Genomic DNA, 128,787 nt, shown 5'->3' on the forward strand with positions numbered 1-128,787 from the left:
TGGGCTGCAGAGCAACACCCTGCCTCTTTCGTTCTTTTCTTTTCTTTTTTTTTTTTTTTTTTTTTTGTACTGGGGATCAAACTCACGACTGTGTGCTTGCAAGGCAGGCTTTTATGCCGCTGAACTAAATCCCCGACCCAAGACCCTGTCTCAATAAAATAATCCGTCCTGCTAGGCTCCTGGGCTCAGGGTCCTCCGGGCCTCCCACCCACTGCAGGCAAGGCATGAGCTCTGGCCTCGGGAGGCGTGCAGGCCGACGCCAGGTGTTTACCCGCAGCCTGGGCAGGGAGGGCAGACGGCCATGTCCCCGGGACTCCTGAGTCTGCAGCTCCAGGGAACCCGATCCCAGGGACGCTTTCCGGCCCAGATCAGTGTGGAGCAGGGCAGAGCCAGCACCCGAGTCCTACTGCGGGCACCCTGGGCACATGGGCGTGGGGAGGTGGCCAGTTCCACCACCCAGGAAATGAAAATCCCAGCCCCCAGCCTGTAGCTGTCCCTCCAGTCCTGGCCCAGCTGCTCTGGGAATGCCCAACCTCAGGACCTTTGCACACCCTTAGCCACCTCGGAACTGCCCACTTAGATGGTTACTTGTTTGTCCACTTGTTTGTCTAAGACTGTGAGGTCAGGACCAGGTTGTGGCTGTGCCTCCAGCCCCAAAAGGCATGAGGAGGGTTGTGGACTGACTAAAGGACTGAGGAACCCCTGCTTTGTTTGGGTGAAGCTTAGTGGGGGACCCGTAGGATCATTGCACATAAGGATCCCTGAGTGCCCACCTCTGCCGCTATTCCTCATCTGTTATGTCTCTGTCACCATCTGTTATGTCTCTGTCACCGGTCCCTAGCGGTGGCCGGGTGCCAGGCCAGTGGAGGGGGGCATCCCCACTTGTTCTCGCCGAGCTGCCTGGAGGGGTGCCAATCTGGGCTGCGGTTCAGGAATCTGGAGCTGCTAGCTCCAGCCAGCAGCATGGCCATTGCCTGCCACTGCCTCTGGCCCAGCACATTCTGTCCCGATCGGACTGGGGGCGGCAGGGAGGGACTTGTTCCTGCCCAGCCAGCTCCAGTTACAGCACAGCCTGTCCAGGCTGGGTCCCCAGGGTGCAGCCTGTGGAGCCCTCCTGTCCCAGGCCCAGGCTTAGACCTTCCTAGATGAGGCTGCTGCCACCAGCATGTGGTGACCCCAGGCCCTTTGCATCTGCTTTGTGACTGCCTGCACCCATCCCCTGACTCAGCCTGGCATCTCCGGCAGCTCCATACTTGCTTGTTTGCTGCATGGTTACTGCCCAACCCTCCATGGGTGCCGCTGGGGAACTCGGGAGTCTGTCCTTGATGTTTAAGGAAGCCCTGGCTCCCAGCAGGGGCCCAGGCGGAAGAGGTGACATGTGCAGTGACTGCCTGGTGCCACACCCAGGGGGTCGGAAGGGCACATGGGACAGTTAGGGGTGGCTGACTCCTCTACCCTACCCAGCTTGGCTCACAGGAAACTGAGGTGGCCGGGGTGGGGGGCTTGGATGCACTCCAAGGCCCACTTCCTGGACACATGACCATCTCTGGACACCTCAGACACAGCGTGGATTCAGGGCCAGGCAGATGGCACTGCCCCAGCCAATCACTCTGGAACAGTCCCAAGGACACATGATAGAGACAAGGACACTTCCAGTGTCGGGGTCACTGAGAAGTCAAAGGGAAATGGAGGCTGGAGAATTCCAGGAAGGTTTCTGAGGGGAGAGGATATCAGAACTGGAGCTTTGACGGATGCAGAGGAGTTCACTAGGGAAGGGTATTCTAGGCAATGACAATGCCATATTCTCAGCTGCTTTGGTGGCACCATGGGCCAGGACATAGACAAGAGGGGCTGAGTGGCAAATAGGGGCATCAGGTTGGCACCACCACTCTGACCTTCGTCTGTTCACTGGCAAAGCACGAGTGTGAGATGAGTACTTAGGGCACGGGGCTGTGGGGCTGGGTTCCTGCCAGGCACGCGCAGCTCACGACAGGAAGGTGCCCTCGAGGGGCCCCCGCCGCATTTCCTGCGCTTGCCCACCTCCCATTGTGCGCATGCGCTTCTGTCAGGGCCAGCCTGGGCGGCACATGTGAGTCCTCTCCTTTCTGCGTGTGGGTCTGGGACTCGGCCCCAGCAGGGTCCTCAGGACTGCGGAGCCCAGGGCTGCCCTGATCCAGCTGCCAATGGTGACCTTAGAGTCCACCGCTTGCCTGCTCCCAGCCCAGCCCAGAGTGACTGTCATCCCGTCTGCTCCAGCCGCTGAGGCAGGAGGATCTCCCGAGCAGGTTAAATCTCAAAAACATGCAACGAAGGGCTGGGCCGTTGCTCAAGGGAAGCGCGGCCCTGGATGCCTGCTGGTCCACTGGATGTGGATACTCTGCCCTCCTCAGGGCTCCCTGCACTGGCTCTGTGCTGTCCTGTCCAGCGTGAGAGCCTGTGTGACCCCAGGGCCTTTGCATGGCTGCACTTGACTCCTGTAGACCTCAGGATGATGGCCTCAGGTGAGTCACCGCCCTTCTCCTAAGTTGTCCCCATCTCACCCTGAGCTCAGAGCCCAGCTCCCAGAGCAGGCCGCACTTCCTCTGGAAGCCTCAGTTTCCTCCCTGGGCATGTGGCCTAGCCTCCCAGGGTCCCCTAGAAAGGACAAATTCTGGATTTGAAGGAGACCACAGCCTTTGGCCTCCCCATACCCAGTGCAAAGCAGCTACAGTGTCAAGCTGCCTCCTAAATGTGTTCCTTGCCAACAAGCTTCTACTCACCCTTCAATACCCTACCTCCAATGCCTTCTTCTCCAGACTGAGCTCATCCCTCTCTGCTTCCCATATCCATCTTCGTCTTTCTTGATCCTGAACCCTCAACAGTGTGTTTGGATCCTGCTTGGCCCTCTCCAGAAAGGCCACAGCTGTTTCCCACATGCCAGGCCCCAAGGTCTCCTTATGAGTGTGGTCCAGCCACACAAGCCTCCACTAAAACAGGTGCAGCCAACTTCAGGACCTTTGCACCTGCTGCCACTGCTGCCGGGGTTCCTCAGAAACCCTTCCCCTCCTCACATCACGTTCCTGCCCTCTGCCCCTAGAAAGAAGCTCCCTGTCCTGTTCTTTTGTTTTGTCTGTGTTTTGTGATAGCCTCTCACTCTGTAGTCCAGACTGTGATTCCTAAACTTGTGATGATCTTCCTACCTCAGCCTTCTGAGTGCTGGGATGACAGGCATGCGCCACCAGCCTGAAAAAATCTGCACTATTTTGGCAGCTCGGCCCATTCCCAAGACAGGAACCCAAGGTCAAGAGGGGTCTGTGCCATCCCCACCAAGCTGCGTGTTACCCCACTCCCGTACCCTCTGTGGCTGTTACCCAGAAGTCTGCAGCCCTGCCCTGCAACATAGGCCCCTCTTTCCTCTCTGCCTGACTCCCCAGTTCCGTGTCACAAGGGACCGGCCACCAGGCATGGGAGGACACACCTGCGGTCCCGGCACTCTGGGAGGCTGAGGCAGTCACGGTCTCCTGGGCGCTGGAGGGACTTAGTGAGAGTCTGGGTTAAATTCACAAGAACAACTTAAAGGGCGGGGGCAGAGCTTGGCGCAGGACTTCCTGCTCACCACAAGGCAGGCCAGAGCCGGGCTGGGGTGGGTGTCAGCCCTTCTGCCACCAGGCTTCCCCGAGGCCCAGGACACTGTTTACCAAGTATCGAGTGACGCGTGCCGGGCATGGTGACAGCGCCTCTGGGTGACGGGAGGCCAGCCCTGCAGGGACCAGCTAGGCCACTTCCGGATGCGGGGGGGGGGGTGGTGGCAGGGGATCCAGGGCCTGAGTCACCCGAGTTGTGGGTGTCTGGGTCGCGACTTCCTCCTGCACAGTGGGCTCCATGGCAGAGCAGGTGCCCGGAAGGCCTACAGGTCCCCCACTTGAGATGCACGGTGAATGCTCTTCCTTTTAAGTACAAGAACACCCCACACAGCACCCCATGACTGACACCTGGGCTATGCTTAGGGTCACAAGGAACACTGAAGCTACCAGCAAGACTGTCATCATAGCACCCTAGGAGGCTGAGGCAGGAGAGTTCCAAGCTCAGCAGCTAGAGCTCCGTGCAAAGGCCCTGGGTTCAATTCCCAGGACCAGAAACAAAATAGCCTTGCATGAAAGACAAGAGTCAGGTGGTGACTAAATGTGTGAAAAGCACTTACAGAAGTCATCAATTGCCTGCTCAGTCCTGGGTGCTGGGCAGAACCTGAAGCCTTGGGGGTGCCCAGTGCCTCAGCCATGCACCCAGCCCTCACCATTAGTCACTGAGCGCCTACTGTGAATGGAGCTGGGGTGCTCCGGTCACAGGAATCCGGGCTTCATGCCCCTGAGATCCTGCATGGCCCAGGCCTGCAACACCAACGCCTTGAGGATGGGCAGAACCCTAACACCCCATGGGCACACACCTGTCGTCCCAGCATCCTGGGAGGCTGAGGCAGGAGGATCAAAAGGTCAAGCCCAGTCTGGGGAGACTCAGCGATGTAGCCAGGCTGTGTCTCACACTACAAAGGGCTGGGGTGCAGCTCAGTGTGGGGGCCTGGGTTCAATTCCCAGGTTGAAAATAAAGCTACCAAATAAATCAATCTCACGTGTGTGAATACCGAATAGTTTCCCTAATGTAAGTAATGATTCAAATATATAAAAGTATGTGGTAATCATGATTCCCCATTATGTGGCCTTGAAGCCTTATAAAGTTTTCACTTATTAATTGGAAAGGCTTTATTCTGGGCTGCTTGATATGGACATATTTGAAGCTATAGTATATGAAGTTATATTCAAATATTTCAAGGAAAAAGACAGACACTATGGTAACTACTATTAAGTTGGGTTATTTGGTGGTGAAGCACTAGGTTGCTGAAACTGTCATGGTTTGACCTGTATTGTTATATTGTTATGTCCTGTTTTATCTCAATCTCTCCCTTATTCATTAAAAAATTATTTAGTTATTTTTTATGATTTTTTAATTAAGGGGAAAAATTTTTAAAAATTAGCAGGATATATTATAGTAACTTTTTTTGATTTCCTATTAACTTGTTTTGAAGTCCTGTAATACTCCCACGATCTTGTTTTGACTGATTAGACTCTGTTCCATTCTATATGATAGTATCAAGTTTGAGGTATAGGCAACTACTTTGAAGGCAATAAGATTCACTAAGATGCCCATTCTGGTTTGACTATTGTCTCCTTTGGAAGTCCTGTAATGTTTACAATGCTTAAGTTTTATTGGTCTTGTTCTCTACTGTTTTGTTCAACTTTATAATACCTAATGGATAGACAATTCTTTTTAAGGAAACAAGAGACATCGCTGATAACCATTGTTGATAACCTTGTACTCTGTTTTACATCATGTGCTATGTCTATCCTTGGTTTTGATTGACAGCTTTGTTTTGCCATATTTGACTTTATTCTCTCCCAAAAAAAAAGTAAGAAGAACTATGGAGTAATAAAACCCAAAATGTGTAAATTTTGTTGTAAAAAAGAGAGGGGAAAAAAGAGCTCTAAAGGATACAACAGCAAGTGTGTTTAGGGGTGTTAAATAACTGACCATATTAATGTTTTTGGTTGGATCATTGAACACAACTGTTTGCAGTCTCCCTGTTTGAATGTCCACTTTGTATGCTTTGATACTGTGATTTGAGCAACTATCTCTAAGATGATAATGTGTGATCTATTAACTGGTGATTTCTTACTGTTTTTTTGGTTTTGTTTTTGTTTTTGTTTTTGTTTTTGTTTTTGTTTTTGTAGTCTGTATTACTTGTACCCTTACACCACTTTGTTTTGTTTTGTTTTTTCTCTTTTTCCTTTTAAATAAAATTAAAAAAAAAAAAGAAAATAAAGCTACCGCTGGACATGGTGGCTCCCACCTGTAATCCCAGCACTTGGGAGGCTGAGGCAGGAGGATCGTTGTGAGTTCAAGATCAGCCTGGGATACAAAATGAGCTCAAGGTCAGCCTGAACTGCACAGCGAGACCCGGTCTCAAAAAGACAAAAAAAAAAAAAAAAAAAAAAAAAAGAAAGAAAGAAAGAAAGAAAAAGAAAAGAAAGCTACCACTGCCATCGCCCCCCGGGGGGCAGGTGGAGTAAGGGGGACCAGGGGGTCTCAGAGACGGCTGCACCCTGGATCCACCACAGCCTCACGGCCGGCCGGCCACACCCTGAGTCCAGCTCAGTGCCTCAATGAGTGAGTGGAAAAAGGGGTGAGCCCGGCACCCCATCATGTCCTGACTAAGGGTTAGCATCAGAGACAGATGGAGAGACAGAGTGAGACAGAGAGACACACAGAGAGATACAGCACAGAGAGACCCAGGAGAGGAGAGGAAGCCTGGGGCGCAGTGACCCCCGCAGCCGCCTGGAGGGACCCCGCAGTCCGGTGACCGCATCACCTCGGCCGGCCGGTGAGCTGAGTCAGCCCGGTGTCGCCTCTGGGGCCGCCGGGAGCCACCTCGGCAGGGGGCGGCGGGCCGGTGGGAAGTGGGGGACGCGGGACGTGCGGGGCTCTGCGGCCGGCCGGAACAAGGCGCAGGCCCGCCGCATTCCGGGCTTTTCCTCCGCGGCTCCCCGGCTCCCTTCTCAGGAGAGACAAGACTGCTCGAGGGCGACCGCGGCTAATGTTTCCCACACTTCAAAGTAATTAGGAGGGAAAATGTAATTGTGACACAGGGTCTCCCTGTGTGGCTCAGGCTGGCCTTGAAATGACAGAGATCCTCCTGCCTCAGCCTCCCCAGTGCCATGGTGACAGATGTGTGCTACCACGCCTGGCAGGAGGGAGGATGGTGCGTGCCCTTGCCACGAACAAATAATAAATGTTTGAGCCAATGAGTGAGTTACAGGCCAATTTGATAAATCGTACCTGGGTCAAGTAAGGATAAAATAGAACCTTGCTTAAAGAAAGAGGCCAAGCTGGGCATGGTGGCCCAGACTGGCATCCCAGCACTTGGGAGGCTGAAGCAGGCGGATCGCTGTGAGTTCAAGGCCAGCCTGGGCTGCATAGTGAGATCCTTCCCCAGCCCCTCCCCAAACAGATAAAGACAGGAGGAGGAATTGGTCTCCGGGGTGCGGGCACCGATGAGGCGCCCTGCCTGGGCTTGATCTGAGGTACAGTCTAACTCGGGAACAGGGTGAGATGGGGCACCCCGCCTGCAGATGCTCTGTGTTAACCATTGGCCCAGGGCCCGGGGGCTCAGGCCTGACCCCTCGGCTTCCACAAGCCAGCCTTGCCCAACCCAGCCTAATTAGCATGGCATTGATTATGCAGCCTAATTAGCACTGATTATGCAGTCCTGGCCACACCCCCTGCCCATGGGCTTTGGGCACCAAGACGTCCAGAAATGAGATAAAAAGTCAAGACCTCCATGGAAGGGGTGAGCAAAGTTGCTACCTGCAGGCGTGAACCCTCCTGCTCCAGCCCTCAAGCCCACCACAGGCTCTAGGGCTTAAAACACTCAGTCTGTGCCTGTCATCCCCACCCTCAGGAGGCCGAGGCAGGAGGATGGCCACAAGTTTTAACTTCCTATGGGTTGGTCAGGGTACAACCGCCTTGTACGTCAGAGCATCTGAGGTAAACTGAGGCAGGAGTAGTATCACACATACATAGAGAACTCCCACAAGGCACAGGGAGCACAGAGAACCCCGAGGGCTGCAGGGAGGGCATGGGTGGCACAGGGAAGGTCAGTGTCACCTGGTAATTAGGAAGATGCCAGTCCAGTGCTGACCAACTGCACAATCCAGCGATACCAGAAGTTGCCCAACACACTGACTCACAGGACAACCACAGAGAGCTGGGGGCGTGTGGCAGGCACTGAGGCAGCAGGAAAGCCCCCGGGGTTGGGGGCCCTGGAACCCCCAGTCCAGGCCCCCTAGGGTCCAAGGGAAAGGCACCTCCTGTTGCCACAGCCCAAGTGCCTGTCAGAGACAGGGATGGGCAGATGCAGGAGGCTATTATTTGGGGGTGGGAAGAAGGTACCCACTCTGGCCCCCTCGAAAACACCCACCACCTGGCAGCTATGGAAACTGGGCCATCAGCACATGGGCTCCTGCCAGAGTGATGGAACAATTAATACCTAGTGATTGGTAAGCACTCAGTGCATGTTCACTGAGTGGATAATAAAAAGCCAGGTGATTTGCAGAGATAAGTTTCACATGACAGGAACAGACCTCTGAAGTACAGGGGTCCCCTATGTGTAATGGTCCAACTGACAGCCTTTGAGTTTTTTTTTTTCCCAAATCCCTTTTATTTCAAGGAGAAAAAAGTGAAGAAAAAAAAATTTCAAAAGGTCCATCAAGGCCAACAGTGCTATATACATTGTGCACCATCACCCCCAAGTCAGTCACCCAGGCCTGTGGAGTTTGTGTGGGTTTTTTGGTTTGTTTTTGGTACCAGGGATTGAACTCACGACCTAGGGCTGGCAGGCAAATGCCTTTGCCACTGAGCTAAATCCCCCGCCTGCCTGTGGAGTTTCTGACCTGAGGGTGCCTGGCTGCCAGAACTGCCCCCGCCTGGTCCAATGTGAGGGCACCAGGCAGGGGACAGCGCCCTCTTGGCCTCAGTTTCCCAGCTGTGGGCGGGGGAGGAGCAGTGATGCTGAGGTGGTGACCCGAGGGAACATCGGGGAACCCCACCCTGTCCCCTGGGAGTGGACTCAGGTGTATGCGGCCAGCCGTGTCCCCAAGCCCTGGCCCTGGCCTGCCCTGGAGGAGGCCCTTGGAAAAGACTGTCCCTGTGAGGGCCTAGGAGTGTGCAGGTCAGGGACACGCTTGGTGCAGGCTCCTGCCTGCCAGTGGCCAGGGAGGGCGACATCGGAGCTGAGGTCAGAAGCAAGTGGGACTCAGGTGCCCTGGGAGGAGGCCGGGCCAGGCTGTGTAAAGGTCCTGGGGCAGAGCCGCCTGGCCCGCTGGGAGGTGCTGGGGAGCGGGGCTCCTCAGCCAGGCAGAGGAGGGAGAGCTGGGCAGCGCCTCCCGGGAGAGGGAACCCAGGCTACGAGGGCAGAGGATGGGCCAGGGCACAGGCAGGGGTGGCCCCAGGTGCCCTGAGTCACCAGCCCTGAGGCCACACCGCCCCATCCCTCTCCTCTGATTTTATCTCCTCTGTGGAAGGGTTCCACCATTTTCGGTGCAGAAGCCTGACTCAGCCTCACCGATCCATTCTCCCCCATCAACAACCCTGCTTTACAGAAGGGGAAACTGAGGCTTGGAGGGGCAGGGCCTTGTCTGGCTCAGAGAGTAGCAGAGGCTGGATCCAGACTCAGGCCAGGTCACATGGTTTGTGGTGGGGGATGCATCCCTAGGCCCAGTCCCTCCCGGCTCTGTTCCTTGCCCCAGTGTGCAAATGGGGTCCTGAGGTCAATGGGGGGCTCTGGGGGTACAAGTCAGGCATGGGCAATCCAGCCCCGGAGTCAAGGGAGCAAGGTGGGTCCCCAGCAACCTGGGCAGAAGGGACCTTGTGATGAGGGACAAACAGCTGCACCCTGGGACAAACAGGCTGAGGCCCCAGGGTCAGGCACCATCCTGGCCAGGCCCTGTCAGCAGCCAGGAGGACTGATCGCCCACCCCCAGGTGGGAAAACTGAGGTTGGGCGAGCCCAGGCTGCACTGCAGGGCTCGGGGAGGGAGACCTTTGTTGACTGACCAAGTGGCTTGTTCTGCCCTTGGGCTCCCAGGAGGGAAACCAGCCTCCTCTGCCCACGGAGACCTCCCTCCTGCTGTCTCCCAAGAGCCTGGGGCCTTGGCAGTTGTGGCTACATGAGCCTCGGCAGCAGGGGACTTGGGCGGGTTCCAACTGAGCTCAGTTAAACATTCTCAGGGATTTGGAGCCCAGGAGGCCCCTCTGAGGAGACAGAGCTGGTGGGGACATCATGAGGGAGGGGATACAGCAAGGAGCAAGCACAGGCCGGGAAGAAGAGGGAACAGAGGCCAAGGAGCCTGTGCTCTGGGAGGCTGAGGCAGGAGGATCGCCAGCTTGAGATTCAAGTAGTGAACATGAGCCCTAGGTGAGCGCCAGGTCACCCTTGGCGGAGTTGGGGTGGTTGCACAGGTGATCTGGCCTGGCCCAGGCCCCTGCCCGAGAGAAACAAGAGCCCATGGAAAGTGATGTTATTGGCAAGGCCACTGGGCTGGCAGGGAGTCCACAGGCCACTGCCGTGACTGCCCCAGGTCACACCCACATGACCCAGTTCCCTACAGTACAAACCAAGAGAGCTGAAGATAGGCGCTGTTTCCACCAAAACCTCACAGCTGCTGTGGGTGGAAACAGCCAGGTGCCTGTCAGTAGTGAGAAGATACACATGGGGTTTGCCAGTCCCCTTGTGGAATATTACTCAGCCAGGAACAGGGACAGGGTGCTGCTCTATGCCATAGTATGGGTGGACCTCAGAACTGTAGGGCTGAGTAACAGCTGCCAGGCACGCAAGGCCAAAAGGGTGTGATCCCAGTGATATGAAGTGTCTAGCTCAGGCAGAGCCGCAGAGATAGAAAGCAGACTGGTGACTGCCCGGGCCGGGGAGGGCCAGCATCTCTGCATGTAATAAAATCACTGAATTTTGCATTTCAAAGGGCGAAATTGTATAGGCATGGTGAGGTGTACTGGGATCCCAACACTCAGGAGGCTGAGGCAGGAGGATTGTCCTGAGTCTGAGGCCAGCCTGAGCTACTTAGTGAGATCGTGTTTCAAAAAACTCCCAAACAGGGGCAGGGGATTTAGCTCAGCGGCATAAGCACCTGCCTTGCAAGCAGGCAGTCGTGAATTCGATCCCCGGTACAGATAAAAAGGAAAAAGACAAAAAAAAAAAAAAAAAAAAACCTCTCAAACAAACCAAAAACCCCAACAGAAACAAGAGAAAGAACAGAAAGTCTGGGTTGGGGGCACGCGCCGGAGGTCAGGGGCTGCTGAGTCCCCGGGTCACCTCTTGCAGTCTAGTCCCATCTTGGCTGACAAACACAGAGGTTTCTGGGAAGATGAGGCAGGGTGTGCGCTGGGCAGCCCAGGTCCCGTCCCAGGAGCTGCTGGCATCTCGGGTGTGAGAGGCCTCCAGTACTGGCCACACAACAGTTGTTCAGTAAACACGGACTGGCGTGCACGAGCCCCCAGATTCCACCGCAGCCCCGCGAAGCTGAACCAAAGTTCTGCTGACCCAGGACGCCCAACCGGCTCGGACCGCCACGAGGCGTCCTGCGTTACAGTCCATGTCCCCAATCGGCCTGATCCAAGCTCCTTGGTGACCTCAGACTCTCCTCATCCGGCAGGCTCCCCTGGGGAAACTGAGGCTCTCGAGGGCGGCCCCACCAGCCGCCAGCCTGCACCTTGCCTCAGCCCCACCCCTTTCTGCCACAAACTGCAGCGGCCGCGGGCTGACCACTGCCCTGGCTCCGAAACCGGAAAAGCGCGTTTGCAAACTGGGGCGCGGAGGAGGGAGCGCGGGTGCCCCCTGGTGGCCGCGGCGAGGATGCACCGCCTGGGCTTGGCCGGGCACGCCCTGTGGCGTCCAGGTGGGCAGGCGCCTAAGAACCGGCCGGGTGATCGCAATCGCTGTCCGGCGCCGCTGCCTCGTCCCCCGGCCCGCAGCCCCGCCGCGGGGCCTCCAGCAGCAGCGGGGCACGCGGGACATCCTCCGCCGCCGAAGGTTCCCGGTTCTGCGCGGCCAGCCGGGAGTGCCAGGGCGGCTCTGTCCCTGGCACCTCATCTGCGCCCTCGCACTTCTCCACCACCAGCGTCTCGGGCGGGAGCGCCTCCTCCACGCAGTCCACCCAGGTTGGCCACAGGCACTGCGGGACAGAGAGGCGGGGCCGACCTGGAGGCGGGGCCATAGCGGAGGGGGTGGGGCCTCCACACCCCTGCCAATCCGAGATGGCGCTGCTCCAAAGCCCCTCCCTCAGCCCGCCCCACAGGGCTGGTTCCCCATTTCCATTCGTGGAGCCCTCAATAGACGGGCACTTGGCCGCGCCCACCCATGGGCACATGACCCGAGCACACCCAATTAGCAGGGCAGCCAGCCCCTGGCTTCAGCCATTGGGTCATACCTAGGCATGTGACCTAAAATAACCCAATCAGGGATGGCCTTGAGCCTGTTGCAAGTCAATGGGGAAATGGGTGAGGCTGCCAGGAGGCAGCCCTACCCCCGAGGCAGAGGCTGAGGCAGGAGGGTCACTGCGAGTTTGAGGCCAACCTGGGTTACACGACTCAAAACTACGACAAGCAGCTGAGTAGATTTTTGGAAGGGAGGATTTACCTGCTCCCTTTGGCTATCCTCGAATGTCACTGCGATACTGGCACAAGGCGTGGGCAGAGGTGGCCACAGGTACCGTGCGGCCCTGGGAAGAAGAGGACAGGTCAGAAAGCGGGGCTGCCGGCCTCGGCTTCCTGCTTCGTGGTTCTGCCTTCATCGCTGTTAGAGTTTTTTTCCTGTTTTGTTCGTGTTTGTTTGAGACAGGGTCTCGCTAAGTAGCCCAGGCTGGCCCGGGACTCCCCGCGATCCTCCTGCCTCAGCCTCCCGCGTGTGTTGGGGTTCGTCACCATTGGGTTATGCAGGTATAAGGTTGTGGGTTCAAATGTCACATCTGCCCCCTCTGCTGGGTAAACCCCGAGAGCCCGGACCCATTTTTTCCTGTGGGAAACCAGCACACAGGGCTTCCTGGACTGTGGGGGGCACGCATTACCTGCTCAGGCCGAGGCACCCCAGGGTGCCCACCAGAAGGATAGTCACAAAGCTGCCCAGGGACACGGACAGGATGAACACCTGGGACTCCTGCGGGGCTGAGGCAAGAGAGCCTGGGTAGGTAGAGGACTGGGAGACTGGGGCATCAGCAGGGGTACAGCCCCCTGCTCTTGCCTCCCCATTCCCAGAAACCCCAGGGCTGGGGGAGCAGAGCCTGACAGAGGATCCTTCCCCAATCCCTGAAGTCAGTTGGTCAGTCATTGATCAGAGGTAAAGCAAGAAAGTCTTTGTGGAGGAGGGAGCTTTTGATTTGGGTTTTGAAGGATGACCAGAAGTTTGACAACAGGAGAACAAATTTTCCAAGCAGCTAGGCCTGCTGCCTTATCTCTTCCCAAGTAGCCGGGGGAGATGCAAGCAGGTCTAGCTGGTACTTTCTCCTGAATGCAGTAGGGAGCCCCGGGAGGGAGGGGTGCAGGGGAGCTCACCCAAGCTGAAGTACTGGGGCGGGCTCCAGGTGCCCTGCAGCCAGGCTGTGTCTGCGCGCACCTGCACTGTGTATCTGGTGCCGGGCCGCAGGTCCCGGACGGTGACTTGGGTCTCCGTGGGTGACACCAGCCACTCTGTGAGAGGTGGTTTGTGTTTTCAGCACCGGGGATCGGACTCAGGAGACAGTGTCTCAGTAGTTGCCCAGCCCGGGCCAGAACCTGCAACCCTCCTGCCTCAGCCTCTCAGGTGCCCCAATGCTCTAATTTCAAGGATGGGGTGACAGAAGCGTGGGGGTCTCGCACCTGCCACACGGCCGCCGTCCTCTGCGCAGCGCACCGCATAGGCCGTCAGGACACCAGGGCAGCCATGCAGCGGGGACGGTGCCCAGGCCACGGCCGCAGAGCGCTCGCTGTAGTTCTGCACCCACACATGTGGCGGGGTCCCGGCCACGGAGGCTGCAATGGCACCAGGTCCCCATCACCGCCCGGTGACAAATGCTCCAGACTCAGTTTCCCCACCTGTAAAGTGGGCCGCGGGTTCCACCACAGCCTCGTGCGCTTCCCTGATACTCAGGGCCACTCACCATTGCCCCCAAAGTAGTAGGAGGACAGCACGGTTGACCACGCCGTGGGTTTCTCGGGGTGTGCAGAGGCGAAGATGCTGACACGGAAACACTGGTCCTGTCCTGTGGCCCCGGGAGCTGGGCTCCAGCTGTGAGTCCCTGGGAGGGCGAACAAGGGCTCAGCCATCAACTAGAGTGAATTCCAACCTCTGGGTGTGCTGCCCTCAACATCTGCTAGAAAGACCCGCTAAACTCTTACTCATGCTTCAAAGCCCTTGCACCAATGCTCCTTCCTAGAGAATCACTTTCCTATGTACATTTGCAGTGTGTCCTCATCTGCATTGCGGATCAGGGCTGTCTGTTCCCAGCTGTTTTCCCTCAGGCTGGAAACTCCACAAGGTCCAGGCAGATGCTGTGACTGGGTTTTCAGTCAGACCCCAGGAAGAGGGCAATGGCTGCGTGGGCCCCACGGGCCCTCCTGTGCCGTACCTGATCCTGCTGAGCCTGGATCCTGTGGTGACAGCAAAGTGCAGTTGGGGGCAGTGTCCTGGCCACATGGCTGCCACTCCACGCAGTGGGTCACACCCGGGGCCCGCGCCTCCCAGCGCAGGGCTGTCCCGTCGGCCCCCACGCTCACTGTCAGGGCCTCGGGTCCTGGGGAACACGGGAGAGTCACGCGGGACAAACGCCTGGCCCTGCCCCTGAGTCCCCACCCACTGTCGCCCTCCCTTCCTGACCCGGGCCCCAGCAGGGTCCCCGTGGGCCGCCATCGCCATCGGACAGTGCTGGGCGGTGCAGCTGTCATCCCAGCACTGGAGAGGTGGAGGCAGGAGGCTCAGTGGGAGGCCAAGGCCTGCCTGAGCCAGAGTGAGGCCTGTCCGGCAGGAAGGAGGCGAGGACGGCCACACTGTCTTTTTTGTTTGTTTCTTGGGGACAGCGTTTTTCTGAATTCACATTTGAGATCCTCCTGCCTCAGCCTCCGGTGCGTTAGGCTCTCGCTGCAGTCCTCTCCCACGCTTCCATGACCGAACCCTCCGAGCTGAGGCCCCGCTGCCTCCCCCACCTCCCTCACCCCGCGGGCACCTGTGTGGGTGGCGGCGGGCACGGCGGGGACCCGCAGCATCTGCTCGGGGCCCCAGCCCAGGCTGGTGCGGGCCACGACGGCCACGTCGTAGGCGCCGCCCGAGAGGAGGAGCTTGCGTCTCCCCAGGCGCACGGTCCGCGTGGCCTTGGCCTGGCAGGGACAGGACCGCATGTGCACTCGCAGGAAGTAGGCGACTTTCGCCCCGGACGTCGCCCCCCGACAGCCCTCGGGAAGCTCGGGCTCTGGCAGCTGCGGGAACAGGACGCGTGGGGACTGTTGGGGGGACAGGCGCGTCGCCCCTGACCTGCACCCGTGGGGGAGCTGAAGGGACCAGCACGCGTCTCCAAGGTGCCTCCATTTGGGGGAAATCAACAAAACCCAGAGAGCTGGGAAAGCGTTTTGGACGCAGCTGCTGCCGAAGCCCAGAAATTATCCGGGGGGGAAAAAGAACTGCGATTTTTCTTTGGGTTTTTTGAGAAAGGGTCTCACTATGTACTCCAGGCTGGCCTTGAACTTGAGGCGATCCTCCTGCCTCAGCCTCCTGAGAGCTGGGCTCACAGGTGTGAGCCACTGTGCCAGCAGGAATTTGGGTTAGAAGCTTAGATTTTAAAGAGGAGAGAGGGGGCCTCAGCTTTGCTCCCACAAGAGACACTGCTCTTTGCCTTAATTTCCCTCTGTAAACCAGAGCTAACTAGGCTCCAGCCGCCGAGTTGCTCGAGTTGCTCGGAGACGGTAGGCAAAGGTCTTCCACCGCGGCCTAGCACCCCAGCTTCCCGGCTGGGGCTTCTGTCGAATCCCCTACAGGCCGCTCCCCCCACCCCCGGGCTGCGCCCAGCGCCCTGGGAGGCCGAGGCAGGGGGTCACAGGTTCCAGCCCAGCCTGGACGACCTAGCGAGACCCAGTCTCGGAGGGAAAACTGAAAAGGTCCGGGTGCTGTGGCACCCGCCTCTGCTGTGCCCACCAGTCTCAGGGTCCCGGCCCGCGCCTCGCCCACAGGGCGCCCCGGCCACCCCGACCCCAACGCCTGTCACCTGCTCAGGCGCGGTCAGCAGCCTCCGGCGCCCATCCTGGCCCAGCTGCGCCAGCTCCAGCGTCACCGCGGGCTGCGGGAAGCTTTCTGCAGGGACAGGGACACGCAGGGATGGGAGGGGTGCAAGAGCGGCCAGCTGGGGGAAGCCGGGGGGGGGGGGGACGCAGGGGCGGGGCCCCAGCCCGTGACGTCACTGCAGCGCAGCCCCGTGACGTCACGGTGGCCCTTCCGCTCACCAGGGGGCACGCACTCGGGGTCGCTCCAGTCGCTCCAGGGGCCTCCCGGGGCCCCAGACCAATGCAGCCTCCGCCAGCGGAACTGGAATTCCTGGGCCTCGGCAGCCTCCAGAGGACACAGGCAGGACCCTGAGGAGGGGACACGGGCAGGGCCCCGGGAGATGGCACGGCCGGACCCCGGGGAGGGGGCGCCGCCCACTGCGTGCACAGGGAGCCCAAGGCCCGGGTGACCCACCCTCGGCTCCGGCCGCAGAGTCACGGGGTGGGGGAACCGGAACCGGACGGGGAGAGACCCAGACGCTCCCCACCCCAGCGGCAGGACCCCGCGGGGCGCGCGCGCTTACTGGAGCGACCGCTGTCGCCATGGTCACCACCACCGAAGCCAGGCTCGTCCTGCAGCCCGCAGTCACCCTGAGAAGAGACCGCGTGTGTCACACACGCGTGGGCGTGAAAACGCAGCCGCTTCCTCCCCGCCTTTCCGCATCTTCCTTCCTGCCAGGCCCGGTGCGCACGCCTGAGCCCAGCACCTGGGAGGCTGAGGCAGGAGGGTGGCTGCGAGTCCCGAGTCCCGTCTCAAAGGGACAAAAACAAAAGAAAACGAAGGGCGAACCTTCCCCGCCAGTCCTTCCCTCCGCCATGGGTTTTGAGGCGGGGTCTCCCCGCTGAGCTGCCTCCCGAGCCCTGTCATCTCAGCTGTGACGCAGTGTCCCACCGAGTCACCAAGAGCCCGGGCTGGCTGCGTCTCAGTCTCAGTGTCTGCGTCCCCAGCCCCAGCCCGGTCTCAGGCTGTACCTCCTGGGGAAACTGAGGCTGGCTGGGGTGCAGCGTCTGGGGAAGGTGAGGCCACAGCTGGCCAGCCTACCCCCCTCTCCCAGGTTTTGCGAGGTGCAGTGAGCAGGGGGCTGCCGTGCTACCCAAGGGGGACTAGGGACCGGGTGCCCTGGGCAGGCTGGGTCCCCGCTAGCCCAGAAACCAAGCTCACCAGCTCCCATGCGCGGCCAGGCCCTCGGCGCCGGAACTGCAGCTGCGTACTGTCCTCTGGGACCTCCCAGGCCATCTGCAGCCATCCAGGGGGCAGATACTTCCGGGTGGCGCTGCGCGGGCGCTCATATTTCACTGCAGGTGGAGGGAATGCTGGGGGGGGCAACCAGGAATTCTGCCCCCTCCCCCCAGGCCCCGGGGAACAAACTGGGTCCCCAGAGGAGAATCAGGGGCTCCCTCACAGGTTCCAGGAGAGTCCAGGGCTCCCCATGATCCAAACAGTCCAGAGAAGCTAGGGGCATGCCTGTGCCACCAGCCCCTTGGGAAGTTGAGGCAGGAGGGTCCCATTTTTCAAGCCCAGCCTGGAGTAGTTTAGCAAGACCCTCTCTCAAAATAAAACAAAGCTGGGGATGTAGCTCAGCGTGAAGGCCCTGCGTTTCTTCCCCAGTACTTACTGCAAAGACAAATGTGTCAAGGGAGAGAGGATTTATACACAGGGTCCTGACAGTGCAGATACTTTATAGGATTAATCGCCAGGCCCAACAGAGCCATAGCGAGAGAGGGACTTGTGCAAACTGTGGACCAGGGGGATAAGCGACTTTTTTTTTTTTTTTGGAAATCTCAACTAGACCTATAGCATGGAGCCTGACTAGTGAGAGACAAGAGTAACTGGCTGCGCCTTGATCATACCATACCTGATCTCCTATTCCTTGCCATTGTATGAACTGTATAGTGTGATGCATTGAGTTGCGTGTCAGTGGCAAAATGACCACTCCAGGAAGAGGTGACACATGCCCACTGGGGTCACCTGGTCTTTGTGTGTTGATCAGACCTAATCTTGGCAGATCTCTGCCCTTCATATGTCTGACTACTCACTCCCTAGTCCAGCCCTGGCCCTGGAGGTGGAGCCCCGGACCTGTTGCCTGGTAGACAGGCACTCTGCCACTGTGCTACACCCCTGATCCCTGATCCCATTTTGTTTGATTTTGAGACAGGCTCTCACCGCATGCCTTGCGTTGGATTTGAGCTTTTGATCCTCCTGCCTCAGCCTTCAAAGTAGCTCGAATGACAGGTGTGCACCTTCATGTCTGGCTTTATGTAGGACGCAATATTTTGCTGCCTGTGGGTTTTGTTTTTGTTTTTTGAGACAAGGTCTTACTCTGTTGCTCAGGTTGGCCTTTAACTCACTACATAGTCCAAGCTGGCCTCCAACTCTCAGCAGTCTTCCTGCCTCAGCCTCCCTGGGATAACAGCTGTGTATCACCAAGCCTGGCTATACATTTTTGTTCAAAATACTGTGTTACAGGCTGGAAGTACAGCCTAGGGGTAAGCCTTTGCCCAGCACAGGTGCAGCCCTGGGTTTTATGCCTACCCTCTCAGGAAAATCAAATAACCCAATTGCCATGCAAGCCAAGCATGGTGGTGCATGCCTGTCATCCCAGCACTCGGGAGGCTGAGGCAGGAGGATCTCCACCAACTCAAGGCCAACCTGAGCTATATGGGGAGACCCTGTCTCAAAAAAAATGAAACTAAATAAATAAAGCAAATGTGTCCCGTGCAGTACTTTCCTCTGAACTCGTTTTGTTTGGTGGCCCTAAATTTCCCCCCTGCCCATCGCCCCCGGCCCTAGGTGCCCACACCCCAGGTGCCCTGGTGGGAAGAGGTGAGAGGAGCAGGGAAGGCGACAGAGACCGAGGACGGCGCTGACCCCATTCGTGCAGCCGCAGGGTGATCTCAGGCGACCTCTCTGTCCAGTTGGCGGCCCGGGACTCCACCCAGAGCATGACGCTGCGGAGCACCGGCACCCCATCCTGGTCCGAGAACCGCAGCCGGGTGGCCGAGCCCGCCCAGAAGTAGCAGCAGGGCCCGGGGCGGAGGCTGCGGGGAGGGAGCACCCTGAGCTGGGCCAGGCCGGGCCTCCCCTCCACCCGCCCGTTGGGGTTTGCTCCTGTGGTGCTGGGAGTGAACCCCGGGGCTCCTCACTGGGCTCCAGCTTCACCCTTTTTTGTTATTTTTATTTCTAGGCAGGATCTTCCAAATTGCTGAGTGGTTAAACATGTGATCCGCCTGCCTCAGCCTCCAAAATAGTTGGGATTACAGAAGTGTGTCTCTAACTCCACTCTCCCCCAGCCTGGAGTTTGTTTGAAAATGAGCCTAAGATTCAGGAGTCTGAGAGATTCCCAAATCTTCTCCCTGGCCAGTATAGAGTGAAGGAAGAAATGCACGCATGGATGAATGGGTGGGTGGATGGAAGGAGTTGGGGTGGATGGGTAGATGGACAGATGGACAGGTAGAGGGGTGGACAGATGGCAGGTGAGTGGATGCATCGATGGGTGGGTGGGTGGAAGGGAGTGGGGGTGGGGAGGCATGCACAGGTGGGTGAGCAGATGCATGGGTGGGTGGCTGGGTGATGAGTGTTGGATAGAAGGACAGATGGATAGACAGATGGATGGGGGAGGATGTGGGGAAGGAAATACCAGAGACCCGGTGGCTGCCCCCACACGCTGACCCCAGGACCCCGCCTCTCTCCTGGGACAAGCCTGGGAGCGGTGGAGCACTGTTCCCGCTGAGGTCACTCTGTGCCCACAGGCACTCAGTGGGCGGCGGGTTGGGGGCCGTGGCTGTGTCCTCACCAGCACCGCAGGAAGTGGCTGACACCCTCCCTGGGGCCGTCGTAGCGCCAGGAGCACTCGTAGTGGCCCCCACCAAACACCCGGTAGCAGCTCAGGTCCCTGGGGCCTAGGCCGGAGCCTGCGAGAGAAACCTTGGGGTGAGGGGACCCCGCGGAGCAGTGCGGGGCCTCCCCAGCCCTGCCCCGGCTGTCCAGGTGCTGGCCTGGGTCCCCGGCCGTCCCAGGGTCTCAGCCATCCCAGGCCAGTGCTCTCTACTGCACTGAACCCCACATCTCATACCCAGTTTCTCCTTGACTGGCGGAACCCTGACCGTAAGCCGAGCCACAGCTACTGCATCCCCTCTCCCTGGCCCGTCTCCCACAGCTTGCTGCCTGCACAGTCACCCATCTGCTGTGGCCCTCGGGGATGGCTGGGCCCACGGCAGATCCCCGAGTCTGCAGCTCTGCCTGCACATAGTAGGTGCGCAGTTAAAAACCCGAGCAGGGCGGCACTGGGCGGCCAGGCCAGTGTCAAACCGCTGGGCCCCAGCCTCAGCCTCCCTGAATGTAATGAGACCAAACCGAGCACCCGCCACCCCACGCCTCACACCTGAGTTCCCATGGGGAGAAGGCAGGTCCTGAAAACAGCATTCGGCGGGCCTGCAGGCACCTACAAAGGCACCCATGTGATGGTGACATCCGGGCCATGCAGTGTGGGGACAGGGACGCGGCAGGGTCACACACAAGCCATCCCCTGTCTGCCCACCTGTGTTCCCCTGCACCACCTGCTTACTGTCCCCCACCCAGCCACCCACCCACTGAGCCATCGGTGCTCTGTGACACCAGCGGGACAGAACGGCCCCCTAAGGTCCCCCTGCAGCTTCCCGAGAGGGTTCAGCACTCTCCTCGGCCTCCCCGGGGTCCTGCACCCCCAGACACCTGAGGCCCTCGAAGAGGTCCGGACCCCAGCCTGCCGCACATCGCGGGAACTCACCGCTCTGCCAGGACAGCGGGGGAAGGAGGAGGAGGAGGACGCCCAGCGGGGCCACCAGCCGCCCCATCAGGGTCCCCGGGGCCGTCCCCTTCTTGGAACACGTTGAGGCTGAACAAAAAAAAAAAGACCAAGAAAAAAAAAGTGTCACGTCCTCTCCCTCGGAGGGCGTCAAAGTGAGAGGCGCCCAGGAAGTCAGCTGCCCGCAAAGGCAAAGCCACCGCGGGGCGCTGCTGGGGACGTGCGATCCGAGCTGGCGGGGTCCCCTTGCTGCTCACCACCCACCCGGTCCCCAGCATCTGACGGTGTTTCCGGGGCTCCGAAGGCTCCTGGGCAGTGCGACCAGTGCCGGAGGTGATGAGTGACAAGTGCTGTGGCACACACCTGTCACCCAGTACTGGGGAGGCTGAGGCAGGAGGATGCCAAGGCTGAGCCTAGCCTGGGCAGTTTAGTTAGTGAGCAAGACCCCGTCTGAAAATAAAAAGTAAAAAAGGGGGTGGGGCAAGAGATAGCTCAAGTTCCGTCCTGAGGACATCAAAATTAATTGATAATTAAAGTTTTGAAAAATGGTGAATTTTCAAACACATGTTTCCCATAAAGGAAAGATGTTCCCAGAGTCCCAGGGTAGCGGGGAGGGGGGAGGGGGTGGGGGGCTACTTTCTGGGGCAAAGGATCTGGGGAAACTGAGGCCCAGGCGGGCAGGCGCAGGCAGGGGGAGTCCTTCCTCTGCGGAGCCCGGATGCAGGGTCAGCTGCTCTGGCCCGGGCCAGGCGCCCCGAGGCCCATGAGGTCAGCGCCTGCAGGACAAAGGGGACAGTGTCCAGCGCCTGGCACAGTGGGCACGGGGCCGGGGCCTGGAGAGACGGCAGGACAAAGGGAGACAGAAAGACAGGGATGGAGAGAGAGGTAGAGAGGAGCAGCCGGGCGGGCGCGGGTCCCCTGTTACTCAGGAGGCTGAGGCGGGAGGGTTTCACACTAGAGGCCAGCCTGGGCCACTTAGGGAGACCCCATTTTAAAGTAAACAGGAAGGAAGTGGAGACAGGTGGTGCTTGTGCCAAACCAGGATCCCCGCTTTATTCTCCTGAGACCCCGCCCCATCCCAGGAGACCTGTCCCTGCTCCATTTTTCAGGTGAGGAAATCGAGTCCAGAAGTGGGGACCAGGCCACCCGAGGCTCCAGCCAGAGAAGACGGGTCCCATTAGCCCCAGGGGGGTTGAGCTCTGACCCTTTGGAATAATTGCTGGTGCCCAGTGTGCCCTCCACATCCACCCCGGCCTCAGTTTCCCCTCTGCACCATGGGCTGCAGTGGGCTGGGGGGGTCCGTGAATGTGTCCTCTCTGTGTTCTCCACCCTCCTCACACCTCCCGCCTGTATCCCAAAGTCAGGGCAGCCCCAGAGAAGGCGGAGCTGGGCCTGGGCCTTAGGAATCAGGGGGACAGTGGGGGCTCGTTCCCAGAGGGCTCCTTTGGGGCAGGTGGAGCTGGCCAGGCGGGCAGGACCCAAGCTGCCAGCTGTGGGGCCCGCCTGGCCCACCTGAGGGTCGGGCAGCCTGCCCCCTCCGCCTGCTCAGGCCTCCACATTTAGCTGAAATAAACTCCGAGATCTGCCCCACTTTCAGTTGCCCCAGTAGGCTTTCGGGGAGGGGCGAGCAGGAAGGAATGAGTCACAGGGGCCCGGAAATCCTGACTGGAGGAACCGCAGAATGTCCCCTCCCCCTCGGTTTCTTCCCTCTTCTCAGGCAGAGTGACTTTAAACTAAACTCAGTGAAGGCCAAACTTCCCTCCATATGGCCGAAGGATCATCTACAGAGGGCTTTGAAGAATGGGTAGGAGTTGTCAAGAGGGTCGCTTTGTTCACTTATTAACATACTCATAGATACCATTCATCAATAAGATTTTTCTTATTTAATCAGGACTTTCTAATGGCTGGATCATTTGAAGGTTTTTGAAGAATATCAAGGAAAAACTCCATCATCGACCACGCTCCTGCGCCTCTCGGAGACCTAAGGAGAGATTGGATGGTGAGCTCCCTGCCAGGAACACTATGGGGAGGTGCAGATCCTTTAAGAGGCGGGTTCTGCTGGAAGCCAGGTCATTGGGGACGTAGCCTTGGGAACCTGGGACCCAGCTCTGTCCTCTTTCTGCTTTGTGCCCTGACCTCCCTACCAGGATGGACCAGAGAAGCCAGCCAGGGAGCCCTGTCTGAAACCCAGAAACCTTGGGCCCAAATAAATCCTTTCCTCTTTTTAAATGGATTATCCCTGGTATTTTGTCACAGTGAAGGAATGAAACAGATTTATGTAATTCACAAGAAAAAAAATGTGTTTGTTTATTCAATCAATGCACTCTGAAAGCCAAAGACAATCCAAAGTGGAATTCGAAGGACTTAGGCCTTCACCATGGAAAATCTTCAGTCGGTCAGTCAATCAACAAACACTCCCTGCTGCCCACAGAGGCATTGAGGAGGCAGTGCTGGGCAAGCTTCCTCCAGGTGGAGCAAAGACATTTGAGACCTCACTAATGGCGGTCCCTCCTACAGCTCTCCTCTTTGGGTCCCGGGAATCCCCTTCCCAGATGCCAGCCAAAATCCCCACAAATTCTCTGAATGGCTGAGAGCCTGCATCACGTGTTCACCTTAAGCCAATCACCAGAGGCCGATGTGAGAAAAAGACAGCGGGTCCGGGCCCATCCTAACCTGGATTAACCAGGAGTAGGAGAGTGGGTCTAGCTTCTGAACCGCGGGAAGTATGGGAGCTGCAAACGGATTTGCTTCTAGCCGGGTAGCCATGCAGCCCGCAGCGCAGCTGGCCCTGCGGAGGTTTCAGCGCATCACTGTTTAGCGCCACTGTGCCCCAAGTCTGCGCGAGACCTGCTCATATCCAAAGCTTAGTCATTGTTGAAATGCAGGTTACACTGGTGCTGCTTTAAAAAACAGGCTGGCAGCTGGTCACAAACTTAACAGGAGAGGTAACATATGGCCCAGGGAATCCACTTTCAGGTACGTCCGCAAGGGAACTGAAAACTCGTTCACACAAAACTGCATAAGCCTGGCAAGAGTCATTCCCGGCAACTCTCATCCAGGAGCCACGCAGAGGAAAACCCAAGTGAGGGTCCAGCCGCACGATGGAAAGTTACTTGGTTGTGAACAGGAACGAAGCTCTGATATTAACTACCACGAAGATGAATCTTATAAACATGATCTGAGTGAAAAGAAATAGGCGAGCTGGGTGTGCCCGCCTGTCATCCCAGCGCTCGGGAGGCTGAGGCAGGAGGATCCTTGGGAGTTTGAGACCAGCCTGGTCTACAAAGTGAGCTCAAGGCCAGCCTGAACTGCATAGAGAGACCCTGTCTCAAAAAGACAAAAAGTAAATTAATAAATAGGAAAAAAAAAGTAGGCACAAAAGACCACATAAGAGGATCAGAGGCTGGACGTGGGGCATGGAGTGACACTTCCTGAGAGTGGGGTTTCTCAGGGGGATAACAAAAGTGTCCTGGAATCATATGCTGGCAATGGTAGCCCAGGTCTGTAGCTATGGAAAAAGCCACTGGACTGTACACTTATACGAGGTGAATTGCATAGTATGTGAGCTATGTTCTTTTATTTATTTATTTTTTAGGCAGGGTCTCGCTATGTAGCCCAGGCTGACCTTGAACTCATGGTGAGCCTCTTGCCTCAGCCTCCCAAGTGCCAGGATTACTGGTGTGCACCACTACGCCTGGTTTTTTATTGTTTGTTTCGGCAGAGCTGGACTTGGAATCTAGGGCCTCCTGTGTCTCAGACAAGGGCTCGCCACAGAGCCACACCCCGACCCAGTTACGTCAATTGAAATAATTGTGTGGGAAAATTAAGTGGTTCTTGGTCAGTTTGCATTTTGATTTGTTCGATCTGGCCACAATAAATCCGTGGAACCTTGTTCTCTTAAAACAATTGGTGCCGAGTGTGGCGTGCACACCTGTAATCCCAGCACTCGGGAGGCTAAGTCTGGAGGATTACCACGAGTTTGAGGCCAGCCTGAACTACAGAGTGAGACCCTGTGTCCAAAATCCCAAAAAAGAACTCAATGTTTCGCCCACCAGGAATAACTGCATTATTTCCTCTCCAGTATGCTGTGCTGAGAATATACCCATGTTCTCCTCACTGAGCTACAGCTCCAAGGCTTTTTAAAAACTTTTTTAAAGATAGAGTCTCATTGAGTCACCCAGTCACCAGGCTGGGTGAGAGCGTCCTGTCTCAGCTTCCCAGAGTGCTGGGATTACTGGCGTGCACCACCTTGCCAGGAAATAATAAAGAGCAGCATGAGACCGATAAGAAGAAGCAGGGAAAGAACCTTTCACCAGGGGGAGGGAATCAAGGCCTAGAGATCGGGAGGAATTAAGATCCGCTCTGTGCTTGGGTCAGTCCCGCGAGGAGGACACACACTGTGTACCCCAGACAGGACCCAGCGGGGGAATGGCCTGAAACACTATCCTTCCTCCTCACTGCTGGGTTTGTGGACTCCGTATTTTTGGCCTCTGAGCGGCGTCTCTGCCATCAGGCCGTGTGCCTTGGACACCCCGAGTCCACTGTGAGTGGCAAGAGTCACTACCAGGGTGTTTACTTCCACTGGGCGTGGTGGATCACAGCCCGAGGGAAGCTGAGGCAGGAGGGTGGCTATGCTGTACGTCTAAAGCCAGCCCAGGCTGCACAGTGAGCTCAAGGCCAGCCTGACTACACGGCAGCGAGACTCTGTCTCACAAAAAAACAACAAAGTAATGTTTACCTCTGCGGATGGACTGGGCCTCGAAGGGCGGGGCCAGCGATCCCCCCCCCACAGCTGGGGGCGGAGCCTTCTCAGTGGGCCCGACGGAGTGGGGCGGGGCCAGGCGGCGTCAGCTGACCGGATTGGCCAATGGCGCGTGGCGGCGGGGTCCGGCAGGCCAGGGGCGGGGCGGGGGCGGGGCCTTGCGGACAGCGGGCCATGGACGAGCCGAGCCTCCTGCGGCGCCGCGGGCTACAGGTGAGGCCCCGCGCGGGTGGGCTGCGGACGGACTCGAGGGGCTGGAGGCTCCCGTGGTCGGGCCGGGCGGGGCGGGACCGGTAGGCACGGGGAAACTGAGGCAGGGGGAGGAGCCCAGGTCCTGCCCTAGGCACGGGGCTCCCGAGTGCGTCCCCGCTGGTGTGGAGTGGGCGTCCCCAGCCGACACCTGGGACGCCGAGGTGAAGGCAGCGCGCGGGGACGGGAGCTGGGCTCGGCGCCCCCCGTGGCACCCTTGTCCCGTCGGGATCCGCAGCAGCTTGCGCCCGAGCGCACCATATGTTCGGATACGTTCCTCGGGCATCCAATAGTAAGGGGCCGGCGGGGACCCTGCCCGCATCGCCGGCTCCGCTGCAGCGGCTTGGATCAAGGAGGCAGGGGCTGCCCATACGTGCAGGAAACTGAGGCTCGGGCCTGGGAGATCCACCCCCTGCGCTCTTCGCCGGCCTCCTCAGAGGTTCGGAGGAGACATGGGGACCCCATTTTTCAGTTTCCCGGGCCATCAGGGCCTCCTTTCCGGGCCCCTGCCTGCGCAGGATCTGTATTCTGGAGGTGGCCTCTTGGGGAGGACCTAAACATGGGGGCAACAGAGACCTCAGTAGGAATCACCCGGGGTAGGTGACTCTCTCGAGCCTCAGTTTCCGCATCTGTAACATCTCTACATTGGGAACTGAGATCCGGCTGTACTGCTCAGGCTTAGGTCGGACCCCAAGAAGTCACCAGGTGGGCAGGTCAAGGACCTGTCCACAGGCGCTGAGCTCCCACTGGGGACCTGGCTGGTGACCTATCAGCCCCACTACCGGGAGCTGGTGGCAGGCAGCTGATCTTGGCATTGCTGGGGGTGGCACAGCGTGTTTCTGGACGTGGAAAAGACAGAGGGAAGCTGAGGCCTGGAGAAGAGAGAGCCGGCTGGGTGGGGGTCAGAGATGAGGCTGGAGAGACCCCAGCTGCAAGACTTGGAACTTGGGGCTGTTTGAGGCATAGCCGAGCTGCAGGTTGGATCTCCCTCTGGGGGCATCGTGAGGCGGGTGCAGAATGGGGGCACTCAGGTCAGAGGCAGGAGAAGGGGTCACAGCAAGGGGAGGAGGGGGACCCCCGCTGCAAGGGGGGGCAGTACGGCCTTGCCTGGAGCCCCAGTTAGATGCAAACCCCGCCCTCAGCCTCTTAAAATAGAGAAACCGCCTCCAGGTAGGAGAATGGGGGCGCTGCTGACGTCAGGAAATGGGCCTTGTTCCATTTTGGGGGCGGACATTCCAGATGACAGGTCCTACATGACCAGAAGAGAAACTGAGGCTCAGAGCTGCAAATCACTGCCCAGGGCTTGAAGGTGTAGGGAACAGGATTTGAACCCAGGGAGTGCTGGCTCCAGACCCACCCAGCGCAGGCCACATGAGGTCGAGGGAGGCAAAGGGCATGGACGTGACACATGGAAAGTCCTTGAAGCACAAGCAGAGTGATTTACCCAGGGAGCAAACAGGAAGTGATTACTGGTGCAGAACTACACGGGGTTGCTGGCTGGGGGCAGTGCTGACATCGAGGAGGTTAGACTTCCTCTCTAGGGTAATGGGGAGCCATGAAGGGTGCTAGAGTAGGAGAGGCTGACTCCTGTGGAGCCAGAAGGGGACAAAAACGAGGTCAGAGGGTCAAGAAGGAGATAGGAATAAAAGCCAAAGCAGGGGAAGATTATTACAATTATAAAATAATAGTAAAGCGGTACTAAATGTTCCCATCAGTGGACCAAGCAGTCTGTGTATTTAGTTCTCCTCACAGCCAGAGTGGTTAATGCTATTATTAGTTGCATTTTTCAGAAGGGGTAAAGTGAAGCTCAGGGAAGGAACATAACGGGGAAGCCAGACAGCAGCAATGTTAAGCCATGTGGCAGGCCAGAGTGGCATCAAGGTCAACGCCTTGGGAAAAATCTGGAGTCCTATCCTGGCTGGGTTCATTGGCCAGGCCCTGCCCGGATAATGGAAGTCGGTCCAGCCAATTGAATGGCTGCTGCTTGCGAGAGCCAATCAGATTTCCGGGAGGTCAACCATTGGCAGAGATCAAAGAGTCAATTCATAAAAATCTTGGGTTCTCAAACAAGTGGTGATTGGCCAATCAGGACAATAGCACAAGGATCCTGTCCAATGAGATTGGGCTAAGCCAGACCTGTGGCTGCCCGCAGGAGGGGTCTTACCTCTGACTCTAGGTACAGTGGTTTGCTTGGACCCTGGGTCATACGTGCAGGGAGTGGTCCTGCCTAGTTTGGGTTAAATGCAGTGTCCTGTCTAACATCTCCAAGCACCAGTTAACAAGGGATCATCTGGGGCAGGGTGTGATGGCACAGGCCTGTAATCCCAGCACACAGGAGGCTGAGGCTGGAGGATCGAAGCAAGGTCCAGACTAGCCTGGCCTGGACTACATAGAAAGACCTTGACCCAAGGCCCAACCAACCAACCAACCTGTGAGCTATTCTTATTATTTTCATCATTTTCCACTTGAAAGTTTGCTTTACACGTGACAGAATTTCAAAACACCAGATCCTCAAACAGGAAATCTTCAGGACAGAAAAGATGGCCAAGGCCCATGTCGAGCTTGTGTCTCTTGCTGCTGGGACACAGAAGATCCACTCCTAGAAGCCACTCTGCTTCTCCAAGGCCTGGTTCTACTTTGCCCCCTCCTCCAGGAAGCCCTCCAGGCATAATCTTCAGTGCTGATTCCACTGGCCTCCACTCTTCGCCTGCACTGGGCACTGCAGGCCAGACTGAGGAAGCCTGGTTGCCCTCTTGGGGTCTGTCCCAAGCCCTCCGGTGTGGGGTGCCTGTGCCAGTTCTTGTTCTCCAAACTGGAGGGCTCTCTGATGGGGCTGGAACTGGGGGTACACTCACCGGCAGTCCAGTGGGCGGCTCTCCGCAGGGACCAGCCATTCAGGAAGGGCTTCTCGAGGCCAGAATTGTTTTCCTCCCCAAAACTTGGGTCCCCACAGAGGCCTCCCCCCAAGCTCCATCCCAGCCCAAGCTGCATGCAGATCCCTCCCTTCCAGTCGAGTTTTATCCGGCTTTCCCCGGACACTCAGGCAGTAGAGGGTTGGGAGGATACACAGGGACAGCTGTGCTGGGAACATGACTGTCAGACCCATGTGAGGCTGGGCTGGGTCAGGGTGGTAGCCTCTGGGGCGTCTGGGTTTGAGTCCTTCTGTTTATAGCTAGCCAGGCGGTCGGTGGGGGCTTCAACGAGATCCCACGGCAACATAGAGGCCAGAAGCAGATTCCGAGGCATTGGTGGCGTGGCGATGCCTCAGGGTCTATGACTGGTTTCCTGAATGGTAATGAGCACCTTGTCCCCAGAGGAACTCAAGCAGATAGTGTGGGGGACCTCAGCACAATGGATCATTCTCCTCCCCTACTTGGAAAGCCTCGGTTTTCTGAGCTCAGGGTGGCTGAGATCAGGCCTGAGGGTGGCGCTCCAACCCTTCCCCTGGTGCTCTGGGGCGAGCCCCCCCATCCCCGTTGTCCAGCACCTGGCAGCTTCAGGCCCCCTCTCATTGACTGTGGGGGCTGATGGTTGCCATGGCGAACACCCGCATCCAGACGTGGGCAGTCTGGAACCCACCAAGGTAAAAATAGCCATGTGTCCGCAACATGAGCCACCCCAGTGTGTGTGTGCTGGGGATGGGAGGGCGGTCCGTGAGACTCGGCTTCTCTCAGAACCTTAGTTTCCCTGCCTGTAACCCTCCGGTGGGCGGCTGCAGAATACTGGGGACATTATTTTCCAGAACCTTCCTAACGTTATCCCCAAGTTACAGATAGAGAAACGGAGGCACTTCACTGGACCACTTGCTGGGCCAGTAAGGAACAGGCACTACAGCGGAGACTCAGGTTGGGAGCCCCGGGATTAGCGTTCGGACTCCACAGGTGTTAGGATTTCTGTCTCAGGCCAGCCACGCCTGAGCGTCGACCCCAAAAACCACGGTGCTCTGCCCTGCACGTAGGAAGCTGTCTGGGACATGCTCAGGCAGTGTGCTTGGCCTACAAAGGCTTGCAAAAGGGAGGCAGCTGTCATCCCAGCACTTGGGAGGCTGAGGCAGGAGGATTGCCACAAGTTCCACAGCAGCCTGGGCTGCATAGTGAGCGCAAAACCACCCTAAACTACACAGCAAGACCCTGTCTCAAAAGAAAAATAATATTTCTTCAGCTTTATATTTATATTTTTTCTTGTGGTTCTGGGGATTGAGCCCAGGCTCTTTGCACCTTTTATATTTGTTTTTTGTTTTGTTTTTGTCTTTCTGATACAGGGTCTCACTATGCAGTCCAGGCTGGCCTTGAGCTCACTTTGTAGCCCAACCTGGTCTGGAGCTTGCAACAATCTTCCTGCCTCATCCTAGCGAGTGCTAGGAGGCATGCGCCACCACTCCTGGCTGTATATTTGATTTTTGAGACAAGGTCTTGCTAAATCGCTAAACCTCCAGGGTGAACTCACATTTGCAATCCTCTTGCGTCAGCCTTCCAGAGTGCTGGGATTACAGATGTGCACCATTACACCCAGCACTGCTTCCTTTTTTAAGTAAAAGTATTTTTAAATTAGTTATGGTGTCACATGCCTATGATCCCAGCGATCAGGCAGCTGAAGCAGAAGGGTTGCCATGTGTTCAAGGCCTGCCTGGAATACATACAAAGATCCTGTCTCAGAAAACACATATTTAAAAAGAAGGAAAGAAGGCAAGAATACACATTTGCTAGGCGGGGAGTCCAGGAGGGTACTTAGGATGGGACCTGAGATGTGAGCTTGCAGTTGCAAAGGCTCTGGGGAAGGAGGCCTCCATAAAGCTGATTTGGGGCATAATGGGTCAGACAGAGGTCAGGGTTCAAAGGGCCTGACGTCCTGGGAATGATACGAATCTCTCTTCTTTTTCAGAAAGAGTTGAGCCTGCCGCGCCGGGGCCGCAGGTGAGTTCCCCTGGGGCTGGGGGACGCGGTGCTGGCAGCAGGTGGTGAACTGCATGCGGACTCCGCCTCATCTGATCCTCCCCTGGAATTCGCTGAGCGCTTAGCAAGCGTCTCACTAGGCTGTCACGGGGCCGGGAAACCCCTGTCTGTATGCAAATGTATGCAAATGAGAACCCGAGTCGTAGCTGCTCACCGAGTTTAAGGGCGCAGGCGTGGAATGTGACGATGCTTGAGGCCCGAGTCCCCTAGTTCCAGCTCGGATGCCTTCTACGACGAGGGCCTCACTCTGAGGGCACGCGAGGAGAAAGCAATGTGCCCCGCCTCACACGGGCGTCCCTTTGGCTGGCGTTTGCGGGCCTCCCTAAGCGCAAAGCGCGTCCCCGCGCTGTCTACCCCGATAGCAGGTGGGGACACCAGAGCCCGGATGTCGCGTCCTGACACCCCGTGTTGGCGGAGTGCTTTTGCCTGAGCCAGGGGTTGAGAAACACTCAGCAAACACTTACCGACTGTGTGCTGGGGCCTGTGGGAGGCGCGGGGGACCCAGGGAGCCCGTATTTCCAGGAGGAGGGGAGGGCGGAGTGAGGGATTCACTAGAAGCGGACAGAGTGGGGCTGGGCGCTTTGGCCCAGAATATGGGGTCTCTTGGAGGAGGTGGTCTCCCTCAGGCGCCGCGGGGACGGCAGATGGGCGAGCAGGAAGGAGGCCTCTGGGCCCTGGCCATCTGCCTCTGCCGGCCTGGGGCTGGCCAGCTGGTGGGGCGAGGCTCCATTACACCGGCCTTTGCCCAGGCAGGGGGCAGAGTGGTGGCCAACGAGTCAATCTCAGGGGGCAAAGTCCGGAGCCTCAGGGTAGGACCAGCTGAGACTCCTTGAGGAGACGCCCCCACTTTCCACAGTCCCCTCCGTCCTTGGCTGCCCAGCTGCCTGGCTGGGACACCTTGGGCTTCAGGGGCCAGAGGGGGACGCAGATGCCACCCGATCTCTGACGGACAAGGCGGGGACAGAGTATGGGGACCCTCGCAGGGACGGCCTCGCGGAGACGGGGACCCTGGGGCGCAAGGGGACCTGGGCACACGGACCTGCGGAAGCTTGGCCTGGCGGGGTGCTTGGGTCCGGGGGGCTGGGTGGCGCGACGGTGCTAGGGCGCAACAAGTGAGAACCCCGAGCCTGCGAGGTCCCCAGTCCCTGGCCACGGTGAAGGTGGGAGGGCGGGGAGCGATGGAGCAATCGAGCCGGCCGAGGAGTCAGGCCCGCCCTTCCTTTCCGGCCGCGCGCTGCAAGTGGATCCGGCCCCGGCGGTCTCAGGGTCTCACCGGGAAAGGGTGGCCCGCCCGTCGCGCGGGGCTGCGCGCTGGTGCAGGCTGGAGCCACGCCCTGGGAGCCTGCGCCCACCGCCTCTGCAGGGCCTGACTGCGCCGTGCCACGCCCACCCATGGGCAGGATCTCAGTCTCCCCACCCTCACGGGGCGGGGTCTTATTCGCCCCGCCCGCAAGGGGCGGAGTCAGCCTCGCCCAGCTCAGGGCCACGCACGGTCGGTCGCCGCCGCCCCGGATCGCGCCAGGATCCGGGGCAGAAGTCTCCCGCAGGGCGTCGGCAGCCGGCGGTGTAGACGCAGCGTGGACTCGCCATGAAGTCGCGCAGGGATAAGCTGCACATCCCGGCCCTGACCCTCGAGTGAGTGCCCCGCGGGGCATGGGCACTCGGGAGGACACTGCCACCGCCCCGCACGCGTCCCGGCGCCGCCTCCGGGGAGTCCTCACGGCGCACCGGTGCTCGCTTGGATCCGGATCGGGCCGCCTGCGGGGCGTTGCCAGGTCACGGCCGCCTCTCTCTTCGCAGTCTGTCCCCGAGCAGCCAGAGCCCCGCGCTGCTCAGCCCCAGCAGCCCCTGCAGTCCCTGCAGCCCCTCGCTGGGCCTGCACCTCTGGAGGTGAGTGACTCGTGGCCTCGGTTTCCCTCTGCACGCGGCCCTACTGCCTCCTCCGTCTGGCGTGGAGGGACTTAGGCCTGGCTGGCAGGGTCCTGCCTCCGACAGGTGGCCGAGTGAGGCAGGAACTTGAGGTGTGGCTCAAGGACTCTCTGGCCAGGTGCAAGGTTCCCATGTGCCTTGGACCTGGGCGGGACCAGAATGCTCAGCCAGATCCGGAGATCAGCCTGTGTCCCAGCTGCCCAAATTGAGACCCCTGCACCTGGGGCCTGTGTTTATGCCACCCTCCATGACAGGCCAGGGCTCAGGCTGCCAACTGTATACCTGAGGGAATATTGTGGCCTCCTCACATTTTTGTTTGGCAAATGAATAAGCTTTAGTATGAATAAGGTTCTTAGCTGATGTCTTTGGCCTTTTTAATTTTCCTCTGGTACTGGGAATTGAACTCAGAACACTGTGCTTGCCAAGCAGGTTCTCGTGTCACTGAGCTATATCCCCAATCCTCCATTAGCTTTTAATGAGAAGAGAGAGCAATGTGGAGCCCACAGTTGGTGCCAGGCAGCAGGCAGGTATCTTCATGCAAATGGCAAGCACTTAGTAGATACCTACTGGTTTCCAGGTGCTGAGGGCATAGATGTGAACAAGAAGAAAGCTGTCTCTCTCTTTGGGGGTGCTCAGTTCCCCAGGGGAGGTGACCAGCAAACACTGAAATGGATAAAAGAGACATTTTCATGTGGGGACCTGCAGTAATGTTGACATGTGAGTCATAGAAGATTGGTGCCAGCCAGTGTGAAGGTTCTGGGGCAGGAGGGAGGTTTTTCTAGCCTCTTTGGCTGCCTCTACAGGGAGCTGTTTGGGGACAGGAATGGATTTGTGGAGATAGGAGGCAGGTAGTACAAAAATCCAAGCCAAAGGTGGCGTACCATGGGGACATCACCAGGGAACATCGCCTGGGGGCCACAGGAGAATGGTGGGCCCAGGGCTCCTGGCCACTGGGCCAGTGCCATGAGTGCTTGGCCTTTGTGAGGCCGAGACAGCGTAGCGGAGACACCTCTGGCTACCTGAGCCGAGTGGGTTTTACCAAGAGAAAATGGAGGCACAGAGAGTATGGGGCCAGCGCAGAGACCACCAGGCTCCCCAGTCACCACCAGGGGGCAGCAGAGCCACATGGCTGGAGTCACTCGAGGAAACCTGGCCCTGCTTCAGGGATTTAGCCCTGAAGTCTCATGAACTTTTCATTGGCTTGTGTACCAGCCTTTTGCACCTTAGTATGAATGCAGTTGTCAGAGCCTAGCTGTAAGCCCTCACTGACCCTCCAGGTGCAGACAGGCCCAGCCTCAGGCCCTTTGCACATGCTGTGCCTCAGCCCATTGCTCCATTCTCTTCTGTCTGCTGGATCTGCACGAGAACCTCAGAAGGGAGGACTTCCAGGCCTTCCCATTCTTGCCAGATCCCCCTCACACCCTTGGCTTGTCTGTGTGCTTTCAGGGACCCCAACCAAAGGTCTGAACCCCACGTCTTCTGATATGCTCACGGAGTTGTTTTAATGCGCACAGCCAGGATGAATAGTGAAGAGCTACAAGGCTCCATCTGTGCAGGTGGCATGCCAGTAGTCTGCAGCAGTTCCTTTGGGGGCCTCGAATGCCAAGGCAGGAGGAAGGTGGAATTTCTAGCTCGGATAGGAGATGTAGGATGGGAGAGGCACTGACAGCTCAGAGGAAGGTGGGCAGCCTGGACTGACTACAGGTTGCGTGCGTGGGGATCTGTACAGCCACCCGGGGCTTCGATGTCAGGAGCCCCTAGCATGTCAGAGAGAAGCAGCCGCCAGGCACCCAGACCGAGGCAAGAGAGTCACGCAGTAGCGTGAGTTTGCCGGGAGGGCACTAGGGAGCCATAGAGAATGCGTAAGCGCGGGAGGGCGCCCTCTAGTGGGCACTTGAGACCCGCCTTCGGGGCAGGGCTGAGTCAAGCAGCAGCCCCTGAACCTGCCAGCAGAGGAGTTAACAGAGGCCACGTAGGCGAGGGAGACGCAGGTGCTAGGGATGCCAGGGCACTGGCATATGTCGCGGGGCGCCTGTGGCTGTGTTCTGCACATGTGCCGAAGTGTTTCCCTCCCAGGTTGGGTCGTGACAGCCTGTGGAGGCCGTGGCTTCCACCCCACCCTCCTGGGACCCCAGAAACTGGAGCTTCCATCTCCTTCCTATGCCTGGCTCCGGACAGACACCAGGGAGTCCCTTCACGCATCCCGTGGGGCACAAAACAAGTCCAAAGCCTGGAGTGGTGTCATGTGCCTGTCGTCCCAGGCCTATCAGGAGGCTGAGTCAGAAGGGTTGCAAGTTGGAGCCCGGGCTGGCTAAGTTAGTGACTTAGTGAGATCCAGTCTCCAGAAAATATGAAATGAAATGAAATTAAAAAGGGTGGAGATAGCTGGGCATGGTGACCACAGTGTTTGGGAGGCTGAGACAGGAGGGTCAATGGAGTTCAAAGCCAGCCTGAACTGCATAATGAGACCCTGCCAAATGCAGATGTCGCTCAGTGTGAAGGCCCTGGGTTCAGTTCCCAGTAACTGGGGGAAAAAAGAGCCCAGAATCCACACACTTTTCTCTATCACCCCCTTCCTGACCTGGGCCTCATTGTCCCCCCAACACTGTCCCAGCCCCTCGCTGGCCTCCTGCTCCATCCTGTCCCTGCTGTCCCTGGCAGACACAGATGGAAATGCCCCATCTCTGCCGCGCTCCAGCACCCTCCGTGGCGCTCTGCTGCACCGACAGTGACCGCATGGTTTTCTATGATCACCCAGCTCGTGTCCCTGGGACCCCACTTGGGACCCGAGCTCCTCTTTTTTCAGCGGCCCCTGGCTGCAGTGTTACAGGGCCCTGGCTGAGTCCCTGCCGTCTGCTAGCACGGCATGCTTTCTTCACACTGCCTTTGACTTTGTCTTGTGTTGTCATTCCTGGGTTTTCTCTGTTCCGCAGCCCATACTGGGGCTTTGGGGACAGAGTTTGTGTTGCCTGGACTTCACCGCGTCTCAGAGTTCAGCACAGGGCCAGGCTCAGTCAGCGTTTGTTGAGTGAAGGAAGGACCGGAGGTGGGTGTGTAAGCTCTGGGTCTGGGAAACCTGGGGAGAAGGATGACTCTCAGGGGTGGCACTGGGCATGGAAGGGACATAGCCTAACCTGTGACTTGAGACAGGAGTGGGTTCAGGCTACACGCTGGGTTGCAGCACCTACCCGTGCCTCAGTTTCCCACAGGTTAGTCTGATGTTCGCGCACAAGGTAAACAGGTGTTCTCAGGCCTCGTGCAGCCCTGACTCTGCCCGCTTCTCCGCCGGACCGCAGAGGGGGAGACTGAGGTTGGAGAAGGCCTGGGCTGCGGGTCACCACATACAGTGGGCGTCAGGGCCCTGATTCAGCTGGCAGCGCCCTCTGTGCCAGCCGGGTCTCCCAAGAGCCCCCAGCCCGGAGAGGGGAAATCTGTCAAACGCACACTAGGGCCTGGGAACTGGGTTTTGCCACCCCGGATTTTGGGCGACGGAGACAGAGAAGGTGACAGCGGGACCAGGGCCTGGGCGCTGGGCCAGGGTCAGCACTGAGTGGGGTAGGAGGGAGTGAACGGGGACGACAGTTACCGGGTTGCAGGGGCCCGGCCTCCGCCCAAGCCTCACTAGCCGCCAACGCCCCGCCCCCGCCAACGCCACTGGCCCTGGCAACGCCCCGCCCCGCCGCCCTCTGCCTTGGCAACGCCCCGCCCCCGTCCCACCGCCATGGCAACGCTCCGCCTACTCGCCCGCGGGCGAGCCCGCAGCTTCGCTTCCGCGTCGCGGGCCCCGCCCCCCAGCCAGGCCCCGCCCCTGCTCTCGGGCGGGGTTCCCGGCCACGCTGGGGCGCGCGCTCCCTCCCGCCGCCCCCCGCCCGCGGCCCCGCGGGCTCGCGGCCCCCGCTCGGCCTGCTCGCGGGGCTTCAGGCCGATCCCGCCGCAGGGTCGCGCCCCGCCCCGCCCGCTGCGCCCCCGCGCGTTCCGGGCCTCGGGTGGCGGCGGCGGCGGCGGCACAAAGGGAAGCAGCATGTCCGACCCCAGCTACTGGACGGCGGTGGCGGCCCCCGGGCACCGCAGCCGCCTGGCCAAAGGCGCGCTGCTTCAGCGCTCCAAGAGGTAGGGGACTAGGGGGTCCCCTCGGTGCCGAGGGCGGGGGTGGAATGTGGGCGTCCCGGGGTCCCGGGCGCCATCTCCGCCCCCCCCCCCCGAGTAGGTGTCCGCCGACCTCCAGCGTCACAGCCGGGTGGGACCCCACTGGGATTCGAACCCAGGTCTCAGGTCGCCAGGAGCTTGGGAAAACAGGCCACTCTGCCCCGGGTTGCTCAACGGAAACGCTAGCTGTCGAGCAAACATCTGCTGCTGCGTGAGACAGCCCCGGGGCGGAGAGTGAGGCCTGGGGAGCCGGGTTCACCCCAGGCCCCTGCCGGCCTCCTGGATTGTGGGTTCCTCTCTGGAAAGCTGAGAGGCTGAGGCAGAGCTGTGCACCCCACAGAACCACGCAGAGCTGCGTGGCCTCGGGCAGCTGCCCAGCCTCTCTGTGCTCCGTTTGTCAGCCAGGCCCGGTTCGGGCAGTGAGAACACGGAATGGGCAATCGAGGCTTAGGCTCCACTCCCGGAGGGGCCGTTGTGGGCCCCTGCACAGACGGGGGTTACAGGAAGTAGCCGCGGCCCTGCTCTCCTCCTCAAGCTGATTCTCCCTGTGCGGGCTGGAGGAAGAGGTCACTGGAGGTCCTCTGCTCTGGTCCTGGGCCTTCCTGAGCCAGGGAGACTGTGCAGACCGTGGCACTCAGTAGATGCCCTGGAGGTGACCGGTGAAGCCCGGCTGGCCTGCAGACCCCACTGCGCTGTGTGTTACAGGCCCAGCCTCTGAGGCCCCAGGAGGCCGCCCAGTTCATCCGCTTCCCCTCAAGGTGACAGCAGCACAGTAGGGTGGGGCGAAGGGGTGCGGACCCAGGTGCTACCGGGATGGCCGCAGAGGATGTGGTAACAGGCAGTGCGCACGTGTGTCAGGAGGGGAAGAGGTGGCCGGATGTCACATGCACTTTTCAGTTTGCTTCTGCACCTCGGGCCAGGGGAGCAGGGTTCCCCGCGGCCGGGCATGCCTGTCATCTCAGCTTGGGAGGCTGAGGCAGGAGGATCCATGTGACTTCGAGGCAACGTGGGCTTCACAGCAAGACTGCCACAAAAACAGCAACAACAAAAATGAAGCCTGCAGCTGTTGGCATCAAGGGCCTCAGTTTCTCAATTTGGAAGTGGGTGTGGCTGGTCCCCCACCCTTTGTGGGTTTGTTGGGGTCTGTGAGGTGACTGCAGAGACGTTGCCTGAGACCCTTCTCCCTCCAGGGGCCCCTGTCCTGTGTAGATGGGGAGAGCAGTTCCAATCTGTACAGGGGCTTCAACCCCTCAGCTGCGGGGCTTTGGGTCCACTCTCCCATCATCCTTTGAGGTGTACACAGGCAAACTGAGGTTCAGAGACACGGCCTGTGTGGAGGTGTGGACAGGCAGGGCCTCCCCTCGCTGCCACGATGTTGGTTCTGTGCAGTTTCCTGTCACTGCCATCCCCTCTCCCGGGCCACCTCAGCGCCTGAGTGAGGCCCGGGCTGCCTCTCTGCCTGGCGCTGGGGAGCTACGTTGGCGGCTGTGTGGGCTCAGGCGCCTATCAGAGGAGCCAGCCAATCAGAGGAGCCAGCCGTTGCCAAGTGACTGCCGAGTGACTGCCGGGTGGGGGGGCAGCCCCCTTCCCCGTGACCCTCTGCAGTGGCTGGGGCTGGGCCGGGGTCCAGGTGGGTGGCGCAGGCCCTGCAAGGTACTGGAGCAGCAGGGGCCTGGGGGCCAGCTGGAGGGGGGAAAGGATAGGGTGGAAGGCAGGCAGGTGACAGACCCCGGGCTAGCAGGAACAGGTTGACCAGGGGTTGCTGGTGCAGATGGGTACTCAGGGAGGCCCAAGGGACAGGGCAGTGCTCAGGGCTGTGGGCTCACAGAAGAGCATAGTTTCTGTTCAGCCTCTTTGTTGGTTTTTGGGTTTTTTTCTTTTTGGTTTGGTCTCTTCTTTCTTTCTTTCTTTCTTTTTTTTTTTTTTTGAGGGGGAGCCTGTAACATAACCCATGCTGGTCCAAACTTGGTATGACCCTCCTGCCTCAGCCTCCCAAGTGCTAGGATGACAGGCAGAGCCAGCACGCCTGGCTGCAACCTCCCTGGGGCAAGGGTCTCAGGGCTGTAAACATGAAGCTGGCCCAGGGGGTCCTGGTCACCCACAGCAGTCACTGTGAGGCTGACTCGTAGTGACATTTGGCCAGTGGTCACTCCCTGCCAGGCCTGGACACTGAGGGATCGGCTAAGGCCTTAGCGGGGGAGCTGGCCCCTTGGAGCCACAGCCCTGACCCCGTTTGACCCCTTGTGCCCCCCTCCACCCGCAGCTGCCGCAGCGGAAACCGCAAAAGCTTGGTGGTTGGGACGCCGTCTCCAACTCTCTCCCGGCCATTGTCACCGCTGTCCATCCCCACCGGTGAGTACAGGAGCAGCAGACCAGTGGCCAGGCACACGCACGGAGTTCTGTCTTGGCCTCCACTGACTCAGTTTCCCTGCCTCCTCCTTAGCAGGCAGCAGCCCTTTGGACAGCCCACGGAACTTCTCGGCCGCATCCGCTATCAACTTCCCCTTTGCCCGAAGGTGAGTGGCCGTGGGCAGTCGGGGGGACAGGGCTGGGGTCCCTCGTGGCAGCAGCAGTGGCAGGACCGCCTCTCACCCACCTTTGTCTCCTCTGCCCCATGACGTTCCCTGATGACCGTCACTCCCTCCCTCCTCCCTTCCTCTGTGCCCTGCAGCCAGGTCTCACGAAGTGACAGGTAATGGCCAACCTGTGTCATCATTAACTCACTAACCAGTCACTAACCGGTCATGCAGAGCTGATGCCACCCAGCTAACTCTGCTGAGTTTCCTGAGTGCCCGCTCGCTCCCTGCTGCGGGCTGTGAACCCAGGGCTGGGGACTCCTCAGTCCAGCGGGATGGCCAGTGTGTCCCCCAACGGCTACAAGTGAAGGTCGAAGCTTGATGGGGCCACACTGGCTGGGTAAGGGTGGGCTTCCTGAAGGAAGTGTGCAAAGGCCCAAAGCACCAGATCCACGGGACCGGAACCTGCCAGCTGCTGCCTTTGCCCTGGTCCTCAGAGCCACAGGCCTGGCCCTTCTACCCCCCACCTCTGTCCCCACTGCAGGGCTGACGGCAGAAGATGGTCCCTCGCATCCCTCCCGTCTTCCGGCTATGGAACCAATACACCCAGCTCCACTGTCTCGGTACCCATGGCCCCACCTAGGCGGGCGAGGCATGGCGAGGACACATCTTGGGTGTTTTCCAGGACTCAGATAGTTTTATCCAGTTATCAGACATCCCTGCTACTGACTCCCTGCCACCACCACCACCACCACCACCACCACCCCCCCCCCGCATGGGCTACCCAGTGCCCCTGGGAAACTCAGCCTTGGTCCCAAGGTCCCCTAGTCTGGAGGACACAGATGTCCCCCAACTGTGAGGTTGGGATCAGGCCAGAAGGACATCTACCTAGGACTTGCTGAAAGTGGGGGGGGGGGGCATTAGAGGTGAGGCTTTGAGGGCTGCCTAGGAAATAGGCATGAGAACAGGAGGGGCCCTGATGCCGTCTGGCTGTGGCCCTGACCCCCACCTCCCGCAGTCAAGCTCATCCTCCCGGGAGCGTCTCCATCAGCTTCCCTTCCAGCCGACGCCGGATGAGCTGCGCTTCCTGTCCAAGCATTTCCGCAGCTCCGAGAGCGTGGTGGATGAGGAGGGTGGCCGCTCACCCCGCCTGCGCCCCCGCTCCCGCAGCCTCAGGTTGGCCCCCGACCTCCGCCCTTTACTGTGCTGCCTGGGGATCACACTGTACCCGCTGGGCCACCTCTGTCCGCCGGCCCCTCCCTGGATTGGCTTTAGGTCCCGTGATACACCAGCCATCTATCCCCCTGCAGCCCGGGCCGCGCCACCGGCAGCTTTGATAATGAGATCGTGATGATGAACCATGTGTACCGGGAGCGGTTCCCCAAGGTGGGTGCTGCTCCCGTCCTCACCCTGTCTTCCCCAACCCTGGCCCACAGCTGTCCTCGCCCCCAGGGCTCTGAGCTGCTGTCTGCTGTCGCTCTCCAGGCCACAGCTCAGATGGAGGGCAGGCTGCAGGAATTCCTGGCCGCCTACGCTCCCGGCGCCCGGCTGGCGCTGGCCGACGGCGTCCTGGGCTTCATCCATCACCAGATTGTGGAGCTGGCCCGGGACTGCCTGGCCAAGTCCGGTGAGGCGCTGGTCACCTCGCGCTACTTCCTGGAGATGCAGGAGAAGCTGGAGCGGCTGCTGCAGGATGTGGGTGTGGGGGCGTGGCCAGAGGGGAGGGCGGGGTTTGTAGGCGGGGCGGGAGGGGCTTTGCTGGGAGGGCTGGGGTTGGAGTGGGTGGGGCTAAGGCAGGGTGCAGGGCAGGAGCTTGGCAAGGTGGGCGGGGCTCCAGTAAGGGCTGGGTTGGGTGGTACTTTTACAGTGGGTGTGTGCTGGGCGGGGCATGAAGCATTGCCATGCCCCACTCCAGGCTCATGACAGATCCGATAGCGAGGAGGTTGGCTTCATCGTCCAGCTTGTCCGGAAGCTGCTGATCATCATCTCCAGGCCAGCCCGGCTCCTCGAGTGCCTGGTGAGTCTTTGGCCTGAGGCCTTGGCTGGACCAGCAGCCCAGGAGGCAGTGGCCACCGGGCAGGGTCTCGGAGGATACATGGTGAGGCACACAGCCTTGTGAACGGCTCTGCCTCCGCCCCCAGGAGTTCGACCCCGAGGAGTTCTATCACCTGCTGGAGGCTGCAGAGGGCCAGGCGCGCGAGGGCCAGGGCATCAAGACTGACCTGCCGCAGTACATCATTGGGCAGCTGGGCCTTGCCAAGGACCCTCTGGAGGGTGAGTGGGAGGAAGGGGGTGGAAGCGATAGGGGCGGCACTCCGGCCAAGACCCAGAGGCCAGAGAAGCCTGAGGAAGAAGGGAGGGTCGGAGGGGATGCAGGCCTGGTCTGGGCGCCACAGCAGGTGGGTACCCAGTGGGCACACGGGCCCTTTGGACCTGCTGGAAGTTGCTGGGTGATGGATCCACAAGGCTTAGAAGCTTAGCCACCCTCCTGCTTGGGCTCACAGAGATCGGGCCTCTGAGTGACATCGACGGAGGACAGCGCCCTGCTCCTGAATCACCAGAGGTGTGTATCTGAGTATCTGGCCCTCTTCTGTCTTATGCATCCCCTTGTAAGCCAGGCAGCCACAAGAAGGACGGGGACACCTGTGACTTAGTGAGGAAAGTAGCAGTAAGTCAGGCTGCCTTGATGCAGAGGCCTGGTGAAGACAGACTGGGAAAGGCACTGAAAAGTTGGGTTTTGAAGGATCTGTAGAAGTTTGTTAGGAGGCAGGCACAGCTTGAAAAATGTTCAGCAACTTGGAAGCTGATTTGAGAAGTCTGGGAGAGCGGAGGTGGCGTTGGCACTGGGACAGGCAACATGGACTTAGGGATGTGGAAGCATCTAGCTCATTCTGTAGTGGGGCAGGACCTTGAGCTCTTCCTGTCTGCAGAACCGTGCCCTGGGTGGCCCATCACGGAGAAAGCCCTGTGAGAGTGACTTTGAGACCATCAAGCTCATCAGCAACGGGGCCTACGGGTGAGTCCTCAGGTCCCTGGGGGTGGCTGAGGCCCAGGGTCCCTGATGTCAGCCTGTACCTCATATGTAGTCCCAACACTCTGGAGGCTAAATCGGGAAGATCACTATGACTTCAAGGCCAGCCTGGGCTACCAAGTGAGCTGAAGGCCAGCCTGAGCTGTATGGTGAGACCCTGTCTCAAAAAGAAAAAGGAAAAAACCCTTATACCTTGTCAGTGAGGCTTACAGGGGTTCCCTTGAGGTGCACACAGGGAAACTGAGGCTGCAGAAGTTGCAGCCTAGGATGGGCTCTTTCCCCAGTTGAGGTTTGGAGAGCTACAGGGGGTGTATTTCTTGCTCGAAGACTAAACACAGGTGCAGGAAATTACCACAGAGAAAAGGGGCAGAGGAGACCATGGGGGGATGGGCACTGAAGAAAAGGTTTAAGTGTCTGTGTAGGAGTCTGTGTCACAGCTGCCAGAGCAGCAGCCTCCTGAGCAGCAGCCTCCTAGGGGCTTTGCCTCTTCAGCATTTAGCTTATCTATGGCTAGAAGCAAATTCACAAAAGTGCAGAGCCTCAGGCCCAAACTCTGCTTGCTTGCACCACGTTCCACCATACAGATGTGGAACCATTCAAGCTGGTTCCCAGTAGGTGGCAAGCAAAGGGTCTCAGCCCAGTGTGCAAGAATAAATGAATGGGGCTGTACCCAGTGGCACCCACCTGTCAGCCCAGCTGCTTCGGAGGCTGAGGCAGGAGGATCACGAGTCCAGCCTAGAGGGCTGGGATTTAGTCAGACCCTGTCTCAAAATAAAGGACACAAAAAGCCGAGGTCTGGCTCCATGGTGATGGTGGGAGAAGCGAGCAGCAGACAGGTGGCCCTGGGTTCAGGTCCAGTGGGGTTCCAACCCTCAGCAACGCTCCCTTCCCCCAGGGCCGTGTACCTGGTGCGGCACCGCCACACGCGGCAGCGCTTCGCCATCAAAAAGATCAACAAGCAGAACCTGATGCTGCGGAACCAGATCCAGCAGGTGTTCGTGGAGCGTGACATCCTCACGTTCGCCGAGAACCCTTTCGTGGTCAGCATGTTCTGCTCCTTCGAGACGCGGCGCCATCTCTGCATGGTTATGGAGTATGTGGAAGGTACTCACGCATGCGCCAGCCGTGAGGGGAGCCCCTCCTCAGGGGCGGGGCCAGGGCGGGGGCGCTGCCTGAGGGATGGGGGGGCATGAGCCCAGGGCCACGTCCCCCTCCCCAGGCGGCGACTGTGCCACGCTGCTGAAGAACATGGGCCCGCTGCCTGTGGACATGGCGCGCATGTACTTCGCCGAGACAGTGCTAGCTCTCGAGTACTTGCACAACTACGGCATCGTGCACCGCGACCTCAAGCCCGACAAGTGAGGGGCGGGACCACAGAATCTGTGGGCGGGGCTTTGTGGGTGTGCGGTGCGTGGGGCAGGGTGCGTGGTATGGGCGGGGCCTGTTGGGGCGGGGCATGCAGGGGTGGAGTTTAGGCTATGGGTGTGCCGTGGTGGGGCGGGGCCTTGATCGGGGACTGTGATTGGCCCTGGTACCTCACTTAAACTGTGCTGGAATCCTGGATCTCTCTAGTATAGGCAGACAAAAATGTAACTCTCATGGAGGCCCAGGTAGGAGGATCACAAGTTCAAGGCCAGGCTTGCATTTTGCCAGATCCTGTGTCAAATTAAAAAATTTTGTTTGTTTTTTTGTTGTTGTTTTGTTGTTTTTGTTTTGTTTTGGTTTTTTATGGGTACTGGGGATCGAAACTCACGACCGCCTGCTTGCAAGGCAGGTGCTTATGCCGCTGAGCTAAATCCCCAGCCCAGTTTTTGGTTTTTTTTGTACTGGGGATGGAACTCATGACCTGGTGTTTGCCAGGCAGGCACTTGTGCGGCAGAGCTAAACCCCTAACCCAAAATAGAATTTGTATAATGGGTAGGGTCTGTGCTTAGCATGGGCAGCAGACTGGCTCCAGGTCCCCCCAGATGACCCAGTGTGTGGAGCCCCCAGTGCCTTCTACTAAGTGGTGGAGTGTTTGCATAGATCCCCAGGCCGACCTCACGCTCGGGATCCTCCTGCCTCAGCTTCCTTGTGTGCCCCAGCCCCATTTGTCACTTGACTCTTTCCAGTCCTTGTGTGGATGCTGGGACCCCTGGGCACCCTAGTCCTGGCTGGTATAGCCAGCGCAGGTGACAGGAGTATCAAGCATTGTGCCTGCCCTGAGTACCCCCTCTGCTCTCCCCCGTAGCCTGCTCATCACCTCGCTGGGCCACATCAAGCTGACCGACTTTGGGCTGTCCAAGATCGGGCTCATGAGCATGGCCACAAACCTCTATGAAGGTCACATTGAGAAGGACGCGCGCGAGTTTGTGGACAAACAGGTGTGCGGGCAGGCGAGCAGGGACAGCCCAAGTGTGAGCCCTGACCCCCCAGGGGCTGGGACAGGGATGGTGCCAGACTGCCAGCTTCAGTGGCATACCTGTCCTAGTTCCCAGGAGGCTGAGGCAGGTGGTCACAAGTTCCAGATGGGCCTGGGCAGCTTAGCAGCTTAGCAAGGCTCTGTCTGAACAAAAGCAAAGAATGGAAAAGTAGAGAGCAGATCAGCTTTTTGTGATTGTAACACCCCAGTCCCCAGCCCAGCCCTCTGCCTTTCTGTCTCCCTGCTGGGGGCTGCCTCAGTTTCCTGCTCTGCCCTGACAGGTGTGTGGGACCCCTGAGTACATCGCCCCCGAAGTGATCTTCTGCCAGGGCTACGGAAAGCCTGTGGACTGGTGGGCCATGGGAATCATCCTCTACGAGTTCCTGGTGGGCTGTGTGCCATTCTTCGGGGACACACCAGAGGAGCTGTTTGGGCAGGTGGTCAGTGGTGCGTGCCCCACACAGCCCTGGGTTTGAGTCCCAGGCCACACAGTGTCACGAAGGAGTCGCCTGCATGGTGCATGAGGGGTGTGTCCTGTGCAGAGGTGGATGGGGCCTCCCCATCCTCACTTCTGCCCTCATTTCAGATGAGATCATGTGGCCGGAAGGGGAGGAGGCGCTTCCAGCTGACGCCCAAGACCTCATCACCAGGCTGCTGCGTCAGAGCCCGATGGACCGTCTGGGCACTGGTATGGAGGTGTCCTCCCAGCCTGGGGCCCAGGGAGTAAACAGAGATAGGAGCCAGGATTTTAAAGATAAGAAGTTTTTCTTTAGAAGGTACATGTAGAAGGGGACTGGGAAGCGGGGTTTTGAAGGAAGTATAGGAGTTTAGCAAAAGCTAGAACAAGACCTTGAAGGGTTAGGAGGTGGTTAGGGCTTTCCAGGGGACACCAAGGCTTTGTAAGTGAGGGGACCTGCGAAGTCACTGGAGTTGTGTCCTGAGGCTTCAGAGGCCTAGCTCACAGGATGCAAAGGCCACTTCCTGCTCTAGGTATCCTTTGAGGAGGTCCTGCAGAGAGAAGGTGGGGCACCCAGGGGCTCGCAGGGGTGAGGCGGGGACCCCAGCACTCAGCCAGCCACGTCCACAGGGGGTACCCACGAAGTCAAGCAGCACCCCTTCTTCCTGGGCCTGGACTGGGCGGGGCTGCTGCGACACAAGGCCGAGTTCGTGCCACAGCTGGAGGCCGAGGATGACACCAGCTACTTCGACAGTATGTGAGCAGGCCCTGAGGCGGGTTGGCGCCCTAAATCCTGCCTCCCCCAGCTGGGCCTCCCAGGCAGTTGGTTCCGGAGCCAGGGCGGGGTTAGCTCAGTGGCGCAGCACCCGCCAGGGAAGGCTGAGGCCGTGAGTTCAATTCCTGGTACCAGAAAAAAAACAGAATTCCCATCCACGGGGCTCTGGTGGCAGGGATGACCCTGGGAGTTGTTTCTTGGGAACCTGCTGGGTCCCCAGCATCCCCTGGTGGCCCCAGCTCAGGTGCCTCCCCGCCCCCACAGCACGCTCAGAACGCTACCGCCACCTGGGCTCCGAGGACGAGGAGACCAACGATGAGGAGTCCTCCACCGAGATCCCGCAGTTCTCCTCCTGTTCCCATCGTTTCAGCAAGGTGCGCCAGGCTGGGCCAGGGCGGCCGGGCACAGAGGGGACGGGACACCCGCGCCGTCTGCCTGTCCCACCTTCTGAAATAGCGAAAAAAACAGACCACGTTAGCCACGAGCTGAGACGCTTCTGATACAGTGTCTCACTGTCATTCAGCCTGGCCTTGAACTTACAGGGATCCTCCTGCCTCGGCCTCCTGACTGCTGGGATGACAGGCATGCGCCCCCAGCCACACCCTGCTTTTTCTTACTGCGCTTCAGGTCTATAGCAGCTCTGAGTTCCTGGCTGTGCAGCCCACGCCCACCTTTGCTGAAAGGAGCTGCAGCGTGGACCGGGAAGAGGGCTGGGACCGGGGCAGCGACGGGGACGGCGGGCCCCGGCTGAGCACTGAGGTCCGGTAGGTGCCCAGGGTGCCAAGCCCCATTGAGCTTCCCAGTCTCCTGGAAGGTGGACCCCAAAATCTGATGTTGCGGGCTGGGGATTTAGCTCAGCAGCATAAGCGCCTGTCTTGCAAGCAGGCGGTTGTGAGTTCAATCCCCGGTTGTGAGTTCAATCCCCGGTACTGATAAAAAGGAAAAAGACAAAAAAAAAAAAAAAAAAAAAGATCTGATGTTGCTGTACCAGAGGCCAGACTCAGCCCCCAGCGACCTCACTACCTCTGACTTTGCAAGGGTGACCTCGGCAGACATAAAGCAGCTGTGCCCTGTCAGTGTTTGGCTAGTAAAACTTCTATTTATCCTTCAAATCCCACAACTACCCACATCCCCTAGAGGATACTAGTGGGAAGGTGGATTTTGAAGGTTGAATAGGAGTTCTCCAGAACTCCACCTGTATTTGCCCCCTGGTGACTGAGCGTGTGACACAGGCTTCACCCCTTCTGGCAGGCTGAGGTCCTGGACGTCCTCTGGGTCCTCCTGTTACTCATCGTCATCTCAACTTGATCGGGGCCCCAGCCCATCACTCCTGAGCAACATCAGTCTAGACACAATGCCCAAGTTTGCCTTCTCGTCAGAGGATGAGGCAGCAGGCCTAGCCCCCGTGGACCCCAAAAAGCCTGTCTTCATCCTTGGGGAACCTGACCCCCCACCACCGACCACCCCAGTAACACCGAAACCCTCAAGTCTTTCTGGTAGGTGGGACCCAACATGAGAGTAGTGTTACAAAAAGTTTCCCAAACGAAGGGTTATTTGAGAAGGGTTTTTAAGGATGAGTAGGCGTTCTCCAAGGATAACAAAGACTTTAAAATGGCTACAGAGAGACCTGAAGCCCCTCAGTAGTTTCAGTCAAGGGGTAACACCTCCAGGAGAGGGCTGGAGTCTTGTTAGCCCCAATAGGGGAAGCCAAAGGTTCAATAGGGGTGTGGGAGGCGGCCTGTCAGAGGAGAGGTTTGAACAGCTTGGAAAGGGTGTATAGGGAGAGGGCTCTGCAGGAATGAAGGCCAGGAGTCCAGATGTGTGCGGAGCCCAAGGAGATGACCAAGTGTTATAGGGACTGGCGGGGGAGAGGGCACCCCTGACCCAGTTCCCCACAGCCGACCCGGTGGGCCTCAGCCATGCTCGGCTCCGGAGCAACAGCACGGGTGCCCGGCACTCCACGCCCCGGGCCTTGGACACTGGCCGGGGCCGTCGACTCGGGGCCACAAGAGACCCTGCCATCGACAAGCCTAAGGCTGCCCCCAGTGGGGGCAGCAGCAGCAGCAGCGGGGGCCGTGTGCCCAAGTCGGCATCCGTGTCAGCCCTGTCCCTCATCATCACAACAGGTAACTGTGGCAGTGCCTGGGGCAAGGGACTCGGAACATGGGGTGGTATCCCCCGCATGTGTAAGGGTCCTGTGGCCACATGAGTGTGCAACCCAAGGGGACAGAGCAGTGGCCCTGGGGGCGGCAGGCAAGGCATCACCGACGCTCTTCCCTGCTCCCCACAGATGATGGCAGCGGTGGCCCCCTCATGAGCCCATTGTCCCCACGTTCACTGTCCTCAAACCCGTCCTCACGAGACTCCTCGCCAAGCCGGGACCCCTCCCCAGTGTGCAGCAGCCTGCGGCCCCCCGTGGTCATCCACAGCTCAGGCAAGAAGTACGGCTTCAGCCTGCGTGCCATCCGTGTCTACATGGGCGACAGCAACGTCTACACCGTGCACCATGTGGTTTGGGTGCGTGGGGGTGCAGGCTGCAGGCCCGGGCGGGCTGTTTCCCCCTCGGGGCACATGGCTCGGGCCCTGGCCAGAGTAGGGGTGGCAATCCAGGGCCGCTGGGCTCTTTTTTCCATCCTTGTTACTTTGGGGGTACTCTCCCTGCCCACCACATGCCCTGAAACTGCCCCCAGGGTTGGGGAGACCGAAACAGGGAGGCCTGCAGGGGACCCAGCAAGGGCACAAACTCCAGATTCAAGACAGGAACCCTGACCCGCTGTGTCCCCAGAGCGTGGAGGAGGGGAGCCCCGCACAGGAGGCTGGGCTGCGCTCAGGGGACCTGGTCACGCACATCAATGGCGAGTCCGTGCTGGGCCTGGTGCATCGCGACGTGGTGGAGCTGCTGCTGAAGGTCAGTGGGGGGGTGGGGCGGCGGAAACCTGGGCCTGGCCGCAGCCTGGCCACACCTCCAGCCATGGCCACGCCCCCTTTGAAAAGCCACGCCCCAGACAGCCTGGGGCCCGACAGCTCCCCAGTACTGATGGGAGCCGACCCGACCTCCCTCACAGAGCGGGAATAAGATCTCGCTGCGAACCACGGCACTGGAGAACACGTCCATCAGGGTGGGCCCGGCCCGCAGGGACGCAGCTAACGGGCGCATGGCGCGACGCAGCAAGCGCAGCCGGCGGCGGGAAACTCAGGACCGGTGAGCAGCCCGCAGGACCCATGTGGCCGGGTTAGCAGGGGGCCAGGCAGTGCTCATCATGCCCTTGCCTATGTCCCCATGCCCGCAGGCGGAAGTCATTGTTCAAGAAGATCTCCAAGCAGTCGTCTGTCCTGCACACCAGCCGCAGTTTCTCCTCCGGCCTCCACCACTCACTGTCCTCCAGCGAGAGCCTGCCAGGGTCCCCCACCCACAGCCTGTCGCCCAGCCCCACCACCCCTTGCCGCAGCCCAGCACCCGATGGCAGAACCAACACAGGTGCCCAGATTGAGGGGGTGGGATGATGAGGATGAGGAACAGAAGAGGGTGAAAGAGGTGGGGCTTTGATGCATGAATGGAAGTTGGGTGTGTCTAGGCCAAAGGAATGCCACGGTGGCAACAACAGGGAAAAATGTGGGCTTTGGCAAGTTTGGGCGGTCCTGGAAGCCCCACCTCCAGTCTGGGGACGCTGAGGCCAGCAGTGCTGACCAACACCTGCCACCCACAGATACTGTGTCCCCGCCCAGCGGATCCCCAAACTCCAGCAGTCCTGCGTCCCCTGCCACCGCCTGCCATGCCCGCCCCAGCTCCCTGCACGGCCTGGCTGCCAAGCTGGGGCCGCCTCGGCACAAGGGCGGGCGCCGGAAGTCCACCAGCAGCATCCCGCCCTCACCGCTGGCCTGCCTGACCGCGCCCACCCCTCCACCACGCTCACCCTCACCGCTGCCAGGCCACACGCCCACCCCTGCCCGGTCCCCGATGCTGCGCCGCGGGCAGTCAGCGGACAAGCTGGGCATGGGTGAGCGGCCGAGTGAGAGGCCTGACTCGGAGCTGGTGATTATGCGGCGGCTGCATCTGTCCGAGCGCCGGGACTCCTTCAAGAAGCAAGAGGCCGTACAGGAGGTCAGCTTCGACGAGGAGGCACCTGGGGCAGCGCCCCCACCCGTGTCTGTGCCACAGATCGCAGTGCAGGGTGCAGAGCCCGCACCCATCAGCAAGGACTGAGCCCGGCCCAAGACCCCAGCTTTGAGCTGTTAGCGTGGGCCTGTGGCGTGTGAGGGAGACAGGCATCGCCTCCCTCCAGCCTGCTCTGCGTGTAGCGGGGGCCTGGAGCAGCTGGCTGGATGCAGGCAACCTTGTACATAGCGAATCCCGCCACTAATTTATTACTTTTTCTAAGCAATACCGGGCTGAGTTGCCTGGCTGGTGGCCACTGGGTCCCCAGCCTCGCAGACCCCGCCCGGGCTGGGAAGCAAGCACTTTGGACTGGTCATCTGTGTGCCTGTACGGTAGTCGCCCTGCCCCTCGTGTGCAATCGGTACCTGACTTAATGGCTGCCCCAAGACCGAGCTTATGCATCCGGGCCTAGTTTGACTATGACCGAAAAGTCCACAAATGATGTCCCTGCCCCTCCAAAACCATAAGAGACTGGTACCTGAAGACAGCGTCCCACTGTTCTGGCTGCTGGGGTTTTGATGGAAGAGTAAGAGTTCACCGGTCTAGGGTGTTGTCAGTCTGAACTAAAAGGGCATTGCTGAGTGGAGAGGCGGGTGTCCCACCCACCACGTGTCCAGGGATGTTCCACCACCACCACCCCCATGTGTCCAGGCTCCCCGGGAGGAGTGTGCAGTGAGGAAGCCCAGCTGCACAGGTAGGGAGGCCGGGGTATGAATTTCGGCTTCACTGTGTGGCGCTGAGAAAGTGGCTTTCTCACTCTGTGCCTCACTTTCCTTATGTTTACAAAACTAATCCCAGCCATTATGTATTAAGCGCCCAATGTGTGTGCCAAGTGCTTTGCTTGTGGCTCCTCCCTCAGCCAGCTGCTGGAGCTGGTGACCTTGCGACCTCTGGGACCCAAACAGCTGAGGCCCAGCCAGGGGCTGCTCTCTGCCCACCCTGGGCCCCCAAGAGGCTTGTGGGAGGGAGGCTCGGCCACGCCCGCGGTGGGCGTGGCCCCATCCTCATCCAATGGGGTGTCATGTGTAAATACGTCCCTGAGGCTTCCTGTCCACCGCGACGAGCTACGGTAGGGATGTCTAGGGATGTCACAGCACTGTGTCCCTCCCAGCTCGCCGGCACCCCAGCCTGGGCTTGCAGGACAAAACATGGCCATGCATGACATGTCCCTCCTTCCATCCTGGAGCTGGCAGTGAATAAAAGTCCACATTTACAGAGTCTGCATTTGTGAGACCGAGTGGGTGAAGTCTCTAGGCTAGAATGCATTGGATGTGGATTTTGAAGGTTGCATAGGAGTTCGCCGTTGCCATTCTCCCAACAATTTGATTCTGGAAGCTGCCAGTACCCTATGAGGGACCATCTCGGGTAATTCCCGTTTTGTTTTATTCAAACCAGGCTTGTCTGTAGTCTCAGCTATGCAGGAGGCTGGAGCCCAGGAGTTAAGAGACTAGCTGAGACAACAGAATGAGAAGAAAGAAAAATGAAAGCCTTCACTTAGTCACCAATCTAGACCCCTGAGCTACGTGACTAAAACAAAGGACGCCACGTTCGCGTCCCTATGGTCCTGCTTTATGCTGCGGCTGTGCCAAGCAATTTGTGTCCCAGCCGAACTCAGCCCGAGCGCCCTCGGCTACTTCCGGCTCTCGTGGCCACGCCCTCACTCAGCCCTGTTAACAATCGCGCCTCTTCAGGCAGCCTTCAATCACTAGGCGGTTTCCCGACGCTCCGGGTTGCCATGGGAACACGTTTAACTCCGCCCTCGCCGCCACCGGTTCGGCTGCTTCCTAAAAATCGGAGCTTTCCGTGGCAAGCGTGTTTCCCTTTCCTCTTCCGTCTTGTTCCCTACGCCCAAGGCCGCCTCAAATCCCCTGTCTAAGCCGTTTACAATCCCGCAATTTCCGGAACCCCCGGCGAGGTCTGAGTCTAAATGTGCGCAGGGCTTCCATTTGGTGCAAAGCTCTCTCAGATCCTTTCAGAAACGGTCGGTGGTGTCCGGATCCGCCTCTCCCGCCAGTCCTTGTGGAGCATATTCAGCCATTTCCGAAATCATTCTTGTGTCTCAGAGTCCCGCTGAATCCAACATTAGTCCAACAGCGGATCAGAGCGCTCACCGACCCGATTGCGCTCGGTTGTTTCCGGAAATGCTCGGTTGTCTCGTGGCAACCTCCTGCCGGCCAGTCCCGCGGGAGTACGTTCGGTTCTTTCCGGAAACTCTCGGGTGTTTCCCCCCCTTTCCACCCACCTCCAGACCTTTATCTCAGCCTCTTTTCACCCGCCCAGGCCGAATGTGTTCGGCTGTTTCCGTCGGGGGCGGGCCCGGGCGCTCGGAATCGCGGCGGCGGCGACTGACGCGGGGATCCCGCGGCTTGCGGCGACGGCGGCCGCCGTGGAGCCACGGGACCAGCTCGGCTCGGCGTGACGGCGGTCGCGGCCAGGTGAGTCGGGTCCGGCCGTGTGGCCGGCGGGGCCGCAACACTCGTGGGGCCGAGGCTCGGGGCCAGGGTGCTGGGCCGCAGGAATGGGGACCCAGCAGGGTGGCTGGGCCCTGGCGGGCGTCGGGCCGAGACACCATGGGATCCGTGCGGCGATCAGAGAGGCTCAGCACGGGGGTGCTCCGACCTCGTGTGCAACATTTCGGGTTGCGGTGGTCAGTGCGCCCCACTTCCGGCCTCCTGGCGCGACGCGAGGTCCACGCGGGCCAGAACGCGCGTTTGCGTGAGCAGCAGACCCGCGCCTTCTCGCATACCCTGGCCGGAGACCCCACCTCCTAAATCGGGGTACGCTTTTTTCCTCACACGCGCAGACCCGTGCAGGCGGTGCAGGCGAGGCCTCAGTGCTCTCGCAAGAATCCCGTACGCCTCAGTTTCCCCACCTGTAGAATGTGCAGGACCAGGGCCGTAGTCCACCGCTTCTGGGCTCCTATGAATGCAGCTCCAGGCTGAGGCTGGCCCGCTTCGCGGGTAGCGCCTCCTGCAGCCTTTCCCAGCCTCCCCAGTCCCCGTCCATAGCCCCCACCCCACTGAGCCTCAGGGAACACAGAACCTACAGGACTGGCCTGGGAACGTGGGTGCCCTTCTCTCCCCTCGACAGCCCAGGCCCTGGGGACTTCACCCTGCCTCTGTACCCCGACTTGTCCCAGCTAGGGTCCCTTTGGGCTCTTCCCACACCTCTCCTCCGCTTCCACAAGTGAGCTGGGCCGCAAGTGAGCCAGGCAGGGACTCCCAAGCTGTCCTGATGTCCCTTTGCTTGAAGCTATGAGCAGGCCTTGGAGACACAGTGTCCCTTTGGGTCTCCTTCTCCACCTCCTTATGCCTCTGTTGTCCCTCCCTGTACAGCCAGTCTCCAAAATACTCAGAGTATCCCAGGGATCACCTCACCCACCCTTGAGTTTAATTGGCCATGTCTCTGCTACATCCTGACATTTTCTGGGCCTGGGAGCTGGGTGGATCTGGGTTCCAGCCCTGGCTTCTTCCTGGCCAGATCTATGCACCCTGCCCAAGCCTCAGTTTCCCCATTGCCATCAGGGCTGATGGACAGCTGGTTTACCAGCCCTGCAGGGTGTCCTCAAGAACAGGTTCTTGGCAGCCCAACAACCCAGGGAGGGCTAAAATGCCCATTATAAAGCTGGGGAAACTGAGACCCAGAGCATAGCAGGCACTGGCCCAGAGCTCACTCATGTCCCCAACCAGGGATTTGAGCCCTATCCATTCTAGGTGAAGGAAGAGCCCTCCTGGCTGACACTGTCCTATCTTCCCCGGTAGGTTGGCATCTCTAGTGGAGTATGGTGACAGCCCTCTCTTTCGGCTCCCTCCTGAGGCACAGCTGGAAGAGCTGGCAGCCCAGGGTGCCAGTGGCCCTGTGCTACCATCGGATGGCAAACATGGTGGCTGAGTGAGCTGGCATCAAGCACCGACACCCTTCCACCAGTTGGTGAATGGTAGGGAAGTGACAGTCGGCAGTGGTCACCATCACAGAATGATGGCAGGAAGTAGGGTATGAGTGGTCCCTAAGGTCACCTGTGACTCCTGCTGCAGAGAAATCTGAACGCCCCCAACCCCGCAGCCCAGCCTCCCACACCCACCCTGGCCCATGGGGCCCAGGGGGCCCCTAGTCAGTGCCCAAAGGTGACAGCAACAGAGTGGCCCCTCGCACAGCATGGCGGGCACCGATGGCTTCCAATACCGCGCGCTGTACCCGTTCCGGCGCGAGCGGCCGGAGGATCTGGAGCTGCTGCCCGGTGACCTGCTGGTGGTGAGCCGAGCAGCCCTACAGGCGCTGGGCGTGACGGATGGCGGCGAGCGCTGCCCACAGGCTGTGGGCTGGATGCCTGGCTTCAATGAGCGAACACGGCAGCGGGGCGACTTCCCAGGCACCTACGTGGAATTCCTGGGGCCCGTGTCCCTAGCCAGACTCGGCCCCCGTACCCGTGGCCCCCGCCCCCTGCCTGCCAGGCCCCGAGATGAACCTCCAGAGCCAGGTGAGCGCACAAGGTCCTCCCAGGCCCCAGCCTCTCTGCTTCCCCATGGGGACCCCATGTGTCATCGGATGTCCGTGTAGGGACACTGCTGGCGTTGCTGGAGCCTGACCCTGCCCTCATGGTGCTCACTCTCAGAAGAGACAGGAACACAGTGACTGATGCAGTGACCAGGATGTGGGGACAGTGGTGGGCAGCAGAGGCAGGTGGGGCAGCCACAGCAGTGGGGACACTGGTGTCAGTGGGATCCAGAGCTCAGCCTGCAGTGGGAAGGCTCCCTGTAGGGCCCCTTGTACCTTGATTTCACACCACAAAAAGGAGCTGCAGAGCATTGAGAAGGCCAGGCCTTGGGTCACCCCTGTGACCCCACCCTGTAATGGGAAAGATGACACAGGGTGTGGACATCCGCTGAAGTCACTGCGTGCTGATTCAGGGGCTGCATTCAGCTAGGGAAACTGAGGCTCCAGCTTAGAGAAGAAGCTGTGGGGTAGGCAGGACCAGCCCAGTTGGAGGAGGCAAGTTCCTAAGGACGCGCCCACCCGGTGCCTAAGCCCCAGGGACAGAGGTGCAGTCCAGGGCCGCAGCTGGGGGCGCCCGGAGGAGAACGCTGGCCTGGGCCTCGCAGCATCTGGTGTCTTGCAGGCATTCGTCCCACTGGGCTGCGGGAGCAGGAATAGGAGACGGCTCCGGCCGGGCTCCCAGCCAGAATCTGCCGCTGCCCCCGGTGACAGCACCACCCTCCCTGCCTGGCAGGGCCCCAGCACCACTCGGCTCCATCTGCAGCTCTCAGGCCTGTGCCCTCGGCTGCAGGAGGCCTCGGTTTCCCCGTCCAGATGGCAGTGCTGTCCCTGCACAGCCTCAGGCCCTGCTGCTTCAGATGCCCCTCCCCCAGGGGTCCTGGCCCCAGTCAGGGGCTAGCGAGGGCTGCCATCGTGAGCTCCAGCTGGCTGTGTGCCCGGACTCCTGCCTGTGGGGCCTTCTCCGCTCCTGCCGCCCAGCTTTACAGCCAGATCCCTGAAACACCAGGGCCCCCGTAGCTAGGACAGCACCCACCTCCTCTTCCCACTCTGTGCTGGCCTCCCAGGCTCCGGCACCTGGCCCGTCACTCAGACAGGCGCAGGCCCCAGCCTGCCCCTGCCAGGTGCCAGGGCGTCCCCGCTGGGGCCAAGCTGGAGAGTGTGGGCTGGGAGGACATACATGAGGCGCTTGATGCCTGCTCTGTGGGCTCGAAGCCCTTAAAAGGGGGAGAAGTCATTCTGAGAAGGAAAATTAGAAAATGAGGGGAGCCATTCAGACTCAGAGCAGCATGAGTTTCCTTTTTTTCCTTTTCAGCCCCTTTTCTGTTTGGCGGAAGAATCTAGAGCAGGAGCCGGGCGTGGTGGTGCACGCCTATATTCCCAGCACTGTGGGAGGCTGAGGCAGGAGGATTGTAAACTCAAGCCCAGCCTGGGAAGTTTAACAAGCCCCTGTCTCTAAATAAAAGGGCTGGGTTTGGAGTTCAGTGCCTGGGCTTTCAGGGCCGGGACGCTGGCAAGGTAGGTGAGAGGACTGCACCATCTTAGGGTGCTTCCCTGGAACACCCAGAGAGGGTGTGTCCTACACCCTAGGCTGCACAGCAGCTCTGCTGGAACCTGGAACCTGTTGTGTGAGTTGTTGTGTTCCCCTAGGGAAACCTCACCAATCATGTGGCCTCAGACAGTAAACTTCACAGTGTCACCTTTCTATGGTCAGGGTTCAGGACCTCGCTGCTGCCCCCAGGCAGGGCCAGAGGCCCCCTGCTTCCAAAGGCTCCTGGGGTGACCAGGCAAGGGCAGCTGCTTATCCGCATTCTGCTGGTGGCCCGTGGCCTCAGGGAGACGCTGAGGAGGGGAGGCCAAGGTCATGCACAGCTTTTGCTGTCCTCCCACTACCCCAAGCCAGTAGGGTTAGGAGCGCCATAAGGACCAGGACCTGTGTTTTGGGACAGCTTGGTCCCTGAAGTTGAGTACATCCCCAGCATTGTCTCCACCCATTCAGGCCTCACCCTCCCCGACCTGCCCGAGCAGTTCACCCCTCCGGATGTGGCACCCCCCATCCTGGCGAAGCTGGTGGAGGCAATCGAGCTTACAGGTGAGCTCAGCTGGGTGACGGGGGAGCCCTCCACCGAACCCCCATACCACACCTGCCAACCCTGCAGCCAGCAGCAGCACGTGGGCTTATGTGCCTGTCTGTCCCCAGGACTGGACACCGAGTGCCACTGCCGGCCTGAGCTGCCGGCGCCGCGCACAGGTGAGGGGGCCTCCTGGTGGGTCGGAGGTGGGGGTGGTCGAATGCCACGGCAGCTGTCACAGGTCCCCACCCTGTGCAGACTGGTCCCTGATCGACCTGGACCAGTGGGATGCCAGTGCCCTGTCCGACGCCATCAAGAGCTTCCTGCTGGCCCTGCCTGCACCTCTGGTTTTGCCTGAGGCTGCTGCCGAGGCACACCGGGCCCTGCGGGGTGAGCCAGGGACCCGAGGGGCTGGCACAGGAGCGGGGGTGGGGTGGACCTGCATGGTCGCTAGAGCAGCTACCTGCCCACCTCGTTCGCAGATGCTCGGGGACCCCTGGGGCCGGTGCTGGAGCCCCCCACGCTGCCACTGCACCGGGCGATCACGCTGCGCTTCCTGCTCCGGCACCTGGGCCGGGCGGCCCGACGTGCTCCTGCCCGGGGCCCCACGGTACATGCCCTGGCCACGGCCTTTGGGCCACTCCTGCTGCGCGCACCCCCAGCCCTGGTTCCAGCCTCTGTGCAGCCGACAGGGGGCGCCCTGTCTGAGGGGTAAGTGGGGCCGCGTGGGGCTGCTGAGTCTTGGGCAGAGATTGGGGCTCCACCGTGGGAGTGGCATGAGATGGGGCTGTGTCTGGTCCCCTGCGCCCTGTGCCCACCACAAGCATGCCCATCAGCCCTGCCCCATGAACACCGCCCTCTTCCCCCAGTACCGAGCCCAGCCCCGACTTCCCAGTGCTGCTGCTGGAGAAGCTGCTGCAGGAACATCTGGAAGAGCAGGAGGCTGCGCCCCCAGGTGACCCCAATCGCGCCCAGTCCCTCAAACTGGGGCCTTGGAGGCCAACTCCCCGGCCTGATACGTGCCGTGTCCCTGTCCCTAGCCTTGCCGCCGAAGCCCTCCAAGGCGAAGCCTGCAGCCCCTGTCCTAGCCAATGGGGGCAGCGCGCCCTCCCTGCAGGATGCGGAGTGGTACTGGGGTGACATCTCTAGGTACGGCCCGGCGGATGAGGGGCAGGTCCAGGCTCCAGGGTGCAGGCCCAGGCTCAGCACTGCCCTTCTTGCAGGGAGGAGGTGAACGAGAAATTGCGAGACACACCGGATGGGACCTTCCTGGTTCGAGATGCATCCAGCAAGATCCAGGGAGAGTACACACTCACCCTCAGGTGGGCCTGCAGGCTGGGCAGGGACCGGGCAGGGGAGGGCCGGAGCCAGGTCCACCATTCTGTGCGCTCTCCAGGAAAGGCGGCAATAACAAACTCATCAAGGTCTTCCACCGCGACGGCCACTACGGCTTCTCAGAGCCGCTGACCTTCCGATCCGTGGTGGACCTCATTACACACTACCGTCACGAGTCACTGGCCCAGTACAATGCCAAGCTGGACACAAGGCTGCTGTACCCTGTGTCACGGCTGCAGCAGGACCAGGTGGTCAAGGAGGACAGCGTGGAGGCCGTGGGCGCCCAGCTCAAGGTCTACCACCAGCAGTACCAGGACAAGAGCCGCGAGTACGACCAGCTCTATGAGGAGTACACACGTACCTCGCAGGTGGGAGCCGCCGGAGAAACTGAGGCAGGAGCTCACGGGACCGGGCCCGCCTCTGTGCTTGCTTCCATTTGGCGCTTTAGGGGACTGGGGGTGGAAGCCAGAGCTCTCGCACTGAGTGGCATCCCAGCACTTTGTAATTTTAGGCAGGGCTCAGATTTCTAATGCTCCTGCCTACCAGGTAGCCGGGATCACAGGTGAGCCCCACTTTGCTTGCTGTGGATGTGGCTTTAACAGCTAAGTCAAAGCTAGGCGTGGTGGTGGACACCTGTGATACCAGCACCCAGGAGGCTGAGGCAGGAGGATCATCACGTCGAGCTCAAGGCCAGCCTGGGTGACTCTGTGAGACTGTCTCAAACGAAAAAACAAAGCAGGTACAGAGGTGCACTCCTGTGATCACAGAGTCACAGCCGTTCAGGAGGCTGAGGCAGGAGGATCAGAAATTTGTGTCCAGCCCGGACCAGTTAGTGACTTAGCAAGGCCCTATCTCAAAAAAATTCAGAAAATGGGCTGAGAACGTAGCTCAGTGCAAAGGCCCTGGGTTCAGATCCCAGTCCTGCAAAAACCAAAAAATCCAAAAGGAATATTGTAACCTTAGAGATGAGTTAGTCTCCCCTGAGCCTCGGTTTCTGAGGAGACCCTATGAGATAATGCATGGGAAGTGTTGGGTGCAGCATCTGCCCTGAGAAACAACCCGGTGAGCTACAGCAAGGAGACTCCTGGTAACAGGGTGTAAAGGGAAGGGGGGTGGGGTCTGAAGGCTGTGTAAGATTTCATGTCTAGCAGAGGCATAGTACTCTTGGAGGAAGGAGCAGAGGGAGACACCTCTGCCTCACCTCTTCCCCCAGGAGCTGCAGATGAAGCGCACGGCAATCGAAGCCTTCAACGAGACGATCAAGATCTTCGAAGAGCAGGGCCAGACCCAGGAGAGGTGCAGCAAGGAGTATCTGGAGCGCTTCCGGCGTGAGGGCAACGAGAAGGAGATGCAGAGGTGAGTGAGCCCCGGCAGGCTCTCGGGAGGGAATTGGGCAGGCAACGGCTGGCGTTCTTGGCGCAGAGCAAAGGCCAGCAGAAATGGGCTTTGAAGGCTGGCGAGTTCGCCAGAGAGGAGAGGCTAGGGGCAGCAGTGACCGCCCAGGCGCCTCTGAGCTGTCCCTCCCCCAGGATCCTGCTCAACTCCGAGCGCCTCAAGTCCCGCATCGCCGAGATCCATGAGAGCCGCACAAAGCTGGAGCAGGACCTGCGGGCCCAGGCCTCAGACAACCGGGAGATCGACAAGCGCATGAACAGCCTCAAGCCCGACCTCCTGCAGCTGCGCAAGATCCGTGATCAGTACCTCCTGTGAGTGTCGCACCCGGCCACCAGGGGGCGCGCGGACCTACCGCCTGTCCCTCAGGCCCCGCCCCATCCTCCAGTCCATCAGGCCCAGCCCCATCCCCTGTCCATCAGGCTCGGCCCCGCCCTCCTGTCCATCAGGCCCAGGCCAGTGACGCTGCCTCCTGGGAGGCTGAGCCAAGTGAACCACAGGTTGGAGTCTGGCCTGAACACCTCAGACCCTGTCTTAAAATAAAAACTTTCAGGGCCGGGGATATAGTTTAGCCGCATAAGTGCTCACCTAGCAAGCCTGAGGTCATGAGTTGGATCCCTAGTACCCCCTCACCCAAGAGAAAATCTGGGGCTGGGCCTTGTTCCAAATTTGTGTCCTGCCTCTACCTCCCTAGGAAGCCTACCCTGGTGGGTACTATAGGGCCAGAGTCCAGGGAAAGGGGGTCTTGGTTGTGGCATCCAGAACCTCAGCTCGGGGCCCTGTGGCGCTCTCCATTTCTGCAGCAGAGGCTTAGCCAAAGCTCACCTGCCCTCTTCCTCTTAGGTGGCTTACCCAGAAAGGAACCCGGCAGAAGAAGATCAATGAGTGGCTGGGGATCAGAAACGAGACCGAGGAGTGAGTGCCCCCCAGAAGGGTGGGGACTATGGGAGGCAGGTTTTGAAGGCCAAATAGAAGTTCTTCAGGTGGTATTGCTGGCCAGCCAGTGAGCAGGACCCCTCTCCACCTTCCCTGCAGCCAGTATGCGCTGATGATGGAGGATGAGGAAGACCTGCCCCACCACGAGGAGCGCACGTGGTACGTGGGCAAGATCAACCGCACGCAGGCCGAGGGCATGTTGAGCGGCAAGCGAGACGGCACCTTCCTCATCCGGGAGAGCAGCCAGCGCGGCTGCTATGCCTGCTCTGTGGTGTGAGTGCAGGGCCTCCCTGGGGGGTGGACAGGGGAGGCGAGACGCCGCGTGCTGACCCTGCTCCCGCGCCTGCAGGGTGGACGGCGACACGAAGCACTGCGTCATCTACCGCACAGCCAGCGGCTTTGGCTTTGCCGAGCCCTACAATCTGTATGGCTCCCTCAAGGAGCTGGTGCTGCACTACCAGCGTGCATCCCTGGTGCAGCACAATGATGCGCTGCCCGTCACACTGGCGCACCCAGTGCGAGCGCCTGGGCCAGGGCCCCCGCCACCTGCTGCCCGCTGAGGCAGGGCCGCGTCGCCCGGGCAGGTCCCGCCCCGCGCGCCCCGACTTCCCCTCCGGCAGTTCCCAGGAAGCAGAAGAGCCCAAAATACACTCGGGCCCTGCCTCTGGGGGCCACCGCCTGCTGGGCCACAAAGTCCCTGGGTCTGGATTCCCCTGTCACACCCTCCCCCGGGCAACCTATCCCGTTTCTAACTGCCCTGTGCCCAAGCCGCACCCAGCCAGATTTTGTACGGTACATTGTTATCTGATCGCTACGACATAAAACTGACCAAGGTGGCCGAGTGTCCTGGGGACGCTGGGATGGGTGAATCGCCATGGGTTTAGTTCCAGGAGGGACAGTGCCTGGACCACAGAGGCAGGGCCTCCACCGCCACTTGGGATCGCGCCAAGATTCTGAGCTCCATCCCAGGCGGGCTCTGGTCTGCTGGGGTCTCCAACTTGCCCTCTGGCCTCAGCCTCCCAAAGTTTGGAATATAGGAGGCCCTACCCCTGGGAAGTCAACTCCTACACTCGTGCAGGCTTCCTCACCACCCCATGTCACCAACTGCAGCCTGGCAGGCCACCAGTGACCTCTGTGTCCCGGAAGTGTCAGCATCACTGGCCTTATAGACCCTCTGCAGCGTGGGTCCCGGGGACCCCGTGGGGCCTTTGGCCTGCAGCTCAGGCCTTCCTATCCTAGCGGGCCCGACTATACCATGGCACCCTCACCACTGAGGGGCCACCTCGGCGCCAATGAGGGAGCACAGTGTGTCTCCTCCTGGCCCCCCAGAACTCGAGACCCTGAGCTGTCCCTGTCATCCTAGCACCCTGGGAAGATCACAAGTGCCAGCTCAGCCTTGACAGCTGAGCAAGACCCTGGGGTCTCCAACTAAATGGGAACTCAGAGCGGGTTGGGGTTCTCCCACCCCCATACCCCCACAGTGTCGCCAGCCAGATGGGGCACCAGACAGACAGCAGGAACTGGGAGGGGTGTGGTCACCTGCGGGCTGCTGGCATGAGTAGACCCAGCTCGGCTCCCACCCCAGGAGGAAGCAGGCGGGCAGAGGCGACACAGCACGAACTCTGGGGACACGGCCTGCCCGGCAAGCACCTGGCCACTGATTCCTGTCCTTGCCAGAAGTAGCCGTGGCCCCACTCCCATCAGGTCCCCAAAAGCTTGGGTGGCGCTCCTCAGGATCTGCCCCCCCCCCCACTCCCTCACCCCTGCTATACAACGTCTTTGGCCAGCCGCTTCTGCTTTGTGGTCCCAGCCTGGCTAGGAAAGGCTGGGGCCGGGGAAGGGACTCTGCTGCGGCTCCTGCTCACCATGACACTGGCTGAGCCCTAGGGCGGGGACCCCAATCCTCCCCTCCCTCGCTGTCCCGTGAGGCGGCATTGCCTCCGGAGCCTGGCCGGCCGGGGGCGTGGCCGGGAGGGAATGGGCAGGGCTCGGAGGGGGGCGGGGCCCGGCCCAGGTTAAAGCCCCGCGCGCGCTCCCGGTCGGTCCGTCCCGCCGAGATGGCCCTGCCTTCCCGTGTGCCATTTCTGCTGCTCCTGCTACTGCCTAGCGTCCCCGCGACGGCCCCGGCCGCCTCCGAGGTAGGGACTGCGGCTGAGCTGGGATCCCCAGCGTCCTCCGTGGGGCAGGGATAGGGCCAGGGCCGGAGCAGCAGGCGGGGGCGGCCAAAGGGGCGCCGGGCGGACAGCGTCACGGAGCTGCGTGGGAGCCTGGTTGGGCGGGTGGGGCGGGAGCCGGGAGCGCAAGCATTAGGCGCCGGCGGTATGCGGTATGCGCAGCCCCGCAAACCGAGCCGCTTGCGCAGGCGCGAGCTCTGCCCCCGGAGGCCCTGCTTGCCCGGGGTTTTCCATGGGAGGGGGGGTACACGCCTGCCATGTGGGAGGCTGATCCTGTGTTTTGAAGCCAAATGTAGATTAATAGCATTTAAGATGCAGTCAAAAGCTGGCTGTTGGCGTATGCCTGTCATCCCAGTACTCAGGAGGCTGAAGCAGGAGAATCACATCGCGGCCAGCCTGGTTCACATAGCAAGACTTTGTCTGAAAAAAATCGAAGTCAGTAAAGCAGGTTGGGCTTGGTGGTGTACCTCTGTCATCCTAGCAGTCGAGAGACTGCATAACGAGTTAAGGCCAGTGTGGACTACGTGGTGTGGCCCTGACTGTCTTGGTTACTTTTATCTCATTGCTGAGAGGAATACCCAGTGCCCAAAATTAAGGATGAGTGAGGCTTTTTTTGTTGTTGTTTTGGTTTTTTTTTTTTTTTTTTTTGTCTCTCTTGTTTTTATCGGTACCAGGGATCGAACTCATGGCTGCCTGCTTGCAAGGCAGGCGCTTATGCCGCTGAGCTAAATCCCCAGCCCCGATGAGTGGTTTGTTTAGCTCAGTTTGTGGAGGTTTCAGTCCCTTTAATTAGCTGGCTTCAGGCAGGATGGTACCGGACAACACTTCAAGGCAGCGGAAGACAGCAAAAGCAGCCAGAGTAAAAGGCATCAAGTCAGCCTCTTCTCCCTTCCGCTGTAATCAGGCTGCCCCTCCAGGTGGGGGTCCCACTCATCACCTCCCTGCCTGGCTCCTGCAGGGCCTCAGGATGTTTACCAAGTGAGGACCTCGGGTCCCTGCTGAGTCAACCTTTTCACATTGACACAGTGTATTAACCATTACTCAGGAGGCTGAAGCAGGAAAATCGAACCTAGTTCGAGACCAACCTCAACTACATGGTTAAAAAAAAAATTAAAAAGAAGGCAAATGTCTAGAGTACAGGAGCGCACTGGGCGGATCAGGGGCCTGCGGGGATGCCACCGGACTGGGAGGATGACAGAGACTGTACCTCCCCCAGGCGCATGGCCTGAGTCTGCGGAGGACTCCAAGGGTGACCGACGCGCCCCTGGTGGATGTCGCCTTGTACTACGAGGCACTGTGCATGGGCTGCCGGGTGTTCTTGGTGCGCGACCTCTTTCCCACCTGGCTAATGGTGATGGAGATCCTCAACGTCACGCTGGTGCCCTATGGGAACGCAGTGGTACGCAGGCAGGGAAACCGAGGCTGGGGAGGGGCGGGGCGGGGCGGGGCTGCGCCTGTCACCGCCCTCACGGGCTCTCCATCCCACAGGAGCAGAGCGTCAACGGGACGTGGGTGTTCAAGTGCCAGCACGGCGAGCAGGAGTGCAGACTCAACAAGGTGGAGGTGAGCAGGGCACCTCAGGGGGTCTGGGGGGGCCGGGCCAGGTCTGAGGCACCTGCCTCACCCAGTCCCCTTCCCAGGCCTGTGTGCTGGACCAGCTGCACCCAAACGCCGCCTTCCTGACCATTGTGTGCCTGGAGGAGTTGGATGACATGGAGAAAAACCTGGCACCGGTGAGCAGCCCTGTCCTCGCTCTGGAGAACAAAAGCCCAGTGTTGCCATCACTTGGGAGGCTGAGGCAGGAGAATCCCAACTTGGGCTTCATAGCAAAACCTTCATCTCTGAAGGGCCAGGGATGTAGCTCAGTGGCGAAACGCCTGCCTGGCAAGCGTGAGGTCCTAAATTCAATCCCCAGTACAGAAAAAAAATTAGAAACTCTTATCTCTAAAGCAGGGGGCCAAAGATCTCTTGGCAGTGACCCCTGGAAAACCTCCTAGAAGAGTAATCTCTGAGCTTTGTTTGCAAGGGTACTTAGGAATGTGCAGAGGACAGGGACAGGGAAAATAACTGTCCCAGGGCTGATTCACCTGCTCTGCTCACCTTGTCACCCATCAGACATCCAGGCCACCCATAGGCTCGCAACCCTGATACTCCCACTTGGCAGGGCTACCAAGGAGCTGGGGGTGTGGAGAGAAGGAGGAAAGTTGTTCTGGGCTGGGGGAACAGAGTGCACAGAAGCTCAGAGTATGGGGACATGCCATGGAGGGTGGAGTTGCAGAGCTGAGCTTGAAGGCATGGCCCGGACATCTGCTGTTCATGGGCATTTCTGCTGGGCCATCGGGCCAACTGAGGGCCATGAGGCAACTGGGGACAGTTGAGGAGATAACGGGTAGGAAGCTGAGGCAAGGCCCTGTGCATCCCCATTGCAGTGTCTACAGATCTACGCGCCCAATGTGACTGCTGACAGCATCTTGGCCTGTGCCACCGGGGAACGTGGGACTCAGCTGCTCCACCACAATGCACAGCTCACGGATGCCCTGCAGCCGCCACATGAATATGTACCCTGGATCCTTGTCAATGGGGTGAGGAGCAGGGGTGGCTGAGGCAGGAGGATCTCTAGCTGGTGCCCAGGTTGAACAACTTGATTTAAAGAGATCTTGTCTCAAACTGACTAAAACTAGGGGTGTGGCTCAGTGCCAGAGGTTGCTGAGCATGGGGTAGGGGCCTGGGTTCCACCTCCTGCACACCAGAAGAAGTGGGGACAGGTGGAGATGTGGGATCTTTTTTTTGGTTTCATGCAGAAACCTCTGAAAGACCCGAGCCAGCTCCTGAGTCTGGTGTGCCAGCTGTACCAGGTAAGCTGGGCGTAGCACCCGGGCAGCCCTGCTGCTGTAGGCAGAATTGGCAGTGTCCTGTGGGGATGCCTGGACTGCAGAGCGTCCTTCCCTCTCCAGGGTGAGGAGAAGCCGGATATCTGCTCATCCATGGGCAGCACCCCCAGGGAAGTCTGCTTCAAATGAGGGCCGTGGCCTTGCCGGAGCCCACAGAGAACAAGAGCCCAGCGGCCCTGTTTCTCTGTCCAACTTCAGCAGAGAAGCCACACCAAAGAACCCTTACTCATCCTACAGAGCACACTCCCCACTTCCCCTCCTGTGATAGAGAATTTTGCCTGACTGACAGTGGTGCTAAGTCTAAACTCATTTGATAAATAATAAACCATTTTGATTGTTAATTCAGTCTTTGTGGATTTAGTTTTTGTTTGTATTATTTGCTTTGTTTTGGTCGGGTGTGTGTGTGTGTGCGTGTGTGCACACACGCGCACGTATGTGTATTGTTTTTTTTTTGTTTTTTGTCTTTTTCATTTTTATCGGTACCGGGGATTGAACTCACGACTGCCTGCTAGCAAGGCAGGTGCTTATGCCGCTGAGCTAAATCCCCAGCCCCTGTGTATTGTTTTTTGAGGCTGGGTCTCCCTGTTATTCCAGGCAGGCCTCAAACTCATAAGCCTCCTGCCTCTGCCTCTCCAGTGCTGGGCTCATGGGACCCCTTTATCCCTCAGAGACCCTAGTGTCTGCCTGGTGTGTGTTGGTAAGTGGCCCTGATATTCCAGGTGCCAGACTCTACTGCATCTTGGAGAAAAAAATTCCAAAATGGCTCAGGGAAGATTAAAAAAAAAAGGAATAAACCGGAACTTGTGGCTTATCTTGAGATAAACCCAAGTAACCTTTGTCAGGAGAGGCCCATCTCCCAGGGGCCACAGCTGCCCCAGAAATCGGCCCTCCTGCACCCTACCTTGTGGTGGCGGGGTGGGGGGGATTCAGTGGCAACACCTCCACAGATGCAGAGCTGTGGCCCCACAAAAGGGCCGGCTTCAAAGGAAAGGGGTTCAGGAGAAAACCACTCACCTGGCAGCAAGGCTCTGGGCCGGGCAAAGTCCAGGGCTCAGGCAAGGAGGAAGCCAAGGGGGAGGGGAAGGGGGAGGCCCGGCTCAGTCTCCTGCTAGGTCCTCAGGCTTCGGCCCTCAAGCCTGGGTTTCACTGACCCTTGCACTTGTCTGAACGCTTCCCTCCCTGGGCCCACACTTGGGCCACCGACCCGCCCAGCACAGCTGCTGAACTGCTCCCTCTTGGCCCTGCCACGCCTCAGGCCACTTCTGCTTTTTTTTTTTTTTTTAACGGGTACTAGGGATCGAACTCACGACCGTCTGCTTGCAAGGCAGGTGCTTATGCCGCTGAGCTAAATCCCCAGCCCCCACTTCTGCTTTCTTTTAACTCTGTGCTTCGTTCTACTGCCATCCTGCACCGGGCCTTGGGAATTGGGCTTTCTTGAGGGGCCATGTGGGAACTAATAAATGGCTATGAGACAACTGGAAGATGAGTTAAGCATCTAGGCCAGATGTGACGAGGAGGCTGAGGCAGGAGAATGCAGAAGGATTCTTGGGAGTTGGAGGTCATACCTCACCAGGCAGTGAGACCCCATCTCAGAACTCCCAAAACAAAACAAACGTACATCTAGGACTGGGATGTAGCTCAGCGGCATAGGCGCCTGCCTGGCAAGCACGAGGTCCTGAGTTGGATTCCCGGTACCAAAAAAACAAGAACAAAAAAACCCCCGCACATCAAGTGTGAATCCAGGCATTTTGGCACATGGCCCGCCCATCATCCCAGCACACTCAGGAGGCTGAAGGAGGAGGGTCCGCTGAGGCCAGGAGTTTGACACAGCCTGGGCAACACAGGGAAACCCTGTCCCCAAAATAGTTCATTTAGCACGGGCTTACAGTGTTTGCTTTTTCCTTGCGACATACTGAGAGAAACATTTTAGCTGAGGGGCCCCACAAAAACGGTGTAGGAGGACAGGATTTGGCCCACGGACTAAACCGTGAAGTGTAGAGAACAAATATAGATTTCCACTGAAACACAGTTTCCTGCAAGAACACAGGAGGTGAAAAAGAGGATCCCCGATTTGCGCAGGCGCACAAAGTTGCTGAGACATGAATTAATGCAAATCACAAGGCACCAAAGGGCGTCTGAAGTTTTACTTTTATTCATTATTTCCCTTTGCGGTGTCGGGGAGGCTTAGTTATACCTCCGGGCCTTTTCAGGATTTATTTGGGAACCAGGTTTAGCTGAATTTCCCAGACTAGTCTTGAATTTGCAATCCTCCTGCCTCAGCGTCCCGAGAAGCTGGGGTTATAAACCTGTGCCACCTCTTCTAGTTCTTTCAGGTTTTTTGGTTTTTTTGTTTTGTTTTGTTTTGTTTTGTTTTGTTTTGTCTTTTTTGAGACAGTGTCTCACTGTTCATTTCTGGCTGGACGTGAGCTCACTTTGTAGCTCAGGTTGGTCTCCAACTTGCAACGATCCTCCTGCCTTAGTTTCCCGAGTGCTGGGATTTTATTAGTATTTTGAGACAGGGTCTATTATGTAGCTCAGGCTGCCTTGAATTTACTATGTAGCCCAAGGGGCCTCGAACTCAGGGAGATCCTCCTGACTCAGGGATCCCTCCTTAGTGCTGAAATTACAGGCGTGCACCACAACACAGAGGGTCAATGCAGGAACCTGGCTGCTACAGGACGACTGTCACAAAACCTCAGCTCTTTCTCCCTACACTTGCAGAAAGCCGCGAAATGGACTTCCAGCACCTGCAGCTGCGTAGGTCACGAGATCAACACCGCAGTTAAGTCCTGCCGAAATTGAAATCTGCATGGCAACTAGGCCCGAGAGCACAGTGCCTATCTCCGATTGGTCATTTTCGATTTAGGAGGCGAGGCTACAGTCCCTGATTTCCTTGTGCAGTCCCCATCTTTGGTTGGACAGTACTTTAAGCAGGGGTGTGGCTACGGGTAGCATCGGCCAGTGTATGAAGGAACAGGGAAACAAAGGTATAACGTCACCACTTGACTGAGCGAAACTTATTTGCAATTGGTGCGCCAGCTACGGAGGCGGTGAACGGTTCGCCATCGATCAACCTTGGAAAGGCATGACTGCTTTTTATTGGACAATATTTCTGGGGGCGGGCTAAATCTGGCTCAAGACGATTGGTTAGTGCCTCGGGGAGGGCAGGTAGAGCGTAAAAACAGATCGGATTGGTGAACTCTGGTGTGGGTGGGCACTAGGAAAGCGATAGGGACTCGCGATTGGCCCGGACAGCTGGGGCGGGTGGGACGGGGTGGTAAGCGGGTTCCGGGCGGGTGGCCATGGCGCCGGGGACCTGGCGCTGGGTGCGCGGGGTCTGGGCGGCGTGTCAGCCCCTGTTCCACGGCCGTGCGTTGCTCGTCACCAACACGCTGGGCTGCGGCGTGCTCATGGCGGCCGGGGACGGCGCGCGGCAGGCCTGGGAGATCCGTGCGCGGCCCGGCCAGACGTATAGCCCTCGGCGCTCAGGTGAGGACCGCGCTGCTGCTCTTTACCCGTCACCTTTGACACTTCACTCGGATTCGGGGATCCCCGGCCGGACAGGCGGGCCGTGACCCCTGAGCCGTAGACCCTGCCAGACCCTCCCTGAGTGTCTTCGGGTCGCCGTCCCCTCCACTCTGGGTCTTGTCCCTCCAGCCCAGACTACGCCTGGCGCGGCGCCTTTTTCGCCGGTCCCGGGGAGGGAGGGCGTGGCGGGTGCTGCGCCTGATCCTGCCCGTCTCCAGCCCGCATGTTCGCCGTGGGCTGCAGCATGGGCCCCTTCCTACACTACTGGTACCTGTGGCTGGACCACGTCCTCCCCGCCGCGGGCCTGCGCGGCCTCCCGAACGTCGTCAGGAAGGTGCTCATGGACCAGCTGGTGGCCTCGCCGCTGCTGGGCGTCTGGTACTTCCTGGGTAAGGACGGGAACGCCAGACGGTCCGGGTGGGAGTGGGTACTCGCGCTCCCCGGAGCAGCGACACAGCTGGGACTGGAGGAGCCCAGGCTCAGGCCCAGCCTTGCAAGCTCGGTGTCCCATTGGGGAAGGGGCCTGAAGATGATGGGCTGCCCGGCCCCAAGTCTCCTCTGGGGCCCATGTTTATGTGCAGGGGGAGCGCCTCGCCCTTGTCCCTGGTCCCTTGCTGTCACTCCCGTCACACCTGCCCATCATCCTGCCACCACGCCACTCAGCTGTCTGACACTCGGTTTCCTTTCCAGGCCTTGGCTGTCTGGAGGGCCAGACACTGAGTCAGAGCTGCCAGGAGCTGCAGGAGAAGTTCTGGGAATTCTACAAGGTGGGAGGAGTCCTCTGGGGACACGCCCCCGTAGCCAAAGCCACGCCCCTCATCACCTTTGAGGCCAAGCCTCCCAGAGCCCCTACACCCCTCACGCGCCCCTTTCCCCCACTTCCACAGGCTGACTGGTGTGTGTGGCCCGCTGCGCAGCTGGTGAACTTTCTTTTCGTGCCCCCCCAGTTCCGGGTCACCTACGTCAACAGCCTGACGCTGGGCTGGGACACGTACCTGTCCTACCTGAAATATCGGGTGAGCTCGGTGGGCTTGAGTGTCCCTGGCCCCAAATGGCACTGCAGGTGCAGCAGGAAGTGGGGATGAGCCGGCATCTCATGGTGGGTGGGTCTGGTGCAGGGCCAGGAGTCCTCCCCAGGTCCCCGTGTGACTGTCTAGTGGGACTCATCCCTAGGGCAGTGACTGATAGGGGAAGTGCTGGGAGGCACCTGGCAGTGACCATAGCCTCTGTGGGACAGATCCCTGCGACTCTAGCGCCCCAGGCTGGGGACTGAGGACTAGATGCCGGCCAGGGCCAGCCACCTCGGAGCGGGACTGACTCCTCCGGCTGCAGGATCCCCGCCCTCAGCTCCCCAGCTGTTCTTCGAGAGCTCGTGGCCCAGCGTCTAGGCCCCAGCACTGCCGAGACCACTCCAGGGCGCCCCATAGCCCTGCCAGAGCCACACTGAGAACCCATTCAACTGCCATCCCAGGGTGGCAGGTACCACTACAGCAACACCGCATTGTCCATTCGCTTTATTGGAATGTGGTGGTGGTGGTGTGACATTTCCTAGGGGGCCGGGGTGCACGTTGGACACTCACGACGTCAGAACAGGGCTGGGGGCCCAGCAGCCCCCCACCCACTCAGGAAGCTGAGACTGAGGGAGCCTCACCAGACGCTGACCCCATGGTCCGAAGGGTATTCGGAGCAGGATCTCAGGGCGGGCTGGAGGATACCTCCTGTCACCCAACCGGCCAGTTCCAGGTGTCACCTGGCCTCTGCTTTGCAACCAAGGACTGTGATGGTAGATTAGAAAAACCAACCGGGGAGGAGGGCGGCGGAGAGTGGGAAGCGGGATGTTGTCAATAAATAAATAAATAACTACGATAATAAATACAGGACGGCAGGGGCGGGGCCATTGCCCAGGGGTGGGGCCTGGCAGGGGTGGGGCCCTCAGCAGGCGCAGTCCTGGTGCGGGGGCGCCTGCTGTTCGCTGAGCTGCGGACCTTGCTTGGCGCCCGTGACTGCGGGGTCTGCCGTGTCCAGGGACTCAGACATCTTCTCGCAGATGACGTCCACCAGACGCTCGAAGGTCTGCTTTACGTTAATGTTGTCCTTGGCACTGGCCTCAAAGAACTCGAATCCTACAGTGGGCAATTGTGGCAGGGAATAGAGCTGCCTTCCCGGGCCTGCATCGCCTATTGGGGTCCTGCGTGACCATCAGTTCCCCCGAGGGGCCCTCCTGTTCCCCCCACCTACAGCACAACACACAGGATCTGTCTGTCTGTCTGTCTCTCTCTCTCTGACCTTTGTTTCCTTTGCCCTGCTTCAATCCACAGCCACCCTCACCAAGCCCTGCACAGCCTGGCTCCCAGTGAACTCTTCCCACCTGGGTCTCACCTTCTAATTACAAAATCAGGAGCCTTGCAGTGGCCCGGCACCCCCCAACATGAATCCAGAGAGAGTGAGGGCATCAGAATGAATCACTCTCTCTATTGTGAACTCCTATACATCCATCAAAATCCATCTCATGTGGTTCTTGAAGTGTCCATTTGTAGAGAGTGTGAATTGCTAGGATCTGAATCCATGCCCTATCCTGGCTCACTGTATGCATTAGGTGCATCTCCCCCACATCAGTGGCCTGTGTGATACTCACCAAGGTGGTCAGCCAGCTGCCGGCCACGTTCCGATGACACCACACGCTCGTCTTCCATGTCACACTTGTTACCCACCAGCAGCACTTGGGCGTTGTCCCATGAGTAGGTCTTGATCTGCGTGGACCTGCAGGAGTTGGCCATGGGTGTTTACAGCTGGGAGGCCCCAAAGGGGAGGATTCAGGGTCCAATCACTGAGACACATTCCCTATCCCATTTTATTTGTGGCTGAGATAGCATTTGACTCACTGTATAGCTCAGACTGGCCTTGAACTCACTGCGTAGCCCAGGCTGCCCTCAAACTCACAGAGACGAGATCTCAGCCTCCTGAGGACAGGGATTCCAGGTGCACATTTTGCACCTGTACAGGACCCAGCTGGTTCCTCAGCTTCAGTCCCTCCTGCCCCCTGGGGTTGCCCATTTCCCTATATGTCCACAGTGTTCCCTCCTGGACCCTCCTCTCCCTCCATGCCAGGCCCAGCAGGGTGAGGCCTCACCAGTCCTGCACGGCATTGAAGGACTCCTCGTTGGTGATATCGTACATGAGAATGAAGCCCATAGCACCACGGTAGTAGGCTGTGGTGATGGTGCGGTACCGCTCCTGTCCTGCCGTGTCCTGTAGGGAAAGAACCAGGGCTCAGGACCCAGGACACAGTGTGGCACAGCCTGTGTGACCTGGCTGGGGCAGGGACAGCAGCCAGGTCACCTGAACCACCACACAGAGTTGCCTCCCCTCCAGCACTCCCTCAGTCACTCAATAAGCACCACCAGGCTGGTCACCCTGTGGGTTCAGGGGACACAGTGTTAACCGGAGGATGTGAGTCCCTGCCCTCCTGGGACAGGAACAGCCACACAAGCACGGCCTGAAGCAGTGCAGCAAGGGCAGGCGCAAAAGGCAAGAGGAAAGGGGGATGGAGAGAGGTTCAAGACCAGGAGAGGCAGGCATGGCAGCTTCAGGAGGCTGAGGCAGGAGGATCACAAGTTTGAACCCAGCCTGGGCAACTCAGTGACTTACTGAGAGCTTGTGTCAAAATAAAAAATTAAGGGGCTGGGGATTTAGCTCAGCAGCATAAGCACCTGCCTTGCAAGCAGGCAGTCGTGAGTTCGATCCCTGGTACCGATAAAAAAAATAAAAAAAATAACTAAAAAGACAAAAAGTTAAGCCAGGCATGGTGGCTTAGTCTCAGCATTCGGGAGGCTGAGGCAGGAGGATCCTTGTGAGTTTGAGGCCAGCCTGGGGTACAAAGTGAGCTCCAGACCAGCCTGAACTGCATAGTGAGACCGTCTCAGACAAAAAGAAGTAATAATAATCAACACCTGAAGAGAGGCAGGTGCAAGATGGTGACAGCAGCTATGGAGAGGCCATGCCACACTGACCCACCTCAGTCCTTTGTGGGAGCACTGTCTTTGGGAACAAGACCTGCCTGACCCTGGTGCCAAGCAAGGCTGAGAATGGTGAGAGCGAGAGCGAGAGCCAGGGTTGGGCACCAGTGGTGTGCACCTGGTCCAGGCCAGGGTGGCAGTGAGTGACAAGGGAAGGGGACCAGGCCAGCTGTAGTGCAGGGGGGGGGGATGGGAGCCCACCCACCCAGATCTGCAGCTTGATCCTCTTGTCATTGCGGTAGATGGTCTTGACCTTGAAGTCGATGCCCACGGTGCTGACAAAAGCCGGTGTGAAGGAATCATCAGCGTAGCGGAAGAGGAAGGATGTCTTCCCCACGCTGCTGTTGCCGATGATCAGGATTTTGAACATGTAGTCGAAGTTCTGGTCCGAAGACTCCTTCTGCCCATAGCGAGAGTCTGTGGCAGATGCCATCTGGAGGAGCAAGGAGACAGCGTAAGTGGGTTCCCACATTCCCACAGGCCAGGCTGGAGACAAATGACCCCATAGGGAGCCCCAGTATTCATGGGGTTCCCCAGCAGAGTCTTGCTGTGACCTTGGGATGTTTCTAAGGTGGGGCTCAAGGAGACAAAGGTAGGGATGTCTCTGTACCCCAGATTGGCCTGGAACCCTAAACCCCGTTGTGGGACCCGGGGTGTGGGTTGGAACTACAATTGGCCACTACTATTAACCTTTCCTGGCCCCAGGAAGGGTGCATCCCAAGTCTTCGGCCACCCTGATCCCAAGCCCCTGGGCTGAAAGCTCGCACTGACGCCTCTGCAGCATGTGACACAGGCGAACGTGCACAGCTCACGTGCAGCTGGCACCGCAGGCACCCGCACACGGCCTGCAGACACGCGTGCCCTACAGACATGCGGGTGCGAACCCCAATGGCCACAAAGGTGGAACCGCCACACCTGTACACACATCAATCTCCACACGGGAACGTGCAGACCCACCCGGGCGCCCGGCTCCCCGCACCCATGCAGGCGTGTGCGTCTCTGTCACCTGGCCAAGCAGGCACACGCACCATCCACATGCTTAGCCGCACGGTGTGGCTGGCGCGCACCGTGGCTTCGCCACTGACCCCGACCGGATCACCGGGCAGACCTAGGTCCACACGCAAGGGTGTATAGTCCCAGGCACCGGCGCGCACGCACACGAGTGTGCACACCACGCGCACGCGCACGCAGCAGCCTCCCGCGCGCACCGCGGCCTGCAGGCGCGCCCTCCCCTCCCCCTCCGCCGCAGCGCCCGGTGGAGGTGCCGGGGGAGGGGCATATTGGGGGCGCCGGTGCGCGTGCGGGCGCCCGGTACCCCGATCCCCGGAGCGCGTTCCCGCCCTGCTCCCCGCCGCGTCCCCGTTGCAGTCAAATGAAGGTTATGCGGGCCCCAGCGGGGCGCGCAGCTGCCGGAGCTCACCTCGTCCTGCACCCAGGTGGCAGCGACCAAGCGGTGGAGACTTCTCGGGCGGTGGCGGCGACGGGAGCCCGGAGTTGGCGTGGAGCTGCGCGACAGCAGCGACAGCGGTGCAGCGATAGCTTGGCCCCTGCAGTCCCCGGTGACGTCCTGCAAAGAGCGGGGCGGGGCCGCACCTGCAGACGCGGCGTGACGCAGAAGGGGCGTGGCAGAGCATGCAGATGAGCTGTTGCGTCATGGGGTGGGGCCTCGCCTAGAACCGTGGCCGGAGCCGGCTTGCAGCGGGAAAGGGCGGGGCTCTCTCACAGATTGACTTGTTACAGGGGCGGACCCAAACTGGGCTCCCCAGCAAGTGGGGGTGGCTCCAGGCCTCGCTCCGCCTCTGCCCGCCTCTGGAGGCCGGGCTGCCTGTAAGCTTCTCATTGGTTTTAATAGTCGAGCGACTGACCAATTCACCAATCAGACGCTGTCAACTCCCTCCTCCTCTCCGGAGATAGCTCTCAGCTATTTGAAGGGCGGAGAACCTGCGGCCTCGCAGGTGCCGGGGTCTTGGAAAGGGCGTCGCTCCCCACTAGCAAGCACCCCAAGTCCGCGTCTCCTACAGCCCAAGCCTCGTCCGAGGTGCCGTGACGCCTCACTTAATGCCCCTTGCCCTAATTTCAGAGACGGGGAACTGCATGCAGTTGGCGAGATGATGGTTCCATGCCCTACCCACCCCAATATTTAGGCTCAGAATACATAAAAAAGAGGACAGAGGGACGAGAGGTCCCCATCCAGTTTCGGGTGTGTTAGACCCCTAGGTGGAGCCGATAGGGACCCTACCCTCCCGCGTCTGAAGCTGTAAGACGCAGACAAAATGGGATCAGTACGGCCCCCTGGCGGTCCCCAGAAATGGAGGGTGGGCGCCCCAGAACCCTCCTCTGGCGCCTCCCCCGCCCCCGTTGTCCTGGAAAACAAGACGAAGTCAGGGTTAGAGAACCATCCTGTGTCTTAAACCTCCAAAGACCGGAAAAGCGGGGTACAGGAGAGACACCCCGCACTGCTGGCGGGAGACTTAAGGGGTCACGGTGCACCACGCGTGGCCCCTCGAGGCAAATGTCAGATTCTTTGAGCGGGGATTCCGAGACCCCCAGTCCCGGGGGTCCTGACTGCCCCCCCCCCCCGTTTTTGTACCACATTTGGGAACAATGGAGCCCCATCCCTGGGGCCCCGCCTACTTGTAGACAGCTGCCAGCTGCGGGGTGCTGCGCCCAATAGCTGCGCCTGCGCCGCGCGTGGGGCACCCACCGCACCCTGCCCTGCACATCAGAGATGTAGCTTTGCTCAGGGTGACCTATTCATCTCCCTCCCCCACCCACGGCGGAGGTCAAATTCAGAGCAAAACATAAATAGCAGTTGTGCGCGCGACCCCCGTGGGGGTTGGAGTCGGCCTAGGGGAGGAGGAGAGGCTGAGTCAGGCGACCGCAAAAACACCCAGGGGCAGGCAGCCGCTAGGATGGCCATCCGCTTCTGGTTTGCTTAAAAATAAAAACAGTAGGCTGCGCGTGATGGCTGAGTAACTCCAGTACTTGGAAGGCTGAGGCAGGGGATTACAAGTTTGAGGCCACCCCTGCGTAACAGCGCGAGGCCTTCACATGGAAACGTGGAAGGCGCTGGCGATGTAGCCCAGTGCGCAAGCGCTGGGTTCAAACCTCAGTGCCACCGCCCAAGGGAAGAAAAAATTTTGGGTTTTTGTAGGATTCTTTGAGAAACAGAATGGGAAATACGAAATTAGTGAGAGACGGGTCCTGAATGGGTTGCCCACATTTTTTAAAATTGACCATTCTAATTTATCTGTTACCCATCTGTGAGCTGTGGCATTCAGGATTCACACCTGGGCACGGGTGCCCAGTACCACCGTGCCATCAAATGAACGACAACTTTGGTCATGGAAATGAGGGAGGAACTTGAGGAAGAGGAAACACTATTTCTGCGCTGGATTTGGAGACAGGGTTTCGCTGGCCTTGAACTGGCGGCAACCTTCCTGCCTCAGCCTCCCAGTGATGCAGCCGTTTATGTACACTGCTGGGACCTGTCACGCACTGCGTCCCACGCGGGGCCTAACGACCAAGGTTCTCATGGACAGGTAAAGGCGGGACGCGGCCGGAAGCGAGCGACTGCACTGACTTGTACCCACAGTTTATTTTCTTCTTTTCGTGCCCCCATTCTTGGCAGACTCTTTGCAGACGAGGGAGGAAAGGCACCCGCGAGGAACTGTCCTAAGTTCGCGACCCGGGTGGGCTCTGGTTTTTCCGGGAGGAACCTCGGCGTCAGTGATGACGAGGAAGCGCAGCCCCGGTTATCATAATATTTATGATCGAAGCCAGCTGGCCCCGCAGGATGACGCGGATCGCGCGTGCGTTTCCGGCCCACAGAGAACCGGACGCCGCTGCGCTGCCCGCTCCCGCCGCCAGGGACCGCTGCTGACCAACATCGGCTCCTGACCCCTCCTCCCCGGCTGATAAACCACGGTTCCGTGCCTCCGTTTCCCCACTCGTCCAGTAGGACTTTTGGGGGGGGCGGTTATGTGAGGCCAGGGCTCACCACTGAGCCACACCTTCAGGCCTTTTAATTTTTCATGTTGTGCCATTGTGTTGCTACGTAGCCCAGGCTGGCCTTTAAATCACTACCCTCCTGCCTCAGCCTCCTGGAACTCGGCACCACCGTCACTGACTGGGCCACTAATATTAGAAAACGGGGTGTCCTGAAGCCTAAAGGGTTTACTGAGCCCCAGAGAAACATCTAAAGGCCCCAAATTTCTAAGATATTTTCCGGCAGGTCACAGGCATCATGCCCTCAACCAAAGTACAGCAAAGATCTGGGATTGGGCTACAGCGGGGACACTGAGGCCCAGACAGATATGATCGACAAGAAAACACTTCCAGACTCCAGGGCGACCCTAGAGCAGCCCCAGAGTGATTCACAGAGCCCACAGGGTAGGGGAGGGTTTGGTGGCTGTCACCTATTACCAAGGAGACCAAGTGGCGAACACGGCCTGCTGTCCTGGCCAGACGGGGTCAGAGTGGTCACCGCAGGCCGAAGATGGCAGTGTGAGCGCTGGCCTGGCAGCGCCTGGGAGCCCCCCAGCCCGAAAGGAGAAGACAGGGTGTGAGGAAAGACAGGAGGAGGAGGAGGAGGTGGCAAGGTGCCGCACACGTGTGATCCCAGCACTCTAGCAGGCTGAGGCAGGGGATCCCACATGTAAAGTCAGCCCAGGCAACTCAATGGTTTAGTAAGACCCTGTCTCAAAACAATAAAACAGGGGCCGGCCTGGAGCTGGGCATGAAGGCTCTGGGTTCAAAACCAAACACACCAAAGGGAAACGGAAAGGAAGCAGGTGAACCCTGGGCTCCGGGCAACTGCTGGGAAGGCGGCCCTGCTGGATGCCAGCCCTCCCGTACCGATGAGAGGCTGAGGCCTTGAGCCTCACGCTTCCCACCTGGTCTATGGTCAGCTCCTCAAAACCTTGCCGGTCCCCGCTGCCCGAGGGGACAGGAGCTAACCATACGGACACCCTGCAGCTGCAGCCTGCTCCTCTTCTGCTTCCTCCAGCATCAGCTCAAAGGGGGGAACCTGTCGGGGGCCCCCTTCTCTGAGCCACCCATGTCCAAGGGGCTCCAAGGGACCCTGCTGCGGTACCAGGACCTGTTGTCCTCCAGCGTATCCAACAGGTCCAGTGTGTCAGGGTGGACCAGGTCAGCCCATGTCTCCCACAGAGGTGGGCAATGTAGTCAATGAAGCCCACCTGGAAAGCGGCACAGAGAAGGCAACAGGTGTGTGGTGAGTCACAGTGCACCCTGGAACTCGTGCATCTTCTAGGTATTTGGCCATATTGTTTCCACTGCTTGGAATTCCATTTCCCAACTCCTATTTAACCTGCAAAATCCTATTCATATAACCCTTCATAGAAATGAAGGGGTCAGAGCATCTGCTTGGCACATGTGAAGTCCTAGGTTCTGTCACTAGCACCAGAAGGTGAGGATTAAGCTGGGGTTGTGGGAGTGCCTCAGCCCCTCCTTTCCCTCCCACTTCCAAGCCATCACAGTGCAGTCACCACACACCTGGGACTTCTCCACCGAGGCTGTGTGCATGTGGCACATGGGGCTGACGGCCAGGCTGGACTCATGCTCCCTGTCGCCCTGCCAGAAGAACTCAGCCATGATGGGACCTGTCCACTGACGGTAGAGGGGCAATGGCTTGGTGGGGTTGCCGAGGTCAGTGCAGTGGCCCAAGTTTTGCAGGACCTGTGGGGTTCGGGATCAAGACTCAGGGAGCTGACTCGGCCCAGCCCTGCCACCCTGTTACAGGAGGGGAAACTGAGGCACGCAGCTGGAGTCTCCCCCACCTGGATGCGGTCAGCATAGGTGTCCAACAGCAGGAGGCCAGGCTCGTCACTTTCTTGGTCTCCACCATGGTCTTGAGGTCAGCCAGCAGGTTCATGCGCTTGGACATGTCGGTGGCCAGGACCTGGGGACGCCGAGGCAGGCGTGAGCACACACAGGATGAAGCCAAGCTCGTGCCAAGGGGCTGCACCTTGCCTCACCATGTCAATCACCATCCTGCGCAGACTCAGCCACTGCTTGGCGTTCAAGTTCCAGAAGATGTCACAGTTGTCAGCCTGCAGCAGCGTGAAGCCCACCGCCAAATGATGGTTCTCCAGCACAGAGATGTCGCCGTACATCAGCGCCAGCTCTGACTCTGCAGGAAGCGGAAGCTTCAAGTCCACCCACCCAGCACACTCGATCCAAAGGCAGGTTTTCGGGCTCCTTGGAGAACTCCTACCCGCACTTGGAAGGCCCAACTCTAAATGCCCACTCCTCGCGAAAGTCACCTAGTCCCTCTATCAGATCTGACTGTGCAGCGATGGAGGTGTCTTGTTCAGCTCTGTCCACCAAAGTGTGTGTGTGAACAGGGAGGACAAGGCCTAGCCTGCCCCATCGCAACTCACTGGTGTTGATGAGAAACTGGTTGGAGACGCCAAGGTGGTCTACGCACGTCGTGGATGGCGCTGGCGAAGATGGCAGCCAGGACCTCTAGGTCTGTGAAGACCTCCTGCCCAGGCTTGAGCTGTGAGGGCTGGGCAGCCGCCCAAGCCCCGCCCACACTCGACAAGCCCCGCCACCTACCTGCAGCAAGGGGCGGTACCTCGAGTGCGGGGCGTGGCCAGCAGCACATGCACAGACTGAGCCAAGTCAGCTGCGTGCAGGCTGTTGTGACAGGCCACATCGGCGAGGTAGTGACCTTCAAGCGTCAGCAGGTAGGTGGCCAGCATGTCCACTAGGATCTGGAATGTCTTTAGCAGGTCCCGCTCCTGGTCCATCACAGGCCCTCAATCCTTGAGGCTCCAGCACAAATTGCTTCTATTTGTTTCCTCTTGTGAACTCCTATATCGCCTTCAAAGCCCTCTCCTGCAGGGTGCTCTCCCTTGCTCTCTCCTAAACTTCTTCACTCCCGGGCCTGCTATAGTCCACTCCCCACCTCAGGACTGTTCTCTCCAGAGCACAGGCGTTTTTTCAGAGCCAGGCCCAGGGACTGAGGTTTGTAGTCAATGTAGTGAACACCTATTCATCCGTCAATACCCTGCTCAAAATATTCCACTCAACAGCATCAGAGAAGCATTGAAGAGTGTGTGTCCCTGAGTTGTTGGGTGGGAAGAGGAGGACACCCTGAGGTATGAGTAGCCAAAGTCACAGGCAGTACCTGGAAGATGCTGAACAGGATGGCTGTCAGGGGCCGGTTCCCACTTAGATCAACCACTTGGAACACGTTGAGGCCCCACTTGTTGGTGTCTTCCAGTTCCTGAAAATGAGACAGTCAGTGGCCCCAGCAGCACTGCGCTGATTCAGAGCCCCGCCCTCTCACGCGGGCCCACCTTTGCCAGCTGCCCCTCCTAGTCCGTCTTCACCCCGAAGCGCAGGACGGTGGCCGCAGACAGGCCGGGCTTGGAAGCCCGCGGAGGCCGGCAGTCTCGGACAGGGGCCGCGGGTGCACTCCACGTCAGCGTGCTGGTCTGTGTGGGGGAGGGCTCAGCGGGGTCTCAGTCCTAGAGCCAGCCCAGCCACCACCACTAAGTAGTTGTTGCCAAACAACTGCCCGGCCTCCCCTATCTGTCGTGGCTGGTTCTGGCGACCCCTTCTGCTACGTGTGGCACGCAGCGTCCTGTCTCTCAGGCTGGAGACCCAAGCCTCTAATGCCCTCCAAACGGCAAACTTCTACTCCTATCTCACAGCCCTAGCTGTCAAGCCCCGTCCACCCGGAAGTAACCCTTCTTCCTCCGCAGCTCACCCAGGAAGGTCCGGGAGATGTATTTGGACACCTGGTTCCTGGAGCCGCTGGTTTCGGACAGGTGGATCAGCTCTCGATTCAGCACGCGCTTGAACTGCGGAAAAGGAGGGGCGGGGACCAGGACTGGCCAGGACCTACGGGAGGCAGAATTAGGGGGAAGGGGCGGCTCTGCCCGCGGTTCAGGCAACACGGGGTGACACTCACCTGGGCAAAGGGTGTCATGATCAGGTCTTCGTCTCTGCTGGGAGACGGCGGTTGGAGAGAGCCCAGGTCCTCTCACCCAACTCCCTCAGAGACCCACAGCCACCCCTAATCAGCCTCTCTGTGTCTCATAAGTGGGGAAGCTGAGTTCCAAGGACAAGCGGTCTTAGCAGAATCAGGCCAGAAGCAATTTGCCCGCCAGGGGACTCGAATCCCCGTGTTGGTTTGCATACTGCCTTAATATATCTGGGTCACCAGTCGCACCCCAAACCATTCCAAGACCAAGCAGATAACACTGCCTGTTATAATGGGCTACACATTCAATTGAAAAATTAGCTGCCTGGCAAACTCCTACTTAAGCTGGAAAACCTATTTCAAAAGGTGCCTTGAAGGAGTTTCCTGAACAGAGAAACAGTAGAAAGAAGAGAGCAAAGGAAAGTGGGGGAGGCCGCGTCCCGGGAGCCCCGACTTACAGGTCGCTGGCGGCAGAGGAGTTCCGAGACTCGGCCTTTGGCGACAGCTCACAGTCGCTGTCTGACGGGTACAGGAAGGGCTCTGCCCGCTGGCTGTGGGAGCCCGGGGCCTGGGCGGCCCTGCTGCATGAGGGCCCATTGTCCAGGTCAAAGCTGGAGGTGGGAGGGACAGCAGTCAGGGGCCAGGGGTGAGCTGGGTGTCTTAGCATCCTCCCAGGGGTGGGTGGGTTTGGGGTGTCTCTCTGGACCCGGGGCCCGGTTCAGGTGTCCCCAAGCGGTCTCTGCAGCTCTCCCAGGCCCATGCCACGCGTTTCTAAGTGAGCCTGGCAAACCACATCCCCAAGGGCTCTTAGGAAGTGAAATCCAGAAGGACGGGGGCTCCCGGATCAGTTTGGCCACGTCCTAACCCTTTCGGCACCCAAACCTGGCCTTCGGGACACAGCTGGGTTGGTCCCGGGCACCTATGTCCCTCGTGTTGGGGTCCGAGAAAGGATGTGAGGCAAGGGCCAGGGCGCAGGAGTGGGGTTGACGACTCTGGACAGTCACGGGCTGGGTGGGTCTCAAGCTTTTATGTCCTTGGGGGAGCACAGGCTGCTCTCAAACTCGGTGGATCCTCCTGCCTCAGCCTCCTGCGTGCTGGATCACAGGTGTGCACCACTGTGCCCTGCTGGGTTGTGGCTGTGGAGAAAGTGTTGGATGAACCAGCAGAGGCGGGGGGGGGGGGGGGGGGGCACCGGGACCGCCCACAACTCAGGGCTGCTGGCCAAGAGCCAGTGTCCACTCGGCTCCCAAAGGTCACAGAGAGGCCTGTCCAGAGGCTTGGGCAGGGCCAGCCCAATCTGGCCCAGGGGGAAATGAGCCCGCGCCTCGCTGAGTGAGGTCCTGTTGCGCTGAGCTGGACGGTCCTAGCGCGTTGGTTATGGCGAGTTCGACCACTTTCTGCTGCTTGAGACAGCACGGGTGGGCTCGGGTGACTTCGTGCCTCTCCGGCACCGTCCGGCTATCTTCGGGAGGCCCGGGACCCTGCGCAAGTATATTCGGCTTTTTCCGCTAAGCCTGGTCTTTTCCATCTAGTTGCTTTGGATTCCATGACGTCTCGCAGGGGTGGGAATTATTAACTCTTCCCTGCCCGAGGTGGGGTGCAACCGGGTGGGCATGCGTGTGCTCTGAGGGCGTGGGGAACCCCAAACTTGCCCTCTGTAATGAAGGCCTGCAGGTCAACCCCTAAAGCACTCTCTCACTCTTCTGAAAGTGTTCAGGAAAACGCACGTAGTCACAAATAGAGAAACTGAGGCTGGGAGCAGCTGCGGGGTTCAGGGTTCGAATCCAATCCCAGGCAGAAAGGGTTAAGGGGAGGGTTGGATTTTCCAGGGTGCAACGGCCCTATTTTTATTTCTGTTCTAAACTTAACTCGGGAGGCAGGGTCAAGGTTGATTCCATGACGTGGACAGCCGTTGGTGAGGCCACCCGGGCTGTGAGAACTCGCGGCTGCTCACTAATCAGACGGGTAAATTGAGTCAGGAGATCCAGCAGCCTCGGGACTGATCTTGGGTCCAGCCTGTGGCAGACCCACCCTCTCCCAGGGTTCAGGTCCCATGGGTGCCTCCTGGGCTCCTCTGCTGAGCCCTCGGAAGGCCCCCTTGCCCACCCCCAGCCTACTTTCAGGCTGAAATGGCGCCATCAGCCTCTCCCCCAGCTGCCACTGTCCAGTTGTGCTCCCCTAGAGAAGGGATCTCCCGTTCCTGTGCCTCAGTTTCCCCATGGACCCTGCAGAGAGCACCGGGACAGGTGGGGAAACTGAGTCGCAGTTGGCAACACCTACTGCCAAAAAGGAGAAACTGAGGCACAGGGTGCCTTGCTACTGCCAAAGCGTAAATTTGACACCAGATGAACTCAGATGCCAGCCCTGCGCCCCCTCAGCCCCTCGATGTCGGAACTGCTTCTAGAAGGACGGAACTTGAACCCAGGGCAGAGGCCTTACCCTCAGACCTGCACCTGGCCAAGCGTACTTGCGGCCTCTGTGTCCCTGCCGTCCCTGTTAGGCCTCCATGTGTGTGTGGCCTGAGGTCCCCCGGGGGACACCCAGGGCTCAGCTGCAGCCCGCCCCAGTGCCCACTCCCTCTCCAGTCCTGGCCCCAGGCTGCAGAGTCAGGAGGAGGTCCTCACCATAGCGGATGGGCCACCGTGAAGCAGCGCTGCAGGCAGAAGCTCTGTTTCACCAGCAGCTTCCAGAAGAGCCCCGGAGAGCTTCGGGGGGACTCCGGGAGGGACCCGGAGGCCACGGCCACCGTCACGGGGCCCTACATAGCCAGGGCCCAAAAGGCTGCGTGGAGCAGGATGCAGGGACTTTTGAGGTCCACCGGGAGGCGGGACCAGGTGAGAGTGGAGGGGCCGCCCCACCTCCTCACGACGCTCCCCGAGGACCCCAGGGTAAACTGAGGCACCAGGCCAGCTGCTACCCATGGCAGGCCCTCGCCAGAGGACATAAACTGACCTGACGCCACCTCCTTCTGCAGCCCCGCTGTCCCCAGGCCTCGGTACGGGGCCAGACCCTTCGCCTGCTCCCCCTCCCGCGTTTCCAAGATGAAAACACACAAATTCGCCCCCTTGTCTACCAATCGTCTGCCCTTTGTCAGGTGGGGAAACCGAGGCCCAAGCCAGGGGGACGGGCATGGACCATCCTTGCAGGGCATGGGGCTGCGATCCAGCTCCCCTCTTCACCCCCAGGTCCCTTCGCGGCCCTCACCTGAGCTGACACTGCCCAGACCTCACCCGTGCTGGACAAACATCCACTGCCGCTCTGCAGAGCCTTCCGCCGCCCCTCCCGCCCCGCAGGCCACAAGCACTGCAAGGGCATCGCTGGAGCCGGGGTCCCCGCCCCACTGCACAGGAGGGGAAACTGAGTCCCAGGGCGTCCTGGGCACAGACAGTCCATGCCCGAGCCCCAGGCATGGGGCTACCGTATCTCTTGGGAACCCGAGACCAGGGCCAGTGCCAGGAACACACTACCAAGGAGACCACAACCACCGAACAGACGGGACGCGAGGCTTCCGCAGGCTGGCCAGGAGCCCCTCTGCTGGACACCTGGCGGGACCCCAATCTCGCTGTCCCTGAGACAGAAATACCATCTGTGTGTCACTCTCAGGCCGAAACTAATTATAGCCGCTTCCTGAGCGACTGAAACCGCCAGGATGGGAGGAGCCCCCCAGCCCGTGGTCCCCAGGGCCTGTTAGTGCCAGGTCAGTGATCAGACGTGGTTTTTTTGGTTTTGTTTTGTTTTTGATACAGGGTCTTTTATGTAGTTCAGGCTGGCCTTGAACTCCCTGGCTAGCCCAGGCTGGTCTTGACTTTGCACAGTGCTCCTCCTGCCTCAGCCTCCTGAGTGCTGGAATTACAGATGTGCCCCAATTCGCCCAGCTGGTTATCATACTCCTAACGTTTGGTCTCTAGGTCGCATTTTAAATAATTCATTAAGAATCTTGACTGTGCTGTGATTAGTAGTTTTGATGATAGACAAACAGGTGCTGAGAGTGGAAATCAAGAGCCCACAGTGCTCGGAGCCCAGCATCCTACACTTGGGAGGCATCAGCCCCACCTGGGAGAGGGAGACAGGAGGACCCTGTCCCTGTGTCGCTGCCCAGCCTGAGAAGGTGCCTCGAAGTCTCCAGTGCCCTTATTGCACCACTGCCTTGATTTCCCCATTTTGGCTGTTTCTTCTCAGGGCAGGTGCTTTTCTCCTCTGCTACCAGGAGGCTCCAGAGAAAAAGGTGCGTCCCTTTCTTTTGGGGGACGCTGTGCTTGAGTTTGATGACACCTCCCAGGGGCTTAGTGTAGCCCACTCCATCCTCTTCCTTCAGAACCCTCCCTCGAGCCACATGTGCACTCTCTCCAGCCTGAGGCTGTGCACCTTCTGTTCCTCCTCATTAAGACACCTTTCCCTGCATTCCCCCGTCCATCTCTTCCATCCTCCCAGCTGAACCTAAGACCCGGTCTTGAACTTGGCATCCCAGGGTTCCCCCGGGTTGGTCCGACCCCTGCCCACGTATGTGCACTCATGCTCGGGACTCAGCACACGAGCAGCCAGACCACACCTGCCTTCCTGAGCCTGCTCAGCCCCAGGCCAGCCCACGCTGAGTCTGTTTTCTTTCTTGAAAATGGAAAAGCCTGAGCCACCAGGAGAGAGGCGTGGGCGCAGGCCCTGCGGTTACCTGGGGTCAGCTCCACGGCCCACTCTGGGCCCCTGATACTTCCAGGGCCTGGCGGGGGCAACAAGCCAGGTTTGGTCACGTGAGAAACCAGCAGCGCCCGGTGGTCCATGGCCTAAATTGGGAGTAAAGGGAGCTGAGAGAAAGAAGCGATTCACTCAGGTCTCTCAGCCTGGCCTCAGGCCCCTCCTCCAGCCAAAAGCCTGGGGTCACTGGGCCTTGCTCCTTGGGGTTTGAGCCCCTGCACAGCAGCAGGGACGTTACTGGCATCTCTGGCTCTGAGGATCCGGGTTTTTTGTTTTGTTTTTAATTTTTACAGAGAGTCTTGGTATGTAGCCCAGGCTGGCCTCAGACTCTCAGTGACCCTCCTGCCTCAGCCTCCAGAATGCTGAGATGACACCGCGCTAAAAGGAGCCCGGCTAAAAGGAGCCTTCACTGAAAGAGAGCAGAGCCCGCCCACCGCCTACCCACCCACCCGCTACGAGCCAAACTGCCGGATCCGGCCTCCTCGGGAAAGGCCCCGCCCATTTCAGCCCAGTCCCGGACCCCGCCTCTTTCTTTCAGGCCCCGCCCTCCCGCCGACAGCCCCGCCCCACATCCAAGCCTCGCCCACCAGACGCAGACCACGCCCATCAGCCTCCACAAGCCCCGTCCAGCCACCGCGGAAACACGCCCACTTCTTTGCCCCGCCCACCGGAGCCTCAGCCACGCCCACCTTCGCTGCGGGAGGCAGGCGGGCAGCGAGCGCTGCGTGGCCTCCAGCCCGCGTCTTGCTCCCACGCTCGGGCAAGGTTGTTGGGGTCCGAGTAGCAACTGCTGGATGCGGATCGGGCGCCCACGCTGCCGCCACAGGTGCTTCGGGGGCCTGGGTGAGCCCTGGCGACCCCATTCCGGGCCCAGCCTGCTGCAGGGCTCTGCCGGGTCGGTGACCCCCGGAGTGGCCATGGCCGGGCTGTCCCGAGCCGTCCCCGCAGCTCGTGCCCAGGCGGGGAGGACACACGCGTGGGAGCCCCGCAGGATCGGCCCGGAGCTGCAGAGCAACGGGGTCAGGGCGGAGGCCCCAGGCCGGGTGGGGGTCAGGGCCGGGCGGGGCGGGGCGCGGTGCCCGGGCGCTGTCCCCCGGGCGGTGCTGAAGCAGGCGGCAGGGCCCGGGCGGTCGGGGCGAGGCGCTGTCTGCGCCCCCCGGTGCTGACGGTGCTGACGCCGGGTCCTCACGGGCGCTCCCAGCCCTCTCCGGCGACAGCGACCAGGAGGGGTCTGGTGGAACCGAGCAGGTGGGGACAGGCGGGCCCTCCGCTCGGGAAGGCCGCCAGCCTCGCCCTGAGCGTGCGCCCCGGAGGCCGGGGTCCTGGAGGCCGGGACTTGGGGGGCCGCGGAGGCCAGGGCCACGCGCGGAGGGGAGGCCTCTGTCTCCCCTGGCGGACACCCCCGGGACCCTTCTGGGGCCCACCGCCCCAAGCCAGCGCGGGAGGAGGGGCGCAAGGTCGGAACCCGCCTCCTTTGTTCAGCGGTAGCCCAGGGACCGGGCCGCAGCGCCGCGGAACCCCAAGACCTACCGGCCCCCCGCGATCAGACCGTGCACGGGAAGGCAGGCACGCTCCGCTCCCCGCCCCCGGCCGGGCTCGTCTTGGGGGAGCCGGGAAAGGCGAGAACATTTTCCCCGGAGCAGAGGGCTGGGCGTGTAGGTGCGGGGCACAGAGTGCCGGCGCTGGGTGGGGCAGGCGGACACTGGGGGCGACCGCTGGGCGTAGCGGGTCCCGGGTCGGCTCCAGGAGTCTCTGGGGGAGGCTTCGCTTGGAGGCCGTGACCCCCCGCCCACCGGCTCCCGGCCTGAAGGAATGAGACTGAGTTCAAGCCACACGAGCACCCCGGCTTGCTGTGAAACGCATTGAAAGTGTCTCCCCAAGATAGGGCGGTCATCCCACCACTCCGGGAGGCTGAGGCAGGAGATCCTAAGTAAAGGGAATGAAATGACAGCGTTTGTAGGACCTCGGACCCCTGCACATCCGGCTCCCCTCTGTCCCAGCCTGCTGGCAGCCCCAAGGTGGAAGTGTCCCTTGGTAAATTCCTGGGCTATCAGGCCCCCGTCCGACCCTCAGGCACCCACCTGGTCCGGCCTCCAGGATTGCCCACCTGGACCCACCTCAGGGTCCTCCTGGGTCATCATTGTGTCCCCTTCGGCCTGGGGCAGCCAGCCCATCCTTCCCCCCACCACAGCCCTGTGTCTTGCAGGTTCCAGTCACCCAATTCCCTGCTCCCATCCAGGTCCCTGTACCAGCCTTCTAGGGACGTTTCCAGTCTCCGGGCTTCGCAGCACTGTTCCACTGTAGGGCACACTGTTCCCTGCACTTGCCTGCCGACCACCTTCTTCCAGCAGCGTTTCCTCCAAAGCCAGCGCTGCCATGCAGGCCTCCCAGCCACCTCACCCACCTCCTCCTCACCTGCCCGGCGCCTGGCTTTGCCCCGTCCCTCGGGCTCGCATGGTGAACTTCACCTGGGGGCTCAGCTCTGCCTCAACAGGGGCCCAGGGGCAGCTGCCCAGCGGGGGCAGCAGAGGGCTCCCCGGACGAGACCCGCTGCCCTGGGGACTCCAGGGGCAGAGCCCCAGTCCACCAGCTCCCAGACCCGCTGGAGAGAAAGCAAGGAGAGGGCACAGCAAGTTGGGTCAAGTTCCGTCCGGGGCAGCTGCTCTTGTCCCCTCCATGTGTTCCCCAAGCCGGGCTACCACTCAGAACCCCCCTTCCTCTTCCAGGGAGAGGGGTGCACATCTCAGCCTCAGATTTTTATTTTGTTGAGACAGGGTTTCCCTGTGTAACCCAGGGTAACCTCAAACACATCGAGAGCATCCTGCCTCAGCCTCCTGCATGCTGGAATGGCAGGTGTGTGCCACCACCCCGGGGGATGTGACAGTGCCTGGGCCCCCCAAGCAGGATGTTCATCCCCGAGAGCATTCGCAATGCCAGTGTCACAGCAGTGCTCCGCAGCTGGGAGGATCACAAGTTCGGGACCAGTTTGGTGGATTTAGTGAGACACTGTCTCAAAATAAAGATTAACCTGGGGGTGGTGGATCGTACCTCTCACCTCAGCCCTTGGGAGGCTGAGCAGGAGAATCTCGGTGAATTCAAGGCCAGCCTGGACTACACAGTGAGGGCCTGACTCAAAACCAAAAAGTCAGCCAGCCAGGTGAGCTGGTGCATCCCTGTGATCCCAGTACTCGGGAGGCTGAGGCAGGAGGATCTTGAGTTCCAGGCCAGCCTGGGCTACACCTTGAAGGCTGGAAGGAGATCTGTCCATGGAGCTGACCCCGCTTAAGGACAGTAAATTGAAACTCACAGCCTTGGGGACATTGTGTGCTGGGGACTAGTGGGGACAGATGTGGACATGGGAGCAGGCACGGATGTGTGGGAGAGAGGGAGGAGGAGGAGCCGGCAGGAGTTGGACCCCGCTCTTCCGCCCTGTCCCCCTGGGGGTGTGACACACCCTGCCCCGTGCTCAGGCGAGAGTGAGATCTGCAGCTTGCGGCTCCCCAGGGAGGTTTCCTGGCAGCCTTGAGGGCATGGGAGGCAGCGGCATTGTGCGCAAGGCAGAGGTGCCCCGCCAGGTCCTGTCCCTCTGCTACCTGGGGAAACACTACCCGCGGCAGAGACCCTTGCTTACAGCTATGTATCCATTCAACAGACACCAAATGAGCCAGGTGTGAAGCCAGACAGCTGTGATCCAGCATCAGGAGGCTGAGGCAGGAGGACCCCTGCAAGATCAAGGCCAACCTGGGCTAGATGGCGAGACTGTCTCAGAAAGACAAAGCAAGCCACAAATGGCAAGAGTTTCCATAATCCAGACAGAAGAAAGCCTCGAAGGGCAACTGGGGGCGGGGTGGGGCAGTCAGTCCCTGAGGAGGTCACTTGGCCGGGAGACTTGAGGCACGGAGCCTGCCCAGGAGGGGACGGGGGACTGGTGGGGCCGCCCCGCCCTGGGTGGGGCCCTGCGTGACTCCCTTGTCACTGTTGCTGTCCAGTGCGCCCTGGCTGGGTCCAGACTCTCCATCCTCCTGCCTCAGCCTCCCGGAGTGCTGGCATCACAGGTGTGCACCGCTGTGCCGGGCTGCGCCCAGCCACACAGCTGCAGTGACCGCTGCTCTGAGGCCTCTGCTGACTGCCGTCGTTTCCTCCTGCCTCAGTTTCCTACCTGAAGCCGCAGACCCACGCTGGAGGATGCGGCCTGGTTTCCCCCTGTGCTGGCCAGGGCCAGGTGAGTGACCCTTCTCCTTTCTCCTCCCACACGCGCTATGCACAGCTGCCCTGCCACTCTCCGGGCTCTGTGAGCCTCAGTTTCCCCCAGAGCCACCCTCCAGCAGCTGTGAGTATTCAGGAGCGAGGCTCGGGTCCCTGTGCTCACCTCGCCCAGCAGGAAGGACAGTGACTTCCTGCTGTGTCTCCCTGGGGGCGAGGCTGTGAGACCTGGGACCCCACACAGGGACTCCCCAGCCCAGACTCCTTTTTGTGGTAGGAGGGGTCCCCGGCCCCAGGCCACCTGAGACCCTCAAGGTGGGTCCCCTGGACTCCCTGGAGCAGGAGGGGTGCTGGGCCAGGCCAAGAGGTCACCCTGGGTTCCCCCTTCCCTAAGGGATGCTCAGACTGCCCGGGAGCCGGGCCGGGCACCTGGAGGGCAGGTGGCAGGATGGGTGCTGCAGGTGTAGCTGGCGATGCCAGGGAGGCAGGGTGGGGTCACCAAGCCAAGTCAGAGCCCGGGACTCCAAGTGGCACCTGTGACAGACCAGAGGGCTTTGGGAACACGGGGCTCCAGGAGAGGCAGTCACCAACCATGTTCAGTCGTCTCTTGTCCCCAGGCTGGAAGCAGCAGCTACAGCCAGAACCTGGACCCGGGGACAGGGTGGGTGGCAGGTACGTGGTGCCTGGGCACAGGGACCCAGTCTCCTGAAGCTGCCACCTACCTGCCGCACCTCCCTCCCCCACCAGACCAGCAGAGCACGACCGGATCATGGGGCCTTGGGAGGGGCAGTGAGCCCCCTCTGCGCCCCCACCCCAACCACACCTCCTGGGCTACGTGGGGCCCCCTCTGTCCTGGGGAGCAGCGTACGCAGTCCCCGGCCCCCTAACCTTCGTGCCAGCTCTGCCCTGATCCTGCTATACCCGATCCATCTTGCCAAAGTCTCTGGTCCTGATAGTGGTGGCCAGGAACTTCCTTGGGGAGTCCCCACCTGGGGCAGTACCCCACTGTAGTTGCTGCAGCCCTGCAACCTGCTGGCCACGTTGCTCTATCACTGCCAGGGTTCCCACCCCAGGACCTTTGCATCGCTGCACCCACCTCCTGGAACTCCTGGCCATCCCCTCCCACCACTCAGATCCCTGCGCCTCCTCTCTGGCCCAGCAAACCTGGACTGGCCAGCCCCATTTCTCGTCCCTCTCCCTTGACCAAACTGGTCCATGAGGACACAAATATGGTCCTCACTATGTCTGTGACAGAGAACAGGGCATACAGTAGGTGCTCAATAAACGCTGCTCACATGAACCCACAACTCAGGAGGCCTTGGGTGAACTTTCGGGATTTTATTTGTTTGTTCTGTCTCTTATTGTTGGATACCCCATCTTGCTGTGTTGATCAGGCTGGTCTTGAACTCCTAGGCTCACACAATCCTCTTGCCTCAGCCTCCTGAGCAGAGGAGCCAGGACCCCAGGAGCCTGGCCCAGTGGCTACTACGGGCCTTGGCCGAGCCCTTTCGGGCGCCCAGCCGAGAAGCCCCGTTTGTCTCCCTGCCCAGTCGCGGTCACTTGGATCATTGTTGGCTCACGCGGTCCTGCAGAAGGAACACAGAGGGGACACTCAGGCCAAGTGGGGAGGTGGCAGTGGCCCCACCAAGTGGCCCCAGCTCACCATGGACACCTCGTCCAGTGGGAGGAACTCAGACGGACCCCGGTGGTGGTGCCTCACAACCAGCAGCACGGACCCGATGAGCACCAGGGACACCAGGATACACACGACTATCACCACGGCCGGGTTCCGGTGTGACATGGGTGTCTGGGTGTCCCCTGGGGGATGGGAGATGCCTGGGATCAGCCCTGAGACGCAGACCCCTGCAGGACCCAAAGCAATCCTGCTGCCTTGGTCTCCCCAGTTCTGGGATTTCGGGCGTGCGCCACCATGTCCGGCTCAAAATATATAATTGACAGCTTGTCCCGCATGCGGCCGGGAGGACAGGACCTGCGCGAGGCACTGTGGATCCCAGCCAGGCCCGGTGGTGCACGCTCCGGGGCTGTGCCTCCCTCTGGTGGCCGCAACCAGAACTGCAACCAGGTAGTCGCACCTCTGCCCGGAACCCAGGCCCTGCCCGCTTACCCTGGGCCGGGGTGGAGGAAGAGGGGGCCCAGGGCGGGAGCGAGGGTGTGGAGTCGGACGCCAGAGTGGGCTCTGAACTGGGGGACTCAGAGGTGGATTGGCTGACTGTCATGGGGTGCGGGGTGCCAGAGGGCACCCCGGATTCTGCAGTGGTAGAGCTGAGCTGGGATGTGGCGATTTCCTCGGTCCCAGGGGGGCTGGGCTGCGGGGTGGACGCGTCCCCAGGACTTGAGGAGCTGGCGTCGGGGGGAAAAGTCGCAGGGGTGGCAGAAATGCTCGCTGATTCCGTGTGTGGTGAAGAAGCATCTGGAAAGAAAGAAAAGAATAGTGTGGTTCTCGGGAACTGTGGTTCCGACCCGGCGGTGTAGGCGCTGGAGGTTGGGGGGGCACTGCTCAGGCTGCGGAGCACTGCGCATGCGCCTGGCCCTGGGTTCCACTCCAGCCTCGGAAAGGAGAGGCTGAGGCAGGAGGATCGCCGCGAATTCGAGGCCAGCCTGGACGACACAGTAGGACCCTGTTTTGAAAGCACCCAAGAAAATGAATCAATAAAAGCAAAAATGAATACACATCCCACCCTCACCCGGGACCTAAGGCTGGAGCCGCTTGGGCCTTGGGTGGACCGGTCCCCGCCGGGGTGCTCCTGGTGTGTGTGTCGCCCCCTGGTGCCCATAACCAGAACTGCAGCTAGGTATCGCAGCCTCTGCCCGGAACCCAGGCCCTGCCCGCTTACCCTGGGCTGGGGTGGAGGAAGAGGGGGCCCAGGGCGAGAGCGAGGGTGTGGAGTCGGACGCCGGAGTGGGCTCTGAACTGGGGGACTCAGAGGTGGATTGGCTGACTGTCATGGGGTGCGGGGTGCCAGAGGGCACCCCGGATTCTGCAGTGGTAGAGCTGAGCTGGGATGTGGCGATTTCCTCGGTCCCAGGGGGGCTGGGCTGCGGGGTGGACGCGTCCCCAGGACTTGAGAAGCTGGCGTCCGGGGAAAAATTCGCAGGGGAGGCAGAAATGTTCGCTGATTCCATGTGTGGTGAAGAAGCATCTGGAAAGAAAGAAAAGAATAGTGTGGTTCCCGGGAACTGTGGTTCCGACCCGGCGGTGTAGGCGCTGGAGGTTTGGGGGGGCACCGCTCAGGCTACAGAGCACTGCGCATGTCGAAAGAGAGGCTGAGGCAGGAGAATCGCCGCGAGTTCAAGGACTGCCTGGAGGACACAGTGAGACCATGTCTCAACCAACCAATCAATCAATTAATTTTAAGAAAGAAAAAAACCCGCCCAGTTTTTGGGGAGACCAAGACTAACTTGGGGCAAGATAGGGTTGCTCAGTGAGAAACTGAGGTTCCCTCAAGAGGTCAAGCTGTCTTTTTTGCTCCTTTCCAGCCCCTACTGGAGCCCCTACCCTGGAAGCCCTCTGGCGGGGGCGGCCACAGCCCAAGAAGGTGCTGAGCGCTGCGGGAACCACCAGAGACGCAGTTTCCTTTGCAACTGGCTTATTAGCTTATTTTATTATTTTTTTTAAATTTTGAGACAGGGTCTCAGTGGACCACCAAGTTGCCCAGGCTGGGCCTGCACTCCTACCTCAGCCTGAGTGTCTGGGTGTGTGTCACCACACCAAGCTTCTTCGGGGTTTACTTTGGTCACTTTGGCAGGGCCGAGCCGGGGCAGGCTGAGGCGAGCCAGAGGGCAAGCTGTGCCCACAGCGACCTCCGGGCAGGCGGGCACCGGGGACCCGCCCCCGGCCGCTCCTCTGCCCTGGGCACAGTGCTGCGCCTCTTCCTGCCTCGCCCCGGGCCAGGCCGGGCCCTGAAACGCGGAAACAACCCTGGCCCCAGCCGGCCCGGGCCTCGCCCCACCCCGCTGGCCCCGGGGTGACAGGTGCACCCCGCTGAACACAAGGAACCAAGGCAGAGTCTGGCCTTAGAGGGCCAGGGAAGGTGATTCAGGAGCCCAGGAGGAACCGGGGCGGGGGCGCCCCAGGGCACAGTCAGGGAAACACTGAGGGGACCAGGGGAGCACAGGTGCCCCGACAGCGACCAAGCAGGGGTCTTTCCAGGGGGTGCGCAGGGGCCTGATCTCCCCACCTCCGTCCAAGAGCAGCAGCCGGGACCTCCCGTTCCAATCGGGGCAGGCGCAGGGGTCCGAGCCTGAGTTTCCAGCTACTCAGGACCCCTCGGAGGAGACTACCCCGGCCACGGTGTCCAGCCTTGGCACCGCGAATTGAGGGCTGGACTCAAGCGGGGAGCAAACACTGGGGTGGGGGGAGCCTCCCTCCCTGCCTAGCCGGGGACCGTGTGCAGGGCCGGAGCTCGGGAAAGCCGAGGGAGGACGCAGCGCCCTGGGCAGCGCCAGGGAGCACTCAACCTTCGGCCCGGCCACGTCCGGCTCTGGTTAAATAATGGTCTCCGCTGGGGACGGGGAGCCCGGTGTGGCACTACAGGGTCCCCCCGGACAGCGCCCTGCCACGGCCCACCGCCCATCTCCTCCGGCTCCCTGGAGTCCCGGGCTCCCTCTTACCTCTAGAGTCTTGGGCATTTGCACTCCCCAGGGACTTCAGCAGCAGGGCAAGGGCGATGGTCAGCAGCGGCAGCCGCCGGGACCCCGCCATCCCCGCTCAGGGTAGCCCAGGGCGCCGCGCGACCACCGCCAGGTGTGCGGCCAGGTGAATGCGTGGGGCGCCTCCGCGCGCCCCCTGCTGGTAGCCCGAGGGACTGCGCGGCGCAGGCGGGGCCTCGGGGTCCCGCACTGGACCTGCACAGCTCGCCTGCGCCAGAGTCCTCGAGTCCAGCTCTCAGGACCCCTGGCCGCTCCTCTTACAGCCCCAGCCGCTGTGGCGGCCCCCAAGGCTGCCCCAAACTCACTCTGTCCACACTGGAGACCGCAACACTTCCTTCTTCCTCCCCCACGTCTCTGGCCTGAGAGAGGCTGGGGATAGCCTTGAACCCTTCTCACCCACCCCAGACTGGGAGACTTTGGAGGTGAGCCCTATACCTTCCAACAGGATGGGGAAGGAACTGCTCTGGGCCAGGTCCCTCTTTTGAAGGGTTGGGGTTCTGGGGCCTCAGAGAGTACTCATCACGCGCTATATCCCCAGCCCTCTATTTTGAGACGTTATCTCACTATGCTGCTCAGGTTGGACTTGAACTTGCAGTCCTCCTGCCTCAGCCTCCCGAGCAGCTGGGACCATAGGCCTGTGCCTGTGCTGCCATGCAGGCCCAGATGAGGGTTTTGGGGGTGAAAAAGTGGCTACTACCATGGGAGGAAAGTGGCACACGGGACACCAGTTGGCAGCCCCCGACCACTAGAGACCACCGGGGGTCCCCGTGTTGGTCACACACACAGAGCCGGAGTGCAAACAGCACTGTTGGGGTCCTCCCCCCAGGATGCTCCAGACTCCCTCACCCCTCCACACCCCATGCACTCCAGTTAATTTATAGCACAGGACGCCAGACTCAGGCTGGGCGACTTTATTTGTGCGACCCAGAGAACCACCAGCCCTCCGCCGGGTCCTCTGCAGGCAGCCAGAGTCCTAAACGCCAGACCAGCGTGAAGGCTGTCGTGTTGGGCGCGGGGCCCCCGGGGCGCTGTCCCAAGGGCTTCCCATCCCCAGGAGTGCCACAGAGGTGAGGCAGGTCCGAGTGTAGTGGCCCCGCCAGGTGGCCTGCAGCATCCTGGCGGCCAGCTGCTGCTCTCTTAGCTGGCGTCGAACCTTGAAGCCCCTCCAGGCTGACTGGATGGTGGTGGCTGCTGCGTCCCAAGACTGCTGTTGGGGCTGCAGCTGCTGTTGGTACCAGAGGGTCGGCTGGCGGGTGGAGGCCCATGGTGCACCCGCCCGGCCTGTGCCGTGCACCACCCGTGTGGGGAGTGTGTGGCCACAGGTGTGGCAGGTGCGAGGACTGGCGCCCACCAGCATGACCACGCTGGGCGGGCTCCCCATCTCGGGGCGCAGGGCCTGGCACAGGCTGCAGAGGCGTGGCGGGCAGGTCTGGAAGCAGCGGTGCTCGGTGGCTGCCTTGGCCTCACTGGGAGGCTCGATCCACGTGGGTGGCAGCTGCAGCTGTTGAGCCCGCACCTCACGGACACGGTGGCCTCGCCATGCGGCCTGGATGATAGTGGTGGCTTTGTAGAGCCGCAACAGGTTACGTCGCACGCAATGTCCGCGCCAGGTGGCCTGGATGACGGTGGCCCTCTGATGCCACACCTTGATGGTCCGGCGCACCAGGTATCCGCGGGCACACGCCTGGATGACGGTCACAGCATGGATGATGATCTTCTCCATTTGCTGCAGTGACACAGTCAAGTCCTCCAGTGGCCTGGGCACTGCCACTGCTGTGTGGCCCACGTGGTCCCATGGCCCCGGGCCCTTGGGCGGCTGCTGTGGGTAATGGGGGGCCACGGCATGCTCCAGGGGCTTGACTGCCACACTGGGCACAGCAGAGGTCCACAGCTGACCACCATGTGTGCTGGCATCCACGGGGCCCTGAGGGACACCAGGGGTCAGGGATGGCTTGTGATGGCTCACAATGGGACCCATGAAACGATGGGGAAGCCAGCACTGGGGGACCTCAGGGGTCAGGGACAGCTTGTGATGACGAGCCGTGGGGCCTGTGATGTAAGGGCGGGTCTGGTCTAGCAGGGGCCCCTGGGGCTCAGTCAGTGAAGACTGGTGGCCCAGAGACACCTCACAAACTTCTGGGGACAGTCTAGGGACACCTGTGCCCTGTGCCACACCCGTGGACAGCAGGCCTGTGGCCGGCCTGGGGCTGCGTGGGGAGGCCCGGGGCACAGGCTTCTGTGCGTGCTGCAGGGGCTTGGGCCCTGCAGGGGCTGCAGGGCCATCCAGCAGTTCAGGGACCAGGCTGCCCCAGCGGGACTGGCAGGCTTTTCTCGTGCCAGGGGATAGCAGTTTCTGGGGCGCACAGGGGGCAGCTCCCCCATGGTGAAGAGCAGGGGTTGCAGGTTCTGCCCAGGACCGGCAGGGCTGCATGGGGGGCACTATGCTGGTGGCTGCCAACCACCGGGGAGGACTGGGGTTCCCTGTTTGGGCTATGGGCACCCGACGCAGACTGTCTGGAGCCAGCTGGGACAACCGTGAGATTCTACGGGCTGCTACCTTCCCCCGGGGATAACATCTGACCCCGCTGAGAGCCGCAGACTTGTGCTGAAATGCTAAGGAACCCTCAGTGGTCCCAGGAGCCAGGGGCTGTCGCGTGGCCCTGTCCACTACAGAAACCTTCTGCACACCAGGGACCCAGCCAGCAGCTTCGAGGCAGGCCCTGGGAGGTCCCCAACTGCTCAGGGACTTCCTCTGGAGAGTAGGGGTGGCCTCACTGGCCCTGAGGTGGCGGGTTGACCTTGGGGCCTGGTCCACAGCTAGGCTGGGAGCCACATTCCTGAATGGTGGCCTTTGGTCTCTGGGAAGCCTCCCCTCCACAAACAGGGGCCTGTGGTCACAAGGACCCCCTTTCCCGGGGGTCCTGTCCTGTACATATGCTGTGACCTTGGAGAACCTGGATGCACTGGGCTCCCTGTTGGACCCTGAGGCCCAGGACAGATTCTCCCATGCTGCTCTTGGCCTCAGTGTGGCCTGGTCACTCGGGGCCCTAGGCGTGCTCCTCCCAGGGTCCCTGCCAAACCTGAATGCCCTGGACAGGGCAGTGGGCGTCCTGCACTCCCCAGCAGCAGGGCCTGGGGCTGGAGCCTGAGGTTGGGCCAGCCCGGTGGCATTGGAGCCCTGGCAGGGGCCAGCAGGGTCTTCTCCAGCCAGGGCTCGATGGAAAGGGCGGGGAGAGAGTCCTACAATCAGGGACCCTGGGGGCGCGTTGTAGCCCACACACACAGGCATGGAACTCAGGGGCACCTGTGGCTCCAGCGAACTCACCACTGAACCTGAGGTCAGCCTTGGGGCCACAAATCTAGCCAGGGGTCCTATGGAGAGGCAGGGCTTCCCCCAGTTAGGGCCAGATGCTGCCAACTGCCTGGGGGCCACCCCGCCTGCCACTATAGACCTTGAGGGGAGGCCCTGCACCACACCATCCATCAAAGACCCGGGAGGGAGGCCCTGGACCGCACCATCCATCAAACATCTTTGGGGGTACTCTGGGGGGAGGTCCTGGACTGCACCATCCATCAAATACTCTGGAGGGAGGTCCTGGACCACACCATCCATCAAAGACCCTGGACAGAGACTCTGGACCACACCATCCATGGAACACCCAGTGGGGAGGTCCTGGACCACACCATCGATCACAGACTCTGGGGGGAGACCCTGGCCTACACCATCCATCACAGATTGTGGGGGGAGGCCCTGGGCCACTCCCATCACTGAGCCTGTGGCAAGACCCTGGCCCACGCCTCTGATGACAGACCCTGGGGGAAGACTGAAAGCCAGGCCACTGGTGTCTGGGACCACAGTGTCTGTAGTCATCCTGTCTTCACAGCCCTGCACCAGGCCATCACGGGCTGTGCCCATCCCAGAGGCCTGAGCAACCCCTGAGTAAAGGCAGCTGGATGGGGCCATAGGGGCCAGGCCAGGGGGCTGGTGGTGGTGCAGGGTCACTGGAAGAGGGACACTGGCCTGACAGACACTGGGCTCCAGGTCACCGAGCAGCAACTGGGCCTGGCTCGGCCTGTATCTCCTGAATACCACCCCTGCAGGGAGGCTCTGGGCCAGGCCTGAGGTCTCCAAAGGTCCCTGGGGTATCAAAGGAGCACCTATCTCCAAGACCTGAGATGCCAGGGGAGCTGTGCCATCCATCACCGGACTGCACCTCTGGTCCACAGACGCATCAGCACATGGCCAGGAGGTGTCCCCAGCCAGGTCACCTTGGGCGGCCTCTGGGGACAAGCTCAAGAATGCACTGGTTGCCAGATGGCCCTGGGGCATGCTGGTAGCCACATCCTTGAACCAGCTGTGCTGGGACACACCAGGTCCCCAGGATGGACCCAGGTTCTCCTGATAGAGATAGGGGTTTGGGACAGTGGCTGAACTTGGTGTCCTCTGATAGATCTCAGGGTTCTGATGGAATTCAAGGTATACGTGGTTAAGCTCAGGATCCTGGAGGTTTGGGACCATGCCAGTCACCATAAGACCATCATCCCTCAGGACCCTGCCACTACCCAGAAGAGCCTGGTCCAGGCCAAAGCCTGGCCTGCTGGTCACCCCAGGGTAAAATCTGCTGGAGTCAGCAGGCATAAGGACAGATGGCTGACGCTGACCAGGCTGGGCTGTGTACACTCCTGAGCCTGCCTGATCGGGGACCCCCATGGACATGGACAGTGGGTCGAGGAAACCGTGAGCTCTGTCCCAGGCCACTGGCGGCCAGGCCAGGCTTGGGGACCCCAGATTGGCTGCGCGTGGCTGGGATAGATAAGGGGACATTCTAGTAGCCAAAAATGTGCGGGCCCGTTTGAAGGCCATCTTCCTCTGGGACAAAAGGGGCTGGCTTAGGCTTGGGGCCACTACATGGGCCACAGATGGATGAGGGAAGCTAGGGGACACATCACCAGCCACGGCAGCTTGGGCAAAGGCTGGGGACCTTACATTGGCCACAGAAGATCGAGCAAATGTTGGGGACCCCCCACTGGCCACAAGAGATCCAACAAAGGTCGGGGACCCCCCACTGGTCACAAGAGATCTGGCAAATGTTGGGGACCCCCCACTGGCCATAGGAGATCGGGCAAATGTTGGGGGACCCCCACTGGCTATAGGGGATTGAGCAAAGCTTGGGGACCCCCCACTGGCCACAAGAGATCCAACAAAGGTCGGGGATCCCCCACTGGTCAAAAGAGATCTGGCAAATGTTGGGGACCCCCCACTGGCCATAGGAGATCGGGCAAATGTTGGGGGACCCCCACTGGCTATAGGGGATTGAGCAAAGTTTGGGGACCCCTCACTGGCCACAGAAGATTGGGTAAAACTTGGAGGACCCTCACTAACTATAGGGCATTGAACAAAGCTTTGAGACCCCTCACTAGCCATAGACGATCCGTTAAACATTGAGGACCTCCCACTGGCCTCAGGAGACTGGGCAGATGGCTGATGTGTCCTTGGGCCCAGCCCACTGGCCGCAGGCAGAGGCTGTTCTAGGCCCAGGGACACAGCCATGGTATCAGCCTGCCAGGGGCCCAGCCCACTGGCTGTGGGCACTGAGGCTGAGCTGGCACCCAGCCCCCCTGCCGTCACTAGCTGGGCTGGTCCAGGGGCCACCCTGCTGGCCACAGATGGTTGGTCTAGGCCCAGGGAGACCCCCATCCTGCTGGCCACAGATGGTTGATCTAGGCCCAGGGAGACCTTCGAGGACACGGTCCACTGGGATGGCACAGACCCAGGGGGCAGTGACAGACAACTGGAGGCTGGGCAAACCTTGGCAGCCCCAGAGGACTGGCCTGGGTTTGGGGTTGCCCTGCTGGCCAGCGAGGGCTGAGAGAGGGCACGAGAAAATCTGGGAGCCACAGACGTCTGCAGGCCCACAGCAGGGACCACAGAGGCCAACGACAGCGTCCTCTTGGGGCCGCGCTGGATGGTCCTCTGAGCTATTCTCTCCAACACATTCAGAGAGCTCTGACTCTCCTTATTCTCTGTGTCCCAGTGGACGCTCACAGGCAGGCAGCTGGACACCAGGGTGTGGGACGGAACAGGCACACACTTGGAGGTCACAGAGGTGGGGTTGGGGGGAGGAGGGCTCAGGCATTTCTGGCCGGCTTCCCCTGTCTTTTCTGAGGTCCCCAGCCTCCTCTGGGAACACCTCAGCGGCTTCTGAGACAGCAGGGGCTCCAGCGGGGGGCCCTCACACCAGCTCCCCTCCCAGGAGTGGTCTAGGACCTCGACCTTGGCCACGCTGCCCACGGACGCAGAGGACAGGGAGCTCTTTGAGCTGCTGTCACCCGTGCTGCAGGGCTTGGGGCCCTGGGAGGTGCTTTGGGCCGACGCACCGTGCCTGCTGGCCACCAACTCAGTAAGGGGAGACTCTGGGGAGGAGGGTAGGACAGAGGCAAGACTTTGAATTAGATCCCTTTTCTGCTGGGTGGACGGTTGGGTGCATGTAGGCTCCAACCTAGTACCTGTAGACACTTGTGATACACGGTCACCTCCCTGGCCCCTGGGAGCCTGGACTTTGCCTACCGCGACCACTTTTGGTGGAGTTGGGGGCACCTTAATGGTCTCCGGGGAGATTTTTCTGGGATTAGAGGCCTGACCCCTTCTGAAGTTCTCACAGGTGGCCTTGGACGACTGCCTTGGGCCTCTGGCCATGGTGGGGCAGTGGAGATGGGGGGTCATCTTCCTGCCCCCCGCTGCCTGACACCAGCAAACCATACCCTGACCGGTGGGAGGGGAGAGGTGGGAAGGGGCCCCCCGCCCTGACCCTCTGCTACCTGGAAGCCTCCCTGGGGCCATGCTGCCCTTGCCCAACGTCGACCCAGGACGAGGGGCCACCCTGCTGACCACATGCGGCTGCTGGGCACTGGGGGCTGGATTGCCAGTCACCAACGGCTGGCTGGAGCTCGGGCCGACGCCTGCACTGAGGAAGGGCTGCCAGGGGCTGAAACGAGGCTGCAGGGGGCACGGCCGGGGCCAGTGAGGACCGTCACCCCCCATCGCAGGGTCACTGGCACAGGCCAATCTGCTGGCCTCTGGGGCCAGGCATGCACTTTCCTTTCTGATTTGGGGGCTCAGATACCGGTCAGAGAAGACTCTGCCCAACTCTGCCCTGCAGGACAACAGGAGCTCTAGGCCGATGACAAAGGGACGCAGGGACCTGCTAGAGGCCACCCGCACCATGCGGGCAGCAGCCACAGGGAAGTGGGACAAGCAGAGTGACCCCTGGAGCATGGCCCCCCTTCCTCCGTCCCCCCATGGGCCCACAACAATGCAGTCCCAGACACCCTCCCCGGGGGTCCTGACCTGGCCTGGCTGTGGGCAGGGCCCTCGAACCGTCGCCTCCACCCTGGCTGGTGGCAGTGTAATCCTGCTGCTGGATGCTTTCGAGGTGGCTCTGGGGACAACGGCCTCAGTCCTGGGGGCTGCCTGGAACAGGGACTGGCTGAGGATGGCCCCCAGCTCTCCCTGGCACAGAGTCCGGCTCAGAGCCGCCCACTCCTCCTGGGTCAGTGCCTTGCCGAGCACTTCGGTCACCCTATTGTGCACAGCCTTGGCCAGTTCTGTGCGAAGCTCGCCCTGGGACAGCACGCGGGACAGCGTGGCACCCAACTCGCCCCAGGACAGCGTCTTGGCCAGGGACATTCCCAGCATGCCCTGGGGCAGCACCTTGAGCATGCTGGCCCCCAGGACCTCCTTGGACAAGGCCTGGTTCAAGGCGGCCCACACTTCTTGCTGCGAGAGCGCTTTGGTCAGCAGTGTGCGCAGGTCCTCCTGGGAACCCAGTGCAGCCACCAGCTCTGTGCCCAGGGCAGCAATCTTTGAGGCCACATCCTCTTGGCTGGTCACCACCTGGCTGGCTGTGGGTAGCTGGGCCCTCATGGTCTTACTGTCACCCCAGGACTCCACATTACAGCTGACGTGTGTTGTAGTGGTCGCAGTAAGCAGAGGAACCAGCGTCTCCTGGGGCTCCAGGGCTGTGGGGCGGGCGCCCTGGGTGGCCTTGCCCGGTCTGTGGTCTGGCTTCACTCTGGAGCTGGTGCTCAGTGTCCCTGAGAGCTGGCAGCAGGGGACAGGCGTCTTGGGCCCAGTCAGCAGTGGGTGGGACTGGGCCTTGCTGCCCAACTCAGTGGCCGGTTGGGCTGCAAAGACTCGCCGGGCCGTCTCTGCTGTCAGCTGCACCTGGGACTGCGTCCTGGTCAGACAGGTGACCAGGTGCCCTATGGATGGGGCCTTGCTCAGCCTGCTGGGCGGGTGCACCTGGGACTCTGCCTTGTCAGGATAGGTGGCTGGTGGTGGCTGTGATAGCGCCCTGATCTGTTCAGGGGGCGAACGGACATGGGGTGAGGCCGTCACACTGGTGGCCACCTGAGGCCGGGATGGTGCCGTCAATGGCCGTGCAGCCAGCTGTGCCTGGGGCAGACGTGGCTGGGATGGCGCCAGAGCCTTGGTTAGCGGAATGGCCACTTGAGGCCGAGGCAAGGCCTCGGCCACCTGCACTGGCATGTACACTTGGGACTGGACCTTGATGACTTCCACTCTCTGGAGAGCCTGTGCCAGGGGCTGGCGTCTGTCTGTGGTGACTCTGGCTGCTGGCACTGCCACATTGGCCTTAGACACTGAGTCCTTGCTCACTAGTTTCTGGGTGCTGGTATGGGTTTTCTTGACTTCCAAAGGGACCCTTGTGGGAGCCCTGGGAGCCCCAGGAGCCCCAGTTTCCATATGCGGCTGGGGAACAACCTTGACCCTCCCTTCAGGCCAACAAGAGAGGTCTGAGACTTTCACGGTCCCCACTGTCACCGGCCTGGTGCTCGTCGAGACCTTGGTCCTTGATGCCTCCAGGTGCAGGCTGGCAGAGCTGCTGGGGGCTCCAGCCGGCCGGGCCTTGAGGTTTCCAGAGCCCGGAAGTGTTGGGCACAGCGTCCTGAGTGCAGCTGCAACTGAGCGGATCTGGGCCGGGGTCCTGGTGATCATGGCTGCCAGACGTGTCTGGGCTGGGGCCTTAGGCGTGGAGGTGGCGGAGCGCAGCTGGGATGGTGTCTTGCACACAGTGGCTGCTGCCTGTGTAGTCTGAGGCGGGCGCACTAGGGGCGAGGCCTTCCTCATCATGGGTACCGAGGCTGGCTGGGGTGGGGATCTGCTCACGGGGGCCACCGGGCGCGTCTGGGCCTGAGGTTTGATCACAGAGGCCAACAGGGACATCTGGGGTGGGACTCGGGTCATGGGGACGGCAGGGCGAGGTGGTGGAATGCTGGTCAGTGGCGTTGGCCGAACCCGGGCTTGGGCCTTGGTCAGTGTGGGTGCCGGGCAGGTCTGGGGCTGTGTCTTGGTCAGCATGGGCACCGGGCACATCTGGGCCGGCGGGGTCTTGGTGGTGGCGGCCCTGGGATACGTCTGGGATGTGGTCCTGGTTGCTGAGGCCATTCGGAAAGTCTGGGATGGGGCCCTGAGAGGCTGTGCCTCTGCGGGGACCTGGCTGTACTTCCCAGATGGGGGTGGCTCTGGGGACCCCGCTTTAGTAGCTCTGGAAGTCATATATCTGGACTTTGCTGTGTCCACCATCATGTGGCTGTTGACCAGGCAGGGACCCCTGACTGTTGAGGTCACCGGGCCAGGCTGGCACTTGGGATCGGGGCTTCCCAGGCACCGGAGGCTGCTGGCATGGGCCTGTGGCGGCAGGGTGGTGGCTGTCGTGGGTGCACAGGGTGGGCCCCCACGCGGGGGTGGCAGCGAGATGAGCCAGGGTGTGCAGGGCTCCGGGCTAGCGGGGGCGGAGCCCTGGGGCTCCCTGCTCCCTGGGCAGGGCTGAGGACCGAAGCGCACCTGCTGCGGCGGGTGGTAGGGGATGTCGCCTTCCTCCTCTGCACGCCCCAGGGCCGGCAGCTTCCCAGAGCGGCGCAGGCGCCGGATGCTGAAGCGCCGCCAGGCCTCCTGGATGGCTTTGGCCGCCGTCATCTGGGACACGAGCTTCTGGCGCAGTCGGTGGCGCCTCCAGCTGGCCTGGATGAGGGTGGCAGCCCGGGCGTGCATCATGTCCATCTCGTCCACCAGGATGTTCCTGAAGGCCTGGCTCTCCACGACCGCGCGCAGGCGCGGCACGCGCGGAGGCGCTGCTGGATTCCGGGATGCTGCTAGTTGAGGGGGCGCCGCGGGCGGTGGGGGCGCTGCTGGATTCCGGGGTGCTGCCAGTTGTGGGGGCACCGCTGGATACTGGGGTGCTGCTAGTTGAGGGGGCGCCGCGGGCGGTGGGGGCGCTGCTGGATTCCGGGGTGCTGCCAGTTGTGGGGGCACCGCTGGATACTGGGGTGCTGTTAGTTGAAGGGGCGCCGCGGGCGGTGGGGGCGCTGCGGGATTCCTGGGTGCTGCTAGTTGTGGGGGCACGGCTGGATTGCGGGGTGCTGCCAGTTGAGGGGGCACCGCAGGCTGTGGGGGCGCTGCTGGATTCCGGGGTGCTGCCAGTTGGGGGGGCACCGCTGGATACTGGGGTGCTGCTAGTTGAGGGGGCACCGCAGGCTGTGGGGGCACCGCTGGATTCCTGGATGTTGCTAGTTGTGGGGGCACCACTGGATTCCGGGGTGCTGCTAGTTGTGGGGATGCCGCTGGATGCGGGGGCGCCGCTTGATGCAGGGCTGCGGGCTGCAGGGCGCTGGGAGGCACGTGCTGTGGCGGTGCCCCCCTAACGCTCTCCTGGAGCTTATGGCCGAGCTGGGGCTGCAGGGGGTAGTGCCCACTTGGTGACAGCTGGCTGCTGACCGGGGGCTGTGTTGCTGGCTGCATTGTGTTGGTTCCTGAGCAGGTCAGCTGGGCCTGTAGGGAGCGCAGGAGGGTGACAGTAGGGGATGTGGATGGGCAGGGGTGGGAGATCATGAGTGGATAGATCAGTCTGCTCATGGGCTGACGGAGGGAGATGGGGATGGGGAGGGCAGCTGGGTGTCTGGGTGGCTGAGCGCATGGATGGACTGATGGATGTGTGGGTGGATGAGCCGAGGATGCAGGGGCACAGGGACAGATTGATAAATAGAGCTGGATGAAGAAAGGATGGTTGGGGTAGGTAGGTGTGTGGATGGGCGGACAGATGGGCTGCAGATGGGTGCTGGCTGGGGGACACGTGGGTGGCAGGCGGTGGGCTAAGGATAGGAGGGTGCTCCCTGGCTGGGGCCCACTCTCTGAGACCAGTCCATCCTGTCCCCGGTGTCCTGCAGTTGTCCCCTCCCGCTCCTGGCCCTGGCTCCTGATCACCTTCCTCGCATCCCTCTCATGTTCATCCTCAGCCTAATGCCCCTAGCTGTCACCTAGCTGTCATCAAACTGTCTCGTGTCTCCTGCTTGCGTCTGGGTGTCTCCCCAAAGCCCCGTGCAGTCACAGCCTTTTCAGAGGTAGCTGAATGCAGAGCGTGTGGCTGACGGGTAGTGGATGCTGGGATGAGTGATGGTGGGATCCGCCCATGGATGGAGCTGTCACTGTCCTAACCCCGTGCACTGTATGCAGAAGACAGGCGACAGACAGGCCCACCTCCCCCCTCCCCTTTGCTGCTTTTGCTGTCTTCCACCACCATGCAACGTCACCCCCTGCCCGCCACCCAGCCCTGGCGCCAGCTCAGTATAGGCTGAAACCTCCACACCCTGTGGCGCTGAGGCTGGAACCCTTTCCCCGCTTAAACTCACGCAGGGGATTTAGCTCAGCAGCACAAGTGACTGCCTGGCAATCGTGAGCTCGTGAGTTTGATCCCCAGTTCAAAAAAAAACCTTGGGTGTTGGGAATTTTGTCTCAGTAAGGAGAGAAAAGTGACCCAACAGGGCTTCAGAAGGTTCGTGCACTGCTTGGTGACGCGCCCGGGTGGTGACTGAACTCTGAGTTTGCAGGAACCAGGCCTGACTCCAGGCTGGCTGGGTGCGCAGCTGGGTAGGTGGGTGGCCAAAGTCGGGGAAGGGGAAGTGTTAGTAAATAAAGCTGAAGGCACTGTGGAAAGGAGAGGCAGACACAGAGCTGGGGGGCAGCTGGGTCCACGCAGAGTGAAGTGGATTTGCATACAGAGGAGCACAGACCAGGGTGGGAGCACGGGTGGCTGGGTGGGCAACTGGGTGGGTGGGTGGAAGGATGGGGCGCTGCGTGGGCTGGGAGACATGATTCACAGGTATAGGTGCATGGAGGGGTGTGAGTGGATGAATGGATGGATGGATGAACGGACAGATGGACGACAGGTCTGTGAAATCGTTGATGGATGGGCAGATGAACGGGTGGCTGGGTGGCTGGGGCAGGGCGGGGCTAGTGGATGCACAGAGAGATGACAGAAGGATGCGGAGGAAAGAGGGCGAGGCCTGTGCCTTAGCCAGGACCTGATCACCCTGGCCCTCTTACCTTGAGGGTCACAGAGCCGGTGGCGGAGCAGGAAAGGGTGCAGTCTCAGAAGTCGGCCTGTGAGAGGAGGCCGCCTCGCGCTCTTCATACCCTGCGCTGCTCTGAGCTGGCTCTGTCTCAAGACCAAAGCAAGAAGCAAGGGCAAAGGTGACACGGCTGAGCTCCCCGGGTTGGGGTGAGTAACTCAGTGCGTGCCAGACCCCGGGTTCCAGCCTCAGCGCCACAATCACAAGGATGGCTTACTTCTTTTTAAACAACTTGGGGATTGAACCCGGGGCCCTTACACCGAATGACACCCCAAACCCTCTTTATTGGCTATTTTATTTTTTATTTAATTCTGAGACAGGGCCTCGCTAAATTACCCAGGCTGGATTTGAAGTTTCAGTCCTCCTGCCTCAGCCTCCCAGAGTGCTAGGATTACAAGTGTGTGCCACTACCTGTTGGTATAAGTAAACTGTTCGCTGGGAAATTAAGGAATTCAAGTTTCTGATCAAAGCAGTAGGATAACCTGACCCTTTTATGCCAATAGGCAAGGCACGGGCTTGCTAAGGCACGTGGTGCACACAGTCGGAGGAAGGGATCCCCCGCCACACTCCCGAAAGGAGAGTGAATTCAGAAAGCGGAGAAGTAATGGGGTGTTTTTTCCTCCCACTGTTTTTCCCCCAGACAGGGTCTCATTATGTAGTCTAGGCACCAGCCTTGAACCCACTATGTAGCCCAGGCTGGCATTGAACTTGCAGGGATCCTCCTGCCTCGGCCAAAGAGACACGGGGACTCCAGCAGCAAGATGTACACAAGTGTACCAAAAATGACAGCCAGGAAGGCTGAGAGGAGGGGCGGGGAACAGTGGTGCACACCTGCAATCCCAGCGCTCAGGAGGCTGAGGCAGGAGGATCCCTCGAAGTACAAGGGCCAGAGTGAGTTCAAGACCAGCCTAAACTGCATAGCGAACCCCTGTGAGCGGAGACTCACATGTCCCAACAGTCATTAGATGGGTAGGTGGACCAAGCGGCATCCTGGCCATGAAAAATGATTCCAAGGCCTTAGAATAATTTAATGTTTATAAACCCTGAGATTGGCATTATATCTAGAAGTGGAACAATACATATGAAGGGTTTTTTCAAAGAGTATTCAAATAGTATTTTATCAAACTCAATAGCTTTTTTTTTTTTTTTTTTTTGTCTTTTTGAGACAGGGTCTCACTATGCAGTTCAGGCTGACCTTGAGCTCACTTTGTAGCCCAAGGTCTCGAACTGGTAACAATCCTCTTGCCTCAGCCTCCCGAGTGCTGGGATTACAGCTGTGTACCACCACACTGCCTGATATATGCTTTAAATATAGACACAGGGAAGGGGATGTAGCTCAGTGGCCCAGCGCCTGCTGGCAAGTGCAGGGTCCTGAGTTCAATTCCTGGTACCCCCACCACCTCCAATAAATTAATAAATAAATGTGTGTAGACTCAGAAGGTAAAGGGGAGGCAAGGCACGGGCTTGCACAAAGTCAGAGGAAGGGATTCCCGGTCACACTCCCTAAAGGAGAGTGAATTCATGCCGGGGATTTAGCTTAGTGGCTTAAGTGCCTGCCTGGCAAGCACAAGGTCCTGAATTTGATCCCTGGTACTAAAAAAAAAAGCATTTCTGAGAGTGAACTCAGAAAGTGGAGTAGCAGTGCCTGTGTCCATGCCTTGGTGCAGAGCCACGAAGCCCAGGCAGCCCACATGGCAGAGCGGGCCCTAGAGGGTTCACGCCCTCTTAGCAGCTGGCCATGCAGCCAGACCAAAAAAACACGACAGACAGACAAGACGTGGGTGACTCCAGACACTGCTGACTGTGCCGACTGAGCTGATGTTTCCCTACGGGGACACTGGGGTGTGGAGGAGAAGAGCGACTGCCCACAGCAGCCACACAGGGCCCGCTGCCCCTTGGGGAGCCCTGCCAGCCATTAGACCTGTGCCTGTCATCTTATCACTCGGGAGGCTGAAGCAGGAGAGTCACCCGCCTGGGCTATCTAGGGAGACCATGTCTCAACCCTCCCACCCAAAAGAGAAAGAGAAAGAGAAAGGCGGGGAAGTGGAGGTGGGCAGGAACAGGGGCTTCCAAGACTCAGGAGTTAAGAGCCTGGCTGACAGTGCCACTTTGTTTCCCTGTGTCGCGCAAACCAAGCCCACAGTCTGGCCAGGATGGGCCTAGGCAGGATGAAACCCCTCAAGGCTTTGGGGACCCCTAGCACCCCTTTCTGAGTGACTGAGCTCCCTACCTGCCCATCAGAGCATCCCAGGGGAAGTCTGGGGGCATGGAGGACAGTGGTAGGGTCCCCATGTACCCACAGAGCTCAACAGGCCTACTCACCTGCCCCTGCAGCTGAATCCACCAGCCTCAGTGGCCAGCTGGGTGCCAGGCACTGCCAGGAGCCTTTGTGACCCAGCCAGGTTCCAGCCAATCCCAGCAGCCATTGGGGGAGGGGCTCCAGACGCTGGGTCAGCATGGGAGGGGACACAGGTGAACAGAGGCCGCTACCTATGGCCTGGACACTGGGGCAGAAATTTGGGATTCTGGGCACAGAGGGGACTCCAAAACCTGCCTTTCCATAATGTGGAGCTTTCACCCCTCTGGGTCCTTGCTAAGTGCCTATTGTATGTTGAAACCTGCCCCCAGTATGGAGGACACAAGGGTTTAAAAGTAGAGGCTTCCAGGCATGGTGGCGCATACGTGTTATGCCAGCGCTTGGCTGGGGCAGGAGGATCACCTAGGGTTTGAGGCGAGCCTGGACTACATAGCAGGACCTTGTCTCAAAAACTAAAACACGTAACTGGAGGCTGAGGCAGGACGATCACTTTGAGTGTGAGCTCAGCCTGAACTGCATAGTGAAGCCCTGACTCAAAAAACAAAACAAAAACCTACACAACTGGAAGCTGAGGCAGGAGGGTCATAAATTTAAGTCTTAGTCTGAAAAAAAAGGAAAACTAAGAGGGAGGTGGAATGGACCACCAAGCAAGTGAAGTCACAAAAGAGGAAAAACTTGGGGAGACCCTGGGGAGAACTGGGAGAATGGAGGCCAAGTAGATAAACAAGCAAAGACACTCTGAGGCAGGAAGGAGCTGGGTGTGAACAAAAACATGGAGGAGGCTAGTGTGGCTGTGGGAGGTCAGGAAGGGCCAAGTAGGTGGGGCCTCAGAGACATGTAGGAGTCTGTACAGGCTGCAGGGCGATTCGTTTTGGTTTTTCTTTATTTCTTCTGTGCAGGGGATTGACGACACAATCAGGGATGTGCTGCCACTGAACCATAGCCTAGCCCTGTTTTTTGGTTATTATTTTGAGACACTGTCCAGGTTGGCCTTGACTTTGAGATTTCCCTGCCCCAGCCCCCCAAGCAGGTGGGATTAAGGGCATGAGCTGCAACCGGTGTTTTGCAGAGAAGGTGCCAAGGCTGAATGCGCTTAGAGCAGGCTGGACACACTGAGACTTCCACTGTCAGAAATGGGCTTCCACTCCAGGGCTGGGTGGTATGTCCAGTCCAGCTATGTGTGGAGCTCCAGGGGCAGAGCTAGACCTGAGACCCCTCAGGGTCTCCCACAGGGCACCCATGGGCACTGTCCAGGGGCCACATCCCTGGAGGGGCACACGGGCCAGCGCCTCAAAGGCCAGGCCCCCACCCAGAGTGAGTCATCGCTCGCCAGGCCAAGGCTGACACACACCTTGGCCACAGCACAGCGGCCTCCAGCCAAGGCCACACGGCCTGGCTTCCCCTGGGAGACCTTGGGGCGTTGGCGGAGAGGCCAGCAGGGTGGGACCTGGGAGAAAACAAGGACATGAGCTGAGCTGGCTCGGTGGCGGGCACATGCCGGTAACCACAGCTACTTGGATGGCTGAAGCAGGAAGATCAAGAATCCCAGGCCAGCCTAGACCTAGCATTTAACTACAGGGTTGAGGATGGAGTTTGGTGTTAGGCTCTGAATTCAACACCCAGGGTGACAACAGACAAGGCAGCTGCATAGGACTGCAATCCTTCAGTCAATTTCAGTAGTGACCAGGGGCCCTGCTATGACAGGAGCCCCAAGGGCAATAGCAGCTGAGAAGGTGCTGGCCAGCCCACTTGTGAGCACGGTGTACATCCAGGTTGGGAGTGCAGCTCAGCTAAGTGGCTATGCAAAGGTCCTGAGGCCAGGAAAAAAGGAAACAGTGGGAGCTGAGGCCAGTGCAGTGGTAGCACAACTGCTCAGCATGTAGTATGTCCTGGACTGACCCCTCAGTACAGAAAACCAAAGGGGACTGGAGGGGTGAGAGGGGGAAAAAAAAGAGGAAGAGGAACGCAGACTCCCTCCTTCCCAGCCTCCCTGGCGTTCACCTAGGAGTTCACCTAGGAGAGGCTGTGTACATTGAGCAACCCACTTCCTGGCTGGGGACACTGAGCCCAGCAGGGGAAGGAGCATGGACCCAGTCACAGAGCCACACACTGAGCTCAGCTTAGTGGCGTACACCTGTCACTGCAGCACTCAGGAGGCTGAGGCAGGAGGATCACCACAACTGCAAGGTCAGCCTGCGCCACATAGCAAGATTCTCTCTCAACTAATAAAATATTTTTAAAACAGTATACGCAGCTCAGTGTAAAGACCCTGGGTTCACTTTCCAGGACTGTAAAAGCAAACACCAAGGCAGCGCTTGGAGCTGGGCAAAGCCGGCTGCCAGGTGGTCCAGAGGGTGACGCAGATCCACGAAGGGAAGGACCCTACCCTTGCTGGCAGTGGACTGAGGCCATGTGGTGACCTCTTGCTGTGCCTGTTCTGGCTGTGAAGTGGGCACAGCTGCCCTGGCAGGTCTAGCTGGGACCTGCCCCTGCCACCAACTGGGTGTGACACATCCCTCCAGGCCCCGCTGAGTCAGAGGCCAGGCCCCTGGGCCTGAAAACCCTGTGTGATCTCTCTGGATCTTCAAGAGACCTAAGGGTTGAAGATGCACGAGTGGGGAGCTTCGGGGGAACCCTGCTGTCCAGGCCACACTCCCAGGTCAGCCCCGCTCTGCCACCACCACCTTCTTCCCGCCGGGACCTTCCAACAAAGGACAGTGAGGTCCCCCCACCCCCTTCCCGCCCACTGCAGACCGGGACTCGGAGGCCGGAAGAGTTAAAGGGAACGCTTTGGTCTCCTTCCGGTCTTGGACGGGGGCTGTCCCTTCCCACCTCGGGGTCCCCCCTTCCCAGAAGGCAAAGGGGATACACACGTCCCCTCCCCAGCCCGGGCATCTGTGGGGCTGGCGCCTAGATGGCGCTCGCTGAGCGCCAGATGTGCAGGCCCCACCCGCGTGCCGGGTGGGGGAGGGGCGCGGTGGAGGAGGGGCGCCCCGGCTCTGCCCAGGCCCCGGGGCGGACAGGGAAGGAGGAGGCGGACAGGCGAACTGGCGTAACGAGACTTTACTGAAAACAGAACCGGGGAACCCGAGGGTTACAAACAGGAATGTGGGCTCGTGGCAAAACAAAACAACAGGGGGGCGGGGCGGGCGGCAGGGAGCGAGGCCAGAAAGAGGAGGAGCCACTTTTTTTCTTCTCGTTTCTTTAAAAAATCCAGCACGGTAAAACACACACGCACACGCAACCAGCGTTTGTTCCCGAGTAGAAACATAAATAGGGCACAGCCGGCCACTCCGTCGTCTCTTCCCAAGGCAAAAGTAGAAAGTGAAAGAAGGGGTGCGCGGGGCCCCGGCGGCGGCGCACAAAGGGCGGCAGGCACAGCAGAGGCGGCGCGGGGCGGGGGTCGTGCGCTCGCCCCCCGGGCAGGGGGTCCAGCTTGTCGATCCAAGGCGCCCTCTTCAGTCCTGGGGGTCCTCGGGGATGGGGGGGGTTCCCCAAGCCGCGCCCTCTCCGGTCCTCGGCACTCTCGGGCGGCGACCCCCAGGGACTGTCTCCTCCTAAAGAAGGATCCCCGGAAGCGCACCCTCTCTTGTCCCGGGCACCCCCGGGGGCGATCCCCGGTGCTGCCACCCACTACAAGTCCGGGGCGCCTACGCCATCCCCCGGGCGGGGGCCGCGCATGCGCGCCGCCCCGGGCTCAGTACGCGGGCACCTGGTGCTGCGGTAGCAGCTGGCAGCCGCTGTTGACGTGGCTGAGCACTTTCTGCTTGAGCTGCGCCACCTGCTCCCGCAGCAGGCTGGCGGTGGACGCCAGCTCGGTGTTCTGGCTCTTGAGCGTCTTGACCTTCTCCTCCAGGCGCGAGATGCGCTCGAGCTTGCGCTTGCGGCACTTGGAGGCGGCGATGCGGTTGCGCAGACGCTTGCGCTCCGCCTTGATCCGCTCCTGCGTGTCCATGTCGATGGGCGACAGCGGCGGGCTCTCGCCGAAGCTCGGCACGTCGGGCACCGTCTGCGGCTCGTCCTTGAGCGCGGCAAGGCGCGGAGGGCCCAGCGCGCCTGGGGGAGGCGGTGGCGGGAAGGGAACGGGCTCGGCGGAGAAGGCCACGGCCGCCGCGCCCCCCGCGGTACCCGCGCCGCCCGCGTAGCTGCTGAGGTTCGCGTAGACGGGCGCCTCTGGCGCGGGAGCCGACGCGGGCAGATCGCCGGGAGGAGCGGGCGCAGCGGGGGCCGGGGGTCCCCCCGCGGCGGCGGCGGCGCCAGCGCCTAACTGGTTCTGCTTGTGCAGGTCCTCCAAGGCCTTGACGAAGCCCTCAGCGAACTCCTGCTCCTCGCTGGCCGCCACCTTGGGGTACAGGAACTGCGTGCTCGTCGGGGTGGTGGTGACCAGCCCGTTGGACTGGATGATCAGGCGCTCGAGTTCGGGCGACGCCAGCTTGAGCAGCCCCAGGTCCGGGGACGCCAACAGCCCGTCCGAGGGCGCCGCGCTGGGGGCGCCGTCCGTTCGCAGCGAGGCAGGGGTCGGCGCAGCGCCCGGCTTGAGCGCCGCCGCCACCTGCTCGCTGAGACTCAGCGTCAGCGCATCCTTCTTCATCATGCTGCCGGTCGCCGCCGTCGGGGGCGCCCCCGGGAACAAGCGGCCCGGGGACGCGAAGCTGCTGCCACCACTGCCACTGGCGCCGCCGCCGCCCAGGCCGCTCAGCGCCTCATCGCCGTAGAAGGGTGTTTCCATCCTCCGCCGCGCCGGCCCGGGGGGGGAGTGGCCGTGGCCTCCCGGGGGGCCTGCGCCCCCCCCCGTCCGCTCAGCCCTGCGCCCGCCCCGGCCGCGGCCGCTGCCCGGCCTTCCGCTGGCGGCGGCTCCTACGACGCGCGACTCGGGCGCCCCCTTATAGCCTCGGCCTTGCGCGATGAGCTCACCGCCCCTGCTCGCTATTGGGTGTGAGTGACGTCGCTCATTTGCATAGGGAGGCGGGGCTTGGCCTTCGACTTTCGCCAGGCCGCCGTTGCCCCGGAAACGCGCGGCACAAGGCACAACAGCGCACTGCTTTGTGGGTTGACGTCATGGAGGCGGGCCGCGCTCCCGGGTCGGGTCACCCCGCCCCGAGAGCGCTATGTACTGCCGCTACCCCGGCGCCGCCTCCCGTCAAGGCGCGTCCCGGGTGGCGTGATGCGCCGGGCCACCAGACGCCGGCCCGCGGGTCCCGCCCTCCCGAAGCCCCGCCTCGTGGCCGCGCGTGGGGCCCCGGCCCGGCGGAGGCGGAGCGGCCCCGGCCCCCGGGGATGGGGGATGGGGCCCGGTGGATAAAGACTCGCGGCCTCCCCAGAGCTTCTGCAACTGCGCGGCGGAACTGACGACCTGGGCGCAGCGCGCAGGTCTGCCCCTCTCAACCTGGAGTTGAAGGCTATGTCCCTCGAGAGGCGCAAGGGGGAAGCTGGGTTCCCAGCGGGCCCTAATCGCTTCGCCACAACAGAGTCCCATGCCTGGAGTTAACTTTTTGCTTTTCCAGGTTGAGAAACTGAGGCCCCGCCGCGCTGACTGAGCTGGCTGCCTGGACTCAGGGCGGGCCTGCTTCTTGGCGCCGTGGTGGCCCTCAGGGCAGGTGGACCCCAGGGGTAGCCTGGAGAGGGTCGTGAGCCAAGTGACAGGGTGGCCCTTGCCGCGCTCCCACCAGTGTGGGACACCTGTAGCATCCCGATAACCATCCCTGGGCCTCGCGATGGAGCCAGCCCTCGACAAGGTGGTGGGGCCCAGCTCTCCCCCTGCACCCTGGCCTCATTCCTACCTATAGGCCCTTGCACTGCGATGTCCCTCACGGCCTGCTAAGGGGTCATTGGGATGCACAAGCGCCCGGTCAAGGGCTACCCCGGACTCGCCTCCTTTACTTAGGGGCTGCGTGCTCTCCAGACCCCGAGTTAACCATGACCTGGGGAATTTAGGCCAGGCCCAGGCGCTGGGCACCAGGGTCCCTGGCCACCCTACCCTTGGGCTCATTCGTTGGTGGAGGCGCCACCAGGCAGGCTGAGCTGAAGAAGCGCCTTTCTCAAGGCAGGCAAAGCTAGCAGCTGCTCTGAGCCTCATTTTTCCTCTTGTGAAAATGCAGTGTGTGATCCCACCCACCATGCACAGGGGGACATTTTTAGGGAGAATCTGTTCTTTTTGTGTCTTCAGTCTTTTGCAACAAGGTCTCCCTGTAGCCCTGGCTGGACCCAAACTCTCATAGACCCGTCCGCTATTCTGTACCAAGGCCTGGTATCACAGGCCTCACCTGCCAATAGGGAAGATTTGAAGAAGAAAGGACTCAGTTCATGTTTTCTGTAATTATTATTTGGTCAAATTTAACTGCATTTCTTTGGTTCTATGTTCTTTCGGTTTGGAGTGCCTCTATTTACCCTCTTGGCAAACTCCTGCTCATCCAGCCAGTTTTCTTCTCCAAAAGGTCTCCCCTCCTGGGATTTCACTTGGCCAAACCCTGTCCTCAGCTCCCTCGGCTTCTTTTGCTTTTGCTTTTTTGAGACAAAGTTTTGCTATGTAGTCCAGGTTCCCCTTTATCTCACTATTGCCCAGACTGGACTAGGACTGGGGACCCTCCTACCTCGGCCTCCCACAGTGCTGGGATGACAGGTGGGCAGGCACCACCATGCTGAACTCTGTGTGGGTAGAGAGGGCCGCTCCTGGTCCCAGCATGGCCACTTTCTTCCTCCCAGCGAGGGAGCCCCCCAGGACACCCTGTTCCCATCCATCCATCTGGCCCAGCCCTGATGCAGAGGCCAACCGGGGCCACCTCTGGCCTCCAGGGCTAGGGGCTACTAGAGGGTGGGACTTAGCCCACAAAGCCATCTTCTCAGGCAGGAACAGCTGGCCCAGTTCACGCAGGCATGGCTGGGGGCAGAGGAAGGTGAGGAGGATGGTTTCGAACCCTGACCTGCTAGGGGGGCCCCAGGGAGATCATTGCTGGAAGAAAGAAGCTGAGCCGATCACTCCCTAACAGGGTGCCAGGATCCATGGGGCAGCAGAGACCACAGTGCACCAAGCATGGTGGGACACACCTGTCATCCCAGCACTAAGGTGGGCTGAAGCAGGAGGATGATGGATAGTTCCAGGCCGGCCTGGGCTGCTTGTCGAGACTCTTGTCTCAAAACACCGAAATCCAACTAAGCTGCCCGTGAGTCTGTCTGGCCTTTAGTCTATCTCAGCTTCCAGAAACCCGCCATCAGCTCTGCAAAACGGGGAGCCTGGGTAAGAGGAGTGCTGGCAGGCATGGGGCCCTCTCGGGGCGCATTCCTGGGGATCGGGTTACTCGCCCAAGCTGCCCCCGCCACCCAGCTTCCTTCCTCCCTCACCAGCCTCCACCACAGCACACCCGCCCCTCCCTGTCCCAGCGCAGGTGGCAGGTGTTTGTAGTCGGCCTGCTGGCTTGTCACTGGCTACTGCCTGCCTGCCTCGGTTTACAAACCAGGGAACTGAGGCCTCACCGGCCCCACACGGCTTAAACTCCGAAGGTCCTACTTTGTGACAAGAGCCCCACTGTTCCTCTCCCCTCATTCTGAAGGCTGTGAGGAGAGTGTCTAGGCCCCGTGTTTGTTGATTGACTGACCGTTCGGAGGAAGCCCCGAAGAGCAAAGTGTGAATGTTCACTTGCTGTGTGCCCAACCCAGGTCAGCTCATTTCACTGGCAGATACTGGGGTCCCAGGAACTTTGCGGGGCGGGGGGCTGCAGATGGTGAACTGTTTCACCAGACCAACTCCAGAAAGTGGTTTTTTGCCCTTTTTGTTTCTGGCACCGGAAATTGTTCATCTATTGAGCCATGCCCTATGGCACACCGACTGCGTGCTGGGCCAGGGATTTCCACAGCCCTGCAGCGCCCCCATAAAGCTAATGCTCCATTGGCTCAAGCCTGTGATATCAGCACTCAAGAGGCTGAGGCAGGTGGATCCCCCTCGAGTTCAAGGACGGTCTGGGCATAGAATCTGTCTCAAGAAACAAAACACAGGGCAGGGGGTTTAACTCAGAGGCCTAAGTGCCTGCTTGGCAAACGCGAGGTTGTGAGTTTGATCCCCTGCAAGTCCAGCCCTAGACTGGGAAATTTCTGAAGATGTCTCTCAGTCAGTCAGTGCAAAATCCCTGGGTTCAGTCCCCAGCTCCTCCACTTTAGGGATGTCACTCTTGTCCCCTCAGACAGCACCGCCTGCTTTTGCTTTGAGTTGCTAGGAATGAAAAAGTGGCTTCTCAGAAACAGAAAAGGCAGAAAGCTGAAGTGAGACTGGGAGGGGGGCGGGGGACGCGACGTGGGTGCTTGGCTTTGCCGGCCCCTGTGGCTCTGGCCTGCCTCAACCACCTGCTGATCCGCTTCCGGGGAGCCAGGCCGCGGCAGGGCCACTCTGGCAAGGCTTCGGTCCCTTCCAGGAAATGGAAGTCCCCAGCTCCGCCCAGGGGGCTCTGGGGCCGTCCCCACCCCGGCTCGTGGGCCCCGACCGCCTTCCCCGCTGCGAATCGGGGAAGGAAGGAAGGCGGGAAGGCCGGCAGCAGCCTTACGCAGCGGCCCCATCAGCGGGGGGAGGCTGAGACAGGAGGGTCGCCGCCAGCCCGAGGTCAGCCTCAGTGACGTAGGCGGCCCAGGCCGGCCTGCACGGCAGCGCCAGGCTGTGTCAAAAGCCAAAAACCCAAGAAGGGAAATTGAGGCACTGGCCACTTCTGCCTCTGGAGGCTGCCGCCCGGACGGGGAGGCGCGGGTGGCCGCGAGCCGGGGCTCCGGAGCGCAGAGTCCGATCCCGACCCGCGCGCTCGCCTGCGGCTCCGCTCGGGACTGGGCGCGGGCTGTGCTGCGGGGAGGCCGGGCGGCGGGAGGCCGCGGCTCTGAGCCGGGGCGGGGCCGCCTGCGTCAGCGTAGACGTCAGCGCCCGGCCGGCCGCGTAGACGCAGACGTGGGCCGCAGCACCGCAGCCCAGACAGAGGCCCCAAGGCGGCGCAGGGGGAAACTGAGGCAGGGAGGGCGTAGCCTGGCGGGGTCAACAGGCCTCGCGCCGGCCCCGGTCCACACCCGCACGGCCTCCACTACTCCTCTGGGGACGGGGTTGGACCTGAGCGTGTTTCCCGGGACGCGGATATCTGGGAAGCCCCGAATGTGACCGGCTGGGGTCTGGCGCCTCGCCACGTGCGTGCCTCAGTCTCCCCGAGAGGCTGGGGGTGGGGCGCGGGCCGGGCAGCTCAGGACCCCTCCCCCACCTCCTCTTCCCGTCCCTTCTCCCCTTCCACCTCCCCTGCGCGCCCCAGCTGTTAATTAAACGCAGGGCTGGCGGCGGAGCCGCGCCGGGGGTCCCTTCCCTAGTTAACCGGGTCCGTGCAGGCCTGGCCTGGCCTCGCCGCTGCAGGGACCCGACGGGATCTCCCTGCGGGGTGCCCTCCCGGGAAGGAGCGGGTCTGGATCACACCCTTGACAGGAGCCTAGCCCAGAGATGAAGGGGAGGGAGGGACCTCGACCTCAGATTAAACCCCCCCCCCCGGGGGAGGGTGAGTCCCAGGGACTGAGATACCAGAAGAGGAGGTGACTCCCTTGTAGACGCCCTGCTGCTCGCTTGTAACCCCTGCTGTTTGGGAGGCTGAGGCAGGAGGATCAAGGCCAGCTTGGCAAATTAGGGAGAAACAAAAATGAAAAATGCCAGGAGGTCCTGTGTCACGTGCGGAAGGCACCCCAAAATGGAGCAATCCGCCTTCAGGGCGGTGCCCCAGAGCTGATCTGATCAGTATGCACGAGGACAGGGGACTCTCAGGTCACCCCACCTTGTCCCTCTGACCCTACTGGAGCACATAGGCCGGGGCCCTGTGCTCCTCGCCCCGGGCACCTGGTGGCTGCAGGTGTGGGCAACCGGAAGTGGCCCAAAAGGTGGCAAAGGTGAGAGGGACACTTGTCTGGGAGGGGTAGGGGGCTCAGTCAGCGCAGAGGATGCAGCAGACGCTGGAGGGAAGGCCTTCGGGCCTCTGCAAAGGCCCTGGGCTCCAGGATGCAGGCCTCCCGGAGAAAGTATACAGCTAGGGCCTGGAGTAGGGGCAAAGACTAGGGCATAGGACTGAGGGCGGTCCAGGGCCTTAGCAGCTGGGATCCCCGCCCTGCCTAATCTTCCCACGGGTGCCCAGGCCCCAGAGAACATGGAAGACTTAGGCCTGGGGCCCAAATGGTTCTCCCATCTCCCAGGGTAGCCTGACTCCCTGCATCCCCAGCCACCCAGACCTGAACCCCACTCCTGTCCAGTGTGCCCAGCCGTGCAGCACCCACCCTGCTAGGAGATGGGGTTGCTGCGGGCAGCACGGTCTTCGGGTGCAGCTCAAAACCTGGGTAAAAATGACTACCTCGCTGCCCCCACGCGGGGACAGCAGTGGCTGTGGTGACAAGGGACAGTGAAGCACCCGCAGGAGCATCCGGCAGGGCCCGGGTTGCAGTGGAGACGCTGACTCAGCAGCTCAGGCAGGTAGTGTAAGGGGAAGGGCGGGTACCAGCCCCCACCTGCAGCAGGGGGCGGGCCACAGAGGCCAGGAAAGGCCCGGAAGGACCACTCAGGGCCACGCCCTCTGCTGTCTCCCAGCCACCAAGTTCACAGGCCAGGATGCCCATATGAGCAGGCTCAGGGCAAGCCAAGTTGAGGACAGGCCTGGCACTGTGGCTGGGAAACAGCCTCCAGACACCTTTCCACTTCCCCCTTTCTGGGCACATCTCTGTGTCCCCTCTACATGTGCATCCTGACCCTGCCCTGCAGCACCCCTACTTGTCCCCCCAGTCCTCCCCAATGCCCCAATGCGGCCACTCCTGGGTCCCCTTGTGCACACTGGCTCAGCTGCTGCAGGGCCTTTGCACAGCCTGCTGCCTGCAGATACCGAACTCTTCGGTGTCCCTGCTGCCTGTCTCTGCTCCCGGCTCTGGAGGAGAGGCCTGGGAGGTGGCCAGGTGCCTTTGGCTTCCTGGAGCGGGGCAGGATCAAGTCCTGGAGGGACACCTGTGAAGATGCTGTGGGAGGTCAGCACAGCTCAGTGGTGGGCACCTGCGAGAACGCGTGAGGCCCTGGCTCCCATCCCCAACATAATAATGAGATGATGACAGTGACACACCAAGAGTCACGGCAGGGGCCACAGGCACATGGTGAGCGACCTGGTGAATCCAGGAAGGATGCAGACAGACGCAAGGCCCACACTATTAGTTCTAAATGGCTAATTTGAAGCTGCATACACGGTCATTGCAGCACTCAGGAGGCTGAGACAGGACTGCTGTGAGTCCAAGGCCTGAACTACACAGTGAGACACGGCCTCAAACATGTAAATAAAAAATGAAAAGCAAGTAACAACTCTTCCTGAGTATGACAACCAGGGGTCAGGGAGGCTGCCCCATGCATGTGGCCTGACTCATCCTTCACAAGGGGGGAGTGGGCAGCTGGATGCCAGGTGCCCCCCACTCCCAGCTCACACCTGCCTCTCCCTCTTACTGTACCCAGGGCAACTGAGGTCAGTCTGGAAAGCACAGTGACCCTCCCTCATCCCCTGCCCCTGCCCACCTTGAGGTTCTGGAAGGTCAAGGGTGTGGTGGCAGGAGCCTGAGATGTGTGGGCACAGGAGTCTTACGCCTGCCAGGAAGTGTCCCACCAGGCCACATTCTGCCTGTTCACTGATTATGGTGGGACAGGGCTCAGTTGCCCAGGCTAACCTTGAGTTCGGAACCCTCCTGCCTCAGCCTCCTAAGAAGCCAGGGTTACCAGGGAATGCTATGTCCAGCACATTTTCAGGGGCACTGGTAGGCAGTAAAGGTCCCTCCCACGGGGCCCCGGCTTGCAACAAGGCATGGGAAGGAGAGCGGGAGTGGGGAAGTATTTTTAGGTCCTGAAGCCAGCCTGGAAGTATTTCCCCAGCCACTGCCGGGCACGGCTGGGCCACTATTTTAGTGTCCAGTTCTAGTGGAGACAGGGCAGGGCTGAGTCATGCTGGGGCCGGAGACGGCCAGGCCAGGCGAGGTTCCCGGTGCAGGGAAACGGCCTCAGGGACCCTGCATGGTGGCCTGGGTTGGCAAGTGGGGAAATCGCCTGTTCTTGCCCAAGTGGGCACTGCCACCCCTTCACAGCTCAGCAGGCCAGGGGGGGTCGGAGTGCAGGCAGGGGGCACTGAGCGGCCACTCTTGGACGGTGCTGTGCACTTATTGAGCACCTGCAGTTTACAGGCTGCTCCCGAGATGGGGCCTTTACCATGTCATCCCCACCCCGATCTGTACCATGTACTTATTGAGCACCTCCTACATGCCAGGCTGGTCTCCACCTGGTTGCCAGCCTCCTCCCTTCACCCCTGCCCCTCAACAACCTGTGTGAGGAGCACCCACTGTTTTCCTCACTGGTGAGGAAACTGAAGCATAGGCCTTAAATTCAGCAGCACCCTTCAAGGCCCCTGATCCTGCTGTCCCTCAACTAATGGGCACTTAGGAACCTTTCTTTGGGCACCTCCTGAGCCACACCGAGCCCAGAGCTGAGGCTGCCAGCAGGGCCCATGCTGACCTACCTGTCCTTGTCCTTACCCCACCAGTCCCAGGCTCCTGCCCGAGGGAGGCTGGGTCCCTGCTGCTGTGTGACCCTGGCAGCTGCCTGCTCTCTCTGCAGCAGAGCTGTGTGGAAGTACACGGCTTAGCCTCTGCTGCCTCATGCACAGGAGCAACTGTGATCGGGTCAGTTCAGACCCAGGTTTCTAGGAGGACCAGACAGAAGACTGGGTGTGTTGATGTGTGCTGTGGTCCCAGCACTCTGGGAGGCTGAGGCACGATACTGAGTTGCAGCCCAAGGTCTCTCAGGCTGTCACCTTACACAGCCAGCTTCCTCCTCCACTCTAGTTCCTGCCCCACATCCTCCCACACCTGCTGGCCACTGGGCCTTTGCATGGCTCTTCCTGTCTGGGAAGTTCTCCAATCACCCTCTTTCCTGGCCATCTCTTGCACTGTCATGTGCCCTCCTTGACCCCTTCTTGAGGCTGGCTCCGTGGTGGGGCAGGGTAAGTAGCCCCAATTCCCTTGTTTGGTCACCATCAGGCTGACTCCCCATTCCTGTCCACCATGCACCCAGAGGGATGGCACACTGGGTGTCCACTGGTGAGGCTTGGGGCCCATTAGGTGGTGACAGGGGCCTGGCCGCGGAAGAGGGGACACTTCTGCCTCTCTGCCCCTAGCATGGGGACTAGGCCTTTGACCTAGAGCAAGGGCAGCCCGCCCCAGCAGACCTGGAGGCCCAGTCAGTGACTTTCAGTTTCTCTTCTGGCACAGCCACTGACTTCCTGAAACCAGGCCACAGAAGCTTCTGGAAGCCATCACAAGGGTGGGGCCAGGAGCTACTCAGGGACCCAAGATGAAGTGATGCCCCTCAAGAATGGATGCTGGGGACAGGGCCACCAGGGGCACTGCTGGGGAGGCCGAGCCAGCACCTCGCCTGGGCCCTGTTGCTGCCCACAGCCCTCTGTGGAGGCAGCATGAGGTCCACCGTGCCCCTACCTGGCCCGTCCCCCTAGGGCCATCGCTGGACAGGTTTGGGGTCAGCAGGGGCAGGGGGACCAGGCCAGCATCTATACCTGGCCAGGACACACAAAGCAGCGGCCAGGCGATGGCAGCCACAACGCTCGGGGGGCACCTCGGGTGTCTCCTCCTGGCCATGCTCACAGTTCCTGTTGGGGGACCCTGGGACAGGGACAGGGACAGGTGCACCCACAGCTGGGCCCACAGTCCCCTGTGCTGGGTGGGAGGGCGGCTATGGCTTCCCCCAGCCTGACTGGGGGAGGTGGATGGGCTGAGTCTGCGTTGGATCAGTCACTTTTATTTCTGTAGGGACAGTGGAGGGAGCAACTCCAGGTGTCTGACCGCATCGCCGTGAGGACCGTGGTGACAGCCACACTCGGCCACTGCCGTCACACACAGGGTTGGGGAGATGCTGCCAACCCCCAAGACACCAGTTGCAGAACAGAAGTCCCAGTGACACTTCAGGGCAATACTTTAGGGTACAAAACAGGAGACCACCTCCAGAGCAGATGTGGTCCCAGCCTCTCCTCCTCCTCTGCCGCCATCACTGCTTGACCGCCTGTCGGCCCGGCTTCTTCTCTGGCTGTCCCCGTCCCGTCCCTGGGATGCCACCACGGCCCCGGCCGCCGAACACACCTGCGGGAGGGGAGAAATGGGCTACAGCAACTGCAGGGACCCGGGAGCCCGTGACACAGGACATTCAGCCCAGAAGTGGCGAGGGAGGACACAGGATCCAGGGGAAGGCACCTTCCCAAGGGCACTGCAGACTGGGGGACGGGTGGCGTACCTGGGAGCCCCAGAGGTGCCAAAGGCCACATAGGACTCAGCCCTCTGATCCCCCAGGCCGGGCCACAGCTGAGTGCCAGTGGCCCCCACCTGTCCCTGCCCCACCAAGGACTTCCCATCCACTGGACTGAGGGACACAGGACCGATGCTCACAGCAGCCCAGGGGTCCCCAGGGGTGGGGACAGAGCAGGGTGAGACCACCCCAGCTGCTGTGGGCACCACCCTCTGCAGTGACCCGAAGGCTGTCCCCAAGCTGATGTTGCCCACCCCCGTACTCCCTCAGCGCCCACCTCTCCCAGCGCCGCCCATGCCGCGGCCACGCTGCTGCTTCTGCTGCTGCAGCCCCCCGCGCCCGCGGCCCTTGGCCACTGCCTCCTCCTTGACCATGTCGATGATCTCGTCGGGGATGCGCAGGTACTTGATGGTGCTGCCACGGATGTAGCACTCGGGCATGCGCCAGAACTTGTCCCCGTCCTGGGAGAGCCACCATGTCATAGTGCGTGCCCCAGGAAACCCTCGCCACCCCCGCCAGGTTGCGGACAGAAGCCAGGGCTCCCTTGGGGTGCGTGTTGCATGGAGGACACCCCTTGGGCTTCGCCCTGCACCCCACTCACCCGTGACGTGCAGATGACCTCACGAAGGTTGATGTTCATCCAGTTGTCGCAACTCACCAGGTGCCCGTTGTATGTCTCCCCATTCTTCAGCTCCACCAACTGGAGAGACAGGGCAGGTGTGGGGGCCCGGAGCCCCGGGGCGCGCACCCCACCTGACCCCCGCCTGGATTCAATCAACGGGACACTACTCCTCACCCTTCACCCTGGGCTAGAACCTGAAACGCTCCTGCCTCAGCCTCCCGGGGCCCGGGGCTGCCACACTCACCATGGGGTGGTTCTGCGCCGTCTTCAGCAGCGACAGGGGCAGCTGCAAGTCAAACACAGTGTGATCACTCTGACCGGGCCAAGCGCTGCACCTGGAGCAGGGGCACTGTGGAGGCCCCTTGCCATGCAGCTCCCTGCAGATGCGCCCACCCCGCAGAGCATCAGCAAGGCCCCAGCCGTGGGTCTTTGCACTGTGCCATGTGGGTCCCCTCCAGTGTTAAGGACCCCTCACTTGTTTTTTGGACAGGGTCTCTCTGTGACTCCAGGCTGGCCACCGTGCAGCCCAGGCTGGCCTCTAGCTCGAGGCGATCCTCCTGCCTCAGCCTCCCAAGTGCTGGGATTACAGGCAAGCACCACCACAGCCTCTGCACCCTAGGCCTTGGTAACTACAAAGAGATAAAATTGTGAGCCAGCACAGAGGACAGGCTTAGCACCCCAGCGCTCAAGGAGGCTGAGGCAAGAGACTTGCCCTGAGTTGAGTCCAGCATGGGCTCCATAGTGAGTTTAAGGCCAGGCTGCACTGCATAGCAAGACCCTGTCTCAAAAAACCAAAACTAACAGAACAAAGAAACACAGGAGCAAAATAAAATAAAGCCCCAGGAGGCCCTACCCAAGTGCTCCCTCCCTTGGAAGAGGAACGGTACCTGCTAAGCTCTACTGCCCCACTTCACCCTGCAGGGGAGGAAGAGGGCCCCACGTGAGACAGTGCTGAAGCCCAGCCTGGGAGGGGGGCCCAGCAGCCTGGCTCCTCCTGCTCTCTTGGTGCTGGACGCGGAGCCCAGGGCTTCTCACATGTACAGATGACCTGCAGCTAACCTCTGGCCCCAGCTTTTTAAAGACAGGGTCTCTTGGGCTCATGACCCTTCTGCCTCAGCCTCCTGTGTGTGCCACTATGCCCAACTACTCAGCTAGGTTTTAAAGACGAGTTCACCAAGTGAGTGTGGAAGTTCTTTTTTGTTTTTGAGACAGGGTCTCACAGTGCAGTTCAGGCTGATCTTGGGCTCACTTTGTGGCCAAAGCTGCTCTTGAACTTGAAAGGATCTTCCTGCCTCAGCCTCCCAAGTGCTGGATTTACAGGTATGCACCACCACACTAGGCCTCTGAAAAGTCCTTTAATACTCACACAACCAAGGTGAGCCTTCAGGGTACTTCTTATTCCATCATCCTGATTTCTTTTTTCCTTTTGCTGTATAGCCCAGGTTGGCCTCAAACTTGCGGCAATCCTCCTGCCTCAGCCTCCCAAACACTGGATATGACAGGTGTGCACTACCACATCTGGCTTAAATTTATTTTTTTAAAAAGTAAAAGGATTCTTTTTGTATTTTACTTTAAGATAAGGTCTCAAATAATTGACCAAGGCTGGTCCTGAAATCCTAGACTCCAGCAATCCTCCTGCTTTGCCCTCCAGTGTAGCCTGGACTAAGCATGTACCAGAGCACCCAACTCCGTGGTTTTCCAGCGCAGCAGGGCGTTTCACAAGTACCACCCTTTCTCCTTGGAGCTGCACTCCAGCCCCCAGTGGGGTTTTTCAAACTGGGAAAGAAATCAGTTCCTTGCATTTTTGGAACACAGGCATAACCTGGGGGTGCATTTGGGTTCCAAAAAAAAGGGCACCCTGGCGGCAGGGTCCGGGTCAAGTCCAGGATCCACTGTGACTTGGTTCTGATGGAGATCCAGCACCAGGGGCCACAGCAACCCTGGGCCCAGCACCCAGAGGCCTTCTTGAGCATCCTGCTACTGGACAGGGGGGCTGGGGCAAGAATCCTCCATCCTTCATCCTGGCAGCGCTGACAGGAAGCTAGGCCTGGCCCACTTCCTGCATGGCTTCCTGGAAGGTAAGATAAGGAGGAAGGGGAGCTGTTGCAGAAGAGCAGTTGCAGGCTTGGCCCCAGTGCTGGCCACCCTAGGGGACAGGGCTGCTGCAGACTGGCATATGGGCTGCACAGGCCTCTCCTCAGCTGATGCAGGAGTTGCCTGCTCACAAAGGCGGGACTTGGGCCCAGGGTCCCAGCTCAGGACAAATAGAAAAGCAGTGACACGGACACCTGAGCGGACAGCAGGCAGGGGCACAGCTTGGCTGCACCCACTGCGGTGCCAGTCCTGGCCGGCCAGTGTGTCCACGCCCCTGTCACCTGCCCTCTGCCCCAGACCTTTCCGGGCTAGTGGCTGCTGAAAGCGTCACCCCTGTAGCAGCCGTGCTCTCTGACAGCCACCTCTGGGTGCGGCCGCCAGCCTCTAATTACCTTGTTTATTTATTACCTGTCTCCCCAGCCAGGCTTCACAGCAGCCTTGGCCACACACTGCAGGCCTTGGGCCCCGGGGAAACTGCCAAGGAAACCCTGGCAGGAATAAACGCTGCAGGGACTCAGCCACCCTGCAGGTAAGCAGGTGCAGGGGCAGCAAGCACAGGGTGTCCCTGGATAGCACAAGGCTGGGTGGGCCTAGTGCTGAGTGCTGCCTAACCTGGGTGAGGGCTGGGTTCCTCCCCAGCACTACCCCTCAGAGAAAAGACCTTTAAAAAAAGAAAAAAAAAAGGCTGAGCTAAGCGTGGTGGCGCACCCCTGTAATCCTAGCACTCCGGAGGCTGAAGCAGGAGGATCACTGCAGGTTCGAGACCAGCCTGAACCACAGTAAGTCTATGGCCAGCCTGGACTTCTGTCTCAAAGACAGAGACCCTGAGACCCTGTCTCAAAGACAGCACACATCGTCCCAACATTCAGGAGGTTGAGGAAGGAGGATCCCCAAGAGTTTGAGACCAGCCTGGGCTACACAGCGAGAACAGGTCTCCAAAACCAGACCAAACAGTAAGCAGTGTAGAGAGAGATGGCAGAGAGCCAGGGTCACCCTGACCTAGGCCACTGAGTTTCAGGGAAGACGGCTCCTCCAGCAGGGCCGCCTCTGTGTAGACAGAGACCTGAGAGCCAAGGCCCTGAGTTCAGGGAGCTTCTATGACTCCCCCACTTTCCTGCCCCAGCTCAAACACAGAGCACCAGGGACATGGTCAGTGTTTAGTCCCTTCTCCCGTCCCATCCAACGCTGCTCCAGGACACCTCCGGAAAGCTGGTGTATTCGCAGGCAGGAGAGGCTGGAGGACTGAGCCCTGGGCTTGTACCTCTTACGGGTACTGTTCCACACAGGGATGTAATGGGGCAGGTGTGCACCTGTCATCCCAGTCACTTGAGCACAGGAAGATCAAGAGTCTGAGGCCAGCCTGAGCAATTTAACAAGATATCATAAAATGAGGTGTTTTGTTTGTTTGTTTGTTTTTAACATGGGCAGGGGTGGGCTCAGGTGGAGCAATGGCCTAACCAGAGTTTGGCCCAGGCTTGCATCCCCAGCACTGCACAAATTTTAAAAAGCCAGGAGTGGTGGTACAGGCCTGTAATACCCACACTCGGGAGGCTGACTGAGGCAGGAGGATCGCAATGTTTGAAGACAACTATACAGCGAGGCCATATTTCAAAAAAAAAGAAAAAGAAAATAGATAAGCTGGGCTCTGATGAACCAAGGCTTGCAGCTCCAGCTCCGAATGCCAAGCTGCCACCCGCAGGCTCCGGTTTCCTGCGCGTCCCCCACCGAGCTCGACACCTCCAGAACCGTGACCGTGTAATGTGTGGCCGGGGTTCTGGGGCTTGGTTTTTTTGTTGCATTTTCTTCCACTGTGAGGCGGGACGATGCACTCATCCTCTCCCGGCTGGAGACCCCCTGCCTCCCCGGGAAGACATCGCTGTGTGACCCAGGGGGAAGCCGCCCGTCTTTGTGCCGCTCCCAGCTCTCTCTACTGCGCCCCGCAAGCGCCCCTGCCTCGTTGCACAGCGGGAACCCGCGGTCGGCCGCGGCATCACGGGCATTGTCGCCGCCCGACCCTGCATCCCCGACAGCGGCGCGCCAGGACCCCAGCCTCAGTTTCTCTGCCTCGGTCAGGCGGCGAGACTCTAGGCCGGCACTGCAGACCCGCTGCAGCTCCCAGCGCCCGCCCCGAAGTCCCCGCCGGCCGCGTGCCCAGCCTCCAGGAGACCCCGCCGTCGCCTCTTCCTCACCATGTCGTCGGCGGGGGCTCGCCGGCCACTTCCGCCGCACTCTCAGCCGCTCACTTTGCCGCCTGTCACCGCCCCGCTGCGCGCCACTAGGCAGAAAAAGAGTGGCAGAGACGCGAGCGAATCAGCACTGGGTTTGAGGCTCAGACAGCCAATCGTTAAGGAAGAAGGCAGGGTCTACTGGACACGGTGGGCGGGGCGGGTCGGATTCCCGCGGGTGGAATCAGGGAAGAGCCGTAAAGTTCCCCCTCGAGTGGCGTAAAAGGGGGCGGTGCGACGCGCGTCTGCACGAGGTGCGTGGTGGATGAAAACGCATGCGCAATGGGGCCCTCGCGAGTCTGCCGCGCTGTGAATGGGGCGGCGGAGCGGCAGATATTCGTCTCCGTGGTTATTGGGTTGTGGTGTGGAATTCCTCGTTATCGTTATTC

The 128,787-nt window shown here is 60.3% G+C and overlaps 12 protein-coding genes and 2 long non-coding RNA genes across 42 annotated transcripts; 6 read left to right on the forward strand and 8 right to left on the reverse strand.

The window, feature by feature from the left end:
* Positions 1-8,224: 8,224 nt before the first annotated feature.
* Positions 8,225-20,767, reverse strand: Il12rb1 (interleukin 12 receptor subunit beta 1). Of its 8 annotated transcripts, none has more exons than XM_063227979.1 (15): positions 20,648-20,767; positions 20,264-20,323; positions 19,676-19,793; positions 18,751-18,920; positions 17,044-17,177; positions 16,406-16,472; positions 16,062-16,190; positions 15,827-15,912; positions 14,795-15,044; positions 14,201-14,365; positions 13,733-13,870; positions 13,452-13,604; positions 13,149-13,283; positions 12,665-12,761; positions 8,225-11,773 (listed from the first exon to the last, which is right to left on the reverse strand). In XM_063227979.1, the coding sequence occupies exons 1-15, from the start codon at positions 20,712-20,714 to the stop codon at positions 11,233-11,235; spliced, it is 2,310 nt and encodes a 769-aa protein (XP_063084049.1). In that variant the 5' UTR covers positions 20,715-20,767; the 3' UTR covers positions 8,225-11,232. The 8 variants fall into 8 exon arrangements, with proteins under 8 accessions (XP_063084049.1, XP_063084050.1, XP_063084051.1 ...); XM_023563048.2 differs by lacking the exon at positions 20,648-20,767 and adding an exon at positions 12,238-12,319 and having other exon boundaries at positions 11,336-11,773; positions 20,264-20,396; XM_023563051.2 differs by lacking the exons at positions 12,665-12,761; positions 20,648-20,767 and adding an exon at positions 12,238-12,319 and having other exon boundaries at positions 11,635-11,773; positions 20,264-20,396.
* On the forward strand, positions 17,172-19,161 carry LOC134470957 (uncharacterized). The gene is made up of 2 exons (XR_010040244.1): positions 17,172-18,114; positions 18,673-19,161. It is a non-coding gene; the product is annotated as an uncharacterized LOC134470957 (long non-coding RNA).
* A 100-nt stretch (positions 20,768-20,867) lies between the features above and the next one.
* LOC106026552 (uncharacterized) lies at positions 20,868-24,571 on the forward strand. The gene is made up of 4 exons (XR_002790064.2): positions 20,868-20,998; positions 21,670-21,774; positions 22,383-22,469; positions 22,557-24,571. It is a non-coding gene; the product is annotated as an uncharacterized LOC106026552 (long non-coding RNA).
* Positions 24,572-25,514: 943 nt separating this feature from the next.
* On the forward strand, positions 25,515-51,259 carry Mast3 (microtubule associated serine/threonine kinase 3). Of its 16 annotated transcripts, none has more exons than XM_013147507.2 (29): positions 25,572-25,640; positions 30,558-30,589; positions 32,429-32,518; positions 38,967-39,055; positions 39,147-39,219; positions 39,375-39,395; positions 39,764-39,842; positions 40,238-40,395; positions 40,530-40,605; positions 40,705-40,914; positions 41,135-41,236; positions 41,361-41,493; positions 41,724-41,782; positions 42,150-42,235; positions 43,146-43,354; positions 43,470-43,608; positions 44,481-44,613; positions 44,933-45,098; positions 45,238-45,339; positions 45,739-45,861; positions 46,148-46,257; positions 46,511-46,647; positions 47,135-47,379; positions 47,782-48,009; positions 48,174-48,400; positions 48,669-48,791; positions 48,949-49,085; positions 49,174-49,361; positions 49,591-51,259. In XM_013147507.2, exons 1-29 carry the CDS (start codon positions 25,602-25,604, stop codon positions 50,085-50,087), a joined length of 4,011 nt encoding a protein of 1,336 aa, XP_013002961.2. In that variant the 5' UTR covers positions 25,572-25,601; the 3' UTR covers positions 50,088-51,259. The 16 variants fall into 16 exon arrangements, with proteins under 16 accessions (XP_013002965.2, XP_063084045.1, XP_003465230.3 ...); XM_013147508.2 differs by having other exon boundaries at positions 39,150-39,219; XM_013147511.2 differs by lacking the exon at positions 32,429-32,518 and having other exon boundaries at positions 25,515-25,640.
* On the reverse strand, positions 30,603-32,567 carry LOC134470955 (skin secretory protein xP2-like). 2 transcript variants are annotated; one of them, XR_010040243.1, is made up of 2 exons: positions 31,093-32,567; positions 30,603-30,735 (listed from the first exon to the last, which is right to left on the reverse strand). XR_010040243.1 is itself a non-coding variant. In XM_063227993.1 (2 exons), the coding sequence occupies exons 1-2, from the start codon at positions 32,281-32,283 to the stop codon at positions 30,713-30,715; spliced, it is 639 nt and encodes a 212-aa protein (XP_063084063.1). In that variant the 5' UTR covers positions 32,284-32,567; the 3' UTR covers positions 30,603-30,712. The 2 variants fall into 2 exon arrangements, 1 of the variants encoding a protein (XP_063084063.1); XM_063227993.1 differs by having other exon boundaries at positions 31,668-32,567.
* Positions 51,260-52,322: 1,063 nt separating the features above from the next.
* Positions 52,323-61,101, forward strand: Pik3r2 (phosphoinositide-3-kinase regulatory subunit 2). The gene is made up of 15 exons (XM_063227985.1): positions 52,323-52,474; positions 53,801-54,516; positions 56,530-56,622; positions 56,731-56,781; positions 56,861-56,992; positions 57,085-57,313; positions 57,472-57,557; positions 57,643-57,751; positions 57,826-57,924; positions 57,999-58,305; positions 59,151-59,293; positions 59,467-59,643; positions 60,173-60,244; positions 60,365-60,538; positions 60,615-61,101. The coding sequence occupies exons 2-15, from the start codon at positions 54,195-54,197 to the stop codon at positions 60,823-60,825; spliced, it is 2,205 nt and encodes a 734-aa protein (XP_063084055.1). The 5' UTR covers positions 52,323-52,474; positions 53,801-54,194; the 3' UTR covers positions 60,826-61,101.
* Positions 61,102-62,322: 1,221 nt separating this feature from the next.
* On the forward strand, positions 62,323-65,459 carry Ifi30 (IFI30 lysosomal thiol reductase). The gene is given in 7 exon segments (NM_001288790.1): positions 62,323-62,403; positions 63,656-63,838; positions 63,928-64,002; positions 64,080-64,172; positions 64,869-65,021; positions 65,241-65,294; positions 65,394-65,459. Coding segments are annotated over 7 exon segments (705 nt in total).
* Positions 65,460-68,601: 3,142 nt separating this feature from the next.
* Mpv17l2 (MPV17 mitochondrial inner membrane protein like 2) lies at positions 68,602-70,731 on the forward strand. Its single transcript, XM_003465184.5, has 5 exons — positions 68,602-68,819; positions 69,077-69,247; positions 69,549-69,625; positions 69,746-69,874; positions 70,096-70,731. Exons 1-5 carry the CDS (start codon positions 68,633-68,635, stop codon positions 70,129-70,131), a joined length of 600 nt encoding a protein of 199 aa, XP_003465232.2. The 5' UTR covers positions 68,602-68,632; the 3' UTR covers positions 70,132-70,731.
* Rab3a (RAB3A, member RAS oncogene family) lies at positions 70,358-74,490 on the reverse strand. Of its 2 annotated transcripts, none has more exons than XM_003465093.5 (5): positions 74,295-74,490; positions 73,080-73,307; positions 71,989-72,107; positions 71,494-71,618; positions 70,358-70,981 (listed from the first exon to the last, which is right to left on the reverse strand). In XM_003465093.5, exons 2-5 carry the CDS (start codon positions 73,305-73,307, stop codon positions 70,791-70,793), a joined length of 663 nt encoding a protein of 220 aa, XP_003465141.1. In that variant the 5' UTR covers positions 74,295-74,490; the 3' UTR covers positions 70,358-70,790. The 2 variants fall into 2 exon arrangements, with proteins under 2 accessions (XP_003465141.1, XP_063084064.1); XM_063227994.1 differs by lacking the exon at positions 74,295-74,490 and adding an exon at positions 73,881-73,900.
* Positions 74,491-77,601: 3,111 nt separating this feature from the next.
* On the reverse strand, positions 77,602-81,737 carry Pde4c (phosphodiesterase 4C). The gene is given in 14 exon segments (XM_063229062.1): positions 77,602-77,897; positions 77,900-78,048; positions 78,051-78,075; positions 78,392-78,574; positions 78,676-78,716; positions 78,719-78,797; positions 78,874-79,028; positions 79,279-79,321; positions 79,323-79,379; positions 79,471-79,641; positions 80,031-80,129; positions 80,236-80,340; positions 80,584-80,749; positions 81,290-81,737. Coding segments are annotated over 14 exon segments (1,551 nt in total). The 5' UTR covers positions 81,499-81,737; the 3' UTR covers positions 77,602-77,828.
* Positions 81,738-91,046: 9,309 nt separating this feature from the next.
* Cist1 (colon, intestine and stomach enriched 1) lies at positions 91,047-94,534 on the reverse strand. Of its 2 annotated transcripts, XM_063227995.1 has the most exons (5): positions 94,356-94,528; positions 92,579-92,884; positions 91,849-92,154; positions 91,387-91,541; positions 91,047-91,309 (listed from the first exon to the last, which is right to left on the reverse strand). In XM_063227995.1, the coding sequence occupies exons 1-5, from the start codon at positions 94,444-94,446 to the stop codon at positions 91,289-91,291; spliced, it is 879 nt and encodes a 292-aa protein (XP_063084065.1). In that variant the 5' UTR covers positions 94,447-94,528; the 3' UTR covers positions 91,047-91,288. The 2 variants fall into 2 exon arrangements, 1 of the variants encoding a protein (XP_063084065.1); XR_010040246.1 differs by lacking the exon at positions 91,047-91,309 and having other exon boundaries at positions 91,401-91,541; positions 91,849-92,362; positions 94,356-94,534.
* A 756-nt stretch (positions 94,535-95,290) lies between these two features.
* On the reverse strand, positions 95,291-112,047 carry Iqcn (IQ motif containing N). Of its 3 annotated transcripts, none has more exons than XM_063227998.1 (4): positions 109,143-112,047; positions 106,795-106,906; positions 101,743-105,243; positions 95,291-96,120 (listed from the first exon to the last, which is right to left on the reverse strand). In XM_063227998.1, the coding sequence occupies exons 3-4, from the start codon at positions 105,211-105,213 to the stop codon at positions 95,368-95,370; spliced, it is 4,224 nt and encodes a 1,407-aa protein (XP_063084068.1). In that variant the 5' UTR covers positions 105,214-105,243; positions 106,795-106,906; positions 109,143-112,047; the 3' UTR covers positions 95,291-95,367. The 3 variants fall into 3 exon arrangements, with proteins under 3 accessions (XP_063084068.1, XP_063084066.1, XP_063084067.1); XM_063227996.1 differs by having other exon boundaries at positions 95,291-96,318; XM_063227997.1 differs by lacking the exon at positions 109,143-112,047 and adding an exon at positions 109,051-109,135 and having other exon boundaries at positions 95,291-96,318.
* A 138-nt stretch (positions 112,048-112,185) lies between these two features.
* Positions 112,186-114,003, reverse strand: Jund (JunD proto-oncogene, AP-1 transcription factor subunit). Its single transcript, XM_005001605.2, has one exon. The coding sequence runs from the start codon at positions 113,864-113,866 to the stop codon at positions 112,835-112,837; it is 1,032 nt and encodes a 343-aa protein (XP_005001662.1). The 5' UTR covers positions 113,867-114,003; the 3' UTR covers positions 112,186-112,834.
* Positions 114,004-122,940: 8,937 nt separating this feature from the next.
* Positions 122,941-128,479, reverse strand: Lsm4 (LSM4 homolog, U6 small nuclear RNA and mRNA degradation associated). 2 transcript variants are annotated; one of them, XM_063228006.1, is made up of 6 exons: positions 128,363-128,430; positions 124,967-124,994; positions 124,324-124,365; positions 124,059-124,157; positions 123,735-123,918; positions 122,941-123,294 (listed from the first exon to the last, which is right to left on the reverse strand). In XM_063228006.1, the coding sequence occupies exons 3-6, from the start codon at positions 124,324-124,326 to the stop codon at positions 123,203-123,205; spliced, it is 378 nt and encodes a 125-aa protein (XP_063084076.1). In that variant the 5' UTR covers positions 124,327-124,365; positions 124,967-124,994; positions 128,363-128,430; the 3' UTR covers positions 122,941-123,202. The 2 variants fall into 2 exon arrangements, with proteins under 2 accessions (XP_063084076.1, XP_003465143.1); XM_003465095.5 differs by lacking the exon at positions 124,967-124,994 and having other exon boundaries at positions 128,363-128,479.
* Positions 128,480-128,787: the final 308 nt, after the last annotated feature.

This window comes from Cavia porcellus, unplaced genomic scaffold (genome assembly GCF_034190915.1).
Source record: "Cavia porcellus strain 051 isolate PalLab524CR breed Dunkin Hartley unplaced genomic scaffold, mCavPor4.1 scaffold_17, whole genome shotgun sequence".
Taxonomy (NCBI): Eukaryota; Metazoa; Chordata; class Mammalia; order Rodentia; family Caviidae; genus Cavia; species Cavia porcellus.

What these genes read in the sequence shown, in the direction of transcription:
- LOC134470955 (XM_063227993.1), bottom strand. Translation starts at nt 32,283, where the DNA reads ATGCCCCGCGGGGCACTCACTCGAGGGTCAGGGCCGGGATGTGCAGCT. An exon ending in GCCAGGCCAAGCTTCCGCAG is followed by an intron (nt 30,736 to 31,667) that starts GTCCGTGTGCCC and finishes ATTTGCATACAG; the next exon opens with ACAGGGGTTTCCCGGCCCCG.
- Lsm4 (XM_003465095.5), bottom strand. An exon ending in CGGCGCAGAACCACCCCATG is followed by an intron (nt 124,158 to 124,323) that starts GTGAGTGTGGCA and finishes CTGTCTCTCCAG; the next exon opens with TTGGTGGAGCTGAAGAATGG. An exon ending in CATGGGCGGCGCTGGGAGAG is followed by an intron (nt 123,295 to 123,734) that starts GTGGGCGCTGAG and finishes CCCCTCCCGCAG; the next exon opens with GTGTGTTCGGCGGCCGGGGC.
- Mpv17l2 (XM_003465184.5), top strand. Translation starts at nt 68,633, where the DNA reads ATGGCGCCGGGGACCTGGCGCTGGGTGCGCGGGGTCTGGGCGGCGTGT. An exon ending in GTATAGCCCTCGGCGCTCAG is followed by an intron (nt 68,820 to 69,076) that starts GTGAGGACCGCG and finishes GCCCGTCTCCAG; the next exon opens with CCCGCATGTTCGCCGTGGGC. An exon ending in TGTCCTACCTGAAATATCGG is followed by an intron (nt 69,875 to 70,095) that starts GTGAGCTCGGTG and finishes TCTGTGGGACAG; the next exon opens with ATCCCTGCGACTCTAGCGCC.
- Mast3 (XM_013147507.2), top strand. Translation starts at nt 25,602, where the DNA reads ATGGACGAGCCGAGCCTCCTGCGGCGCCGCGGGCTACAG. An exon ending in CTGCTCCTGAATCACCAGAG is followed by an intron (nt 41,783 to 42,149) that starts GTGTGTATCTGA and finishes TCCTGTCTGCAG; the next exon opens with AACCGTGCCCTGGGTGGCCC. An exon ending in GGTTATGGAGTATGTGGAAG is followed by an intron (nt 43,355 to 43,469) that starts GTACTCACGCAT and finishes CCCCCTCCCCAG; the next exon opens with GCGGCGACTGTGCCACGCTG.
- Pik3r2 (XM_063227985.1), top strand. Translation starts at nt 54,195, where the DNA reads ATGGCGGGCACCGATGGCTTCCAATACCGCGCGCTGTACCCGTTCCGG. An exon ending in AGATGAACCTCCAGAGCCAG is followed by an intron (nt 54,517 to 56,529) that starts GTGAGCGCACAA and finishes CCACCCATTCAG; the next exon opens with GCCTCACCCTCCCCGACCTG. An exon ending in AACGAGAAGGAGATGCAGAG is followed by an intron (nt 59,294 to 59,466) that starts GTGAGTGAGCCC and finishes TCCCTCCCCCAG; the next exon opens with GATCCTGCTCAACTCCGAGC.
- Rab3a (XM_003465093.5), bottom strand. Translation starts at nt 73,307, where the DNA reads ATGGCATCTGCCACAGACTCTCGCTATGGGCAGAAGGAGTCTTCGGAC. An exon ending in GGATCAAGCTGCAGATCTGG is followed by an intron (nt 72,108 to 73,079) that starts GTGGGTGGGCTC and finishes CTTTCCCTACAG; the next exon opens with GACACGGCAGGACAGGAGCG. An exon ending in TTCAATGCCGTGCAGGACTG is followed by an intron (nt 71,619 to 71,988) that starts GTGAGGCCTCAC and finishes CAACTCCTGCAG; the next exon opens with GTCCACGCAGATCAAGACCT.
- Iqcn (XM_063227996.1), bottom strand. Translation starts at nt 105,213, where the DNA reads ATGCAGCCAGCAACACAGCCCCCGGTCAGCAGCCAGCTGTCACCAAGT. An exon ending in CCTGCCCACAGCCAGGCCAG is followed by an intron (nt 96,319 to 101,742) that starts GTCAGGACCCCC and finishes GGTGTCCCTCAG; the next exon opens with GGCCCCGTGGATGCCAGCAC.
- Jund (XM_005001605.2), bottom strand. Translation starts at nt 113,866, where the DNA reads ATGGAAACACCCTTCTACGGCGATGAGGCGCTGAGCGGCCTGGGCGGC.
- Cist1 (XM_063227995.1), bottom strand. Translation starts at nt 94,446, where the DNA reads ATGGCGGGGTCCCGGCGGCTGCCGCTGCTGACCATCGCCCTTGCCCTG. An exon ending in AAATGCCCAAGACTCTAGAG is followed by an intron (nt 92,885 to 94,355) that starts GTAAGAGGGAGC and finishes CTTTCTTTCCAG; the next exon opens with ATGCTTCTTCACCACACATG. An exon ending in TTCCTCCACCCCAGCCCAGG is followed by an intron (nt 92,155 to 92,578) that starts GTAAGCGGGCAG and finishes CTTTCTTTCCAG; the next exon opens with ATGCTTCTTCACCACACACG.
- Il12rb1 (XM_063227979.1), bottom strand. Translation starts at nt 20,714, where the DNA reads ATGGGGCGGCTGGTGGCCCCGCTGGGCGTCCTCCTCCTCCTCCTTCCC. An exon ending in CCTGCGGCTGCACGAATGGG is followed by an intron (nt 17,178 to 18,750) that starts GTCAGCGCCGTC and finishes CTCCACCTGCAG; the next exon opens with TGAAATATGAGCGCCCGCGC. An exon ending in CTACTACTTTGGGGGCAATG is followed by an intron (nt 13,605 to 13,732) that starts GTGAGTGGCCCT and finishes GTGCCATTGCAG; the next exon opens with CCTCCGTGGCCGGGACCCCG.